The sequence below is a fragment of the Nicotiana tabacum genome, chromosome 13 (genome assembly GCF_000715075.1).
Source record: "Nicotiana tabacum cultivar K326 chromosome 13, ASM71507v2, whole genome shotgun sequence".
Classification (NCBI taxonomy): Eukaryota; Viridiplantae; Streptophyta; class Magnoliopsida; order Solanales; family Solanaceae; genus Nicotiana; species Nicotiana tabacum.
Genome location: NC_134092.1, coordinates 92,500,283 through 92,622,178, shown reverse-complemented (window position 1 = coordinate 92,622,178; position 121,896 = coordinate 92,500,283). Strand labels below are relative to the sequence as shown.

Below are 121,896 nucleotides of genomic sequence, written 5' to 3'. Positions count from 1 at the left end.
AAAATTGACCGGTTTAGACTCTTAGGATACTTTTATGCATTTAATTAGAAGCTGTTAATACTTGTTATATCTTTCGTTGTTGATTTCTATATGCTTAATTGTGGTCGTTATTTCGTGTTCTACCTTCTATTGTTGAATTTACTCTTATATGTCTTAATTGAAGTTAGTATTACATGTTATATCTTTCAGTGTCAAGTTTATTCTTAAGCAAGTAATTGAAGTTGATGTTATTGAGAGCTATTAACCTGTTTTAGTTGAAGTTGTTGTTTTATTGAGTATCCTTCATTGTTGAGTTATTTCCCGTTTGATTCCGTTGTTATTGAGATTCTTGTTCACATTGTGGTTGAGCTGTGGGTTATTTGTTGCGGTGACATTGGTATTGATGTTTTGGAAATATTGTGGCCTATGGGCACGAGTGGTACGAGTTGATATGTTGTATTGTTATGATTTTGTCACATGTAGATATGTTGTGTGAATTGATTGTTGCTATGCGGAGTATAAGGGTGGCATCTCAGTGTTATTAATTGTGTGGAGTGATACGTGTGGATATTGATATATTTTCAGGGCGGAGTGATACGGGTGGCTACTGTGATATATTGTCTGGGCAGAGTGATATGGGTAGCTATTGTGTTTACTGTCTGGGTGGAGCGATACAGGTGGCTATTCCCCCCGAACCCAACATATTTCACAAATTCCGAACACCTATTCCAATATGAGTCCAGATATATTTTTTCTTCCAAATCCAACCTCAAATTGACCCCCAAATCACCAATTTTCACTCTCTGAAACCATAACAACCCCTCCTCCCCCCCCAAATTTCACCTTTAAATCCATAATCTACTTGTAATAATCCATGGGGAAACAAGATCTACCATCAAAATTAAGTAGATATTACTTACCCTTCAAATTATAGTGAAAATCCCTCCAAAAATCGCATCTAGCCGAGCTCCAAAACTTCCAATAATGAAAAATAAGCAAACCCTTTAAAATAAATAACCTGCCCAACCATTTTCGCATTTGCGGACAAAACACCGCTTCTGCAAGTTCACTTAATCTCCCGACCTCCCGCATCTGCGATCCCTCAGCTGTTTCTGCAATAGCGCTTCTGCACATCCAACATCACAGAAGCGGCATTGCTTCTGCGCCACAATTTCCGCATATGCGGTCCCTGGCTCCTACAGCCCAACTTCACTTCTGCGGTCCCATGTATGCTTCTGCGGGCTTGCAGCTGCGCCCAATCCATCGTAGGTGCTAAAATAGTAGACCAAAACTGCCAAACAATATGGAAATGATCTGAATCTCATTCGAAATGCACCTGATCCCCCTCCCCCCCTCCGGGACTCCGTCCAAACATACCAAATAGTCCCAAAAACATAACATGGCCTTACTCGAGGCCTCAAATCACATAAAATAATATCAAAACTATGAATCACACCTCAATTCAAGTCTAAAAAACTAATCAACTTCCAACTTTCCAAAACTCATGTCCAACCACATCAATTCAACTCGGAATAACCTCAAATTTTGCGCACGAGTACCAAATGACAAAACCAACCAATTCCAACTCCCAAAATCAAAATCCAAACCTGATATCAATGAAGTCAACTCCCAGTCAAATCTATGAACCTTCCAAATCTTCAACTTTCCAACTTTGAACAATTAGAGCCAAGTCAACTTAGGAACCTCCAAATTCAAATTCGAACATACGCCTAAGTCCAAAATTACTATACAAACTTATTGGAGCTATCAAAATACCATTTCGGGGGTCGTCTACAGAGAAGTCAAACTATGGTCAACCGTCACAGCTTAAGCCACCAACCATGGAACTTATTATCCCAATTCAATCCAAAACTTCCTCGGAACCAAACCAAACATCCCCGCAAATCACATAACAACAAATACACAAATGTAATGTATCAAATAGGGGAAACAAGGCTAAAACACACAAAACGACTGACTAGGTCATTACATTTTCCCTACAAACTTATTGTAGCAGTAGCAGTAGCAGTAGCAGTAGCAGCAGCAGTAGTAGCAGCAGCAGCAGTAGCAGCAGCAGCAGCAGTAGTAGCAGCAGCAGTAGCAGCAGCAGCAGCAGTAGCAGCAGCAGTAGTAGCAGTAGTAGTAGCAGCAGCAGCAGCAGCAGCAGTAGCAGTAGCAGCAGCAGCAGCAGCAGCAGCAGCAGTAGTAGTAGTAGTAGTAGTAGTAGTAGTAGTAGCAGTAGCAGTAGCAGTAGCAGTAGTAGCAGTAGTAGTAGCAGTAGCAGTAGTAGCAGTAGCAGTAGCAGTAGCAGTAGCAGTAGCAGTAGTAGTAGTAGTAGCAGTAGTAGCAGTAGTAGTAGTAGTAGCAGTAGCAGCAGCAGCAGCAGCAGCGGTTGATATTGCTCGTAAGCATCTGTCGAGTCCTTACTCGCCTATTCAAGCTAACTTAATACCTATATGTCTATGGAATTAAGTTTAACAAGAACGCATTTACAATTCCTGTATTGCAACCGAGTAAGGCAATTAGGTATATGTCTATCCTAATTGCGAATCCGTTCCCCGATGCCCGGGTTTGAGAACGTACTCTATTTACTTCTATATGCAATCTAGGATTCCCACTTTCGAGTTCAACTCTAGATTCGTAGATAGTATTTCACTGTTAGCTACTCAGCAAAATAATTAAAAACAGAATTAAATAAACAACCCAATATGATAAACTCAACGTCGTCAAATTAAACTTCAAACATCAACATTCATGTATACCCATGACCCTAGAACAATAGGGTTCTTAGCCACTCATATTCAGGCAATCATCCAAAATTTCAAAAGAGTGCATAAGAATCAAAAACTTAAGAGAGAATAAGAACTCAAGACGAATTCTGTGGTTTTAGAACTTGGTTGTAGCTTCCTTTCCTTCTCCAATATCTCCCTGACTAAAAAAAGCGTTTTTAAGCTTATATATTGCGTCCAAAAGTCGTGGGCTAGAGTTCTCCTAACCCTAGTCCAAATCGGCTTCAGGGGTTGATGCTAAGGTAGATGCGACGCATCCACCTCGTCCTCCATTTCTTAACTTTGCATGTGAGGGTGGACGCGATGCATCCACCTTCTCTTCTACTTCCCAGTTTTTGCATGCGAGGGTGGATGCGACGCATCCACCCTTCTCTTCTACTTCCCAGTTTCGGATGCTATGGCGGACACTATGGGCCGACTTCACTGCTAAGGGTGCACAAAAGATGATGTTTTTTTCTAGGTTGGATGCGATGCATCCAACCCTTCTTCCTCTGGCTAGACCACCTTTTCTTCATATTTTGCACTCCAAACACCTTAAATCGTCACACATAACTTAATTAGTCATAAAACCAATAATTAAACCATGTTGGGCATTTTAAAGATCAAATAACATCAAGAAGTGGTTAAAACATGGGTAAAGTAACATCAACACATATCGAAATATGCCAAACATCACTACCCCACACTTAAACCTTTGTTCGTCCTCGAACAAACCATCCTATAGTAGACAAAACAAAATTAAGCTCTTATCATTCAAAGCACACTGCACCTATGACCATGGTTATTTGCAACAATTAGGCTCTAGAATATGCATCATATACACTTCCCTTTACTTATGTCATTCTTTGAAAATATTTAAACAAAGACAACATGCTCACAACAACCCTAACCTCAAAAGCTGACTTAATATCACTATGCACTCATGGCTTGAACACCCAACATCATAGAGAAGTCTAATAACGTTACCTATCCCTCGTGAAACCATGTGCCCTCACAACAAGAACAAGAGAGCGAGTTTAATCCACACATTCGAATCTCATGATCAATTATATTTTAATGACTCACATATATCAAAGAAAATCGCTCACTCTCACAAAGAAGTCACATGCATGAAATTGGTACCATAGGCTTGCCCTTAATGTAAATCTCTACTAATGTAAGCTCACTCGATCTAAAATCAATTAGGACTTTTTCATGGTTGTAATGTGGGCTAAGGGAAGGGTAGGATATATTTTAGGAATAGTGACTCAACCTCCTAAGCACTTTAACACATCACCAAATAACTTAAGCGCAGATTCTTCAATACCATTTCAATTTCACAAAGAATATCACCCCCAAAACAGTCCCTTTTTCTTTAAGCACTACTTTAGTTCATACCCACTAGCAAAAACAAGACAACAATTTATTCATTTCTATTTTTCCTTCTTCTTTTTTTTCAAATTCCGCTAGTGGTGTAGTATTTTACAAAACAAGTGCACCTTTCTTCCTTTCATTGGTTCCACTCAAAAGTCACCCCACACTTAGTCCCTTCTTACTTCTTTTAGCGCTCATCTAACAATTAAAGTGCTTTAAGAGGTAAAAGGATCAAAACAATGTCAATTAAGAATAAAAAGGGTATAGGCTTGTAATGTGGGTACCAAATAACAGGTCTACAGGCTCAAAAAGGGTTAACTAGGGATAGATTTTATTTGTGATAAGCAGTAAGCTCAAAAAGATCAAAGAAAGCCTAAAATTATTTTTCAAACCGAGCATCACCTAAAATTTCGCTTCAACTCACATACCGGGCAAGTTCTAGACACAAGTACAATACATGGACTACACAAAAACCTCACCACACATGGCACATGACTCATTAAGGACGATCACATTCCGACTCTCAAACAATGCAAGTATTCACGAAGCCACGAGATATTAAACATTAAGCGCAAAGTGAACATAAGTCATGTAAACGAGACATAGGTATCACAAACATGCTATCCAATACATGAAGGCTTCATGATCAATTTCAAAACATAGGAGAGGCCCTACATATGCCAAAACCTGAATATGCTACTATCAAACAAATCAATAGCCCCCTCGGAATCTCATATTTCTTCCTCCATTTATTTTCTAACTCTAATCTATTCTAAAAGAAAAAAATTTCTACCCGGTTCAAAATACATCCCATGGAAAAGAACCGATGCACAAAGAAAAACCACAGGGGATTATTACTACCTACAAAGAATTTTTTTTTATTTTTTTATTACCTTTTTTTTTTTATTTTTTTTTATTACCTTCAAGAATAAACTGAGAGTTACTCCATATAGATGAATTTACTGCTATTATATGCCATTAATCCAGTGAATATTTTAGTACATTCATCCATACAACAAAATATGAATAGCCCCCACCCCACACTTAGAACTGTGCGTTGTCCCCAATGCACACAAACAAGGTAAAGTAGGGTGAGAAGAACTCCCTCAAGTCAAGGTGGAAGGCTCATCCGCAGTCTGTGGAAGAGCATCTGCATCCATAGCATTCACCAGGACCCCCTCCGGCCTTGCAACATCATCCTCACGCATAGGGAGAGCTGTCATTGTCCTATCATCAACAACTGGAGCTGATTCTGTAGCAGGTGTTACAGCGACCTCAGTAGGCCTGTTGTGTGGAGCCTCAGTGACTATAGGAGGAACAGGAGTGGATGGTCCGGCAGTGGATGATGCAATCAGCTGTGAGATGTCTGTACCTGCACATTGAACCAGAGCTCTGAGGAGTAATGATATCTCCTTCATCATCGTGGCCTGCTCAGTCTGAACTCGGCTTAGATCCGCACGAGTCTGTCTCAACTCATCCCTGGTGGCACTCAACTCGACACGAGTCGCTATCAGCTCAGCCCTGTTCTCTTGCATATCTGCTTGCATCTGCTCAAATAATTGTTGAATGGTGAGCTTAGAAGACCTTCCCTTGTTCGGCTCTAGAACATGAGTGACATCGTATGGTCCTGGAGCTTTAGCCTCAATGTCGTCATTCTCCTTGTCCCATAGTACTCCCATCTCTGTCAAGAAAGCCGATAGGGTATTAGCAAAGAACAGCCTCCACTTGTAATTCATCCTGGTGCGCTGCATTTGATCATGCATGATGGCTCCTAAGTTGAGCGGTATCCCCTCCAATAAAGCATATAATACTAGTGCGCGGTGACGAGGGACATCAGTTTTGTGTTGGCATGGCATCAGGCGGTTACATATGAAATTTAGGGCCACACGTGCTAACGCACTCATGAATTCCTTGGCTATAGAATGGTACTCCATACTCCCATGCTTCCACTCTGCATCCTTCCTGGTAGGGCATAGGACAGACTTAATGTGTGCATAATCTGGTGTTTTGCATATGGAGTCAAACCTATCTGTAAGTGTGTGTGGCACCCCTAAGAAGTTATTCAGAGCTTCAGCTGACACATTAATATCTACCCCTCTTACTCTCATAATGTTGCCCCTGGCGTGACGCCAATTGGCGTAAAGCTCTCTAACAATGGTGAGGTTGGCTTTGCCGTGACCTTTCAAGATGGGTCCCCATTGTTGCACCTCTCGAATTGATTTTAGAAACTCTGAGTACTTTTTCTTAAGTGTTCCGATGTTGATCGGCTTTTCCGGAATATACTTCTTTGAAACCAGTATCTTCTTATAGGCTCGGAATGCCTTCTCATTAACAAAGTTTTTCTCCCAAGCAACTCGGTCTATGGGTTCACCCTCATCTTCATCACTCATGTCGACATGTAGGAGGTCATTATCCGAATCGGATTCGGACTCAGATTCTGTAGTAATCTTCTCCTTCCCTTTATCAGTCGGATCACTTTTTTTGGAGGCTTTTCTTTGGTATGTCACAGGCTCTCTTATCTCTATTCCTTTGCTTGGTGTAATACCCTTCTTCACTGTCCTCCTGACTAATGGTTCCTCTTCTTCTTGCTCTGAATCATCACTTAACTTCCTAGGCTGCAGTTCCATTTCCTTCTCCGTCCGCTTCCTTTTTTCTGTGGATTTGGGGCGCCTGCTGCCCTTCCGGTAGGCTTTTTGGGTGGTTGCTTGTTACCATCTTTGTCTTGTTGCTTGGATGGTTTACTCATTGCTGTCATTTTACGAATCTAAGTACCTGCAATGCAAAGAAATCAACAATTAGCATATGAAACAGCGAAGTTCAGCTTTAAAGCAGTTGCAACAGCTTGCACTTCCAATTATTCGTAAAGTCATGCCATTCAATACTTCATGGAATTATAGCTCATGGCTTTCAGCAAGTATGTGATAACTCTCTTCAATTTTACAAATAAGCATTGTGCTATATAGATATCGTTATGCCCAACATGAGGTCTATCCAAGCGACGCTCACTAACCACGGTCAATTTCACATAGCACCTCCTTCGACCCCACACCTATTCTCAAGCATATACCAATGTTGCTCGGTTACTCAGACTTCACCGATGCCTAAATTTTCCTCACGGACAATTCGTCGAACATGTGATATGCAACAAGTGTGCCTATTTTATTCTATCAGTTGGGTAATGCGACTACCCTCCCAAAATTAACGAGATGAAGGGAATTATAGTTTATCATCTCGCAACCATTATAACTACCAAGAACGATAGCCCTAAACCCCAGGCTTTTTCAGTTCCTTTCTTACTTACATGTGTGATATTTGAAATTGCAAAACCTACTTGTTGCTACCATTGAGAGAGTGAAAAGAGAAGAATTAGGAGAGAAGAAAAAGAAAGAACGAAGAAGATGATGCGTACCTGTCGCGTTTGTATGCTTCACAAGTTGGATTAAAGAATTTGTATGTGTTTGTATGCGTCGCAAGTTCGATTAAAGAATTTGTATGCGTTTGTATGCCTGACTTTTTTTTTTTTAAGATGTGTTAAAATATATAGCACTTACCTGTGCGTGCGAGCTTAGACGCGACGCATCCCCTCTTCTTCCTTCAAAATTTGTTGGACGCGACACGGACGCGATAGACAGACTTCACTGCCTTGAGCAATTGGCCCGTCAATTTTTTCATGCTGAGGGGGATGCGACGCATCCGCCTCGTTTTCCCATATCTGGACCGAGTTTTTTTTTTTTTTTTTTATATACATACAAGATCTAATTCCTACAAAATAATGAACTAACTAACTTGGGTGGCCTCCCAAGAAGCGCCTGATTTAATGTCGCGGCACGACGCAACATGTTCTTCATGCCTCCACTAAATCCATTGTGATCTTGTGACGTGCAATGTCACCACCCCAATAGTGTTTTACTCTTTGGCCATTTACCAAGAATGTCGCATTGGAACCCTTATCACACAATTCTATCGCACCATGAGGTTTCACACTAACCACTTCAAACGGACCTGACCATCGAGATTTAAGCTTTCCTGGAAAAAGCTTTAGCCTTGAATTAAACAGTAGAACTTCTTGACCTGGCTCAAACTCACGATGTTGGATATGCTTATCATGCCACCTTTTGGTCTTTTCTTTATACAATTTGGCATTTTCATACGCATGCAATCGAAACTCATCAAGCTCGTTGAGTTGTAGCAATCTCTTCTCACCGGCCAAGTCCATCTCCATATTTAGCTTTTTAATCGCCCAATATGCTTTGTGTTCAAGCTCGACGGGCAGATGGCATGCCTTCCCATAAACCAACCTATACGGAGAAGTACCTATTGGGGTCTTGTATGCAGTGCGATATGCCCATAATGCGTCATCCAGCTTCCCGGCCCAGTCCTTTCTATTGATACTTACTGTCTTTTCCAAAATCTGCTTTACCTCTCTGTTGGAAACTTCTACTTGACCACTCGTTTGGGGATGATAGGCAGTGGAAACTTTGTGCTTAACTCCGTATTTTGCAAGAATATTATTCAGCAATTTGTTACAAAAGTGAGTTCCCCCGTCGCTTATCAACACTCTTGGAGTCCCAAAACGTGTGAAGATGTGCTTCTTTACAAAGCTTACCACTACTTTTGCGTCATTAGTAGGAAGAGCAATGGCCTCCACCTACTTAGAAACATAGTCGACCGCCACCAAGATGTATCTGTGCCCATTAGAATGTGGGAATGGTCCCATGAAATCAATCCCCCAAATATCAAAAAGTTCTACTGCCAGAATATTTTGCAAGGGCATCTCGTGCTTCTTCGTGATAGTTCCGATTCTTTGGCATCTATCACACTTTTTAACGAAGGCATGTGCATCCTTAAACAATTTTGGCCAATAGAAACCTGATTGTAGCACTTTTTGGGCGGTTCTATCCCCGCCGTGATGACCTCCATATGGCGAAGCATGGCAGTCATGCAGTATAGCCTTCATCTCTTCCTCAGGAACACACCTTCTCACCAACTGATCTGCACACTGCCTATATAAGAATGGCTCATCCCACATGTAGAACCTTACATCATGTAAGAATCTTCTTCTATTTTCAGATGTCAATTCTAGTGGCATCACCCCACTTGCAATAAAATTCACATAATCTGCATACCATGGGGCTTCACCTGAGGTGACTGCTAATATTTGCTCATCCGAAAATGTTTCTTTGATTGACCCTCCTTCAGCTACATGGTCCCGACTTTCTAATCTGGATAAATGATCGGCCACTTGATTTTCTGTCCCTTTTCGATCTCTGATCTCTAAGTCAAATTCTTGCAAGAGGAGGACCCAACGAATCAGCCTCAGCTTGGCGTCTTTCTTTTCAAATAAGTACCTGATAGCTGAATGATCTGTGTAGACGATGACTTTGGTTCCCACTAGATAGGATCTGAACTTGTCAAACGCCCACACCACTGCAAGCAACTCCTTTTCAGTAACTGTATAATTCATCTGAGCTGGATTCATAGTTTTGCTCGCATAATAAATGGAGTGAAAGATTTTATCCCTCCTTTGCCCCAACACCGGTCTGATTGCTATGTCACTTGCATCGCACATCAAATGGTTGTGTCCAATCGGGGCCAATGATAATTGGTGCAGTCACCAATCTTCCCTTCAGCTCCTCAAATGCTTTCAGACATGCATTATCAAACTTGAAGGTAACATCTTTCTCTAGAAGCCTGCACAAAGGAGAAGAAATTTTCGAAAAATCTTTAATGAAACGACGATAAAAACCTGCATGACCCAAGAAACTGCGAATGCCTTTGATGGATGTCGGTGGGGGCAATTTTTCAATCGTCTCCACCTTCGCTTTATCCACCTGTAGACCATCTTTTGAAACCTTGTGCCCCAAAACTATACCTTCACGTACCATGAAATGGCACTTTTCCCAGTTTAGCACCAAGTTCGTCTCTTCACACCTAGCAAGCACTTTATCAAGGTTCATCAAACAACTATCAAAAGAACATCCAAACACAGAAAAATCGTCCATGAATACTTCTACAAATCTTTCAACCATGTCAGTAAAAATAGCCATCATACACCTTTGAAAAGTCGCAGGTGCATTACAAAGACCGAAGGGCATTCTCTTGAACGCATACGTGCCATAAGGACATGTAAATGTAGTTTTATCTTGGTCTTCTGGGGCTATAGCAATCTGATTATACCCTGAATAACCGTCCAGGAAACAGTAGTATTCCTGGCCAGCTAATCTATCAAGCATTTGGTCAATAAAGGGAAGGGGAAAGTGGTCTTTCCGAGTGGCATTGTTCAGTTTTCTATAATCTATGCAAATTCTCCATCCAGTGACAGTTCTTGTAGGAATTAAGTCATTATTTTCATTAACTACTACGGTTATCCCCCCTTTCTTCGGCACACATTGAACGGGGCTTACCCATTTACTATCAGAGATTGGAAATACAATACCTGCATCAAGCCACTTAATCACTTCTTTTCTTACCACTTCTTTCATGATTGGATTTAGTCGGCGTTGATGCTCTACACTTGGCTTGTGTCCGTACTCCATGAGGATTTTGTGCATGCAGAAAGCTGGACTAATGCCTTTAATGTCAGACATTGTCCACCCAATTGCTCGCTTGTGCTCACGTAGCACCCTTAATAGCTTTTCTTCCTGTAATTTAGACAAGTGAGAAGAAATAATAACAGGTAAAGTGTCAGAACTTCCCAAATAAGCATATTGAAGGTGAGGGGGTAGGGGTTTAAGTTCCAATTTTGGAGCTTTTTCAATTGACGGCTTTGGTGGGGGGCCACTTGGCCTATTCAGGGGCTCAAACGGGATTATTCCTTGCATGTAAGCACATGATGCATCTAGGATATGCATCATCTCCTCAACCTCATCATCCATCTCCAAGCTATCAAACATCATGATTGCTTTTTCTAGAGAATCGTCTAGATATACACTCGTGTCAAGAAGTTTCTCATCCACCTCCACAACAGATATCATAGAGAGCTCCTCATAGTGGCGGGGAAGTTGGATTGCTTTGTAGACATTGAAGACTGCTTCCTCGTTGTCCACCCTCATAATCATTTTCCCTTCTCTCACTTTAATTATTGCATCACCAGTAGCCAAGAGAGGTCGTCCCAATATGATTGGAACTTGTTCATCAGCCTCAAAGTCTAGAATAATGAAGTCAGCTGGGAAGATGAATTTTCCAATTTGCAGCAGCACATCTTCAATCACTCCTTCGGGGTAGGCTATGGACCTATCAGCTAATTGCAACATCACAGTGGTTGGTCTCGGAGCTCCCAGACCCAATTGCTTAAACAAGGATAAAGGCATCAGATTTATGCTTGCACCCAAATCACAAAGAGCACGTCCCACGTCAATATTACCGATTCGCACTGGAATGGTGAAGCTGCCAGGATCCTTAAGCTTTTGGGGAAGCTTGTTTTGGACCCTTGATGTGCACTCCTCAGTAAGTGCAACCGTCTCGAACTCAGTCAATTTCCTCTTGTGAGCCACTATGTCTTTTATGTACTTACCATACTTTGGAATTTCACGAAGTACATCCACTAATGGAATATTTAATTGAACCTGACTCAACATAGAGAGAAATTTGTTGAACATGCGATCGTCATTCTTTTTCTGTAATCTTTGGGGGAAAGGTGGTGGTGGCCTTGTAACCTCCATTCGCTCTGAACTTGCATCATTTTCCTTTGACTCTTGTATTGCCTTAGGTGTCAGCTCCCCCTCAGGTATAGGTTTTACTTTTATCTTCTTTGGCACTTCCTCTAGTTCCCTCCCGTTTCTAAGTGTAACTGCATTAACTTGAGGGTTCTTCTCTGTATCACTGGGAAGTGAGCCTGTAGGTCTAGTGTTTTGGTTTGCTGCTAACTGCCCCATTTGCTTCTCAAGATTTCTGAAATCGGTCCTGAGCTGTTGATTGTCTAGCAACAACTTTTTCAGCAAGTCATTCGTACTTTCTTCTATTTGTTGGGGTGGCTTCTGAGGTTGAGTAAAATTTCCTTGAGGCCTATACTGATTCTGATTCTGTTGATTTCCGCCCCATGAGAAGTTAGGATGATTCCTCCAGTTTGGGTTGTAAGTGTTCCCATATTGTGCATGTTGATTCATAGAACCTCTGTTTTGTTGCCCCACATAGTATATAGATTCAGGATTCGTGGGGCACATGTCAATCATATGACTGTCTCCGCATAGTTCGCAACAAATAGACATCTGCTGTACATGTTGCATTTGTTGTGTTGTCATTTTATTCATCTGATTTGCCAATTTTGCTATATCGGCTCTCATGGCGGAAAAGTCATCAAGCTCAATCAACCTGGCTGCCTTCTGTTTAATTCCCCTTCTTGAATCCCCCTCTCCTTGCCAATTATGGTCGTTAGCAGTGAAGTTATTTAGCAAGAGTTGTATTTCACTATACGGCCTTGCCATGCAACTACCCCCACAAGCTGAGTCAAGATTTATCTTTGATGCTTCATCTAACCCATCAACAAAAGTGTGACCCAATACCTCATCAGTTTGACAATGATGCGGGCAGTCTCTGAGTAGCTTCTTGTATCTTTCCCAAGCTTGACGAAGTGTCTCGCCATCCCGTTGTTGGAACCCAAGAATTTGGCTCCTCAGCGACTTTGTCTTCTTAGTTGGGAAAAACTTGATCAGGAATTTCCTTGCTAGATCATCCCAAGTGTGGATAGAGTTCGCGGGCTCCTTTTGCAACCATTCCTTAGCTTCCCCCAACAGTGAAAAAGGAAATAGTGTCAGCCTGACATAGTCCTTGGAAACGTTCGGATAATTGTAAGTGTCCGTAATTTCCAAGAAGTTTTGAATATGCCTCTGCGGGTCCTCATGAGATAGACCCACATATTGTCCTGTGGACTGAATCAGCTGTACCATGTACTGTTTGAGTTCAAAATGCCCAGTGATATCAGGCTTCACAATAGCCTGAGTCATATTCGCAAGATTGGGCCTTGCGGCTTCAATCACCGGACGCTCTTCATTGCCTGCCATCTCTATTGGCTGTGGTTGAACTACGATGTCCAACTCTCTTTCTATTGTCGTTCTAGCTTCGAGTTCCCTTCTCACTCTATGTAGTGTTCGTTCGATTTCTGGATCAAGAGGAATGAGGTTGTTTGCACTTCTACTCCTCTGCATTCGAGAGAAGATCCTGCGTTGACACAAACAAGGCAAACTGAAAATCGCCCAATATGCTTTGTGTTCAAGGTTACTATGTTGATCCAAACCACTACCAAGTTAACATATTTCTTCGAATTCCTCTTGATTTACCTTCAGGTTAACACTTCTCCTTGCCATTACACTATGGTCCTTAATCAAAGCTCACCACAAGAGATCCTATCATGAAACCACTTCGTCTTAAGGCTTATAAGCCATTGTATTTCCTCGTAAGCACCCAATAGTACTACAACCGAGATGCCCACTCTAAAGAGACCTTCTGTGAATTTGAAGCTATTTCTCTAACCTATCTAATATTGAAATGTAGAATCAATAATAATAAAGAAATACTGCAAGTCTCGGCACCATCCAATACAAATCTCATATCTTAGCCATATACAAATATGGGGAACCCTCAAATATAGAGTACTAATTTGGCTTATTTGAGGTAAGTATCTTGTCTAACCTTGTGGGGGGAATACCCTTTAGGATTTGGACTTATTTGCCTATTCGTATTATGCGAAAAGCGGCGTGTATACGAGGTGACGAGCGTGTACACGGGTGCTATGTGCGGCTTGTGACCGGATTAGACATTAGGCTATTAATATACCTTTATTTGGGGATGTATTTTATATGAAACATGTTTAATCACTTTGGGGCTATATGAACATGATCAATACATTTGTTCTAGCCGTAGTAATGCTTTATATGTCCAATACCATCTGCATTTTACTATTTCCATATTCTTGTGCACCTTGTTGATAAACTATGAGTTTATATCTTTGATGAAATTTTGACATTATTATTTTGTGATTATTGTGGCACATGTGTACATATTGAGCGGATTGTTTGGGAGTTGATACGAGGTATTTACCGTGCGATTGTGATTGTGATTTTTCAAGGGCGGAGTGATACGGGTGGCTATTGTGATTTTGTCAAGGCGGAGTGATATGGGTGGCTATTGTAATTTTGTCAAGGCGGAGTGATATGGGTGCCTATTGTGATTTTGTTGGAGCAGAGTGATACGGATGGCTATTGTAATTTTGTCAAGGCGGAGTTATACGGGTGGCTATTGTGGCTTTATCAGGACAGAGTGATAAGGATGGCTATTGTTATTGTGACAGTAATATGCACACGAGATGCCATATGTGTGTGTTCTGTTTGATGACTTGTCGTTTAAGCTGAGTCTTTACTTGCATTGAATTGTTATCACTTGTTCTGAAGAGATTGTTATTTTTGTTTTTTCTATTATAATTTATGTTGCCAGTCTTTGATAAGACTGAGGCTAAGTTGGCGGTCACAGAGGCTAAAACTGCGGCTTATGGTCGTATGTACGAGGAATTGGGGGGAAAAGGTGGGAGATGAAGTTATTCCGGCTGGCCAAGTTGAGAGAGAGGAAGGCTCGGGATTTGGACCAAGTGAGATGCATCAAGGACGAAGATGGTAGAGTATTGATGGAAGATGCCTAGATTAAGAGGAGATGGCAGACTTACTTTCATAAACTTCTGAATGAAGAAGGGGATCGGGATATTGTGCTAGGCGAATTGGAGCATTCCGAGAGTCACCGTGACTTTGGGTACTGCAGGCGTATCGAGGTTGAGGAGGTCGTAGGAGCTATGTGTAAGATGAGTAGGGGCAGAGCGACCGGTCCAGATGAGATTCCGGTGGAATTTTGGAAGTGTGTGGGGAGAGCAGGTTTGGAGTGGTTGACTAGGTTGTTTAATATTATTTTTAAGGGGAAGAGGATGTCGGATGAGTGGAGGTGGAGTACGGTGGTTCCATTGTATAAGAATAAAGGTGATATCTAGAGTTGTAATAATTATAGGGGTATCAAATTACTGAGTCATACCATGAAAGTGCAGGAGAGGGTGGTTGAAGCGAGGGTGAGGATGACAGTGTTTGTATCCGAAAACCAGTTCGGGTTCATGCCGGGTCGTTCGACTACAGAAGCTATACACCTTGTTAGAAGGTTGGTGGAACTATACAGAGAGAGGAAGAAAGATCTGCATATGGTGTTTATTGACCTAGAGAAAGCGTATGACAAGGTTCCTAGAGAAATTCTCTGGAGATGCCTGGAGGCAAAAGGTGTGTCGGTTCCCTACATTATGGCGATTAAGGACATGTATGATGGGTCTAAGACTCGGGTTAGGACAGTAGGAGGCGACTCTGAGCATTTTTCGATTGTAATGGGGTTACACCAAGGTTCTGCGCTTAGTCCGTTCTTATTCGCCCTGGTGATGGACGCGTTAACATACCATATTCAAGGGGATGTGCCATGGTGCATGCTATTCGCCGATGACATAGTTCTGATTGATGAGTCGCGAGCCGGTGTTAACGAGAGACTGGAGGTTTGGAGACAGGCTCTTGAGTCTAAGGGTTTCAAGCTGAGCAGGACGAAGACGAAATACCTAGAGTGTAAGTTCAGCACTGAGCCAGGGGAAGAGGGCGTGGATGTGAGGCTTGATTCGCAGGTCATCCCGAGTAGAGAAAGCTTCAAGTACCTTGGTTCGGTTATCCAGGGGGGAGGGGAGATCGACGAGGATGTCACACACCGTATTGGGGTAGGATGGATGAAGTGGAGGTTAGCATCTGGAGTCCTGTGTGACAAGAGAGTGCCACCGATACTCAAAGGTAAGTTTTATAAAGCGGTGGTTAGACCGGCCATGATATATGGGGCTGAGTGTTGGCCCGTTAAGAACTCACATATCCAGAAGATGAAAGTAGAAGAAATAAGGATGTTGCGGTGGATGTGCGGGTACACTATGATAGATAAGATTAGGAATGACGATATTCGGGAGAAGGTACATGTGGCTCCCATTGATGACAAGATGCGGGAAGCGAGGCTTAGATGGTTCGGACATGTTCAGAGGAGAAGCCCAGATGCTCCGGTACGGAGGTGTGAGCAGCTAGTTGTGGATGGCACGAGAAGAGGTAGAGGACGGCCTAAGAAGTATTGGGGAGAGGTGATCAGGCAGGATATGGCGAGGCTCCAGATTTCCGAGGACATGACACTTGATAGGAAGATGTGGAGGTCGAGTATTAGGGTTGTAGGTTAGGAGGTAGTTGAGTCGTGCCTTACTACGTACCATTGTGGGACTAGCCATGTAGGGTTTTTGTCTAAGATAGCTAGTGGCAATGTTGTGACTTACTATTTCGCTTTTCAGTGCATGTCCTATTTACTAGCTATCGCTTTTGCTTTGCATCTTTCTTCTAGATTTCATGGTGTTCCTATTTTTCTTATGATTATTGTGATGATACTAATATTTACTAATATTGTCTCCCTTTGCTTTGCATCTTTCTTCTGGATTTCATGGTGTTCCTATTTATCCTATGATTGTTGTTGTGATACTAATATTGTCTTCTTTTTGTCCTTTTTGTCTTTTTGTTTTTTGAGCCGAGGGTCTTTCGGAAACAGCCTCTCTACTCCTTCGGGGTAGGGGTAAGGTCTGCGTACACACTACCCTCCCCAGACCCCATTAGTGAGATTTTACTGGGTTGTTGTTGTTGTTGTTGCCGGTCTTTGATATATTGCACATGTTATTTGACTAATGAGTATCACATGACTTGAACCCCGTCACTGCTTCACCGAGGCTAGTCTTGATGCTTACTGGGTACCGACCATAGTGTACTCATACTATACTTCTGCATATTTTGTGCAAATTTAGGTTTTGGAGGCAGCGGACCTAGGCAGACGGCAGTGAGAGCTTTCATTGACCGCGTGGATTCAAGATAGAACTGTATTGACCGTCACAGTGCCTTCAAGTTCTATCCTTACTTAGATACTGTCATTTTTATATCCGAACAGCATTGTATTTTGAGATATTAGCATGTATTCAGTTAGAGCTCGTGACTCTATACTACCTAGTTCTGGGGAGATGTTTTGATTATCGCCACTTTGGCTTGTATTACCTCTATTTCCGCTTTTATATTAATTTATGTCTTATTATATCATGTCTTGGGAAATTAAATATTGTTAAGTGATAGGATTAACTAGTATTAGAGATTACGTGCCATCACGACCCCTATGTTGGAAAATTTGGGTCCCAACAATATCAAAACCACCCCCCACTATTATACTTGATGTCTACATTTACCCCTCATCCGTTAAAAACTCCAACACATCTTAAAAATTCACGTGACTGTAATTGGACCAATCATTCTGCCCCATTTTTAATGACTAACCTGCCCGACCCAAGTTCTTAACCCAAATCGTATCGGTTAAAATCCTATATCTAAACTCTGGTTCCTTTCTTTTCTCTCGGAAGCTAGTGGTCGACGCAGCAGAACAAAGCTTCATCAATTATTCATGAATGACAGTGGCGGATGTAGTGTAGTATCATCGGGTTTAACTGAACCCATAATTTTTGACGCGGAGTAAAAATTTATGTGTAAAAATTCATTAAAATTATAAAAATAATAGATATGAACCCATAACTTTACAAATATAATGAGTTCAATGCTAAAAGTTTTAAAAGTTAAACCCATAAAATTTAAATCATGAATCCGCCTATGATGAATGAGATTCCCTTCTTTTTTGAGCTAAGAATAAAATCATGGTAGTTGGTTTGCCAAAGACTGGACAGTGACAACTGCAACTTAAAGCAGAAACCTTGTATATAAAATAAAATTATTCATGAATGGGAATCTAGGAGATGACTAAGAGAGACATTATTAGTAAGAAACATAAAAATGAGAAAATCACATCTCTTCATGCGTGAATTTTTAAGGTGTATCACTTACGTGATATGTCAGTAAGTGGAATAAAAACGGAGGTTGATAGGTCAGTCAGTGTTGGGAGACCGTAGTTAGGTCTTGGGAGTTGTAGCCAGCCATTATCTACATCATTTATAACGGCTAGTTTTAAAGAAAACTATAGACTATTTCGTTTGGAAGTTTCCTGAAATCTGGATATAGACTATAGACTTTAATGCAATAATCTTTATATTTAATAAATAAATCATTAGTTACAATACTAATCTTTTGTGTTATGTTCTGAATTAACCTAGATGTTGATGTTACTGGCTTGCTTGGAGTTCAGCTCGGCACGTTTGCATTTTAGCTCGACTGCCTCATTTATGGAGAGTCTAGGCTCAAATCAATTCGATTTCGGTTTAACAAAAACGTTTTTATTTCTTCTTCTTTTTTAAAACTGTACTTTACAAATGATGTTTTATGTTACATTTTTAATTCAAAACATTCAAACTTTAAATTCTAAATTATTTAATAATTCACGTAAGTCATATTTTCTTGTTAACAAAAATCCCCTAAAAATGTTGCCGAGTATGGGAAAACAACAGAGGAGCCTACGCAGGCTGGACAGGGGCTCGGTTAAATTATACTCAGCAGTATCCCCAATTTGTTTGATTGCATTTTGAACTTCTAGAGTTAAATTTTTTAATTTTGACCGCGAATTCAGATATAGAATCTTTATTTTTTTTTATGAAATAGAATTTATAAAATTTAAAAATTACATTAAAAGCTTTATAAGTCATAATAATTAATAATATGAAATATTAACAATGCATATAAAAAAATTATGATAAAAAAAAACTCGTTTGAGTTTCAAACCAAAATGCATCAAACAAATTCGCACTAGGGAATAGTAAAGTTCGATTGGATTCGACTCGGGCTCGATTGGGTACTGTAAAAATCATTAGGCTCGAGTCTGACACTGAGGCAATACGTAGCTGATTTTTTCAAACTAACGTATTTTCTATACTAATATAAGAAAATAAATAAGTAGAAGTTAATTTCGTTGACTCTATGCCAATGACACGCTCTCAAGTATATCTTTGGATCCTATACAAGATTTGAATATTAATTTACGGGAACAAAAACAATAAGCACAGTGAAATAATTTACAAAATACTCGGTTTTGAAGACATTTATTACTTCGCTGTCATCCTGATGACATACCTCAATTATCTTTGGATCCTATTCGAAATTTGAATATAAGATTGCGTAAAGAAAAGACACAGTTTTCGATCAAAAAAAGAAAAGAAAAGAAAAGGCACAGTGAGAGAATCGTAAGAGAAACTCGGTTTTAAATACATTTATTGCTCTCTTATCATTATAACGTATTGCCCAATATTCTATTACTTCCTCCGTTTCACAACAAGTTTGCCTTACGCACATTCATCAAGAAAATATTAAATTTTAGATAAAAATAGCTAGTGTGATTAAATTATCCTTAATTAAATATTACAGCATAATTAATGTAAGAAGTAAAAAACTTTTTAAGGAATACGTACATAAGGATAATTTTAAAAAAATAAATTAAATTTTTTTTTGATTATATAAATTAACACTTATTTTGGATTCAAATAAAAAAATAAATTGATAGCTTATTGTGGACCGAAAGTATTATCACGCGAAAAGTGTAAGCACCTGAAAACTACAAATGCAAAATCCTGTTTTTATGAAACAAATGCTAAAATATTTATGTGCGCAAAATGATGAATCAATGCACATTCATTTTATCGAGGTAGTATTTAAAATTTATTTTTTCCCAGGCACGAATCAATGCACGTTCATCTTATCGAGGTAGTATTAAAAATTATTTTTAAAAAACAATATTTACTTAAAGAGGTGGTCTTAAGTACTCAAGGGTAGTTTAGTCTTTCCAGGTGCACACTCTTCCTATCCCTCTATTTATAGAAGTCTCTATCAGCCAGCTTCATCGAAAGGTTTCTGAAAACATTTTCGTGAGTTTAATTAAGCAAGTTGAAAAAGGATTAAAAAAATGGAGAGAAAAACTTTTGGGCTTATCTTCCTGCTTCTCATTGTGTTTGCCTCACGTAAGTCTTTTTCCATATTTTATTTTATGAATCTATATTTAGGATTTAGGACTAATGCTCACAGTCCCAATCCTTTTTTTTTAGGTAATGGTATTGTCATTTTGTAGTGTAATTACTCTATTCATTGGTCCTAACTATCCTTACTTCCCATTGAACACCTAGAATGCACGTGTACTATGTCTGTTATTTATTATCTTGATGTTCCATTTTATTTACAGTATCGTTTCGTTAATTCGCTTAATTAGGATGAAAATTCTATTAAGACGGGAGAAATTAGTAAACATTGATTCAGCATTGGAAAATAAAAAGAGAAATGTCTTTAACGTCTAACGTGTTAATGAAATGGTCTCTAACTTTCCCCTTTATAAGTTTTGTTGTCATTTAAAGATTAATTATGTCTTGGTAATAATAATAAGATTAAACTTATATACATTTATAATGTGGAAAACTTTTTACACCATTGACGTGCATGGTTTTACCCATGTTATAATAGGATACTTACCTTTTTCTAAGTTACTAATCCATTCTTGATCTCAAAAGTTATTTGTACGTAAAAGTAACCTTGATGGTGTAACATTCATAATGTACAATTTGTGTAAAAAAAAATAAATAAATAAATAAACTCGTAATTTCATACATTTGCAGAAATGGCAATCCCGCAAGTGGAGGGAAGAGTGTGCATCTCACAAAGCCAGGGCTACCGCGGTCCATGCGTCCATGACCACAACTGTGCTCTCGTTTGCCGCAATGAAGGCTTCTCCGGCGGAGATTGCATTGGCTGGCGACGGAGGTGTTTCTGCACCAAGCTTTGCTAATTGGATCTATCTTTGCCAGCCACAATTTGATGTCATAAGTCAATTGGCTATCTTTAGTTATTGTCCTTTTCTGTTATTGTTTTCCATTAGGGACTAAATTTTACCCTTCGTAGAATGAGAGCATCTATGATGCTTTTCTACCCTTTCTTATTTAGTTTGTGAAAAACTCTTTTATAACGGTTCTTATTTTACGGCAATTCGTATTCTGTGTGTTCCTAAAATTTAAACTTACTAAATGTCAAAGATATGTTGTTTGATCCCAACTCACTTGTTTCTGAGTTCTAACATGGTTGTTTGATCCCAACTAAGGTAATTAACCCAAGAAAGGAGAAAACCGATTGATTCAGTATTGGACATCTTTTAGCACTAGCAGATTACTTATTAGGGACAAACTAGCAAAGTGGGCTGTGGTTGTTGATCAAAGATGCCTCTTGTGTAATACAGAGGATGAAAGCATATATCATATGTTCTTTGAATGTAAAGTCACTGCAATTATATGGAACAAACTTCTCAGTTGGCAAGGCATACACAGACAGGTATGTCAATGGCAAGAGGAGATAAATTGGGCAATGGTAAATGCTAGAGGGAAAAGTACTACAATTACAGGGTATAGGATGGCTCTAGTAAGATGCATATACCACATGTGGGAGGTGAGGAATCATAGATGCTTTCAAAAGGCACAGAGGGACACAGGGGTTATCATCAGACAGCTTATTCAAGAACTGTTTCATAGAGGCAGCTCTAAGCCTAAATTAGCAAGGAGGTTTAAACAATTGAATTTCTATCCATAAAACTAGTCTGCCTAACTTCAGATTGAACTTCTATCCATATTCTCAGCTTTACACTGCTTTTAGCCTGACCGTAACTAATCTGCAGAAATGTGAGAGCAGCTAACTCGTGACCACAAAACACAAAATACTAAATCAGGACAAACTGATAGAAACTGAAACAAATCTCCACTAGAACACAATGGACTTCTCTAAGCATCAACAACCTGATGATACTTTTTTAATCCTACTAATACTAATGGCACCAATTCAGTAACAACTAAGAGAAGACATCGTTGAATGGATGATTCTCCTACCTTTGGGCTACCATGGGATTATCAGCACTGTTAATCATTCATTCACATAAGGTATTTTCGTTAATAGTCATCAAACTAAATTAAACACAATTCCCACTTCATTCATTCATTCACACCTAATTCATCCAATTCAAAATGTAATGAACCTCAATGGCTCCTACCACTGGAATTACTGCCACCAGATGATCTTGCATCCATGGATGGAACAGTAGCTGCATCATTTGGCTGCAAAAGCGGAAAAATGAAAGGTATAAAAATCTTTTGAATACTATGTAACAAATAAAAGTGTAAGTTTATTTCTTTAGTTCTTTTACAAATGAAGAACAAAATTAAACCAACAACACCACTACCCCAAACATTAAAGAACTCGAGTGTTTACCGTTATAGGAAGAGAATCAAAAATCTCTGCAAATTGTTCAGGTATTTTCCCTTCCTTCATTATCATGTATGCTTTCAAAGCATTCATCAGTTGATTGTACCTCTCTTGGCATTGATTGTACGCCTCCTGGCATTGATTGTACTTCTCTTGGCATTCATGAAAACATGAATCATCATTATTCGAAGAAAAGTTAACACAACCAAGACAAAGTCTTTTCTCTCTACAACTACTGCTCGGAGCAGCTTCTAATCCTAGGCACCTCACCGTTCTAGGGTGCTCTTTTCCTAGCACTTTACCTACGGAATCATTTGAAGACACTTCATACTCATCCGTTGTACTTTGTCTCAAAGCTAGCTCAACTTTTTCCTGAATAAAACATTCACATCCCATCATAAATTTGAGCAAAGAAAGTTGCAACTACTAAGCAGATATAGGTTTATGATTTTATGCTGAAACACAAAAGAACAATGGTGGAACATGAACTAACAAACAGGAAGATACCTACTGCCCAGGACAATCATGAAATGGAGCATAGAGGGTGTTTGGATTGGCTTTTAAGCTGGTCAAATAAGCTTTTAAGCTCTTTTTAGCTTTTTTCACTGTTTGGCAAAGTTAAAAAGAGCTTAAAATAAGTTAAAAACTGCTTAAAACAAGCCAAAAGCAATAAGCTGGGCAACCCCAACTTATTGCTTTTTGGCTTAAAAGCTATTTCTGCTGAAAAGCCACTTTTTTAAGCCAATCCAAACGGGCTCATAATCTAAATGGACGACCACAAGCCTATCTTATGGCATCAACATAAAGGTAGACTGTAAATTCCATGCAACATAAATGGGCAAATCTTTCAAATATGCTTTCATTTTCTTTAGCTTCAGATTTCTGCTTTATTAGAAGTCTGAGAAGCAGCTGGATAATCTTCTATCTTATTGCGTTAATCTTTTCTAATATAAAAAACTTTTACATTTGTACTCCACAGAAACATTGAAGGAAAACAAACCTGTTCTATGCGTATATGCTTAAGCTAGTCGATGTTCAAGTCTATCTTGGTATCTTCATCTTAGAAGTGGTTTCCTTAATGTTTAACTGAGAACTTGATAGGAAAGGGAGACTCGAGATTGGGAGTTTCTACCTGCTTATGTATTTTCCACGTGCAAGAGTAGCATATTAAGATTCGTTTACTAATGTCTTCAGGCTATGGAGTGGTTTCGAGTTTTATCTATTTTGTGAGTATCAACTAGACTTTCACAAAATCCACTCTGGAAAACAAAAAATTATAGCTACAATAGAACCAAAGGGCAGAATCCATTGTCGATAGATTCCCTATGTTTGTTTTAAGTGTTTTGAACCATCAGAAATAACTTCTCTTGTTACTTTTCATTTTTCCTTTTATAACTTTTTCTATAGGGGAGGATTGAAAAGAGGGTTTAAGAAATGCTTATAGATAAAGATTAGGGAAACACATTTAGCACAACTGGTTTTTAGTTAGGAAACAGGGCATAAGGGTTGGAAAAAGATTTGTATTTTGCTTTGCAATAGCCCCAGGAGAAACGGAAAAAAACATGTTTGAAAGCTTTGCCCATTTGTGTTACATGGACTTTACAGTTTGATATGGAGTTAATGTCATTAGATAGGTCTGTCCACCAGCTTTTCAGAGTTACCAACAGTGAAGGGAGAAAAGCATGGAGATAAAGAGGCCAATTGAAATTTCAGAGACAAAAGTTGCTGCCAAAACAACAAAGCAGTGTTGTCAAAACATAAAAAGCGCACAAAAGAGCAGAAGCCCTATTGGAGCTTAAAGCGCACTTAAAGTGTGGGCTTCACTGATAAAAAGCGCACTATGAAGAATTTTTTAAATATATATATCTAATATTTAGAGAACATAATAGACACATAAATAATAAATATATTGCTTATAATGAAGTAAAACCTCATCAAATCAACTTAAGTCTTAATAAGAAAAGATAAACTCATTCTAGATTCCACTTCTAATCACTAAAATAATATTCCTCCATATATTCTTCCTCAATAGAGTGATTCTCATTGGTGTCACTAGAACTATAGCCTCCAATCTCCTCTTCCCTTGACTCATCAGAAACAATCTCATCTTCTATGTCAACAGACTCAATACGTGGAGCTCGGGAGCTTGAGGCATTGGCTGCAATATCTCCTGACTGTCTCTTTTGTCGCCTTGTGTATGTCAACGCGTTCTCACTACCCGACGCTCTTGCAACATTACCTCAAGTCGAGCTATCATCACCAAACACCAACTCATCTTCTGCTTCCACATTAACACCCATCTTCCCAACCAGCAACTCATTACTATGATCAATGTTATCCAATGAGATTGGATCAATAACACTACGCAAGTCATAACGGGCTTTTAAAGCACGATTATACTTGACATACACTAGGTCATTCAATCTTTGATGCTCCAATCTGTTTCTTTTTTTTGGTATGGATCTGTTGCATGGAATATCGTAACATTAGTGATATAGTCTAATTGATTAACTAAGCAAAGAAAATAAATAAGAAGTATACCATTACGAGTACTTTACATGCTCAATTACGCTCACACCCAACAACACTAGTCGTTAAACCCAAAATTCTAATGGCTAATTTTTGGAGATGAAGAGTTAAATTACCATATAAATTCCACCATTCAACTGAGTTATGTTGACCATCGTTATTTCTAAGTTAATGTAACTATGCAAGTATTAAGTAAAATTTTAAATATAAACTAATAATTGAGAATTTAAAGGTTAATATTTTCAGTTACCGGGAAATCTTGTCGTTCTAGATCTTTTTGCAATCGGAAGGCCAAATTGTTGTTCAGCTTTAGTGTACAGTCTTATCTCAGATATAATATTGTCTTGTACTTCAGTGCTTGGAACCAATTTTTTAATACAAGCGTACAACCCATCTGTTACTTCTCTACAATTTTCAATAGCTGAATTTTGATAGAAGTACTCTGGATTTAGATAATGTCCAGCTGCATGTAATGGATGATGCAATTGGCATTGCCATCTTTCATCAATAATCTTAAAGATATCTTTATACTTTGCAATATTCCCTTCAAATGCCTTTGCAATAGCCTCCTTAGCTCAATCCATGGCTTCATAAATATACCTCATTGCAGGTTTTTTCTCATTATCAGCTAATCGCAACACTTTAACAAGAGGCACATTATTTTCAAAATATACACAACCTGGTTCCAGAATGTTGTCATCAAGACAGTATGAGCTACACTTTTTCCCTTTGGTAACTTAGACCATCTACTAATCACCCATTTTTGACAGTGCAATCGTTGCAAAGTCAGAAAACTCGTTGCAAATCGAGTAATCCCACATTTCATCAACTCTTTATTTTTTGTGAAATCTCTCATCATATATAGGACTCCTGAGTGCCCATAAATGAAACCGACAAGGGCAATTACTCTTTGAAGGGCCTTCTTAATGTTTGGAATCTTCCCTACGTCTTCCAACATGAGATCTATACAGTGCGCTGCACATGGCGTCCAGTATATGTGTCTTCTTTTTTTCTGTAAGAGTTGACCTATAGAAAAAAAGTAAATACATATGTTAAAGTTTAGGAATCAGAACCTTGAATCGATATTAGAAAGTAAAACATAAAACTTAAACATTTAAAGCAATAAATTCTTACCGGCCAACACAAAGTTGCTACCATTATCACTTATAACTTGAACCACATTATGCTCTCCAACACGCTCCACATATCTATCAAGCAATTCACATAGTTTCTCTCCGGTCTTAACAAATGAGGAAGCATCTATTGACTCCATAAACACTGTTCCATGCGGAGAATTTACCAAAAAATTTATCAAAGTTCTTTGTTTTCTATTTGACCATCCATCCGCCATAATGGAACATCCATACTTCAACCATTCTTCTCTATGTTTGTTTATAATCTCATTGGTTAACTCAACCTCCTTCCTAAGTAACGGAACCCTTAATTCGTGGTAGCTTGGAGGCTTCAAGTTTGGACCATACCTTCCTATAGCCTCAACTGCTTCCTTAAAACTTTTTGAGCGATCAACATTGAATGGGATCCCATTATCGTAAAAGAAGCGAGCAACTTTTTGAATTGTCATGGCTCTTGCTTCTTTATCACATGAATATTTGATATTTGTTTGCCTAAGTGTTCCTTGCTTTTGTAGAAACACATCCATGGGTCCCTTTCCTTTGGCCAATTTCTTACTAGAGCCACTAGGAAAGCTTCCTCCACCTCTTTTCTTATGAATGATCTCGTGGACTTCATCTTCTCCACCAACATCGTTTTGATAATCAAACTCATCAAGTCGAGAAAATTCGTTAGTATAGACTTCTTTTCTTATTTTTTTTCTCCTTCATGTAATTTTTCAATTCCTCTCTAACCTCCTGTGGGCATACTACACACTTTGCTGCATTCCTAAAGTTCCCAATCAAATGTTGTTTTGCCCGATTAATTCCACCGGTGGTTGTTTTTCCACAAAAATTGCATGTGACTCTTGTAGTGTCATTAGGATCCTTCAAATGATTATATTTCCAGCCAGGATCCCTTCGATTGCCTTTGGACAAGTCCTCTGCCATTTCTAATTCTGGAAAAAAAAAATTAAAAAAAAAATATATAATGCATCTTGCAAGCAATTATAATTTTTAAATAGTAATATATAACAAGAACACAAAGCTGGACAGTCCTCTGTCATTTATAATTCTAAAAACTTATTAAAAAGTAATATGTAATGCATTTTGCATGTAATTATTATTTTTAAATAATACTCCAATATACAACAAAAATATAAGGTAGACAGATCCCCTGCCATTTAATTCTGAAATAAAATAAATTAATATTGTGACATTTGCATGCAATTATAATTGTTAAATAATGATATACAACATACAACAAGAATATAAAGGTGAACACCACTGGGTCCACCCCTATGCCATGACTTCTAAGAAAGTGTTGAGTCCACTATTTGTGTCTTTATTATTATCCTCTTTACAGGTGTTGCATATATAGTGATAGTTATATAAAAGTTAGACAATATCAATCATCAAACGAGGACAAGTGTCTCATTTAATTCTACAAATTTTCTACAACGACAAAAAGGACTAACTATAAAATTTCAGCACCAAACACATTTATTTTCTAACTTTACCAATTTATTCACTTTACCAAAAGGAAAAATAACAAAAAACTTAATCACAAGAAAAAGTCAACTCAGTCAACTCTCATCTTTAATGGAGAATTCTTGTCTGTATCTCTTATTACAAAGGAGTAAAAGAAGAAAAAAATGAGTAGAAGAGAGAGGCATACAAAAAGTATAAGAGATAAAGAAACAGAGAAGAGAAGAATACATGTGATAGAGGCTTGTCCCGCTACAATTGTTCGATTTTGTCTTTTTCTTGCAGTCCTTCAACTCCTCTGGTCTTCTTAATTTGCTCACTTAATTAATTTTTCCATATTTCCCTGGCTATTTGCCATAAATATGGTCTAGGGAATTGTGACGACTAACTTATTATAATTTTAAAAAAGGAATGTAAAGGTCTTCTGACACACGCGCCTCGCTTGAGGTCACGCGGAGCGGCAAAGTGTTTGCGCGCCTCGCTTTTGAGCTTAGGCGCGCTTTTAATTTCACTACAACAAAGTAATACATGTAAAAACTTTTTTCAAGAAACACCAAAGCTTGGTACTAATAATTTTTACTGATTCCATGACCGTCTATAACATAGCCTACAATTTATGGAATAAAATAAAAAAGCAGAGAAAGGTATGAAGTAGTAAATGCAATGCGCTGAATTCATCTAATATCTGGTTTAATGGTACTGGTTGCCTGGTAATATTTCCACAACTGAAGAGGTTAAGGTAGTGAGTAAAGAATACTGTTTTTGTGAGCGGTGTTGTTGTCTGGCATTTGTCAGATGATATTTCTTGGAAAATAAAAGCATAAGGAAGAAAAAGCACAATAGTTAAATTGCATCTTTGCCAACTGCAATGTGCCACTAACCTATACCAAAAGTTATATACAGTTTGGATGCTACTCTGTTATTCACTTGTTATTCACTAAACAACAACAACAACAACAACCCAGTATAATCCCACTAGTGGGGTCTGGGGAGGGTAGTGTGTACGCAGACCTTACCCCTACCCTGGGGTAGAGAGGCTGTTTCCAAATGACCCTCGGCATCCTTCCCTCCAAGAACTCCCCACCTTGCTCTTGGGGTGACTCGAACTCACAACCTCTTGGTTGGAAGTGGAGGGTGCTTACCATCAGAGCAACCCACCTTGTCAATGAAATCCATGCCCAGGCAGCAAAAGGCTAAGGTGAACTTCTCACATTGAGTTCGTTGGGTATCATATCGGGAAGTACCTCCTAGGGGAACTCATCTGGGAAAGCAAGTGAAGAAAACAAAACAATAGATTCAGGTACCATCATCATTAATGCCAGAGAGTACTGCAGGATATCCTGACACTTCCAAATTTAATTATTAACCAAATTACGAAATAGTGACATAGTAACAAGTCCCTGCCAACAACGGAATTACTCATACCACTTCCATGACAATGTAGGATATCTCATTCATCGCAAGATAGCAATTGAATTACAAGTGCATAACTTTCCAATCACTAAACATGTAAACTAAAAGTATTTTGCCAATAAAAACTGATGTATCAGTAAACTACAATTGGCTTCAGAACTTTGCGAGCTGATTTATGCAGCAAATACACTCCAAAGTATACAACAGGTATATATTTTAATGATATGGGCTTACTGCACATCCTATTACAGCGCTACAGAATTTTCATACAGAAACCACCTCTGCATTAGACTACAGAAGAAGGGCAGAAACATCAAGGATACAGGCAAGTGGGTTGTCTTCTACATCAAAAGAAACTACAACAACAACAACATACCCAATATTATCCCACACCGTGGGGTTTGGGGAGAGTAGTGTGTACGCAGACCTTACTCCTACCTTGTGAGGATAGAGAGGCTATTTCCAATAGATCCTCGGCTCAGGAAAGCATAAGCACCACCACATTAATGAAAATATAGATAAGGGACAGCACCAAAAAGCCATATAAAAGCAGAATAAAAACAACAAGACAGTAAGGTGATCAACAATGAAAGAAAACAACGATTAGGCATAAAAACAGAAAGCGAGACTGCATGCCAATACTACTGTTATGAACACTCTAGACTACCTACTCTACTACCCTAATCCTCGACCTTCATACCTTCCTATCAAGGGTCATGTCCTTGGTCAGCTGAAATTGTGCCATGTCTTGCCTAATCACCTCTCCCCACCTCTTCTTTGGCCTACCTCTACCTCTCCGTAGGCCCTCCAATGTCAACCTTTCACACCTCCTCATCGGGGCGTTTGTGCTCCTCCTACTCACATGACCAAACCACCTAAGCCACGCTTCCCGCATCTTGTCCTCAATAGGGGCCACACCCACCTTGTCGCGAATAACCTCATTTCTAATTTTATCTAACCTGGTGTGCCCGCACATCCATCTCAACATACTCATCTCTGCTACCTTCATCTTCTGGACATGAGCGATCTTGACTGGCCAACACTCAGCCCCATACAACATCGTTGGTTGAATAACTACTATGTAAAATTTACCCTTAAGTCTTGACGACACATTTTTATCACATAAAATACCGGATCTGAGTCTCTATTTCATCCATCTCGCTCCAATATGATATGCGGCATCCACGTCAATTTTCCAGTTACCTTAGACTATAGACCCGAGGTACTTAAAACTCCCTCTCTTAGGGATGACCTGCGATGCGCTCGCTTTTTGAAGGTCCGAATCCCCACCTACCGCAGTGTTGTGAAGAGTGTGAAGCGAGGAAAAGCGACAAGCCCCTTTTCGCTTAAAGCGAGAAGCGATCCACTCGCTTTTTTGAAGTGAAGCGGAATTTTAAAAAAAAAATACTGCATACTATAAGCAAATGTTCAATACTTCAATGTAAAAACTAAAGAGTAACATCAATTAAAGCACAAAATGAGCATCCTATTCTTCTACAAGATTGCCAAATTCTTGTATTCCACTATCATTATTATATTGCTCATCTTCTTCAACTTCTTCTTCTTCATCAACTACGAAAAATGGCAGTATAACTGAAACGAAAAAATGGGCAACATTTCAGCATTTTTATCACTGAAACAGTGCAAGAAAATGAAGAAGAAGAATGAGAAAGAAGAACCGAAGGGAATTTTAGGAATCTTACATTTAGGGTTGGATAATCACTTTAATAGTTGGAATATGAACTTTTGAACATGTATTGATTAGTTTATATACTATTTGATTAGTTTTGGATTGTTCGGCACCAAATTGAGGGTTTGAGCATAATCTTGGACCGAAAAGTAGGCTTTGAGGCGAGGTAAGTCTCTTTTCTAACCTTATAAGAGGGAATTAACCCCATAGGTGAATTGAATTAAAATATGCTTCTATTTGTGGGGGGAGGGGAGGGGGGCTACGTTCGCACGAGGTGACGAGTATCCGTACGTAGCTACTAATTATTCTATTGTCCGGGTAATCTAGGACACATATCATGCTATACTTACAAATGTTTGTACCCTACTTGTTAACTTAATTGCTTAAGTCTTTTGAAACCTGATAAAAGAATTAAATTTCACTTACTTGAAGTTGTGAATGGAACACTGGACTGTTATTGAGAATTTGTGTTTTCCTTAAAATATTTTCTATTTGCGGAGCGGGCCGAACGCCTCGGTAGCAGATAGATGCATCTATGGTTCGTGTTGTTCGACCCTCGACAGTGCACAGTTTAAATATTATGTTGGATCGGGCCGTACGACCTCGGCATAATTTGCACATGATAAATCTTTGGAACCAATTATAATTGATATTGTTTCTTTGGCTTGAGATATAAATTGTTAAATGATGAAAAATAAATTTGGGACTTAATATTGGTGAAGGGTTTATTTACTGTTTCCTGTTATTGGGTTTTCAGTATTCTTCCTGTAATCCATGCTTAATTAATATTTTGTCATATTATTGTTAGCCCATAGTAAGTGTCAAAGTCGACCCCTCGTCACTACTTCTTCGAGGTTAGACTGGATACTTACTGGGTACATGTTGTTTATGTACTCACGCTACACTCTTGCACTTAAATGTGCAGGATCTGAGGCAGGTGCATCTGGATATTAGTCCGGCGCGCACACTTGATTACCACTTCGAGGCTTCACGGTGAGCTGCCTTCTAAGCCCGTTCTGCAGCAGCCGGAATCTTTCTTTTGATTGTATTTTTCTGTCTATTTCGCTTCGGACAGTAGACTAGTATTCTTTTGTATATTCTACTAGATGATCATACACTTGTGACACCAGGTCTTGGCACACACTAGTAGACTTGCGGTTTTGGTTTTATTCTATGATTATGATTGCACACGGTTGCTTTTGTGCTATTTATTTTAGATCTGTTATTTCTAGAATTCTTTTTAATTTAAGGAAAGTTTAATTACTTGGAAAAGAATTTGTTAAAAAGAGGAAATCACGAGACTAGTTCACAGTTGGCTTGCCTAGCGGCGACGTTAGGCGCCATCACGGTCTATTATGAAATTGGGTCGTGACAGAAACAGGTGAAGAGATAAAACAAAGGAACTAGAGGAACTATAATCTACAACTAAAAGATAAAAAAAATAGGTGAAGAAATACAATACAAGAGTTAAAGAGGGCTATAATCTACAACTAAAAGTCACAAACAAAATGTGCAAAACTAAAATAGAACTACTAGGGGATATTTGAAGTAAAGATTCAAAATATAAACAAGTAGGCAAAGCTGTCACTAATGCGATTAATTCGACAATGCTAGGCAGTGAAATTAAAAGCGCGCTTAAAGCGCAAAAGCGAGGCACACAAACACTTTGTCGCTCCGCGTGACCACAAGCGAGGCGCGTGTGTCAGAAGACCTTTACATTCCTTTTTTAAAATTATAATAAGTTAGTCGTCACAATTCCCTAGACCATATTTATGGCAAATAGCCAGGGAAATATGGAAAAATTAATTAAGGGAGCAAATCATATTTCCCAAAAAATTAAGAAAAGAGAAGATGATGGAATAATAAGAAGACCAGAGGAGTTGAAAGACCGCAAGAAAAAGACAAAATCGAACAACTGCAGCGGGACAAGCCTCTATCACATGTATTCTTCTCTTCTGTGTTTCTTTATCTCTTATACTTTTTGTATGCCTCTCTCTCTTCTACTCATTTTTTTCTTCTTTTACTCCTTTGTAATAAGAGATATTGACAAGAATTCTCCATTAAAGATGAGTTGACTGAGTTGACTTTTTCTTGTGATTAAGTTTTTTGTTATTTTTCCTTTTGGTAAAGTGAATAAATTGGTAAAGTTAGAAAATAAATGGGTTTGGTGCAGAAATTTTATAGTTAGTCCTTTTTGTCTCTGTAGAAAATTTGAAGAATCAAATGGGACACTTGTCCTTGTTTGATGATTGATGTTGTCTAACTTTTATATAACTATCACTATTTATGCAACACTTATAAAGAGAGGATAATAATAAAGACACAAATAGTGGACTAACACTTTCTTAGAAGTCATGGCAAAGTGGTGGACCCAGTGGTGTTCACCTTTATATTCTTGTTGTATGTTGTATATCATTATTTAACAATCATAATTGCATGCAAATGTCAAAATATTAATTTATTTTATTTCAGAATTAAATGGCAGGGGATTTGTCTACCTTATATTTTTGTTGTATATTATTATTTTAAAATTCTTGTTGTATATCATTATTTAAAAATAATAATTACATGCAAAATGCATTACATATTACTTTTTAATAAGTTTTCAGAATTATAAATGACAGAGGACTGTCCAGCTTTGTGTTCTTGTTATGTATTACTTTTTAAAAATTATAATTGCTTGCAAGATGCATTATATATATTTTTTAAAATTGTTTTTCAGAAATAGAAATGGCAGAGGACTTGTCCAGGGGCGGCTCTAAGGCTTTGGGCAGTAAGGCCATTGCCTTAGGCACCCAAATTTTGTTAGGCCCCCAAATTTTGAAGGCCCCCAAATTTATTTTAAATTCTTATTATTATTGTTACTATTATATATTATATAATTTATATAAATAATTAGAATAAAAAAAGTGTTACAGTATATTTTTTGTTACTTGATTGAGGTTATTTTATACAATAAATTTATAAATTATGATAATTTTCTTCCCTCATTAATTAGTATATTTGACAAGAGTGGGTTGCTCTAGTGGTGAGCATCCTCCATTTCCGACTAAGAGGTTGTGAGTTCGAGTCACCCCAAGAGCAAGGTGGGGAGTTCTTGGAGGGAGGGAGCCGAGGGTCTATCGGAAACATCCTCTCTACTCCATGGTAGAGATAAGGTCCGCGTACAAACTACCCTCCCAAGACCCCACTAGTGGGATTATACTTGGATTAAGGGCCTCCGAATATGATTTCGCATTAGGCCCCGAGATATGTTGAGCCGCCCCTGGACTTGTCCAAAGGCAATCGAAGGGATCCTGGCTAGAAATATAATCATTTGAAGGATCCTAATGACACTACAAGAGTCACATGCATTTTTTTGTGGAAAAACAACCACCGGTGGAATTAATCGGGCAAAACAACATTTGATTGGGAACTTTAGGAATGCAGCAAAGTGTGCAGTATGCCCACAGGAGGTTAGAGAGGAATTGAAAAATTACATGGAGGAGAAAAAAATAAGAAAGGAAGTCTATACTAACGAATTTTCTGGACTTGATGAGTTTGATTATCAAGACGATGTTGGTGGAGAAGATGAAATCCACGAGATCATTCATAAGAAAAGAGGCGGAGGAAGCTTTCCTAGTGGCTCTCATAAGAAATTGGCCAAAGGAAAGGGACCCATGGATGTGTTTCTACAAAGCAAGGAACACTTAGGCAAACAAATATCAAAGATTCATGTGATAAAGAAGCAAGAGCCATGACAATTCAAAAAGTTGCTCGTTTCTCTTACGATAATGGGATTCCATTCAATGTTGCTCGCTCAAAACGTTTTAAGGAAGCAGTTGAGGCTATAGGAAGGTATGGTCCAAACTTGAAGCCTCCAAGCTACCACGAATTAAGAGTTCCATTACTTAGGAAGGAGGTTGAGTTAACCAATGAGATTATAAACAAACATAGAGAAGAATGGTTGAAGTATGGATGTTCCATTATGGTGGATGGATGGTCAGATAGAAAACAAAGAACTTTGATAAATTTTTTGGTGAATTCTCCGCATGGAACAGTGTTTATGGAGTCAATAGATGCTTCCTCATTTGTTAAGACCGGAGAGAAACTATGTGAATTGCTTGATAGATATGTGGAGCGTGTTGGAGAGCATAATGTAGTTCAAGTTATAAGTGATAATGGTAGCAACTTTGTGTTGGCCGGTAAGAATTTATTGCTTTAAATGTTTAAGTTTTATGTTTTACTTTCTAATATCGATTCAAGGTTCTGATTCCTAAACTTTAACATATCTATTTATTTTTTTTCTATAGGTCAACTCTTACAAAAAAAAGAAAAAGACACATATATTGGACGCCATGTGCAGCGCACTGTATAGATCTTATGTTGGAAGACATAGGGAAGATTCCAAACATTAAGAAGGCCCTTCAAAGAGCAATTGCCGTTGTCGGTTTCATTTACGGGCACTCAGGAGTCTTAAATATGATGAGAGATTTCACAAAAAATAAAGAGTTGGTGAAATGTGGGATTACTCGATTTGCAACGAGTTTTCTGACTTTGCAACGATTGCACTGTCAAAAAACTAATTTGCAAGCAATGTTTACCTCTGACAAATGGGTGATTAGTAGATGGTCTAAGTTACCAAAGGGAAAAAGTGTAGCTCATACCGTCTTGATGACAACATTCTGGAACCAGGTTGTGTATATTTTGAAAATAATGGGGCCTCTTGTTAAAGTGTTGCGATTAGCTGATAATGAGAAAAAACCTGCAATGGGGTATATTTATAAAGCCATGGATAGAGCTAAGGAGGCTATTGCAAAGGCATTTGACGGGAATATTGCAAAGTATAAAGATATCTTTAAGATTATTGATGAAAGACAGCAATGCCAATTGCATCATCCATTACATGCAGCTGGACATTATCTAAATCCAGAGTACTTCTATCAAAATTCAGCTATTGAAAATTGTAGAGAAGTAACAGATGGGTTGTACGCTTGTATTGAAAAATTGGTTCCAAGCACTGAAGTACAAGACAATATTATATCTGAGATAAGACTGTACACTAAAGCTGAACAACAATTTGGCCTTCCGATTGCAAAAAGATCTAGAACGACAAGATCTCCTGGTAACTGAAAATATTAACCTTTAAATTCTCAATTATTAGTTTATATTTAAAATTTTACTTAATACTTGCATAGTTACATTAACTTAGAAATAACGATGGTAAACATAACAATTTTTACAGTTGAATGGTGGAATTTATATGGTAATTCAACTCCTCATCTCCAAAAATTAGCCATTAGAATTTCGGGTTTAACGACTAATGCTGCTGGGTGTGAGCGTAATTGGAGCGTATTTGAGCATGTAAGTACTCGTAATGGTAAACTTCTTATTTATTTTCTTTGCTTAGTTAATCAATTAGACTATATCACTAATGTTACGATATTCCATGCAACATATCCATACCAAAAAAAGAAACAGATTGGAGCATCAAAGATTGAATGACCTAGTGTATGTCAAGTATAATCGTGCTTTAAAAGCCCGTTATGACTTGCGTAGTGTTATTGATCCAATCTCATTGTATAACATTGATCATAGTAATGAGTGGCTAGTTGGGAAGATGGGTGTTAATGTGGAAGCAGAAGATGAGTTGGTGTTGTTGATGATAGCTTGACTTGGGGTGATGTTGCAAGAGCGTCGGGTAGTGAGAACGCGTTGACATACACAAGGCGACAAAAGAGACAGTCAGGAGATATCGCAGCCAATGCCTCAAGCTCCCGAGCTCCACGTATTGAGTCTGTTGACATAAAAGATGAGATTGTTTCTGAGGAGTCAGGGGAAGAGGAGATTGGAGGCTATAGTTTTAGTGACACCAATGAGAATCACTCTATTAGGAAGATTATATGGAGGAATATTATTTTAGTGATTAGAAGTGGAATCTAGAATGAGTTTATCTTTTCTTATTAAGACTTAAGTTGATGATTTGATGAAGTTTTACTTCATTATAAGCAATATATTTATTATTTATGTGTCTATTATGTTCTCTAAATATTAGATATATATATTTAAAAAATTCTTCATAGTGATGGAATGCAGCCCTTGAAAAGCCCTTGAAATTCTTCATAAGAGAGAAACAATAGAACCTGGATTGCAGCCCTTGAACTTAACGGAAATCTAGCCGGCGGTGATGGATTGCGACGAGCTAGAGCAATACTCTCTGTATTTCTCGTTCAAATAGGAAGAAGAAACTTTGAATATTTTTGTGCTTTCTGTGGAACTTAGACCAATCAAGAAATCGGCGAGAATTGACCGGAATCTGAATCGGAATCGGCTAAGAAGCTGAAGCGAAGTTGTAATACCCAGCAAGAATGTGAAGCCTCTCCTCTAAAGAATATATCCAGCAATCTTCAGAACGGCGGAAGTAATCAACAAACGAATGTGATGTATTTGAAGCCTCTCTTTTACAGAATATAACAAGTAATCGGCGGGAAGTAATCAACTAATAATTTTGAAGCTTTTCTCTTTACAGAATATCAAGAAATCAACAATCTTTATCTCTGTACCAATGTATCAATGTACTGTATTGGTGAACGTTTTCCTTTAGTCATTCGGTATACATCAAAAGAAACTATTGAGTGGAAATGTAACAGGGGATTCTCAAGATATTGCAATTTAGATTAAAGTGCTTTATTGGTTGAAATCACTTGTTTTCTTAGCAGCAACTATAATTTGCACAGCTGAGATACTATCGAAAAAAATTTGTTCGAAGAGAACATTGGCATTGTTAAGCATATACTCATTCAACAATAAGAATTGTTCACTTTAATGAAACCAAAACAGGTTACATACTTTCAAAAGAAAGATTAAACAAGAATATGACCCTAGAAAGAAAACATGTTGAAGCATTGACAAATAACAACTTACACATATCCCTCTCGTCTCCTCATTAACATATGATTCATCTTGATTCTTATGAGTGGCAGGGTAAAGCTGTCCACACTCAGGCTTTTCTCCAGTCTCCACTGTCTATACATGGAAAGAATGACTCATGAATAAAATAATTAAGTTACAAGAAAGAGTTACATAATGAGTAAGTTTAATTATTAAAGTAAAAATAAAATAATTAACAACTTCCACCATTTCAACCTTTCTTCTAAAGTTAGGTTTGGAGCCACCAGTGTGTGGAATTGTCCGTTTCTTCTGAATTTCAGCGCCTCTAGAAGTATGCAAAACATTCCTTTCACCATGCATAACCCAAGTGACATAATTTTAAGGGAATGGCTTGCAAACCAAATGACAGAACACTATATCTCTAGTTTGCCACTTTGCAAAACCACATTTCGGACATGGACATTTTATTCTATCTCGTACATTCCCATTCTTAAACGCAAAATCTAGAAATTGATTCAAACCAAGCAAATATTTTTGTGTTTCTTGGCATTCCCATCCAGGATTTATCCATTGTAAAGTATTAAAGAACAGTATCTTTTTTCAAGAGCAGAGCTAATAAACCAACATCAAATTAGCGTGCACCAATGAAGACTCTTCAGAGAACTAGAGTATCCAATATTCCAACATCAACTACAAGATTTTGATGAGGAGGGAGAATGCGGTAACCTGTCAATGTTATAAGGATTAGAGACACATCCAACATCAAGGGTTATACACTACACTCACACATGTTGAACAACAGATATAAAGCATTGCTTCACTTGTTTTTTGCCTCAGTAGTCAAATAAACTCTTTCTTTGCAGTATTACATTGCAGAAATCGCACATAATATATTTACACGGAAGAGTAGGTGATTGTAAAGCGAGCAGCTCAACGTGATGTTGTAGTGATTAACAAGCTTGCTAGTTGAGCAGCAAGGAAAACAAAAGAGCACTTTAGCCTTTTTGGTGGAGGATCCCTATCTCGATAGTGTCAAACAGATATTCGTTGTGCAACGATATTATAATTATTATCATGTACTGTAAGCGGGATATAAGCAACAGTTTCATGGTTCAACATGTTGAAATCTGAAAGGTTGTACCCAGTATTATTCATTTCAGTATAAAAATAAAAATAACAAAGCATATCAGAATTTAATTTGTAAAAGAAAAATTAATCAATCATTCAACAATGTGCACCTGGAAACTAGTATAAGAAGTAGAAACTAGAACCTTTTGTTCGGTCTTTTTACTGCATTCCTATTCATGCAAAGCGTGTTCAGTTAGTAATTTGGGTACTGGAGGAATTAGAAAGGTCAAAAACAAAGAAAATGAGTTGATAAAGGAGCCTTGAGAAAGAGAGGGAGGTACTGGAGGAATTAGAAAGGTCAAAAACAAAGAAAAGGAGTTGATAGAGCAGCCTTGAGAAAAAGAGAGGGAGGTAATGAAATTGTAAGGTCTGCACTACTTTTGGTACTTACTAAGCTGCATATACTTTTTTTAATCGCATAACGTTTTGCTTAAACCCAATTTGTTTGTCTCACCATGTATGTTCTTCTTCTCTAAAACCCCACATCTGACTCCAATAGCTCTTCTCTCAGTTTGTTGCACTTACACATGCAATATCAAAGGTTACGATGTACTACCAAAGATTAGTATTACTCTAAGGAGAGGGAAGGAGTGCTTGCATGAATTAAAGATTCACACATGCAACATCAAACACTGAACATCATAAGAGTTGTCTACAGAACATTCAGAAGGATGGAAACAGAAGCAAAACATCATGAAAACTGTCCGAAGAACAATCATAAGTTTCAAATTGATTTTTTAAATGGGAAAAATCGGAGGTTCTGCTACTAACAAGATAACTATGGTGCTGCTTATACTACACTATGAAATCAAAGAATTAAAGGTAGAAAAACTTAAATAGGTAGGTACCAGGCTGGCTTACAATAGAAGTATTGATATAAAGTAGAAGAAAAACATTTGTAGAAATTGAAGAGAAAACTAAACAAAGCAACATGTTTCTATTGCTAGACTCATTCCATTAACACTCCAGAAAAGAAACAGAAAATTGCTCAGAGATTAATGAAACCCGTCAAGTCCATGTTCCTATTTAATAAAATAACGTACCATAGAAAGGGATCAATAGAAGAAAGTCACATGCTGAACTTTACCTTAGCGCAATAATCAACACATGAAATTTCCATTGGAATAAATACTCAATTAACACCGATTATAAGTGGGAATAGATTCACAAAGTTCATAGTGGAGTAACATCGAACAGGTAACATGCAACACATAACAGACAAATTGCAATTCACGAACCACAATTCAAGATTAATAGAAGGGGATCTTCAGTGACATGATGAAACTGTACCTTTAGTAATCGCCGTAAGCTGTGATTTCCACAAAATAAATTGCTTTGTTTCTTTTTTTTGCTTTGTTGCTGCTTTTTTTTGGTCGAATGTAACAGACAAAAAAGGAGGAAAACTGGCGCCTTTTCTTTTTCGGATATTAACTTTCGATTAGTAAAACTTTCTTCAATTTGTTAGATTTAATAATAACCTAACCTCCTCAATAGAACTGTCAATATTTTTCATTTCTTAACACTTTTTATTAAACATGCAAGGTTCCATACAGTATTCAGAATTTCTAAATTATGTAAATTCAATTGGAAACATGCTAATTATGGTAAAATTTCAGCTATAGATAGATTATTAATTACTCTATGTTCTTAACCTTGAAGTACAAACTCGATTGTCACTTTTCCTTCAAAGACAAGTCAAAAATGGGTATTCCTGTTAAAATTTTAACGTCTCTCTAGATACTTTAAATTTAACGTGGCCCATATATTTGATAATTAATTATTTACTTTATCTATCATATATTATTTTATAGTTATGCATATATCAGTTTCTTTGATGGAAATAAATATTTTATTAGGAGTCTTTCGGACAATCAAAATTTACGGAAAAGTCCTTAGAACTAAAGTAATTGCCTAGCTTACCTATATAAACGCATGTTACTCTATCAGGCTAGTATCTCTACGATAGGCACAGGCTAGAAGACTCCTAGGTTTTCTGTCAAAGATTTATAATATAACTCTATAACACTTGAATAATCATGACTGAAGGTACGTTCGTTTTAATATTTCGTTGAGTATGTATTTAGTCGTGTTGTTAGGTGTTGAGATAAGTGGCGGATACACATGGTGAAAAGCGAGTTCAACTGAACCCGCTTCGTCAAAAAATAAGATTGTGTATATGTCTAAATTACGAATAAAGCTGCATAAATTTTGTATAAATATTTTATTTGAACTCACTTGACAATTATTATTTTATGACTAAAGTTATGTACTTCTAAGATTGAACTCGCTTGCACAAAATTTTGGGTTCACCACTGGTCGAGATTGTGTTCGTGACGATGCAAATCTCGTTTTGGACAAATCCGTCGTTTTAGTTTTATATATAATACCCGCCGTCTTTGATTTGTGACACTAGAATTAAATTCGTTAGATGGAATTGGTTCAAAGAATCACTTACTTTTAAATTGCAATACTTGTTTTCTTATGTAAGTAACTCTCTTGTGATTCCTTTAAAGAGTTTGATCTAGCTACTGTCGGGATCCTCGAAGTTGTTTATCAATTGATTGGTTTAAAGATCTTTTTTTCCGTCTAAAGGTGCATTGGACACTTAATTTGATGGGTTTTAATTGTTTCAAGTTTATAAGATAAAGATGAAGAGACACAGTGATGTGCATGTAAATTGAAACTATCTTTGTAAATATCGTGTTTAAATTCTATTTGCTTTACTACTGTTTAAAACTATTCTTACGATATTCAGATTATATTTATAAGAATCAATTCTGTCTTTGGAATTTATAACCATTATGCTTATTTGATTGTTGTGCCCATTTTGATACTAATCTACATTCGTAGAAGTTTGATTATTTAAGGAAATTACTCTTAGATATCATTTTTGAGTTTTCTTTTATATACTTAGGAATAGCCACGGCATTTTGATTAGTTGATATAAAAGAAATTAAGTTATTTAATCACCTAAAGTTTAGTGATTAAATATTATGGTGACATCTATTTAGCCAAGTTATCTTATTACAATGGTAATCCGACCCCACACGAAAGTAACCATTTTGGTGAGATTAATTGGAATAAGATAGTAAACATTTAAGTTTGAAAATTATCTTATGCCCACAAGTATGGATTAATTTTTATATATTTTGGTTTACTAGTCTAATAAAGTAAAGTGCATTCTACGCATGGATTACCTCTGCCCACATGAGGGTCTAGAATTTGCTTAGAATCGGTATTTTACGCGATTCACCTTTGATAGATTGTACTTCATAGCTTATATATATTTATCCTTGTTTGTAGTCTTTACAATTTATCCCTTTTATAAGGTGTTATACCGTAATGACCATTTGACCAGTTAAGTATAGCGCCATTTTTTAAGGCGTTATATTTGAACTCAAACGGGCGGAAAGGTATAACGTCCTCACTTAAGACGCTATAGTATAATGCCCTTACCTAAGGCGCTATACTTACATAAATAATCGTCCCTTCCCCTTCAGCGTTTTTAGGTCGACAAGACAATACACATAACATGGCATTTCACCGCGCTATGTTTCGCGTGATAATGATTCCTTCGGGTATAAAACAGCTTCTTAAACTGAACAAGTCATCTGTATTTCAAAGACCTTTTGAATAAGCATTACAACATCCATTTAAAATATGCCACTAACATTTAACAAGTGGTTCAAAAAGAGGCAAAAAGATGAAGGTAGTTTAATAGATCCCCATAGAACACGTCTTAACACTATCGATCCCTACCTTGAAAAACATATGCTAGGTTGCTACACTGACTTGGTTGATGACAAGTGGTATGGTGTTTTGCGTACCTTGGAAAATAAGCCTATCAATATATACACTGATCTCAAAGTTGCAGGGCACATTATTTAGTGCGAAGCGCATTCTACAAAGTCTGAAGATATGCGAATTAGGGGCGAAAAACTACAATGGGTTCCCTTTTACTCAAAACAATGTGATTACGAAGTACTATGTCGCTGGCATGGGCTTGTTGTGCCACAAGCACTGTCTGCAACCTTCCAAACAAACACACACAAAGATGAACCAGAAGTGATTCGACATTTGATGAAGGAGATTCTAGAGATGGAAAAGGCACTAGTTGTTCATCATGCAATGGATGATCTTAACTCCTGAGAGGAACGGAGGCTCAGTACTAAGATTTATTAGAAAATGATAAAAATACATAGAGACAATGATTATCATGTTTTCCCAACAGTTGTCGAGTGGGAGGGACTACCTAAGTTTCTACCACAGACGTTAGACGTATGAGTCTCATATTGTTGTAGAAATCAAGCAAGTGGTTTTCTTGATGATAACGATGAAATGCGAGAAATGTGTGTCAACTGGGGCCTAGATTACGATGCCCTCGGTCCTGAAGGGTATGTACACGATGTTGACGGAGAAGATGAAGACAGCGACAATGAAATAGTGCCGGACATCGGCGATAATGGCGAATGCCAATTTTTTTTTTTTTAGGTGTATGTTAAATTGTTGTACTGAAGTATTAATGCTAAATATCAATAAGACTTAACATTAATGGAAACATAATTTTATTTCATACATTCTGCAAGATCAACATGTACATACATTTATTACAACAAATTATTGAAATACAATACTACGGGTATCCTTGATAATTGGGCACATTGTATGAACTTCCATCGGGAGCTGAATTACTACCGCTACCCAAACCAGCTGAAGGACATTTATGACGGTCGTGTCTTGTTTGCGAGCATATGCCACATTTACGCGCATAAACGATATCACCAATATCTATTTGATTCCGTATATGCGTTCTTTTTTACACTTGTCGTTGACGCAAATACTCCTTGTTACACACCATTTTAAATGGTTCTAGCAGCCAATAATGCTCAGTACCCACTGTCTACAACTATCCACTATAGGTGTTTAAGTATGCAGCAACACTGTATTCTTTATCAACGTAGCTGGTTACCGTGAAACCTGTATGTTGAAAGCACTTTATGGCATGTGAGCACGGCATGTGGTAGATGGACCATTTCCCACAAGAGCATAACCTTCTAGCTTCATTTACGGTGTGTGTATTATTCCCCCGATTTTGATGGATAGTGGTGCGAACTTCCAAAATATTTCTCTCGTTGCAATATTATAAATATGAATGCCAATGTGCTCGCCTCATGTATTTCTCAAATCTTTTCATTGGTATTGGCATAAATCCAACACCCCTTTCCATCAATGACGATGCACCTCTATCCTTTTCAACAAACCTCTCCGACATCAGCTTGAATGACATACGCACCATGGTAGTGACATGCAATCCACGTGCAGACTTCAATAACCCGTTGAAAGACTCTGACACATTTGTAGTTAGAAATCCCCATCTTCTGCCACCATCCGCATGCAAAGTCTACTTGTCAAGCTCATGTCGCATCAACCAACGATAGGTTCTTTGGTCTTCCTGCCTGATCGATTCCATGCGCCTCCTGAATTTACACTCTTGGTGATCTATCGCAGTCATCCACATTAAATCATGCAAATCCTTGTTGGGATGTGCCTACTGTAAATTGGCCTTCAGGTGACTCACACAGTAACGGTGGTAGACATACGGTTCCTGCCATGCATGCAAATTCTATATAGAACTTAAAATACCGCTATGCCGATAAGATATTAGACAAATACCTTAACGTTGTCTGACAACGTGCTCCTTCAAGTGGTTCAAAAATAGTATCCACGTCTCTTGGCTTTCATTGGCACAAATAGCAAAAGCTGGGGAAATATATTTCCATTAGCATCTACTGCAGCGACGATCAACAACTTAATATCATACTTTCCATAGACATGAGTGTCGTCTATGGATATTACCGGGCGGCAATGCACAAAACCTTCAATTGCTGGTTTAAATGCCCAGAACACATATCTGAATATATGTTCTGGTATTCCCGGACTCCGCTCAAGTTTCCATTCAACAACAGTCCCGGGGTTAAGGTGTTGCAATGCGGTCATGTACCTGGGTGGAGATGCAAAGGACTTATCCCAGCTACCATAAATAATTTCAAACGCACGTTTGCGCCCGAAAAATGCCTTTCTTTTGGTAATGGAACACCCATATTCCTGGTGGACAGATGTTATACACTATTTGATCGTGTACCTTATGGACGCTTCAATGTGTGGAATCAAGACAAGATAAATCAAGTCAACATTCAAGTTAATATGATTCTCACTAAATGTGTACATTTCACAATTGTGGGTGCCAATGTATTTACCCACAACCCACATATTTGTTTTCTTCTTCCTCTCATGCAGTATCCAATTACAACCCGTAAACCATCTACGGCAAATAACCTTGTATACATTCGAAGATGAATCTGCTATTGTGATCTCACGACACTCTTTTATGATGTACATTCGCACCGCCCTGCTTAGGCGCGCTTTATCAGGAAAAAGCATGCCCTTTGACAGCATCGTTGCTCTAGATTCATCCCACATTGTTGTCTGAATTTCGTCAATATCCCTTGTGAGGGCATTCACATCCTGTGTACTAAAAAGAGAATACCGTTGGTGGACAAATGTTATACACTATTTGATCTTGTACTTTATGGACGCTTCAATGTGTGGAATCAAGACAAGATAAATCAAGTCAACATTCAAGTTAATATGATTCTCACTAAATATGTTCATTTCACAATTATGGGTGCCAATGTATTTACCCACAACCCACATATTTGTTTTCTTCTTCCTCTCATGCAGCATCCAATTACAACCCGTAAACCAACTACGGCAAATAACCTTGTATATATCTGGAGATGACTTTGCTACCGTGATCTCACGACACTCTTTTACATTGTACATTCGCATCGCCCTGCTTAGGCGCGCTTTATCAGGAAAAAGCATGCCCTTTGAAAGCACTGTTGCTCTAGATTCATCCTACATTGTTGTCCGAATTTCGTCAATATCCCATGTGAGGGCATCCACATCGTGCATACTTGGCAAATGATCAAAGTAGGGAATCTCCCTTGAATGAAACGACATGTGGGACTCGTACACTCTTGGTCTAATGGGAGGTGGGGCATGCTCCCTCGTCAAATCAGGTTGAGCATTCTCTTCCTCCTCATCATCACCCTCATCGGGGAAAGGTGTATCATCTCCAGACACATCGGTATTATTGTCATAAACACTATTCTCTTCCTGACTCTGCGCATATGCTAGATCCCGATTAAATATGTTGTCTTCGGGCAATTGAGTAAGGACATGACCTTTAAGTAGCTCATTTTCACTACACAACCAATAAAATAATGAGTTACTCAAATTGATCCAAACTTTACATATAGCTTTATCACTTCACTTACAAATCATAACGTGTTGATATTCCATAATGAAATTATCCTGTTGGAGATGACTCCTGGATGGACCATGATCCGACACACCAAAACTAGGCATATTCCAACTGGGCGTTGGTTCATAACTTATAAAATTCAATACATCAAAAATAAATATCGTAACACAAAGGAAAATTGAAATTTACCACTCGGCTTGTGGATTATGTAAACGGGGGGAGAAAGTATTTCCTCGCTCCTCATTCGACCGTGGAGATAAGTTTAGATGAGGCCAAACTCTTTCACCGAAACCTGTTCGGCTAAAACTGCTCCAAAATAACCACTTGATGACTGAGGGATATCCCTACTTTGTGCAACCTTATTATTGCGAACATTTTCAGCCTTGACGAACATTTCCAACATTTTTATCATAAGAAATTCCCGGTATTCATCCGGAATCCTCAAAAAATCTCTCAGAGTTTCATCGTCTTCGATGTTAAACTCAGCATAACAAGCAACCCCTTGCGGAATAACATAATACGGATATCTTCCGGTTACTTTAGTATTCACCGAACGTTTGCTCACACTCATTTTTTTACATAACAACAATACCAATGTATTGTACTCCATTGTAAGTTGAAACTTAACATGACACTGTAGAGATAAACTATAGCTTACTGAGTTATTCACCACCACAACCTCACCTTCCCAATATAATGAAACCCTAATTCTTCGTTCTTCAAACATTATGACAAAAATGCAAAATAACTTAACGAAAAAATATTTCAGAAGACTTGAAAATATTTATGGATGGATCTTTACAAAATTCTTAACCTCTTTAAATAAGGCAAAAACCATTCCGAGGGGTACAATTATTTGAGGAATAGCTCTTTAAATATGGGCGTTATACCCAGTTGAATAATTGTTATATTAGTTAAGCCCAGAAGAATCATTGGTGAGCCACATTATATATATATATATATATATATATATATATATATATATATATATATATATATATATAGCGTGGTAAGTTAGGGCGTTATATATATAGCGTCTTAAAAAAGGGCTCTATACTTAACTGGGTAAACGGTATACTTAACTGGGCAAACGGCCGTTAAGGTATAGCGCCTTATAAAAGGGCGTTATATATATTATGGTCACCAGTTTTTTTTTCCACACATTTTGGTTCTTTGAGTCCAAAAGAACTACATTTTGGTTCCGGACTCATAATTTTTTTATGGTTAGACTCATATCGGAATGAGAGTTCAGATTTTGTGAATTTTGTTGGGGTCCGAGGTGCAGGTCTGAGATTGACTTTTTGGGTTGACTTTTTAGTTTTTGTTTAAAGATCGAAACTTTATTATCTGAAATTGTTTCCTATAATTTGTATTTATGATATGAAGTTATTTTGGCTAGATTTGAGCCGTCCGGAGGTTATTTCACACGAGAAGGTCATTTTAGAGTATCGATTTAGCTTCTTTGAGGTAAGAATCTTGCCTAACTTTGTGGAGGAGGGGGGGGGGAGGGAATTACCCCTTAGGATTTGAGTCATTTGTGTTATGTGAAAGCTGCGTACGCGAGGTGACGAGTATGTACTCGGGTTTATATGTGGAAATTGACAGGTTTAGACTCTTAGGCTTCTTTCATGTATTTATTTGGAATTTTTAGCACCTATATCTTTTACTAGTCATGTTTACTATCACATGCTTTATTTGAAGTTGTCATTATATGTCACGTCCTTTACTTGTCGAGTTTGCTTTTATATGCTTTATTTGAAGTTTTTACCACTTTTACCATTATGTGATTTCTTTTATTGTTGACGTTACTGTTAGTTGAAATTATTGTTACATGGTGTCCCTTTAATGCCGGATTATTCTCAAGCATTTAGACGTAGTACTAGTTCATGTCATCTCTTTCATTGTTTGCCTAATTCATACACTAGAATCCGAAGTTTTCCATTTCATGGAGATACTTTCACTATCGAGATTATCCTTAAACAATTAATTAAAATTGAGGCTTTCGAAAGTCACTAATCTATCTTAAATTGAAGTAGTGTTTAAAGGGGTGTTGTTCCTTGTGAGTTACTTTCCCATTTGTTTTGTTGTTATTGAGATTTTATACACATTGTATTTGAGTCGTACGCTATTTGTTGTGGAAATATTGATATTCTTGGATTTTTGGAAAGGTTGTGGCCTATGAAAACTTGTGTTACGAGTTGATACGTCGTGCTATTATAATGTTAGCATTTGTGAATTGTTGTGTGGTTTGGTTGTTATTATGCAGAGTGTAATGGTGCCATTTCACCGTTGTTATTATGCGGGCATAAGGGTGGCATCTCACTGTTGTTTAATGTACGGAGTGATAAGGGTGGCTATTATACGGAGTGATACGGGTGGCTATCAAAGAGATAATGGTGGCTAATGATATTGTCAGGGTGGAGTGATACGGGTAGCTATCAGAGAGATAAGGGTGGCTCGGGTAGCTATCGGAGAGATAAGAGTGGCTAATGATATTGTCAGCGCGGAGTGATACTGGTGGCTATCATAGAGATGAGAGTGGCTAATGATATTGTCAGGGAGAAGTGATACGAGTGGCAATCAGAGATATAAGTGTGACAAATGTCAGGGATGATGTGTGATGGCTTGGGGACATTGTGTTGGTGCTTTTTGTGTGATAGTGCGCTTTTCTTTGTGTATGTCATATACCTTGCATGACTTGTTTTGTTGCTTCGATGAGCTACTCAATGTCTTTGATATTACTTGTTGACTTGGGTTGCAGTAGTACAATCGCACAAGCATACACTGTAGCATGCCACTTATACTAGCTCAAGAGTATGAAACTTGACATTTATTGATCATGCTCATGTGTTCTTGTATTATCCATTTTCATGTTGCTATTGAGACTGTGACAATGCCGGGCAGATCGTGATTGTGAGCATGTGACCATGCCGGGCGGATTGTGATTGTGAGCTTGTGACCATGCCACGTGGATTGTGAATATGAGCATGTGATCATGCCGGCAGATTGAGATATTGGCACGTGAGTTGTCCGTGCGGTTGTTATTTGAGATGTGTGCATGGGGTATCGTGAGTATATGATGGTGGGTTGAGACTCGTGACTTATGACTATGAGATGAAGTATCACATGGTGATTTTGTTGTGAAACTTGTGTTAGAACGACTTGATTTATTGGTTGTCATTGTGTTCCTTATTTGGTTTCAACAGTACTTTCATGGTGTTCCTATTGCCTTACTGGTTATATCACATATTGATTCGTGTTTCCATTTATTGAATCATGTTTTCCATTATTAGCTTTACTTCTATATTGCACATGTTATTATGTCTACTAAGTGTCTTGACTTATACCTCGTCACTACTCCATCGATGTTAGTCTTGATACTTACCGACCATGGTGTACTCATACTATATTTCTGTATATTTTTGTGCAGAGCCAGATATTGGAGATATCAGACTCGGCGAGAGTTAGCTTGTTGATCACAAGGATTCAAGGTAGAGTTATTTGGTCGTTGCAGTCCCTTGGAGTCCTTTCCTTATATTGTACTGTCAGCTTGTCACTTGAACATTATTGTATTTTGATCCTTGAGATCTTTCTATGTACTTAGCTAGAGTTCGTGGCTCTGTATTACCAGTCTTGGGAGGTTGTTATGACTATTGATGCGTAGGCTTATTTCGCTTTTGTTTCGGTATTCATATTAAACTCTGTTTCAAATTATCATTGTTAAGAACTAGCTTAATTGTTATAGTAATAGGCTTACCTAGTCTTAGAGACTGGGTGCCATCACGGCATCCGACAAAGAGAGTTTGGGGTCATGACAAGTGACAATTATAATGAATAGAAGAAAGCAGTCCTTCTCACTTTAGGGTGCTCGGATGTGGATCTGGATCTAGCACTTCATGTGGAAGAACCACTGATTCTCACAGAATCAAGTATGTATGCGGCTAAGCCTAATTATGAGCGGTGGGAAAAAACCAATCACCTAAGTTTAATACTCATAAAGACCCACATAAGCCAAAGTATTAGTGGTTCTATCCCTAATAGTGATGAGGTCAAAGCTTACATGAAGACAATTGATGAAGAATTTGTAAGTTATGACAAGGCATTAGCCAAAACCCTTATGAAGAGTCTCTCAAGTATGACTTTTGACAAAAGTCGTATGGTGCGCGAGCACATTATAGAGAAGAGAGACATTAATGCTAAACTCAGGTCCCTTGAAGTTGATATATCTAAACCATTTCTTGTGCATTTTATTTTCAACTCTCTTCCTGCGGAATATGGTTTATTCAAGATTTATTATAACACACATAAGGATAAATGGTCAATCAATGAACTCTTGACCATGTGTCTTCGAGAAGAATAGAGGTTGAAGTATGAGACACCTGAAAGTATTAATTTGGTGACTCATGATAAGAGAAATGAAAAGAAGGGAAAAAATGTTCTCATGAAGAAGAAAAACACTTTTGACAAAGATGTTTGCCATTTTTGTAAGGAGAAAGGACAATGGAAGAAAGATTGCCTTAAATACAAGAAATGGCTTGAAAAGAAAGATGATTTTACCTTTGTATGTTATGAATCTAATTTACTTAAGTTTCTGATAATACATGGTGGATTGATTCTGGTGCTACAATTCATATTGCCAAAATTATGCAAGGCTTTCTAACTCAAAGGAAGTCGATAGGAAGTGAATAATACGTCTATTCTAGCAATAAGACGCGTTCACGTATGGAAAGCGTGGGAACTTATAAGCTCATTTTGATGGATGAATTTCACTTAGATTTGGAAAATACTTTTATATTCCAGAATATTTTAGAAATTTAATTTCTCTTTCAAGACTATCAATTAGTGAATATGATTTGAATTTTTATTATCCTTCTGTGAAACTTTTGAAAGACAATAAAATTATTGGTTTTGGAAATGTAAATGGGAATTTATATATATTTGAGCTAGATCCCACATTTGAATGTAATTTTTTAACTTTTCATAACAAAAAAATTGGCACTAAGCGATGTACTATCAATGAGAACTCATCAAGTATTTGGCATAAGATATTGGGACACATCTCTATTGATATAGTCAAAAGGTTGGTTAATGATGGAGTTTTAAAAACTCTTGATTTTTTTGACTTTAGGGCTCATGTGAACTGCATAAAGGGTAAGTAGACCAACAAATTAACTAAAGGTGCCAAAAGGAGTACTTAATTGCTTGAGATCATACATACAAATATTTGTGAACCTTTTCCTACCCCTTATTTGAATGTGAGAGATATTTTATCTCATTTATTGATGATTATTCAAGATATATGTACCTCTATTTTCTATCTAACATATCAGAAGCACTTGATGCTTTTAAAGTTTACAAAATAGAAGTAGAGAAACAATCTGGTACTCAGATCAAAATTGTAAGATCTGATAAGGGTGAAGAATATTATGGTAAGTACATAAACAAGGGACAAGTTAAAAGTCAATTTGCTGAGTTCCTTAAAAATGAAGGTATAATTACCCAACATACCATGTCAGGTATACCACAATAAAATGGTGTAGCAGAAAAAAGGAATCGGATATTAATGGACATGGTAAGAAGCATGATTAGCATATCAAGTTTACCTTTATTCTTATTCAGTGAAGCTTTAAAAATCGATGTATATATTTTAAATAGGGTTCCAACCAAGGTTGTTCCCGAAGATACTTTTTGAGTCATAAAAAGGATGAAAACCTAGTTTAAATCATTTACACATTTGGGGATGTCTAACTGAAGTGAGGGTTTATAACCTTCAACTAAAGAAGTTAGATGAAAGAACAATAAGTGATTATTTTATAGGTTATGCAGTTAACTTTAAAGGATTTAGGTTTTATTGTCCTTCTCAATCTTCTAAAATTGTTGAGGCTAGAAATGCTAAATTTTTTTAGGAACATGAAGAAAATGTGAGTGGTTTGACTCAAAAGATGGAACTGGAAGAAATAAGGGAACCACATGTGGTACCTTTATATATTGGGAACTTGAATATTGCTAAGAAAATTCTTATGAATTATCTGAACAACAACAAGTTCAAGAGCCAACACCACTTCAGGAGCCATCTGAAGATCAACCCACTTTATTTGAACCCACTAAAGAAATGTCTGAACCAGTAGGAGTAAGAAAATCCTCAAGGCTCGAAAATAAGCAATTTCTAGTGACTACGTTGTGTATATCCAAGAGTTTAATTATGATATTGGACTAAAAAATGATTCATGTTCTTTTTCACAATCCATGAATGGAGAAAACTCCACACTTAGGTATGATGCCATGAAAGAAGAGTTAGAATCTATGGCCAAAAATAGAGTCTGGGATCTCGTTAAATTAGCAAAAGGAGTCTCTACTATTGGATCCAAATGAGCTTTAAAACCAAAAGAGACTCATTTGGTAATATCAAACGACATAAAGTTAGACTTGTGGCCAAAGGTTTTACTCAGAGAGAAGGCATTGGTTACCATGAAACCTTCTCTCCAGTATCAAAGAAAGATTCATTAAGAATAATCACAGCGTTAGTAACTCATTTTTATTTAGAGCTACCTCAAATGTGAAAACGGCTTTCCTAAATTGAGATCTTGAAGAGGATGTATACATGCATCAATCTGAGGGATTTTGTAATAAGGACTAAAGTTACCTTGTTTGTAAGTTGAATAAATCTAGTTGTGGGCTAAAGCAGGCTTTATAATGTTATTTCTTCATTTGAATTTACGAAAAACATTATTGATAAGTGTATATACCTCAAGATAAGTTAGCAAACATATTTTTCTAGTCCTATATGTAGATGATATTTTACTTGCAAGTAGTGATTTTGGGTTGTTGAATGAGACTAAATAACTTTTTATGTAGAATTTTGAAATGAAGGACATGGGTGAAACCTCCTATATCAATGTCATAGAGATTCATAGAGATAGATCCCAAAAATTACTTGTACTGTCTCAAAGAGCCTACATTGAAAGAATTCTAGAAAGATTCGGAATGAAAAATTGTTCACCTATAACAGCTCCCATAATTAAAGGTGATAAATTATTATTGAATCAATCTCCACAAAATGCATTGGAAAAAGGAACAAATGAAAGGCATTCCCTATTCTTTGTTTGTTGGGAGTCTTATGTATGCACATGTCTGTACTTGACCTGATATTGCTTTGCGGTAGGAATGCTTAACAAATATCAAAGTATCCTGGTCTTGACCATTGAAAAGCTAGTATAAGGGTTTTGAGATATTTTGCAGGGAAAGGGGGATTTTAAGCTCACATACAAATATTCGGACTCATTGGAGATGATTGGATATTCAAACTCTGATATTCGGACTCACTAAATTTTTAGTTCAAACACCTATTTAGTGATTTACTATAAGAAAAACTCAAACTCCATTGTTGCTCCTTAGAAAGTATCGATGACGACAAAGTTGGCATTTTTGAATTTGTGTTATTTGACTAAATTGGTAACTGGGGATTATTTGTGTTGGTGTTTGGAAGTTTTGTTTCAAATTTAAGATTATTTGGAGTAGATTTGGGGTGGTTTAAGCGAAAATTAAAGTTACGAATTCGAAGAATATTTTGTTAAAACAACGCAGAAAAATTATGTTAATCGAATAGATTTCGATGAACAACTTAATAGATAAGGAGCGTAAATATAACATAAATTTTATCAATCTGATAGATAAATCCATGAAGAGTAAAATCATGCCAACTCTGTAGACTGATGAATAACTTAACAGATAGTAAAGTAAATATAACATAAATTCTATCAATTTGATAGAGAAACGGTGAAGAACAATAAGTGTGTGCGGGTAGGAGGCTATTTTTCAAATACCGTTAATTTTGAGGACATTCGGCTAAGACGAGCCCCTTACGGGGCCATTCATGTAATCACCCATTTAGTACGGGGGATTTATTATGGGCGATTTGCATAAATTAGATTATGGTAGGTTGTCTATATCACATCCATCGGAGTGCGGTTCTTCACCGGACCCTGTGTGAATGCTGAATGCATTGTGCATCGGACTGCCCTTTTTAGATCATGGGATGTTACTTTTTAAATTTTCTCCCTATTTAAGGAAGTTTCTAAAAATAGCCTTCGCGTTACACACACAAAAATATTGGAAAAACTTTAGTTACATGTTTTTGTGAGGTGAGCAATAACTCTGATACTATCTTTATTCTAAATTATGTGCTAAATTTTTTTAGGAACATGAAGAAAATGTGAGTGGTTTGACTCAAAAGATGGAACTGGAAGAAATAAGGGAACCACATGTGGTACCTTTATATATTGGGAACTTGAATATTGCTAAGAAAATTCTTATGAATTATCTGAACAACAACAAGTTCAAGAGCCAACACCACTTCAGGAGCCATCTGAAGATCAACCCACTTTATTTGAACCCACTAAAGAAATGTCTGAACCAGTAGGAGTAAGAAAATCCTCAAGGCTCGAAAATAAGCAATTTCTAGTGACTACGTTGTGTATATCCAAGAGTTTAATTATGATATTGGACTAAAAAATGATTCATGTTCTTTTTCACAATCCATGAATGGAGAAAACTCCACACTTAGGTATGATGCCATGAAAGAAGAGTTAGAATCTATGGCCAAAAATAGAGTCTGGGATCTCGTTAAATTAGCAAAAGGAGTCTCTACTATTGGATCCAAATGAGCTTTAAAACCAAAAGAGACTCATTTGGTAATATCAAACGACATAAAGTTAGACTTGTGGCCAAAGGTTTTACTCAGAGAGAAGGCATTGGTTACCATGAAACCTTCTCTCCAGTATCAAAGAAAGATTCATTAAGAATAATCACAGCGTTAGTAACTCATTTTTATTTAGAGCTACCTCAAATGTGAAAACGGCTTTCCTAAATTGAGATCTTGAAGAGGATGTATACATGCATCAATCTGAGGGATTTTGTAATAAGGACTAAAGTTACCTTGTTTGTAAGTTGAATAAATCTAGTTGTGGGCTAAAGCAGGCTTTATAATGTTATTTCTTCATTTGAATTTACGAAAAACATTATTGATAAGTGTATATACCTCAAGATAAGTTAGCAAACATATTTTTCTAGTCCTATATGTAGATGATATTTTACTTGCAAGTAGTGATTTTGGGTTGTTGAATGAGACTAAATAACTTTTTATGTAGAATTTTGAAATGAAGGACATGGGTGAAGCCTCCTATATCAATGTCATAGAGATTCATAGAGATAGATCCCAAAAATTACTTGTACTGTCTCAAAGAGCCTACATTGAAAGAATTCTAGAAAGATTCGGAATGAAAAATTGTTCACCTATAACAGCTCCCATAATTAAAGGTGATAAATTATTATTGAATCAATCTCCACAAAATGCATTGGAAAAAGGAACAAATGAAAGGCATTCCCTATTCTTTGTTTGTTGGGAGTCTTATGTATGCACATGTCTGTACTTGACCTGATATTGCTTTGCGGTAGGAATGCTTAACAAATATCAAAGTATCCTGGTCTTGACCATTGAAAAGCTAGTATAAGGGTTTTGAGATATTTTGCAGGGAAAGGGGGATTTTAAGCTCACATACAAATATTCGGACTCATTGGAGATGATTGGATATTCAAACTCTGATATTCGGACTCACTAAATTTTTAGTTCAAACACCTATTTAGTGATTTACTATAAGAAAAACTCAAACTCCATTGTTGCTCCTTAGAAAGTATCGATGACGACAAAGTTGGCATTTTTGAATTTGTGTTATTTGACTAAATTGGTAACTGGGGATTATTTGTGTTGGTGTTTGGAAGTTTTGTTTCAAATTTAAGATTATTTGGAGTAGATTTGGGGTGGTTTAAGCGAAAATTAAAGTTACGAATTCGAAGAATATTTTGTTAAAACAACGCAGAAAAATTATGTTAATCGAATAGATTTCGATGAACAACTTAATAGATAAGGAGCGTAAATATAACATAAATTTTATCAATCTGATAGATAAATCCATGAAGAGTAAAATCATGCCAACTCTGTAGACTGATGAATAACTTAACAGATAGTAAAGTAAATATAACATAAATTCTATCAATTTGATAGAGAAACGGTGAAGAACAATAAGTGTGTGCGGGTAGGAGGCTATTTTTCAAATACCGTTAATTTTGAGGACATTCGGCTAAGACGAGCCCCTTACGGGGCCATTCATGTAATCACCCATTTAGTACGGGGGATTTATTATGGGCGATTTGCATAAATTAGATTATGGTAGGTTGTCTATATCACATCCATCGGAGTGCGGTTCTTCACCGGACCCTGTGTGAATGCTGAATGCATTGTGCATCGGACTGCCCTTTTTAGATCATGGGATGTTACTTTTTAAATTTTCTCCCTATTTAAGGAAGTTTCTAAAAATAGCCTTCGCGTTACACACACAAAAATATTGGAAAAACTTTAGTTACATGTTTTTGTGAGGTGAGCAATAACTCTGATACTATCTTTATTCTAAATTATGTGCTTAAGTTTAGCCGAATGAACAAATCTTGTCTTGTACCACAAGTTTTGCTTGGAGGGGAATAACTTTGATACTATCTTTATTTTACTTATCTTGTTAAATTGTTCATATATTTTAGCCATCCGGCAAATTTACTTGTGTTGTTCAATTGTTTATAAGTGTTGATGCACTGACAAGACTTGGTACTATCTTCATTCTATCTATCATCTTAAACTGTTCGCAAGTTTTATCCATCTGGCAAAACTTGCTTGTGTTATTTAACTGTTCACAAGTTCTACCGGATATGTAAGACTTGATACTATCTTGTTAATTATTTATAAATTTTGTCAAATGATAAACCGTGTCCATGTTGTTCAACTATTTGCGAGTTATGTTGAATAGGAAAGACTAGTATTATATTCATTCTATTTATCTTGTTAACTTGTTCACAAGTTTATTAGGTGAACAAAACTTGCTTGTGTTGTATAACGATTAAGTAATATGTATGACTGTTGCAGAATTCACCCAAATAATGAAAATTTCTTGTCCCTAAGTCAATAAACGGTGTACAACCTAAGAATTACAATTTATATAAGCTCTAATAATTTGTCTCCAAATTTTGTATTAAATTATAACCTTCTATTTGATTTGCTTTTCATAAATCTGGTGCATTTGTATAACGAAGTTCCTTATGAGATTTGTTTCTTGGTATTGATCTTAATGATAATTATAGCGAGGTCTATCCATCCTATATAATAATATTTTACTATAAAAATTAAGTTTTTTTGAAATCGAGTATTTTGTTTTATCTCACTATAATAACTTTTACTTACAATAGTCATCTTTATAATAATATGCTCTTTGTATAATTATTTATTATACTATTCATTTTTTGGGTACATCTTTATAGAAAAAGAATCTCTAAGATTATAAATAATAGGTTTAGAGATTTTGACCAAATATTTAAAAACTTTAATATTATGTGAGTACATACTTTCGTAATTAAAGATTCCTTTCCTTGAAAGATCCGCATATATATTTCTATAACATTGGATCCTGTATAAAGTTTAGAATTTGAAGAATACGTACCAAATTAGTTTAAATTTTTTATTGGACAATACTTCCCGTAGCATGCTAAAGTATTTATGTGAGGCATATCAAAAGAAAATATATTATTTGTAAATTTTCTCTTTCTTTCGCAAATGAAAAAAAACTTATGCCTAAAATGTTACTCTATTTTTGCAATTTTCAATTTCACAAGTAAAACTTACTATTAAAAATAAAATAAAATCAAAATATCAAAATTAGATCTAAAAACATATTTTAAACTCTAAATTATGTAAAAATTAGGTAGGATAAAAAATTATATGTCTACAGTGCCCTGCTACCTGGTGCCATTTCTGCGAAGACACATCTCCACAGGCCCAAATAAGTATTTTGGACCAATGTACGGCATTCTCTAAATAGTTCTGATAATTTCATAATGGATTTATGTTAGACGTCCAAATTTAAAGAAATTTGACCTAAATAGCCGTTAACTCAATCTCTTAGCTTAAAATAGTCAGCGGAAGGCATTCAATATCCTTTTAGTTTCTATTAATATTAATATGATTTGGCCCAGTTTTAAATTATAATAAATATCCTTTTATTTTGGTAAATTTTCCATTTTTCCCACTTTAAACATGCCTTATTTTGTGATAACTCCAATAGTTTGATTATTTCATCATTTTGTTTTTGTCATTCTATTTCATTCAAAAAGTTGTTCTTTATTTAAAAAGTGCTTCAGGATAAAAACCCCAAAGTGTAGATCGTGTTTCTTAATAATACTGCACATTAGTGTAGAGAATGAAAATAAATACTCGAATCCTATCTAATTAGGAATTTCTGTCATTATGCGACAGCAAAAATGATTATGGACCTAATTTTTTATTTTTTTTTAAATTTCTATTGAATGCATAAATATGGAAAATAAATAACTGGAAACAAAACCGAAAAAAACACTAGATTAAGATTGATGTGGTAGTAGCAGTAGTATTAAATATTAAATGAAATGGCAAAAGTTTGAAAAATAGTAAAATGCTCTTCATGGTCCGGAGAAGGAGTAATACAAATGAGAGACAAGTTGCTCCTGAGTCTGTACTATTAAGTCCCGAAAGAATTTGAAAGGTCTTTAAGTAGAGGCGGAATCCGAATTTAAAGCTTATGGACTCGGTATTCTAATCCTTTTACAGTTATTGAATTTTAAATTAATAATTTGTACATATTCAATAAAATTTTCAAGAGAAATATAATATTTGGACCAAAATTTTTGAATTCGGCCGAACCTAACTGAAAATACTAGCTCAGCCTATGATCTTACAAAGTGTTAAAGAGTTTTTAAACGGGTAAAACACTACCGAAGACCTATATGAAGGCCCCAAGAAATAATAAAACCTCAATTCTATGAGGCGTCTTTATATGAAGAGTAAAAATATATTTGCATCGATATTTACATTTAACTAAACAATTAATTTTAAGATCAATAGAATTTTATTGAGAGTAAATAGTATACAAATTCATATGCTTGGTGGGCATGAATCATAGTGGTCCAGGAACAACTGAGAAAGCCTATTTTTGTGGACTACATTCAATGAAACAAATTAAATGGTGAAAAGAATAGATATGATTTTCAACACCTTTATTCTGCTGTGTCCGCCACATTTATTAGTAAGATAATATTTTGCCCAAAGATACCCAATTCTCAAGTGATTCTTGCACTCCCAAGTCAATGGGCTGTTTGATTTGACGTTACACTAATTGTTTTGGACTTCTTTTGAACTGTAGGGTTCTCTCGACACTATTCTTGGGTGAACACTGTCGAAGTATTACAGAATGGAGAAGTATGAAAATTAGGGAATAAAATATTTAGCTTTCGACCGTACAGTTTTTGGAAGTTTTGAATTTTACGGACTATTTGATTGTGTTTTTTCTTTTTTTGAAATTTACAGACTATTTAAAAAAATTTATGAAGAAAGTGTTTCTTTCTCAAGAAATATTTTGGGCGAAGAAGTTCTTGAGTTCCATAAAAAATTTGAGAAAATTGGTCGAGTGACCTCCTTAGTATTATATGTCCGGTTTAGTGATTTTTCGGTTACAAACAGTGGCAGACCCAGGATTTTGTGCAAGCGAGTTCAATATTAGATGTACATAACTTTAGTCGTAAAATAGTAATTGTCAAGTGAGTTTAAATAAAATATTTATATAAAATTTACGCATCTTTAATCCTAATTTATACATATACACAGTATTATTTTGTGATGAAGCGGGTTCAGTTGAACCCGCTTGCTACCACGTGCGTCCGCCACTGGTTACAAACGAAAGAAACATAACTTTATTAGATACATTCTGATAGTTGATTGACCCTTTGATTAATGAACTTGAATATTATTGCTAAAGTGTATGTTTTAGAAAAACAATCACAATAAGTGGCAGATGGATCTCGTTTATGCAGCAATTCACTGCATATTCTTTTTTTTTTTTTAAAAGGAAGTAAATTCTTTTAGAAGTGAAGGCGTTTGACAGGGGAAAGGAAAAAAAATTACAAAATTCACGAGAATCGAATTTTTTATGAACTTATAAGGGTAAGATGGTAGAACTATAGTGAAGTACTCTTCTTAGCATGTTTGTATACTATTAGATGCAGTGGAAGATGATTCTTGTTTATGAGTTCAATTGAAAGAAGTATTTTCGTTAAATTCATAATTTGAACAGTAAAATATATTTAGTGATAAAAATTTTAAATATTAAACTCATCAAATTAAATTTAAAATTGTGAATTCGCATTCGAATTTATTGCAAGGGAGATAACACAATCGTTTGTCCCAACAAATTTGAGCCAGCAGAGCAAACTCAAACGTTCAATTCCGTGTCCAAAAATATTAATTCATATAAAGCATAGGACAACAAATGACAGAAAGATTATATTCACAGAGTCAATTAATGCAGATATAGGACGGTGAAATTTCAAACATTGCGACCGTAGCATGTATAGAGAGGTGGCACATTGTCATTGGTTTGGTGGCTAAGACTCGCCAATAATTTCTTGAGCCCAAAAAGTACACTGATTGAGTGGTCGGTCACTGGACTGTGAGTGTGATTTGCGTGGCTGACGGGCTAGGTTAGTCAATGCATTGTTGGACTTCCATAAGACTCTCTCTCTCTCTCTTCCCCTCTGTTTACTATGAAGAAAAGTCTTTCTACGTGTAATCAATTTTTTTACGTTGTATATCACCGTAAAGCAATATGTTTAGTTGCCAGCGACGTATTCTGGTACACCGTGCATGAGAGTGGTAAATGTGCGGAGTTGGGTTGGATATATGCGTGTTAAAAATGGCTAATATAAAAACGGATAAAATATTCGATCTGATCCACATTTAACACAGATAGAAAACATAGGTTAACCGATGGATAATATGAATATCAATATTATACATATCTTCTTGAATATGATCACTTTTGAAAAAATTCCTAATCTCTCAGATTTGAGGAAGCCCCAATTTGAGTCTTTGCAAATGTAAAAATTAAACACATTAGTTATCATTTTTTAAGTGGAGAATATGATTTTTATCCATATTTGACTAATTTAAAAAAAATCATTATTCAACCCTTTTTTGTTTTGATAGAAATGCCAACCTTGAACAATAATAAATAAGATCACAAAAGAAAATATATCAAAAGAGACATAATAATTTAATTTGGTTTTTGACAATTTACTGTTTATAAGAAATTCACTAATATAAGTATACATCAATTCAGTGATTTTTCCCAAACTTAAAAAAAAATCAAATAAGACAATCAGGAAACACCTAACTGTTAATGGAGGTCAGCTATGGAGGTGAACACAAGAGGAACTGAAATGAGAAAGCAAAGGAAGAGGAATTCATTTCTCTCTAGTTTCAATATTGAGCTACAAAGCTGAAATAAAAATACAGTCCACTATTTATACACAAGACTAACTAACTAACTTGTTTTAATATAATCTTACACTAATGCTAGCTCATTAACATATGGCTTCTAGCTGTGTAACTGCTCCTAACTAACTGCCTTAACACTCCCCCTCAAGCTGAGGGATGAAATATGTTCTTAATTTCCAACTTGCCTACCAGAGAATCATGTTGTGGTCTGCACACGCCTTTTGTAAGCAAGCCAGCAAACTAATCCTTAGTTCCAATCTGTTGAGTTTGTATCTGCCTTCTTGAATCTTTTCTCTTACAAAATGACAATCAATGTCAAAGTGTTTGATCCTCTCATGAATAATGGGGTGAGATGTAATCTGAATTGCAGCTTTGCTGTCACAAAATAGTTGCACAGACAAGTTAACCTCCACTCTAAGCTCTTTAAACAGCCCAATTAACCAAGTGATCTCAGCCACAGTTGATGTCATGCTCCTGAATTCTGCTTCGGCGGAACTCCTGGAAACAATACTTTGTTTCTTTGATTTCTAGGACACCAAGGCTTGTCCAAACTTCACCATATAGCCGGTTACTGACTTCCTGGTTTCCACACATGCTCCCAAATTTGAATCACAGAATGCTATCAATTCTGTGCCTTCACCTGCTAGCATAAACAATCCAAGACATGTTGTGCCCTTAATGTATCTAACTACTTTTATGGATGCATCCATATGAGATTGCTTAGGAGCATGCATGTACTCACTAAGTACCTGGACTACAAAGGCAATATCAGGCCTAGTCATAGTCAAGTATAGTAGTCTGCCAATTAGCCTTTAGTAATTGCTTATGTCTTCTAGCTCTGTGTTAACTGAGCCATCATTAGTGTGCAAAAACTTGTCTGGTTCTACAGAAGAGATCTTGTGATTGAACTCAAGAGGAGTGGCAGAAGTTCTACTGCCTGGTAATCCCATTTCAAGCACTAGCTCAAGTGCATACTTCCTTTGATTCATCAAAATCCCTTCTTTGGATCTAGAGAACTTAAAAAATGGGTAGCCCGGTACACCAAGCTCCCGCTATACGTGGGGTCAGGGGAAGGGCCTGACTACAAAGGTCTATAGTATGCAGCCTTATCCTGCATTTCTGTAAGAGGCTATTTCCACAACTTGAACCCGTGACCTCCTGGTTGTTGTTGTTGTTGTTGTTGTTGATCTAGATAACTCAATATTAAGGAAATATTTCAGTTCTCCCAGATCCTTCATCTTAAACCTAGCTTGTAAATCTTTCCTCACTTTCTAAATAAGTGTTAAGCTAGTTCCAATCACCAATAAGTCATCCACATATACCAATACAACCACAAGGTCACAACCTAACTTATGTGTAAACAAAGAATAATCATAGTGAGATTGAACAAAGCCCTTGGCAGTCAATGCACTAGTAAGCTTCAAGTTCCACTGTTTGGGAGCCTGTTTAATCCCATACAGTGACTTATGAAGCCTGCAAACCTTCTGTTGCTCATGTAACTCCCCCTGGCTGGCAAAGCCATCTGGGATGTGCATGTACACTTTTTCAAGGAGATCACCTTGAAAAAAAGTATTGTGTACATTCATTTGAAAAATATACCATCCAGATGCTACAGCCAAAGCCACCACAAATCTAACAACCACCATCTTAGCCACAGGAGAGAAGATCTCTTTATAATCCAAACCTTCTAGTTGACTATACCCTTTGGCAACTAGTCGAGCCTTTTACCTCTCCACCTCACTAGTAGACTTATACTTCACTTTGAACACCCATTTATACCATATAGGAGTCTTACCTTGAGGAATATCAACAATTGTCCAAGTCTGATTAGCTTCTAAGGCAGAGATCTCAGCTTCCATGGCCTCAATCCACTTGGAATCTGCCTTGGCCTCATCATAAGACCTTGGCTCAATAATAGCTGAATAAGCTGCAAGTGATACCCTGTAGGCAGGTGAGAGATTATCATAAGTCACACAATATGATATAGGATGAGTGCAGAAAGAAGTCTTGGTCGACACTACATAGACTTCCATCCAGATAGGAGGCTTAGTCAGCCTAGAAGATCTCCTTAAACCAGGATTAGCAGGAGAAAGAAGAGGAGGTGAAGATGAATGATCAGTAGTAGAGAGAGAAGATGTAGATGAAAGGAATGGACTAGGTTGATCACTCAAAGGGGGTAGAGAAGGATAGGGAGTAGAAGATGGACTGAGGGAGTTAAGGGATCTAAGATCATGCAGAGTAGGACACTCAACATCTCTGAGTTCTAGAACTGGAAACAAATGAGAGGGAAATGTGTGTAGATGTTTGAAATGGAAAATGTCTTCTCTGAACACAGTGTCTCTGCAAATAAAGAAGAGTTGGTAACTGAATTCATAAAGAACATAACCCTTATAAACTGACGAGTAGCCTAGATGAACAACAGGAACAACTCTAGGACAAAACTTGTCTGTTTCCGTTAGTAGCATAACACAGACTACCAAAACCTCTCAGGTGTTGTAGAGATGGAGACTTGTGAAATAACTTTTCAAAAGGAGATACTCCCTTCAATACAATAGTAGGAAACTTATTTAGAATATAAACAACAGTAGTAACACATTCACCCCAAAAGTTGAGAGGGACAAAGGCCTAAAATCTTAAGACCCTAGCCATATCAAGAATGGACCTATGTCTTCTTTCAACTCTGCCATTTTGTTGAGGAGTGTATACACAAGAGCTTTTATGAACTATGCCATGCTCTTGTAATAACCCTCTGACTTGTTTGTTAAAGAATTCAGTGCCATTGTGTGACCTTAGACACTTGACACTACTGTGGAACTGATTTTTGACTAATGACAAAGCATTTCTCTAGATCATAATAGATTCTGCCTAATCACTCATTAAAAAAAGCCAGATAAACCTTGAGTAGTCATCCACCAAGGTCATGAAATACCTCCTACCATAATGAGTAGGCACTCTGTATGCCCCCCAAACATCAGCATGTATGAGATCAAATGCATTAATAGAACATGCATTACTTGAAGAAAAAGGATTTCTGATTTACTTAGCAACATGACACACTATACATAAATGCTCCTTTAACTGAGTATTAGGCAAATTTTCTATCTTCTTCAGAACTCTTAAAGGTACATTACCTAACCTCTTATGCCACAAGACAATATCATCTAGATTTTCAGTAGAATTCTTATTTACTGCACTAGCATTATTTGCTTTGGGCTCACTAACAATGGTATTTACAAGAGGAATAGAATGAACTGGCCTAAGATCTAACAACTGCATGAGATCATCTTGTTCCTTGTGCTTCAAAATGTAGAGACCGTGCTCCTTTTTACCGATCCCCATCACATTCGTAGTGAAGAGCTCCTGAAATATACAGAATTAATTAGGAAAGAAAGCTCTGGACATCTTAACTCTTTTGTGATCTTTGACACTGACATCAAATTAAACTTGAAGTCTGGAATATAGAGTACATGATGTACTAATTTATCCTTAAACAATGATAGATCACCAGTGTGACTAATAGTAACCTTTTCACCATTAGGAAGTTGAATTGAATTTTTGTCACTGTCTGATAGTTTCTTAATATTGCTCAGTAGATTCAAGTTGTGAGCTATATGATTAGTATCACATGTATCTATAATCTAATTATTGCTCACTGGATGAGACATGAGAGCTGTTATTGTACCTGTAGTATTCATTATTGCAGAATTAGCCATAGTTTCAACCTGTTTACCTTTGTTCAGCATCTGTAGGATCTGATTATATTGATCCTGATTGAAGAGAGGTGCTGAAGGGGCACTTGTTGTTGCTGAAGAACCACCACCTGCTGAAACATGTGATAGAATCACATTAGAAATGTCTACTTGTTGGTTAGGTGAATCAGATGTTAAGCTAGCATTGTGGGCATATGTACCTTTGGAATCAGGAGTACCTCCCTCTACTTTCTTGCCTCTAAAATCATTGGGATAACCATGAAGCTTATAACAATTATTTATGGTGTGACCTTTAAGATGACAGAAGTCACATTGAAGAGATGATTTTTCAAAGTTATTTTTGGGCTTATAACCACGATTGTAAATACTAGTAGGGGCTCTGTTACTCAGCAGAGCTGTAGGATCACCAACACCAACAATAGCATTGTTTCTTATCTGACATTCCATATTAATGATCATTGTATATGCTTGATTTATATTAGGTACTGGTCTAGTCATAAGAATCTGATCCTTAGCATTATCAAAAGAATCATTTAGCCTAGTAGGAAACTAATACAACTTTTGAAACTGGTAATGTTCTACATTTTGTTTAGGTTCTGGACAGCCACACGAGGGAGGAGGAACTAAAGCCTCATATTCATTGACCTTATTAAACCACTCGCGAAGTTCTTCCCAAACCTTGTGAGCATCATAAGCATATATTACAGAACTAAGTAAATTTGTGGCCATAGTGTTCATTATCTCGGCCAGCACAATAACATTACACATATCCCATAGCTCATGTAAGTTAGGATCAAACATGTATTTTCTACAAGTTCCTAACACAAAATCTAGTTTGTTTTTACCATGCAATATAATTTTCATAGATCGACTCCACAATTAATAATTTTTAGAACCTCGAAGTTGAATTGAAATAAGAACTGCACCTTGTGTATCAAACAAATGAATATAGAGAGGGTGATTGTGATGAACTAGGTCTATATTTTGATCGTGTAGTGTTGGAGTGGCTGGGCAGAGGATGCGTTTTCCTCGATAGTCATTACAGTAATCAAATAACAGATCTTCCAAAAACGACAATTGAGATTGAAGTTTTACAGTGAATCGAGATCTTTTCAAAGAGGAACAATCGCCTTAGATCACATATTTGAATACGAGCTCAATTTGTGAGAATTCTCCACTTACTTCTCTTCACACCTAGCTTCTCCTAATTGCTAAACTAGGTAATGTCACCGGAACTTTGATACCATGTTAATGGAGGTCAGCTATGGAGGTGAGCAGAAGAGGAAGTGAAATGAGAAAACATAGGAAGAGGAATTCATTCTCTCTTGTTTCAATATTGAGCTACAAAACTGAAATAAAAATACAATCCTCTATTTATACAAAAGACTTACTAACTAACTAACTTGTTTTAATTTAATCTTACGCTAATGCCAGCTTATTAACAACTGGCTTCTAGCTGTGTAACTGCTCCTAACTAACTGCCTCAACAATAACACATGGTAGTCTGATCCCAATTCAATCGGCTAGGCACCTAAGCATATTTTGTGTACATCACAATAGTCTGATGTCACCTTTGTCAACTACTTGAGAGTTCTAGCCCAATTGAATTTGAAGGTAGAATTTACTTCCCAATCTATATTATAATAAAAGTTTAGAATGAGGATATTTTACTTACGTTTCTACGTGTTATCAATTTCTACGTTGTATTTCACGCTAAACAATATATTTTAATGGAAAGTTGTAATAAAAGCTATACTATTTAAGTACTAGATGAACTTGAATTTGGATTTTATTAAACTGTTTTCACAAATTAGTTGGTTATATTTTACGTATATTATATGATGAAAGTTCATAACCATAAATTTTGTATAATTAACATCACTTTCTCAATAACAAGATCAAGGGAAATGTAGTTAGGAATATATAATGTATACTATTACAGGTTATCAACGAAAAATGTTCAGAACAAATTTAATTAGTTTGCTCAGGTAAATAAATAAATTCGTATATATAAAATTAGTTAGTGCAGTCTACGGTATTTTGCAGCCTAGTTTATAGTTTTGTTATAGGTGTCTACTAATGTTCGAATTCTATATCCAGAAATATTAAATCTGAAATTTTTTAAAAGTTGATGGTAAACACATATACTTAATATAGGATCCCCATTTTTGTGAAGGATGTTGGTTTAAGAGAACTGTTTAATCAAAAAATTAATGTTTAGATTAAGCAATTGAATTTATTTTATTAGGCCTCTAGCAATCTGTTTGAACCAAAATAATTAAATTAAAAAGAATAAATCAAGATTAAGAGGATAGACGGACCGTAAATATAAAACACAATATAAATTAAAGAGATTCTTATTGAGTAGACTATGGACTTCGATCCCCTTTGAATAGAATATTGAACAAGTGCATTATAATCTCTGAAGAACAAGAACATGAACGATATTTACGATGGTAGCTGTGGTTAATTGAGATTAGAATGCCCATATAAGTGTAAATGGAAGGATATTTTCTGATTATGAGTATTGCAGTATTGCTCGAAATGCCCGTGCTATGTGTCACGATCTTTTTGGCCTTTTAACGATGATTATCACTAATATGTCTAAACTTTGTTAGACAATTGTTCAAAATGATAACTAAAGTTCTAAATGCGATCCTCATTGACTTTAAAATATGACCACTTGTTCTGTTTGGCAGTGTTTTTACCAGGTTTATAGGGTGGGCAGCACTGGACTATCTTTTCGGCCTTTTGTTTTTTTAACCACTCATTTGTTCAGCTTGTCATTCAAAAGAAAATGATCAGATTCCATGACAATATCACCTAACTTAGAGAAAATAACAAAAATAACAAAAATGGTCCTTTTTATTCCTTTTTCTTTTGGGTGTTGTTAAGGGGAGAGTTGTGGAGTTTCAAGTCTAGAAAGTTCTAAAGTAGTAAGGTAGTTTATGTATTAATTCCTCACAAGAATGAAATTTATAGGGTTTCTCCTTTGGAGAGTATTTAATTAATCCAATTGAGAATCAGGTAGCATGATTACCAAAAAACAAAGAATGAAAAGTATATATAGATTTATTTGGATCACAATATAACTTTTTCTGACTGACGTCTAAATAGAAGTTTTACCTATAAAAATAAAATAAAAAACCAGACCATGTGCATTGTGGATATGTATTTCAAGAATAAATAGACCAATTTTAGGAAAATTCTCGACAGATAAGACAAGAAAATTAAAGGTGGCAGTGGCATTGGTTAGTAAACAAGAGATGAAAAGTGAAAGACAAATTTTTGTGCTCGGATACGGCTACCTAGAGAAGTAGTTGAGAAATCATCAAGGGGAATGGGGCTATGGCCGAGAATAAGTCATTATGACGGTAACTCTACCTAGAAGACTGGAGATCCCAAGATCTAAGTTCAAGGAGATCAAACAAAGTCATTAATGATGGTTCAACATTGTCAAATAAAATTTTAGTCCGTTCTCGTGATGAGACAATGTTCAGTACCAAGGATAAAGCATTAAGGCTTTTTAATGATTTCTAAATTTGATACGGGGTATATCAAATAGTGTATCTACAGGATGACACGTTTAGGAATCACCTATGTAAGTGTGAAGTGTGAGCCGCTTCAAGGAGAACTTTGTAAGGCCATTTCTCTACGCACTTATGAAACCAGGCGGTGTTCATGGCTGAAACGAACACAACAATGAGAACCAAAGACGGTTAAGGGTAGGTTGATTGTGTGACTTATGGTTGTCTAGGTATACACCAAAGATCGACGGTTCAAAGATATCAAATCTACCGATTGACCGAGTATATCCGACATAAGTTTACTACGGAAAGTTCAAAGGGAAACCTACTTATCCAGATGCAATTAATCCTTGCTTGTAAATCACACAGTTTTTTCATGCATACTTCCGTGATATAGCCATTCCCCATTCATGTGGGGGATTGTTGAGGTTTTATTTTAAGATGAATATTCTTAAAATGAGGGTGAATGGGAAATGGAGGAAAAATAAAATTTTGAGTAAAATTTTAAGTTTTCCCCTCTTAACAATGAGACATTGTCCCATATTGGAAGAGAAAGACATTTTTGGTGGGTATATATATAATTGCTCTTCTTGTAGCTCTTAAAGAGTTAAGAAGAAAGCAAACCTCGCGCCGTCGTCGTCGTCGCTCGCTCGGCTACGGCTTCGGCTTCGGCTTCGGCTTCGGATTTGGTCAAATGATTGATTGATTAATTTTTTGGACCAAATTTATTTGTTAATAGTAAATATTAACGTAAGATTATCCGTATTTGTAACGGATATTTTCCAATCCGTGTATTGATCATTTGGCAGCCGGATAATGGTCTTCCCACCATGAATGTGCTTGCTCCACAAACATGAAGTGCTTGCTCCACAAACATGTAATGCTTGCTCCACCATGGAGGGTGGACGTTTGGTCTTCTTCAACATTTTGCTGCTATATATATGTGCAGCAGATGTTGAAGAAAGACACTCAACACACAACATACAATTGGCTATACATTGCACTCCTTCCTCTCAGCATTTCCATACGATTTTCTGAGTATATACTCCTTCGTTCTGCATTGTTTTTAACTTCAAACAAAGCAACTGTAAGTGTGATTTGCTACCGAACTTTGTGTTCGCTGAAACACTGGGGTTTGAAGTATCGCTACACCAGTGTGTTATTCGTTCTATCCTGGGAGGAAATAATCCATTACCTTGGGTACTAGGAGGGGATTAAATTCCTTAAGGAAATACTGTGAATTCAGTGGGCTCGAATTTATTATTGTTTCATTACGTTAACTTATATTTTGCAGAATTATTATTTACAAATACAGCAATATTGGCGGGAATAACAAAACTTGAACCTCCATTTGTTATACTTAGATGTCAATTTAATTAGTGGAATGCAGCTTTTGGGCATTTAAGACAAGAATATATGAGGCTGATCTGAGTAGGCAAATTTATTTCTTCCCATTATTCTAATATGGATGTGGCATTCATGTGCTTCCAGCATGGAGTTTTTCTTTTCTTTTCTTTCCTTCACTTTTGGGGTACTTTGAATGCTGCTAAATTGACTGATATAAGTTCAGATGATTAATTTATTGGACTTTTTTTTTGTTTTGTATATATACAAGATTCTAAACTTATTTATTCGGTTTTACCTAAGTTTTCATATTTACAGGAAGTAACAAAAGTTTTTATAAAATATATACAAATCCGATCAAAATCTACAATTTATCTACAACATAAGTACACATTTTTTGTACAGAATCCGGTCAAAAACTATAATTTACATACAATTTATATACAACTTATATACAATTATGTAAGTTGTAGATATTTTGTATACCATTTCTACATTCGACATACAAAATATATACAATTTGTTCATGTCTTCTTTTTCGAGTTTCAACCTGAAATTTCAACCAAATCACATCGAATCTTTACCAAATTGTCTCAAATTTGAGATATAAACTCCAACGGATATTTTCAATCATCTGCAACGACACCCAATGCAAACAAAAAATAATTTCATAAAATTTTATTTTTGAATTCAAAGCTTTGAAGCTTTTTAATGGCTGCCAATAGAGTTTTTAATGTATTAACATAGTTTCCAATTCAATCTACTCGCTTTTAATTAATACTATTTTGTTTATTGATTCCAAAAAACTAAAAGAATGATAACTAAAATGATTCTTTTCATTAGAGCTAATTTTTTTCTTATTTACTTCCTCGTTTTTATAGGATCTGAAGCAAGAACTTTGCTAGGTACTAATCTTCTCTCTTTTTTTCACTTAACATTAGTATTATTTCTTCAATTAATCCACATGAAGATATTAATATAAGAATACTGATAGAGAATGAGAGAGAGAGAGAGAGCGAAGAGGGAATTCTCTATTCAATTCATAATATAATGAAATACTCATTAATACTAATTTGTATATAAATAGTAAATTGTATATCAACTTGTAATTAAGTTAAAACCTAAACAGTGAGGATAAATAAATTTCTAATATAGTACATATATGTAAAAATCCCCTAATTTATCGAAAGCACAGGCGGGTGAGTGATCCATCATGGAAAGATGACTATGTATTTTTTTGGGGGGTGGGGGGTCAACAGATTTGGGGGTCCAAAGCTAAAATATATTAAAGGACTTTTAAACCTTCTTAATCCATACAATAATGAGACATAAAAGAAGAGCGCATGACTTTGATCTAGTAACGAGAGCGCATCGTACAATAGGTGGGTTAGGCATATATCATTGTTTCAAATTCTTGAGTGTACAAAAGCATGACATTTGAATGAAAAAGGGTAGAGGAATTTGCCTCAAAGATTTCTCTAAAAAAGACGAGACTGAAAAAATTTAATTTCCATTATATAGATTAATCAAATATGTCAAAGAAATAGCTAATTCAGAAAAAAGAGTTGAAATCAGAAAGTGAGATAGTCTAAAATATTTTAAAAAAAATTATACATAGAGGAAGAAAAATTGAATTGACGAGAATGTAAATATACAATTTAACTTATACTCACTAAACCTTACGACAATAAATAAATTTAAGAATATTAAATTTTAAACTTTTTATTAATAATTACATAAATTATATATGTATTATATATGATAATAATATAAACTATCCTATTATTAGGGATTTTAAATTTTGAGGGCGTAAGATAAAGGACTTCACTTGTCTTACCCTATAACTGTCCCTGTATATTTTGATTATTCTAGTGTTTCAAAATCTAAAAAATGACTACCTTAGTATAATTGATTGGGTTTACGATCAAATGTTTATATATATATATATATATATATGACACAAAATGCTAGTTGTGTGTGAATTTGAAGGTGTGGTTGGAAAAAGCTAATATTTGAATGGACATAAAATTTAAAAAAATAAAAGAAGACTTTTTACGATAAGTCAAATATATACAAAATATTAAAATTATCTTTTTAAATGAGTGGCTATTAATGATAATTTCGCATGTCTTTTTTCTCTCCTAATAAAAGAATAAACTTTTATACTTTATCAAGCATGTGTACAACAGAAATGCTAAGACTAATAGTTTCCCCTAAAAAAAGAAGAGAGATATGTAGTATTCTTTTTCAAATAGACTAAAACGGAAAAAGTATATAATATAAATTGAAAAAGAAGAAGTATAGTTATTGTTGAATGGAAAAAATTGAAAAATTGCATTATCCGCGATTAACTAGTGTACATTCTTGTAAACTTCTAATGATCATTTAAAAAAAGAAGAGACGTCCGTATGAAATACCAGTCATTGATAGAAGAAGTGAGAAAAGTTCTAATTAGACGTAGTACCATCTTTTGATGGCAATTAGAAGAAAGGGAAATTAAAGTAGTAGGTGTAAAGTAAAGAGTGGAGGACCATTCGAACATGTACAAGTTCCTCCTCTAATTTGTCTATATCCAATAAAAGTTTCACGTTTTGAACAAGTCTCATATTGAGACTAGCAATAATTGTTACTTGGAAAATGCTACTGAAAATAAATCTATACCTTGTTAAAGCTTCCTTTGGAACTTTGTGGTTTTCCTCTAGAATAACTTTTTCTTGCATCCATCGAGTGTTCCTGTTTAGTTTTTTTTAATATGATATTTAGAACTCACTAGATCGTGTTGACATTTGAGCCATACCCTCGTGGCTCGTGCACACAATTGTAAAATTCCCAGACGAAAGCAATCTTTTTAGCACCGCCACCTCATCTTCTTCCCCTTCACATTTTTACTTACTACTATACAATTGGTCTTTTCCTTTTCCCTCTTATTCTTCATTCTATTTGTATTCGGATATCATAAGATTAATATATAGGAGTATTATAAAAAATGAGTAAATTTTATGGGTGGTCATTCATCTTTATACGCATTACATAAAAGTTACTATTTTTTCTTTTGTTACATAAAAATCATTTTATTTTGCTTCATTTTTTATAAAAATAACTTTGGACATTTTTTGTTAAAACCCCACCTAAAATGTGAGAGAAAATAACAAAAATAATCCTTATATTTTCTAGTAAGTTTAATATGCGCCCATAAATATACTCCTTAGTTGTTTGATTCAATAAAGCTGTCAAAAGTGAATACTTTTGGTTTTCGTCAAGTATTTAACAAATTATAATTATTATTTTAATGAAAAATACGAAAAAGAGATTTACTATGGAATCACATTTAGAAGTGTACTTTTTACAATTTCGGCTATTTTTGACTTAATATAAGTTTTTTGTTTAACTTTTTGAGGTGTAATATGCTATTTTAAAATTTATTTCTAGCATCTTGTGCATTTTTTATTTTACGACTTCTGGATTTGACAAGTCCATCCCATCAAAGTATTTAGTCTTACTTACAATTAGGTATAAAATAACTAATTTTGTTGTTTCATAATTAATCATGCGGTCTGAAGATATAAAATTTGTATATCATGAAAGGAGTAACTCATTTTCAACGTGAATGTAGGTTAGTTGCATTAAAGTCGATCGTGGTGATTGGTGAATTTGTGTTCATCCATTGGCTTGACTTTTGGACAAATCATTAGTTTTTTTTATCGATTAAAAGATCAAATACTAACTATTTAATTTAGTTCGAAATAGGTGTGATCTGTTTGTCACCTACGATTTTTAATTTTTTTGTTCATTACTGGATTTGACGGAACTATATTGGTAATTCTAGTTAATTAAATCTTAGGTTTCAATATATTTAATAAGTATAGTTTATTACATCTTCGATGAAAATTAAAAGCGCTCATTTTTTATAACCTTATGGGATCAAAATAGCTAAAGAGTATATTTAAGGGCCCAATTTGAATTTACTCCAAATATAAAGATCATTTTTTGTCATTTTCTCTCACATTTTAGGTGAGTTTTTTTTAATAAAAAATTATCAAAGTTATTTTTGTGAAAAGTGAAGCAAAATAAAATAATTTTTATGTAACAAAAATAGAATAATGACTTTGGAGTAACGAGCTCAAGGCTAAGTGACCTCCCATGTAATTTACTATGCACATGCATATTTCCAAAACCCACCCCAAGCTTCAAAACAAAACAAGATGAATTTAAAAATAAAAAAGACAAAAAAAGAAGGTATTGTTATGGGAGAAATGACAAGACAATGAGCATGGCATGTACGATGCACTCTATCCAATAATGAAGCCGTGAAGAGAACGCCTAGTTGGGGACCCGCCATATATCCACAATACTGTCTCGGACCGGAAAATAAAACCGCCGAATATGTCACGTGACCTTTTGTACTATGTTGAACCGTCCATACCTCATCCGCCCGCTATATCTTTGACTGTCCACGTGTCCTCTCGGCATTTAACCTCAATAGTATTTTAGTTTATAATGATTTCCTTATAATTCTATAATAATATAATGATTTGATTGCTTGAAACAAAAGTGATTCATTATACTGTTTTGGACAATTTGCACTTTAAATAATTAATTTTAAGTGCATCTTAACTTACTTCACATTAATTAGTCTTAAGTGCATCTTAAATATAATTTTTGCACTTTAAAGTTTAACTTCGTACACGAATGTCTGAACTTTGCATTGTGGGTAAAACAAGCCTACGCAATAATAATCACAACAATCTCCCAAGACTAGGTAATACAGAGTCACGAACTCTAGCTGAATATATAGAAATATCTCAAAAATAAAATACAATACTGTTCGTACAACGAGTTAACAGTACAATCAAAAGAAAAAGGACTCCAAGAGACTACGACGACTAAACACCTCTACCTTGAATCCTCGCGATCATGAAACTAACTCTGTCTGAGTCCAATTAATGTCCCCAATACTTGGATCTGCACAAAAATGTACAGAAGTGTAGTATGAGTACAACACGGTCGGTACTCAGTAAGTATCAATACTAACCTCAGTGGAGTAGTGACGAGGTACAAGTCAAGACACCTATTAGTCATAATAAATTGCGTAGTATATAAGTATAAAGCTAATAATGAAAGCAAGAATCAGTAAATAGCAACAAAGAATAAATATGTGATGTAAACGGTAAAGTAATCAAAACACCGGTAAAGCACCAGTGAAATCAAATAAGAGAAAACAAATGACAACCAACTAATCAAGCCGTTCTAACGCAAGTCTTACAACAACATTACTCCGAGATACCTTATCTTATAATCACAAGTCACGAGTAGCTCATTGGAAGCAACACAACAAGTCAAGTAAGGTGCATGACATACACAAGGAAATTTACACCATCACACGAATATCATCAATATGATGCCCCCAGGCCATCACATATCATCCCTGACATAGCCACACGTATCTCTCTGTATTGACAGCATCATAATAGCCACCCGTATCACTCCGCCCAGACAATAATACAATAGCCACCCGTATCACTCCGTATAATAGCCACACGTATAACTCTGCCTAGGCATTAACACAATAGCCACCCGTATCACTCCACCGGGATATTATATCAATACCCACCCGTATCACTCTGCGCAATCAACAACAGTAAGATGCCACCCTTATGGTCATTTTAACATCAATTAAACCACACGACAAATCACATGTGCTAACATTATAACAACACAACATATCAACTCGTACCATAATTACCCGTAGGCCACCACCTTTCCAAAATAACAATACCAATATTACTACAACACATAGCCCACGACTCAACCACGATGTGTACAAAAAGCTCAATAGCAACAAAAACGAAATGGGAAAAATAACTCAAAAATATTTCCATGAAATGGAAACCTCAACTCCTATTGAATAACATAAGCAAACAATGAAAGAGATGGTCATGAAATAGAAACTACGTCTAAATGCATGAGAATAACCCGACAATGAAAGGATATCATATAACAACAATTTCAATTAAAAATAACTCAACAATAAAGGAAGTCACGTTACAAAAAAAAAAAGGTAACAACTTCAAATAAGGCATGTAAGAGTAAACTTGACAAGTAAAAGATATGACATGTGCTAACAACTTCAAATAAAGTATGTGAGAGTAAACTTGTCAAATAAAAGATATAACATGTGCTAACAACTTTAAATAAATACACGAAAGAGGTCTAAGAGTCTAGATCAGTCAATTTTGCCATATATAATCCGGATACACACTCGTTACCTCATGTACACGTCTTTCACATAACTCAAATAATATAATCAACCCAAATCCTAAGGGGTAATTTCTCCACACAAGGTTAGGCAAGATACTTACCTCAAAGAAGCTAAACCAATACTTTAAATATACCTTCCCGTGTGAAACAACCTCCGGACGGCTTAGAACCAAAATTTCAACATCTAATCCTTTCCCAAAGACCCGATTCCCATATAAACACACTGTATCAACCTCAACCAGCTGCAAAAGCTCATGCATACACCCACAAGGTATAACCATACGACGAAACACATCATCAATATTACCAAAGCAAAAATTATGATTGCAATAACATTACCAAACTCAGTACCGATAAATAGTCTCATCTCGACTAGAACCTTGTTCCAAACCTCCACAATACTGAAAACGACGCGTGAAACATAAAGATCTCATAACCACTCACCCAAATCAACAAGTCACACCCAACTCCACCTGGACACATACCTCGCAATCTCAAATCACAAGCACAACTCGAATATGAATGAATATGGAAAGAGAAACACATGAGAGAACTATCGAACAAGCCAAGTAGGACAACTTACTACCGATATCATACTACGAATCCATTCTCCGAGGGAGAAACAAAACATGAGAACTAATCGCAAGGATCTCATCCTAATATAACTCCACTGCGATGAGTAGCCCGGTCCAACATATCAATCCACACGGAAATACGAGAATCCCAACCACAGCCTTGAATCACAAGTAGAATACATATCACACAAACAGAAACCTTTCACTAACTCAATTTGGCAAAATGAAATCACAATACATAATGAACTTCACATACCGATAGAGCACCTAAATCACAAATTGTAACCAAACCATCCACAAATCACATCAAAATCTACCGTAATGAGTAACAGAAAGTTCATTCTAGTCTCATAGCTACCAATAGTGAACAACTGAGACGATAGACACGTGATACCACTATAGAATCTCTCAACAGAGGTAAGCACATAAGCAGCGTACAAGAATCATAAATCTCGCCCATATATGAAGCAAGGTAGGAGGACTCATATCGATAAATAGGACCAAATCAAAATAAGTCTGATGCTCCTCTATGACAAACAATAACCATACATGTAATGACCTCATCTGGTGCAACGGCCTCAACCCTACTATGGAAAACATATCAACGGGATGGACCTCTCCCTCTAGGACGCCTTCTACCCGTTTGTCCTCCACTCCTAACTGACCGTGCAGGTGGACTAGCAACTTGAGTGGGGCCCATATCCTGAGTGCCCTGATGAAATCTACCTCTCTCGAGTATGGGACAATCCTCATGATGTGCCTAGTATTGGCACACTCATAACAACCCCTTTGCGGGCGTGGCTGATGTTACCGAGTCTATACCGGATAACTGGAATAACCGTTATATGAACCCCGTGCAGCTGATGTACTAAAAGATGACTTTCTCATATGAGTACCATGTGGTCCTTTACTAGTTGGAGCACCACAAGTAGTCTGAAGTGCTGATTGGACTGGCCGACAACCTAAACCTCCACCGTGATGGGTCATAGCTAAAGAGTAGAATCCACTAAATCCTCCAGAACCTCGAGACCTCTTGGACTCCTTATCCTCTATCTCCTCACCCTGAATACGCTCTAACCTCCTGGCAATATTCACAACCTGCTGAAATGGAGTATCAGTCTCCAACTCTCGAGCCATATTGAATCTAAGGCCATAACTGAGCCTATCGATAAATCTACGGATTCGCTCTAACTGTAGGAACCAAAGTAGGTGCATGAAGGGATGACTCACTGAACCTGATGGCATACTCCGACACCATCATAGTGCCCTGACGTAGCTACTCGAACTCTGTGCGCCAGGCATATTAGAGGGTCTGTGGACAAACTCCCCCCAAAACATCCCTGAATACTAAGTCCATGGTGTGGAGAATACGGTGACACTTCTCTAGAAAACCCTGCGCATCCTTAGTCATTGCGCCACTGTAAGTAGGAGGGTGATACTTCTTAAACCTCTTAAGTCTCAGTTGCTCCTCCTCGGATGCCTCTGGCCTGACCTCAGGCTAAATCGAAATAACATGTTGTACCGGTATAACACCCGGAACTTGACCAATGTGAGCCTGCTGCTCTAGAGTACGGGTGGCATAAGTCTGAGCTCCTCCCCCAATCTGTGAAGTAGCTGGTGCTACTAGGATCAATCCCGCCTAAGTTAATGTACCAAACATGCTGAGGAACTGCGTTAAAGTCTCCTGAAGTCCGGGGGTAGCAACAAACGCCTCCAGTGCCTGCCCTCAAACCGGAGCTACTGGTGGCTCCTCAGCTGTTGCTCTGGCAGGAGCTCTAGCTGCGGCATGTGCCCTTCCTCGGCCTCTACCTCGACCCCTGCCTCTCGAAGCTCTAGCAGGGGGCGCGGGTGTCTGCTCGGCTGATCCGGTAGTGCGTGTCCTCACCATCTGTAAGAGAATAGAGATACAAAGGCTCAAACTTTGAAATCAACAAATCTGCACAACCGGAATAAAAGAAGTGGAATTTTCCTAATAGTTCTGCAGCCTCTCGAAATAAGTACAGACATCTCCGTACCGATCCACAATACTCTTCTAAACTTGCTCGTGACTCGTAGAACTTATGAACCTAGAGCTCTGATACCAACTTGTCACGACCCAAAATTCTACCATAGACATCGTGATGGCACCTAGCCTCTAAAACTAGGTAAGTCGATTACTAATAACAGTTAAGCCAGTTTAACAATGATATTTTAAAGTCAGAGTTTAATATAAATATCGAAATAAAGGTGAAACAAGCCTACGCGACAATAATCACAACGACCTCCCAAGACTAGGTAATACAGAGTCACGAACTCAAGCTGAATATATAGAAGTATCTCAAAATAAAATACAATACTGTTCGGACAACGAGTTATCAATACAATCAAAAGAAAAAGGACTACAAGGGACTGCGGCGAACAAGCAGCTCTACCTAGAATCCTCGCGATCAAGAAACTAACTATGCGTGAGTCCAAAACCTGGATCTGCAGAAAAATATGTAGAGGTGTAGTATGAGTACACCACGATCATTGCTCAGTAAGTCTCAAGACTAACCTCGGTGGAGTAGTGACGAGGTACAAGTAAAGACACCTACTAGTCGTAATAAATTATGCAGAATATAAGTATAAAAGCTAATAATGAAAGCAAGAATCAGTAAATGACAACAAGGAATAAACATGTGATATAAACGGTAAAGTAATCAAAACACCGTTAAAGCACTCGTGAAACCAAATAAGGGAAAACAAATGACAACCAACTAATCAAGCCGTTCTAACACAAGTCTCACAACAACATTACTCTGAGATATCTTATCTCATAATCACAAGTCACGAGTCCCAAACCACAAATCATATGCTCACGGCACCTCGTGCCCATATTATTTATCACAACCACACGGACAACTCACGTGCTAATATCTCAATCTACCCGGCATAGCCAAATGCACACTATCACAATCCGCCTAGCGTGGTCATAGGCTTAATATCACAATCCGCACGGCGTGGTCACATACTTAATATCACAATCCGCCTGGTGTGGTCATTGGCTCAATATCATAATCCGCTCGATGTGGTCACATGCTCATTATCACTGTCGAAGCAGATAATACAAGAATATATATGCAAGATCAATAAATGTCAAGTTTCATACTTCTGAACTGGTATAAGTGGCATGCTACGGTGTATGCTCGTACGAGTGTACTAATACAGTCCAAGTCAACAAGTAATATAAAAAACATCGCGTAGTTCATTGGAAGCAACACAACACATCAAGTAAGGTGCATGACATACACAAGAAAATTCACACCATCATACGAATATCATCAACATTATGCCCCCGGTCATCACATATCATCCCTGACATAGCCACCCTTATCTCTCCTATTGACAACATCATAATAGCCACCCTTATCACTTCGCCTAGACAATAATACAATAGCCACCTGTATAACTCCGCCCAAACATTAGCACAATAGTCACCCGTACCACTCCGCCCAGACATTATATCAATAGCCACCTGTATCACTCCGCACAATCAACAACTGTGAGATGCCACCCTTATGCTCCTCTTAACAATAATCAAACCACACAACAAATCACACGTGTTAACATCATAACAACACGGCATATCAAGTCGTACCACAAGTTCCTGTAGGCCACCACTTTTCCAAAACAACAATACTAATATTACTATATGACATAGCCCACAGCTCAACCACGATGTGTACAAAAAGGTCAATAACAAAAAAAAATGGGGAAAATAGCTCAACAATATTTCCATGAAATGGAAACCTCATCTCCTATTGAATGACATAAGCTAACAATGAAAGAGATGGTCATGAAATAGCAACTACATCTAAATGCATGAGAATAACTCGACAACGAAAGGATATCATGTAACAATAATTTCAATTAAAAATAACTCAATGATAAAGGAAGTCACATTATAATAAAGGAGGTAACAACTTCAAATAAGGTATCTAAGAGTAAGCTTGACAAGTAAAAGATATGACATGTGCTAATAACTTCAAATAAAGCATGTGAGAGTAAACTTCTCAAATAAAAGATATAACATGTGCTAGCAACTTCAAATAAATACATGAAAGAAGCTTAAGAGTCTAAACCGGTCAATTTTGCCACATATAAGCCGGGTATACACTCACCACTTCATGTACACGTCTTCCAAATAACTCAAACAATATAATCAATCCAAATCCTAAAGAGTAGTTCCCCCACACAATATTAGGCAAGATACTTACCTCAAAGAAGCTAAATCAATACTCTAAATAGACCTTCCCATGGGAAACAACCTCTAGACGTCTCGAATCTAGCCAAAATAACTTAATAACATAAATAAAACCCATAGGAAATAATTCCGAATAATAAAGCTTCGATCTTTAATGAAAACCAAAATTCAACCCCGAGCCCGTACCTCAAAACCGGATAAAACTCACAAAATTCGAACAACCATTCCAATACGAGTCCAACCATACCAAAATTATCCTATTCCATCATCAAATCGGCCTTCAAATCATCATTTTTGTGTTTCAGAATTTTTTTACAAAACTCCTCATTTTTTCCAATTCAAATCACTAATTTAATGATAAAAACAAAGATGAAATCATGGAATATAATCAAATCCGGGTCAAGAACACTTACCTCAATCGAAAGCGTGAAAATCCCATCCAGAATCGCCCAAATCTGAGCTCTCTAGCTCAAAAAGTGATAAATATATCATAACCCTCGAAATAGAGTACTTTTATATTCTGCCTAGGTAACATGCATCGCAATCACGAATATTCCCACGCGATCACGAAGAACAAAATCATGAGGTGCCAAAAAATATGTTACGCGAATGCGGAAGAACAGACACGAACGCGATGCACCAACACTCCAAACCTACGCGAACTCGAGGCTCCTCCGCGAAGGTTAAAGCTCATGGCCTTCCCAGCCTGACCACCCATTACGCGATTGCGACCCAACACCGCTAACCCGATGAGTTAGCTCTCCATATGTCCGCGATCGCGACCTCGACACTGCGAATGCGGAGAAGGGATTCTGCCAATCACAAAATACACTACGCGAACGTGACTTACACCTCATGATCGCGTATAAGAACACCAGACACTAGCCATCAACGTTCCAAAATATAGAGAAAATACTCTTAGCCCATATGAAACACACCCGAGGCCCCCGGGACCCCGTCCGAACATACCAAAAAATTTTATAACATAATACGGACCTGCTCGAGGCCTCAAATTACAACAAACAATATCAAAACTATAAATCGCACCTCAATTCAAGCCTAATGAACAAACGATCTTTCAACTTCTACAACTCGCACCGAATCATATCAAATCAACCCGGAATGACCTCAAATTTTGCATGCACGTCCCAAAATGATACAACGGAGCTATACCAACTTCCGGAATCGCAATCCGAACTCGATACCAACAAAGTTAACTCTCGATCAAACCTCTCAACCTTCCAAACCTTCAACTTTCCAATTTTCGCCAAAATGCATCAAATCAACCTGCGGACCTCCAAATTTAAATCCGGATATACGTCTAAGTCCAAAATCACCATACGAAACTATTGGAATCATCAAAATACCATTCCGGAGTCGTCTACATAAAAGTCAAACTCCGATCTACTCTTACCACTTAAGTTTCTAAAACAAGAACCTTTCTTCCAAATCAATCTCGAATCACCCGAAAATTGAATCCGACCATACACGCAAGTCATAATACACAATACGAAACTACTCGAGATCTTAAACCACGGAACGAGACACTAATTCTCAAAACGACCGGTCGGGTCGTTACAAGTGAGTAGCTAACTTAGTCAAATATCTATAGCTCCATTAACACTGATTAGTTATAACTCTTATTATTCTAAAACCGTACCGTGATGCTAGAACATAATCAAACCGAAAGAAATGGACAAAAAATAGGGGCTTCAAAGAGACATTAAGTGGCAAGAAAATATAACATGACAAATATATACAAGATCGTTACTCATGCAACTGGGTTTTTCTTAATGCAACTGGTCCAAATTTTCAAGACTGAAAAACAAAAATTAAAACATTATTTTATGGTTAGGTTTGGTAAGTAATTTTAAAGGAAAAAAGACAAAAAAGAGTATCCTCCTATACTTGTGCTCTGATTGGTTTCTCGTGAACTTCCTAGATTTTCCTTTGTTTCTTCTTTTTATAATATACTTCATTTCGAACAATATAGTTCAAGAACATTGTGCCTCGGGCCAAAAAGATGATTTTTTTCCTTTTAAGCGTTGAAATATAGGATTTTCAAACCAAGATTTATCCTCGAATTACCTTTTACAGCAATTCTTTTAGATTGTTACTACTATCTTTGGCTTTTCCTTCTACAACGATATAATAGGGATAGGGCGATCGAATTTATCCCTCGATCTGTTTCTGCAATTTGTTAGAGAATTAGTCCATAAGACTTGTAGAGGAGGAGCTAAATTTTTAATACTTTATGGTTCAAGTTTGAGGTTTTACTGCAACTCATTTGATTTATTGGGTTTGAAGTTAATTATTTAACTTATTTAATAAATTTTACTAACATATATACAAGCACCAAGCCGAACATATTGAATTTGAATGAACCCTACTAAACCTCTACCTCCGACCCTTTGCCCTAATTAGTTGTATTGGTGACCATATATAGCCTTGCCAAAATTCTATATATGTCTATTAATTATATACTTGAAAATTTCTGTATAGGTGACCATAGTATTGACAAGCGGGAGAAAGTGACTTTCCTCACATTTTATTGAAAGTTATTTTTCATAAGTGCTATCTCAATTCTTAACTTTATATCTCAAATCAATATATAGACGTTCTTATCAATCTCTAATATTTAAAATATTTACCAAAACACTATCCGATTTACTAATTGTTACCAATCTTTAATAATAATATTTTTTTCACAAAATATTTTTCATTCTCCAACTTAACATTGAAAAGCTTTTTCAGGAAAATATTTCTAAAAGATAAGTCATTTTTCAGAAAACGCATTCCCATGGCCATTGATCTCCTTAAGACCGAACATGTCTTTAATTCTATGCTTCAATCCTGCCTAATAAATCTAAATTCGCATGTTTTATAAAATTAAATATGGTATAGCACCCGTAGGTACCTTTCTTTCCTTTCTCCTTTTTTATTTTTTTATTTTTTTGAGTACAAGCTATGGGTAACTCCAAAAAAAATGAAGGGAAGGGAGGTACGAGTAAGCATTAAGCCCTCATCTTATATAGGGCAAGTAAAACTAGAATATCACTTGACCAAATGCCAAATTGCACACTACGATCACCCTAACTAGTTGGCACAAATAGGGATTTCTTGCTTTTGCATCACTATTGGGGAAACTTTTCTTTCCATTTCTCTTTTATCAAACATAAAAAGTAGAATATAAGTGAATCAAGACTAAGTTCAACGCAAAGGGACCCTAAGCTTCGAAGAAAGATAACTGGCATCTAGAAACTATAAAATGACTAGCTGTTCCTGACAATTTTCAAAACAATATTTCACCTAAATCAAACCACTTTGCCAGCCAATTGGTGAATTAAATTGTTTAAGTGAAAATAGTTGCCGACCGTAACGGGCAAAAATGGGGAGTCAATAATGATCGTTGCAATTCCTTAAATCCATTAGTTGCTTGGAACTAGTTATCATATCATGTCTTCTTTCAACGTTATTTTACAAGTAAAGGAAGTATTGCGTATGCATTTTACTTGATGTAATTGTTGAATATTTCGCAAGCAATTAGGGAAAGAAAATTATCAAGCAGATTAGGGCTGGACTTCTAAGATATTAATTAACGTAGACAGCTTATTACAAAATATCTTTTTTGGGGTGAGATTTGCTAAGTGAAGGAAAGTTAGTAATTCTGGTATATATATCCGTTTGAAGTTTACATCTGTAGATTAGTAGGTGAAACTTCCCCATAATGTATCTCAGCATTTATGTTTAAGTGAAAGACGCTAGCTTCACATCCACAAGACTTAATTTCACCTCTTACAACTCAAAAACTATACGACAAAACTATTGTAGTTCATTAAAGACATACTATTACTGTCCTGATAACACAAAAACAATTATTTTTTCTTCCTTATGTAAAAAAAAAAATCAAAATAATTGTTTATTAGCTTCATCCTTTTGCCCATAATAAACTGTCTCTTTTGCCAAATGGGTGAAACATGAGTGACTTGAATGCGGTGCACGAGACTTTGTAAGTAGTAAAAGTAGCCGTTAAATAAAATGAAAAAATGTGTGGTAAGTGGGTGGGGGGCTGACGAGCTGTGTCTGTTGGGTCGGTGAAAGCGAAATTCTTCAAACTTATTTTCCCGTGGACCGCCAATTATATGTACTAACTCCTTTTCAATATTACTTTCTCCTGTGAATATGTTTGATTGTATACAAAATTTAAGAAAAAATATTTTTTTTTTGAAATTTGTGGTCCTAAACAATTCAAAAAGAGACCCAGAATATTTGTGTGGTTATAAAAGTTTTTCATTAAGGGTAGAGTTATAAGTTTAAGCAAAATTATTTTCAAATTTATAAAGAAGTCATTCTTTTTTGAACGGACCAAAAATGAAATAAGTTCATAAACTGGAACGGAGGTAGTACCAATTTATTTATTTGCCTATTACTCTGCCGTCACATTTTATGTTGTATTTTTTAGAGAGTTTAAGAAAGAAAAAGAAATTAAAATATAATTATATATAGATCATCTCATTTAGAATAAAATTAAATTAATTTAAATAAAAAAATGTCATTTTTCTACCTTGTTCAAATTTGAAATGCCAAAAATAACGCTAATTTCATGATCTCCTTTTGGTTTCAAATTAGATGAGCTATTGCAATATTGCCAATTTTAAGGATATTGGGAGATAATGGAATGAAACTCTAGCCTCATCAGTTTGAATTTTGAAATGTTTTTGGGAAGTAATTTACTTTATTCCATAAAAAATATATAGGTAGATTTTGCAAAATAAATGAATAACCTTATTATTATCATGCTAAAAAGTGAGATACGAAAGATCGAAACGTGACAATAAAATAAGGGTCCTTTCCCCTATATAAACCTGTATATCTCTCACTCTGTTCTACCCACACTTCTCTCTCTCTCATAAAAAATATTAGTATTAGTCAAGAAAGAAAATACATAGTGGTAAATGGCAAAGAACGTGAATAGTGAAGGATCGTTCACGACCAAAGACTACCAAGATCCTCCGCCAGCACCACTGATAGACCCAGAGGAGCTAACCCAATGGTCTTTTTACAGAGCACTCATTGCTGAATTCATAGCCACTCTTCTATTCCTTTACATAACGGTTCTGACCGTCATTGGTTACAAAAACCAAAGTGCAACGACAAGTGATCCTTGTGCTGGAGTTGGGGTTCTTGGTATTGCTTGGGCCTTTGGTGGCATGATTTTCGTCCTTGTCTACTGCACCGCTGGTATTTCTGGTGGTCATATAAATCCGGCAGTCACATTTGGACTATTCTTGGCCAGGAAAGTATCCCTAATTAGGGCACTCATGTATATGGTGGCTCAGTGTTTGGGAGCCATTTGTGGCGTTGGATTAGTTAAGGCTTTCCAATCAGCTTACTACCACCGCTATGACGGCGGAGCCAATATGCTCTCCGACGGTTACAGTCACGGCGTCGGATTGTCGGCGGAGATCATCGGCACTTTTGTTCTTGTTTACACTGTTTTCTCTGCCACTGATCCCAAGAGGAATGCTAGAGATTCTCATGTCCCTGTAAGAATATATTAATTATTAATTTCCATTTGCTCCCCCTAGATTAATCCTTCTTATATATGGAGCAAGTATGTTTTTTAAGTTTATTCCTCAACTTCCCATGTGTTTTTCAATCCTTAACTTGATAATTAAATATGTCATAAGAAAAAGAAAAAAGTATTTGAGGGTCATAGTAACTACACCTTTCCATATTTGAAAATAATTTACACAAAATATATTTGTTACATTTGGTTCACAAGTTCAAGTATTTATTTCCTTATGTTGTACAAGCGCAAATAGTCCATTGCATCTCCATATAGTTGTTTTACTTTGAACTTTGATTGGCTTGCCCTTTTTTGTCTTTCTTAATATGGCACACTTCAAAAGTAGAGTTTAATATATAGTATTAAATTGATCTGGAGTATCTTGTTAGAGCAATGAATATATATGTGGTTTTGTTGAATACTAGGTGTTGGCACCACTCCCAATTGGATTTGCAGTTTTCATGGTTCACTTAGCCACCATTCCGATTACCGGCACCGGAATCAACCCGGCTAGGAGTCTTGGCGCTGCCGTTATCTTCAACCAACACAAAGCCTGGAAAGACCACGTAAGCCCCTCTCCCTTTCTTGCATTTAAGTTATATATATTCACTCATACTTGGTGCAATTTGACGTGACTTACAAGGTTACTAATTACCTTATCTTCTAGGTTATTAATTTTACTTATTATGAATAAGTGACTTGATAGTGTAAAAATTTTATATTTATTAAAGATTTATGATTTTATAGAAAACATTGTAAAATTTTAAGAGTAAACGTATGTGATATATATATATTTCACTATTTATTACTTAGTACTTTGTGTTGATTAATTTCTTTCATGTTTTGGTAGTGGATCTTTTGGGTAGGACCTTTCATTGGAGCAGCCATTGCAGCATTCTACCATCAATTCATATTGAGAGCAGGTGCAGCTAAAGCCCTTGGTTCATTCAGGAGCAGTTCTCAAGTTTGATGATTATGAATGATAAATTATTGTTGTACTCTATTTATGTCAATGTTTTGTTTTAGTGGTTTTAATTTCTAGCTCTCCTTGTCCCAAGTTATGATGGTTTAGAATATCATGCGCAATAGTGGTGTTGTACTTGAGAATTTGAGAGCCAAAGATGTGTAGATTACAAATGTATTGTCTTTGGAAAGGGAATTTTTTTTTTTTTTTTTTTTTTTTTTTTGTATTCCCTTTATCATTGACAATTGACCTTTGGGTCTACACTTTGTGTTTAGGAGTATCTTTGTATTTTTCAGTTCTTTATCTTAATTCATTTCACTTTATGCTTCAGCCCAATTTTCATCTCTGTTCTTTGGATAATTATTTTCCTGTGTGTTGTTATAGTTCTTACAGAATCACTTTTGCACATTTATTCAATCGTAGTCTATTTCAAAGATAGAATAAATTAAACAACAACGAATCATATATCTTATCATATCCCAAGGGTTAAATTTTCAAAAAATCTATAACCAAGTCTGGGTTGTAGTTTCTTTTTTTTCTTTTTTTCTTTTTTAAAGGTATTCGATATGTGAAATTCATGGCACTACTAACTCAAATTCCCACCGTAAAAATCCACAAAGGGAGCTAAAGTGTTCCCTTGCTACCAACATATTTTTTGCTCTTTCATAGTTAATAATACCAGACTTTTGATTTTGATTAAGAACGGAGAAATTCCAACTTTTTATTACCTACCTTAGTAGTGGTCGTGGAGAGTTAGTTTCTTTAGCGAATAGGTATTTAAAAAGAGTATTCTCGTGGACATGTTGGTTGAATTTAATGTAGTAAACCTACCCAAAAATGAATGATTAGGTCTTGTCTGAAGTTAAAAATGGGTGAGGAGTAATAATCATATATGACAAGAAGTTCCGCCAACCAGCAATGATAAAAGCAGCTATCAACTACCAATCAGGTAGTATAGCAGTTCTTTTTTCTTTTTACTCAAGTAGTTGGATCTCACCTCACTTTCCTTGAGTTTTACTCATGTACAAAATCTAACGAAATAGTATACAGTAGAGTCCGGAACCAAATTGTTGTTTTTTTAGACTCAAACCACAAAATCGGTTAAAAAAAGAACCGATGACCAATTTATATATAACATATTTCTTCAATGCCTTGTACCTTAACGACACGTTTGTTCGTTAAGGTATAACGCATGGGTTACATGCGCTACATGTAAACTTTACTGACCCACCAATAATTCATCTGAACTTTACTGACCTACCAATAATTGAGGGTACAACGCATATATGATACGCGCTATATATAGCGCATATTATGCATGCCCTATACCCTCAATTATTGTATCCCCGGACTGTTTTTTTGCTTATTTAAAGAGTTTCAGAATTTCGGTAAAAATCATTTAGGATCCTTGAGGTCTTCCGAAATATTTGTTTGCTTAACTTATTTTGCATTTTGTCATAATGCCCAAAGAGCGAAAAATTAGGGTTGCATTATATTGGGGGAGTGAGGTTGTGGTGGAGAATAACTCAGTACGCTATAGTTGTTCTCCACAGTGTCATGTTAAGTTGCCACTTACAATGGAGTATGATAGATTGATATCGTTGTTATGTAAAAAAATGAGTGTGAGGAAACGTTCAGTTAATATTAAAACAACTGAAAGATATCCGTATTCTGTTACTCCGCAAGGGGTTGCTTGTTAAGCTGAGTTTAACAACGAAGATGATGGAACTCAGACAGATTTTTTGAGGACTCCGGATGAACACCGGGAACTTATTGTGATAAAACTGTCAAAAATGTACGTCAAGGCTAAAGACGGTTGCAATATTGAGGTTCTGTAAAATAGGGATACCCTCAATCATCGGGTGATTTTTTTGGAGCAGTTTTATTCGAACAAGTTCAGTTTGAAAGAGTTTGGCCATATCTAAACTTATCTCCACGAGCGAATGAGGAGCGATGACATAATTTCTCCCCAAGTTTACATAATTCAGAAGCTGAGTGGTACATTTTAATTTTCCTTTATATTACGATATTTTTTTTTAATGTATTTTAATTGTATTAACACTCATATATTCCAAAGGGGGTACCACCCAGATATAAATTTTACAAGTTATGAACCAAAAGACTGTTGGAATATGCCTAGTTTTGATGTGTTGGATCATGGTGGTCCATCCGGGAGTCATCAACAACATGATAGTGTGCATCATGAGATATCAACAGATTATGATTTGTAAGTTAAGTGATAAAATTTATATGTAATTTTTGGATAAATTTGAGAAACTCATTATTTTATTGGTTGTGCTGTGAAAACGAGCAACTTGAAGGTCCTGTCCTTACACAATTGCCCGAAGACGATATATTTAATCGGGCTCTCGCAGATGCGCAGAGTCAGAAAGATGATAGTGATTATGACAACAATGTTAATGAGTTTGGAGATGATACACCCTTCCCTGATGAGGGTGATGATGATGAGGACGAGAATGATAAACCTGATTTGATGAGGGAGCATGATGCCGCCAATGAACATGATCCATATATGAAAACTCCACCTCCCATTAGACCGAGAGTGTACGAGTCCCATGTGTCGTTCATTCAAGGGAGATTCCCTACCTTGATCAGTTACCCAGTATGCCGGATATGGATGCCCTCTCAAGGGATCTTGACGATATTTTGACAATAATGTGGGATGAATCTAGACCAATGGTGCTGTCAAAGAATATCCTTTTTTGCTGATAAAGAGGGCCTAAGCAGGGCGGTGCGAATGTACAGCATAAAAGAGTGTCGCGAGATTGTGGTTCATGAGTCATCTCCGGAAGTATAGAAGGTTATTTGTTGTAGATGGTTTCAAGGTTGTACATGGATGCTGCGCGCAAGAAAGTTGAAAATAAATATGTGGATTATTGGGAAATACATTGGCACCCACACTTGCGAAATAGACGCATTCAGTGGGAATCATTTTAACTTAAATGTTGACTTGATTTCTCTTATCTTGATTCCACATATTGAATCGTCCATAAGGTACAAGAGTAAAGAGTGAATAACATCTGTCCACCAGGTATATGGATGTACCATTACCAAAAGAAAGGTATTTCTAGGGCGTAAACGTATGTTTGATATTATTTATGGTAACTGAGATAAGTCCTTTGCCGCTCTACCCAGGTACATGGCTACATTGAAACTCTTTAACCCCAGGACTGTTGTTGAATAGAAGCTTGAGCGGAGTCCGAAAATATAAGAATTCATATTCAAATATATGTTCTGGGCATTTAAACCAGCCATTGATGGTTTTGTACATTATCGACCGGTAATATCCATAGACGACACTCATATCTATGTAAATTATGATATTAAGTTGTTGATCGACGTTGTAGTAGATGCTAATGGAAGCATATTTCCCCCCGCATTTGCTATTTGTTCCAATGAAAGCCAAGAGACGTGGACATTATTTTTGAACCACTTGAAGGAGTACGTTGTCAGATAGCGTTCATGTATTTGTCTAATATCTAATAGGCATGGTGTTATTTTAAGTTCTGTACAGAATTTGCGTGCCTGGCAGGAACCGTATGCCTACCACCGTTACTGTGTTAAAAACTTGAAGGCCAACTTCTGGAGGGCTTATCCGAACAAGGATTTCCATGATTTTATGTGGATGGCTGTAACAGATCACTAAGAGTGTATATTCAGGAGGTGAATGGAATTGATTAGGTGAGAAGACCCAGAAGCCTATCGTTGGTTGATGCGACATGAGCTTGACGAGTGGACTTTACATAATGATGGTGGTAGAAGATGGGGAATTTTGACTACAATAAGTCAGAAACTTTCAATGGGTTGTTGAAGTCTACACGTGGATTTTCTGTCACTGCCATGGTGCGGATGTCATTCAAGCAGATGGCGGAGAGGTTTGTTGAAAGATCTAGAGGTGCATCGTCATTGATGGAAAGAGGTGTTGAATTTATACCACAACCAATGAAACGATTTGAGAAATATAGAAAGCGAGCATAGTGGCATACATTTTTATAGTATTGCAGCGAGCAAAATATTTTTGAAGTTCGCACTGGTTTGCATCAAAACCATGGGAATAATACACACATCGTCAAAGAATCCAGAAGATTATGCTCGTGTGGAAAATGGTTAATCTATCGCTTGCCATGAAGTGCTTTCAACATATAAGTTTTGCAGCAACGAGGTACGTTGATAAAGAATATGGTGTTGCTGCATACGTAAACATCTATAGTGGACAGTTGCAGCCAGTGGGTGCTGAGCATTATTGGCCTCCGAAACTTTGAGTTCAGTGTGTATATTGATAGACTTATTTTTCAAGGGACGTAGAACACCATACCACTTGTCATCAACCAAATCAGTATAATAACCTAGCATATATTTTTCAAGGTAAGGATCGATTGTGTTATGACGTGTTCCATGTAGATCTGTTGAACTACCTTCACCTTTTTGCCTCTTCTTAAACCACTTATTAAATGTTGGTGGCATTTATGAAATGGATGTTGTAATGGTTCTTGAAATGATGTTTGAATACCGATCTCTTGGTTCAACTTAAGAACTAAACTGCACGAACTTGTATATTAAACGTAGCGCATCACCAATATGCATTATGTGTATTGCTATGTCGACCTGAAAAAGCTATCTATCTGAAAAGTTGCACCCACTTGTACTCTAAAGAATCATTATCACGCGAAACGTAGCACATCACCAATATGCGTTATGTGTATTCTCATGTCTACCTAAAAAAGTTGTTGACCTGAAAAAGCTGTCGATCTGAAAAGCTACACCCACTTGTACCCTTAAGAATTTTATCACGCGAAACGTAGCGCATCACCAATATGCGTTATATGTATTGTCATGTTGACCTAAAAAAGCTGTCGACCCATTAACCGGAAATACTACAAATCATGTTTGTTAAACATTTGGAATCTGACCGGTAGTACGAACTCCAGATCTTGAAACTGTAAGAACAACTTGCGGCAGTTAATGAGAAACTAAAAGAGGCAGAAGAAGAAAATAATCGATTGGAAGAGAAATTTAAGTGGTTGAAGCATAGAATAATGGGCGATAGTGACTAAACAAACACATGGATGCGTTTAGTATAGTTTTTTATTTTTATGTTGTACGCGTCATGTATTATCTTTGATTATTAACGAATTTAAATTAATGTTAAGCTGTCTTTTTTGTTTTTGTGTTCTAGTGTTAAACTAATAAATAACTTGAAAAATAAAACACATGCGCAAATTATGTAAAATATAAATAATTTTGCTATTATATATTTAATGTCATATATACAACTAAAAATACATATCAATGAGTCCCACACCCTGTATGCTTTAAAGCATTGGCTGGCCTGAGGCGCATTCCATCCCGCCCGACTTCACTTTCAAGATCATCCTCATCACGTCGCCTCTTTATTGGAGGATGCGCTGCAACATGATCGTCAATAAGGCTGGCAGGCTTGTTAGAAGCGACCGTTGGGCCAGTAGTAACCTACAGAATAATAAGATATTTTAGTATATGAAATATAAAATACTAACGTACGGCTTAGGAAAAAAATTTAATGGTCATACCATGGTCTCAGCGGGCTCCTAAATAAGATCATCCGTCTCCGGCAAGTTAGTATCGCACAATGTGGCCTCCGTGACGGGCGATGACAAAATCTTTTAAAAAATAAAAACACTTTAGATATTACTGACTAATCTATAAGGTAAAAACAAATTGAAATAATAGTAATACAAACAAACATGCACCTGAGTAGCGATTCAATGCTCTGTCAGAACATCGAGGTGCACTGGAGTAGATGAAGTATGTGAAAGATCCTCAACATCCCTCAGTGATGAGCCATAAATCAGTCGTCGCCCACTATGCACCTCTCGTATCGGACAATCAGCAGCAACCGTCGATAGCTATGGACAATCAGAAAAATATTGATCCCACTCCCGCTGTGTAATGGTCGTGCCCGCGATCAACAATGGAGCTGACGGGGTCACCTGCGAAGTCCCTGGTGACAGCTGAAGTCTGAATGACAACATATCATGAGGAGCATCGTGTGGCTCAGGGTGGTCACCCGGCTGATCATATCTAATATCATCCACATGTGCCTCAGCGCCCCCTTGTTGGGGACCCCGTCCTCGCCGACCACCATGACCACGTGGGCTACCCCTTTCTCTATGGCCACGCCTGCCACGTCTACCACGTTCAGGGGCCAAAGTGGCCCCTGATGGTACTCCTCGGGCGGCACAAAAGAAGCCTCATATCCTAAGCGCGCATCCTCTCTGGCACGTATCAATGTGGTAGCAGCAAGATCAGTAACCCAATGACCAAGCCCGTGCACAACTGCCGCTCCTTCGCCTGTATGTTGTAGCATCTCCAGTCCCAACTGGTAAAACTAGTGTAAGCCAATAGCCTGCATAACATATAAAATATTAATTACGGAAGGCTAATGTAACATTATAAGTAAGTATAACAAATAATATACCAGTGCCTCATGCCTCCCGGCATATGCAATGTACCGACCACCAACGCGATGAACGAGATTCCTGACGAGAAGTCGGGTAACATCATGATACCAACCCATATACTCATGCTCGCCCTCCATACGGTCAGGTGGAGGGTATGACGGATTCAGGCCATACCTCTTGTCCCAATCCTCAATCTGGGCCTCTATCCAGGCCAAGTATGTCTGGTCAACCCTACAGCGATCATCCCGCTGGTAATGTGTCATGTGCCAAGTGGGCGTCATAGGTACAAGCTGGGGTCAACCAAACTGGCGAAGGACTCGCTCAGTGGCATGATGCTCGACTATATCGAGACATATCAGTGGGACGAAATAGCTCCACATAGCTCGACCGCGGGAGCAATAATCTGGCAATCCATCTATGAGTGTGTCGCTGTATGGCCTCTATACGAACTATTTATTAAACACAAGAATCGTGAGTAAACGCAACACATATCAAGCAAGGCCAAGTAAATTTAAGTATATATGTACCCGAGGGCCTTCTGGTAAATCAAATAAATCCCTCTAATAAAGGAGATGATGTCGAGCCTCGATCTCACGGGCGTGGCCTCGCCTATCACCCCACCTCCACCGTATTTTATAATCGTGAAAAGAATTGACTATGCTTTCAACTGCAGCAGCGGTAAAAAATCGGCAACGTCTCTCTGAGTGCCCATGCATGCCCGACACATTTGCCTATACAGGTAAGCTAGAACAGCTGCACCCCAGTTGTAACTAGATAAATCATCTAGCCACTCCAGATGATGTAGAAATCGCAAGCTGACTAGGTTTCCCAAAGTGTTCGGGAACAGTATACCACCAAACATCATCAGCAACAACATCCTCGTGTGCCGGTCTATATCCTCTGGCGGTGAATCATCAGTAATCTCCGCGTCCATCTCCACCAGATACTACCGAACGGGCGTCAACTACAATCGACTGGCCCCACTCAATGCAGTCGGCTCCGCAGGCTGGAAATCGGTGAGCTGCTACAACATATGAAGGTAATCCTCCCGTATAGTCTCTAAGAGCATGCGAGTAAGCTACAGGTATACCATCAACGGGCAGCCTGAAAAGAACCTCCATGTTCTCTAGCATAATGATAGCCTCGCCGATGGGTAGATGAAACGTGTGCGTCTCCGGTCGCCACCGCTCTATTATAGCTGTGATCAACGCCCAGTCGAACTGCATTCGGCCGATCTATATGATCCTGTAAAAACTCATCCTTGAAGGCGTCTAACTATACGGGGATGCAGTGGGTGGTCCCTAATGAACTCCCACATATCGTCTATACGTTTGGGGCAGAAGGTCTGGGACAGACACTGCCCATCCCAAATGTGTGAAGACCTATGGTTGCCCTGTAGCAACAGTAGCTCTCGAGATGCAGGTCCGGGATGCACAGGGGGAACCTCCATGACAATGTCTGTAAATTCAACAATATTAATTAAAGTATTTTTCTGTTTAATTGTTTAACATCTTTAAATATATCGCAATATCTTTTATATTAGTATTTAATCGATAATATTTCTATATTATTACTTAAGTTGATACATTTTCTATATTATTAGTTTATATGTTAGTTTCTTGCATAATTTGACTAAAATTCGGCAGGGTTTTATTTGAACTATCATCTTTTCAGATATTTTTGGGCATAATAGAATTAAATACTTAGTTTTCATAATTATACATGATATAATTAATAAGTATTCATATAAAATACTTAGTTTGACAAATTTTTTATATTGTTGTTTTATATGTTATTTTCTTACATCTTTTGACTAAAATTCGAGAGAGTTTTTGTTTGAACTATCATCTTTTTCAGATATTTTTGGGGTTAACAGAGAATTAAATAATTAATATCAATAACTAAAAGGATATTTAGTAATTATTCATATAACAAATACTTAGGTTGATAAATTTCCTATATTAATATTTCATATGTTAGTTTCCTACATTTTTCTACTAAAATTCCACATGGTATCGTTTGAACTATCATCCTTTTTAACTTATTTTTGAATTATAACAGAATTAAATATTAAAATTTCATAAGTGTTCAAGGTATATTCAATAATTATTCATATAAAAATACTACAAACTTAATAGTAAATAATATTGAATTTATTTCATTCGTAATGATTTGTTTGTTAACTATCATATTTTCACCAAATTTTCCGGGAGTGTCTTTTTGTAACGTCAACTGATTATTTTATGATTCATATCTAATATTTGATAATTATCTACTAATATATTAAATCCATAATTGAGTAAGGAGAGTACGTAGTTTTTATTCTACACAACGAAATCTTAGAGAGCACTAAAGTAACACTACTCTAAATGGCCATAAACAAAGTCAACTACCATAAGCTAAAATTTATTATCAATTTTACTACGCTGAAGGACACTACATAACAATTAAGGGCACAACATAACACTAAAGGGCGCTAAACAACAATAAAGTCACATATTAATATACGTACAACAATAAAATCACATATAACAATAATTATTCATAAAATAACAATATATATTTTTACTAATTTTTTTAGCACATAAATAAACTAATCAGGATAAAAAACAAAAATTTTAATTAAATCACAAAACGATCACAAAATGTCACGATCCAAAAATCTCACCTGTCGTGATGGCGCATATCTCAATACTAGGTAAGCCGATAATCCCAATGAAACACAATATCCTTTAAGTTTAAAAATATAATAATTAAATTCAATACAAAATCTCATTAATACCGACATAAAATACTCCCAAAACCCGGTGTCACTGAGTACATGAGCATCTAAATAATAACCAAGTCTGACTGATAAGAACAATGTCTGAAAATGTAGAACAATACAATAACTGAAAGGAAAGAGAGTAAAGGTCTGCGGACGCCAAGCAGCTACCTTGATAGTCTCCAACAGATAAATTCTCAAATTTGGCGACCGCCGTATTCGGAAGTACCTGAATTTGCACACGAGGTGCAAAGTGTAGTATGAGTACAACCAACTCAATAAGTAATAAGACTAACCTCTGGGCTGAAAGTAGTGACGAGCTCAACAAATACAATTCAGTATAAAAATAACAGTACAGAAAAGTAGGCATACTTTCAAGTTCGACTGTTAAACTCAGTACAAGTAAGATAGATCAACACTGCATGATATGAGGAATATGACAGCTCCGTGGAAAACCTTGTGTACTCACGATCACAAATCATTCGGTCACTCGGTACTGTTTATGGCCAATCCAACCTAGGGATATTCCATCCCGTATCTATATACATTGACTGACAGTCAGTCACTCAGTACCGTATAAGGTCAATTCAGCCTTGGGATAATATATCCCCAAATGTAAATGGTTCGGACAAGATCCATGTCTAAGGAAATTCATCACAAATATAAATAAGTAAGGCAAGTCAATGCCCTGGGAAGTCCATCCCGTATATAAATCATCTACGCTCACCGTGGGCGGTGCAGACTCCGAAGGGACTCCTTCCGCCCAAGTGTGATATAAAGCCGATATGAGCCGCTGCAGGCGAGCAGCCCGATCCATATAATGATAAAGCCTATAAGGCCTGCTGCAGGCGGGCAACCCCGTTCTATATAATAATAATTTAAAGCCAATATGGTCTGCTGCAGGCGGGCAACCCGATCCCATAAATATCCTCACAATAGATAAACATGACTAAGTATGACATATACATTTTAAAACAATTACATTCCACAGCAACATCACCTTGTGGGTCCCAAAAATATCGGCACGTAGCCTTATCATGATCTTTAATACGAGTCTCAGCTCCATTTCCTAACACATGGAGAATATTCGGGTAATAACATGATTCTTTAATTTTACAACTTCACAGAATTTATTCAAGTCACAGTTTCTATGGTGCACGTCCACACGCTCGTCACTTATCGTGTGCGTCACCTCCAAATAATTAATATAATACAAAATTCGGGGATTCATACCCTGATAACCAAGTTTAGAAGTGTTACTTACCTCGAATAAGGTGAATCCGGTGCCGAGTAAGCTAAACAATACTCCGAAAATTCCATTCTACACGTATCAACCTCCATACGCCTTCCTATCTCCTCAACTCAATCGAAACAATTTGTATCTATTCAAACAACGTGCAAATTAATCAAAATATACTAATGCTTACAATTTACAATTTATAAAAATTCCCAACTCTGCTCGAAAAATCGACAGTGGGACTCACGTCTCAGGATCCGACGAAACTCACAAAATCCGACAACACATTCAATTACGAGTTCAACCATACTAATTTCACTCAAATCCGACTCCGAATCGGTATTCGAATCCCAAATATTTATTTTATGAAATCTATTCAATTTCCCGCAAATTTTCATTTCAAAATACCGATTAAATGATAAAAATAATGATATATTCATGTATATTAACCAAATTCGAATTAAAGTCACTTACCCCGATGAATTTTTTGCAAATCCCACGAAAAATCGCCACAAACCGAGCTCCCAATGTCCAAAAATAAAAAATGAGATGAGACCCTCATTCATATAGTACAAAATCTGATCCGCATTGTGCTGAACGCACATTTGTTTGTGCGGCCGCACATCCCAGGTTCTGCGGCCGCACTTCAGCAGCTCTGCACTACCAGGCTTCAGTAACTTGACCATAACTTTCTCTAGAAATGTCCAAATGATTAATGGTATACCTTTATGAAAACTAGACTCAAAGCTCTACAACTTTTGTTTCGAATCATATCCAAATTCCTTATAGAATAAAAGATATAAGCTTCCGAAATCACATCATCTAATCTGCAGAAATCTCAATTCTGCGGCTGCGAGAGAAATTCTGCGGTCCGCACTTTTCCTCTGCCTCAGCACTCCAAAATGTACCCCCGCACTTCCAAAGTTCCAGAACAACATCAGAGTGCCGAAATGGCCAGTCTCGCTCAAAACTCACCCCGAAACACACCCGAGCCACTCGGGACCCCGTGCGAATGTATCAACAAGTCCTAAAACGTCATACGAACTTAGTCGAGCCCTCAAATCACATCAAACAACATCCAAAACACAAAATCGCACACCAATTCAAGCCTAATAAAAACTAACAGTTTTCAACTTCTACATTCAATGCCGAAACCTATCAAATCAAGTCCGATTGACCTCAAATTTTGCACACAAGTCATAAATGACATAGCGGACCTATTCCAATTTCCAAAATTGGATTCCGACCCCGATATCAAAAAGTCAATTCCCTGGTCAAACTTCCAAACATAACTTTTTGTTTTAGCCATTACAAGCCAAATTCAACTACGGACTTCCAAATATTTTTTCGGACACGCTCCTAAGTTCAAAATTACCATACGGAGCTATTGAAATCATCAAAACTCCAATCCGAGGTCGAATACTAAAACTTAAACTTGGTCAACTCTTCCAACTCAAAGCCTCAAACATGAAAATTCATTCTTCCGAACAAATTCTGAAACACCTGGAAACGCAAACCGACAATTCACACAAGTCATAATATATCGTATGAAGCTATTTAAGACTTCAAAAAGTTGAAAGGAGTGTAAATACTCAAAACGACCGGTGGGGTCTTTACACAAAATAAAACATACAACACAATAAATAACATCTAATAAGCATTTTATATACATGAGTGTTACCAAAAAGTAAGTCGGAATACCTCAATTTAAAGTTTTTTAAAATGTGAAAATTTGATGATTTGGAAGTCGAAACGAGCAATAGACGAGATCCACTACGACAACGCCTTGGATCCGGTGTTAGCTTGCTAAAATACGGAGAAGACACAATTTTTGGGGGACGGGTGGGCTCCAATGGAGTTTTTTGGTTAAAAAATAGGAAGGGTGGGGGACCCTTTTTTGACCTTCTGCTTCTGTGTGGTCGAGGAAGGAGACGAGACTGATATTTTATATAGGTATAGTGCATATATTGGATGCGCTATACCTACCTGTCTTTTCAACTTCTGATATAGCGCATCCTGCATATGCGCTATATATATATATATATATATATATTTATTTATTTATTTTTTGCCCGCCAATTTAAAATTTAAATATCGCACATGTAACCCATGCGCTATACCTTAACGGACAAATGTGTCGTTAAGGTATAGAGCATTAAAGAAATGTGTTATATATAAATTGATCATCAATTCGTTTTTTAATTTATTTTTGTGCTTTGAGTTCAAAACAACAATATTTTGGTTCCAGATCCTATATTTCATTAATTATTTTTAGTAATTGAAAGAGGCTAGTTGAATTATTATTTAACTGTAGTTAGGAATCGTATGTTACCACTAAGCTTCAATTGTAAACTGTGATCCCGATATATTAGGAAGTAAGTTTTAATACACAACATCATATCTTTAGCCTTTAATTTTCTTACTTTTTGTTTTGTAATGTTTAAATTGACCTTATTGTATATGTTATTAAAAGCGGATTCAGAATTTAAAGATTATATACTTATGTTATAATCTCAAGGTAATATACTTAATAAACGAATTTACAGTCAAATACTTAAAAATATTTAATAAATTTCTTAATACAAATACAGAGTTTGAACAAAAATTATTAAACTCGTGTTCTAAACATGCCCCGAGTTATAGCTATAATTTTTCGAAACTTGTTAACATTTTAAGGCACTCTAGCGCTGTAGAATGTCTGTCATATTTATTACCGTCATCATTTATAAGAAGAAACTAATAGGTAGACTGTACGATTAAGACTGGAGAGCACAATTTGCTGTGGTCCTGTGGACCATCAAAGCTGAAGCTATAGAAAATTTGAGTCAGCTAGATCTGGACTTTCAGAATAGCAATTAACGACCCCATATTAGCTCTGTTCAAAATCGAACCCAAATCATTAACCGAACCGATAACTTATTGATATCGGATTATCGGGGTAATAGATGGTGAACAAATTAAGATTTTATAATTAACGGCTTAACGGTTTGGAAACGGATTACTCAATTTTCTTATCGGGTAAACCGTTAACCCGTTAAGAATTTTTATATTTACACTTTTACCCCCTATATATATAAAGTACTATTGAAACCCTAAATGGCTAAATCCCTAATTTCTATTTTCTAATTCTCAATTGTTTGCAGCCACCGGAGGCAGGGAAATAGTCAGTTTCGTCTCTCTTGAACTGAGAAGTCAAAAAATCGAAATCTCAATGATTAATACGTGTATGTCTGCATGAGTAGTCTTGATGATATTAAAAATTTGATTAATACGTGTATAACAGTATTAGTCTTGAAGACTCTTCAATTAAAAAAAAATACCGTTTGCTTAGATCTTAGATGGTATTAAAAATTTAGTATTGATTTGAAACTGCTTGGTATTGATTGAATGATTGTTCAAAAAATTTCTATTTGGTTTAAATGATAAGCCGCCCGATAACCGCCCAATAATTGTTAATCCGATACCAATCCGCCAGTTATCTTATTGGATGATTAGCGGATTACTACATTTATAATCCGATAATCGTTAAGCCGAACCGTTAAGCGTAATTATCCGCGTGATAAGCACCCCTACCGCATAGGCCATAGATCAGGCAAGATCGAAAAATCAAAATGAAAAAAAGAAAAAAAAAAAGGGTAATTCTCCTTCACATGAACAAAGTGTTACTCCTCCTCATGAGCATACACCATCAGATTCCATTCCGCGGTGCTAAAAGATGAGCGACAATTGTTAGAAAACAGTTTGTACCAAGACAGAAGCATCTGATCCATGGAAGACTTCACAATGCTGTCCACAAAAATCACTATCACTCATGAGTGGGAATGAATAAAATACCTTTCTTGTAGCCAATAGACCTAATTACAAAGTGAAACAATTAAGATTGTCTTGTAAATGAATTTTCCGAAATGTGCCTGGTTGGTTAGGGAAGATGATTTTACTCGAAGAAAACAGTATTCCAGGCGGTACATTTTGGAATTTTTTTGCACTAAAAGTGGAAACAGCTCTGAAATCATTTTCATAATTTTGATAAAACTCTAATTTACAATCTACACCGCAAAAATGTACAATAGCATTTGCTATTCCTGGAAAAAAAATTAATGAACAACAGTTGATATTACAATAATGGGAAAAGTAATAAAGGAAAAGACCTGCCAAGAATGATGAGCTCAGAAATTGGTACTTATCCATTGAATAGCTTCCTGAATGGTCCATCCTTGCGATCTTTTGCAGCTTCTGTTAAAGCGAGGAATCTCTTAAAGCCAGTAGTAGCTGCACCTCTTCCAAGTGCAGCTGCTCTGGTCAGCACATCTTCTCTTGAAGTGATGGCCCCAGGTGATGATGCTACGTTAGTTATGGCCGGTGCTATTGAGGTGTTTGGAGCAGATGGTACAACTGAAGGGGCCATAATGGTCGACTGAGAGATACCTGACCCACGTTTGTTGAAGTCATCCAGTATGCTCTGCTGATCAGCTTTTTTCAGGCCCTGCAATCACAAAGTGCATTCAAGATATTGTGTACAAATGAGAAAAGCATGAGAATCGACCAACAAAAAGTGAGCAGCTAGCACAATAGCTCTCGTGCCCCAGGATATGAATGAAAATTCAAGATCACTATAAAGCTTTCTAAAGTAAATTGATTGACTTGTCAGAGCTTCTTGCTGCAACTTATAGCCTTCATACTGAAGTGAACTGAAGATTAGAGTCTCCGTATCATTGACACTAATTTTGGGTTATAATCTCTTAAATAATCTTGAAGAGCACTCTGTCAAAGTTAAAAGCAAATAGAGTATGACCAAGCAAAGCCATGTCTAGGGCATATTCGTCTAGCATGTTAGGCACCAAAATCGTCATTTTGTACTCGATAGTTAGAGTTATATAGAGCACTAAGAGCTGAAGGTAACAGCCTAACGTGATCATCTAATTTAGAAATTTAATCCCAGTCCCATGCTCTAAATGGAAAATAAAGAGTTCCACCAAATTGCTAATATCTTATAGCAACCTCAGAAATAAAACATTTTAGATTGAGAAAACGCTGGAGAATAAAATGAAGAGTGAAACCTTAAGCTCCAAAAGCCGCTGAAACTCTGCAAGTGTTCCCTCTGGCAGCAGTGCACAGTATGTATCTGCCACAGAATCTATTGGAGATAGTATGACCTAAAAGCAAACCAAATTCAATATACTATCCGGACCTTCAATATACAAGATCATTTTTGAGACTAACACAGCTCATCAATCACTGACCTTCAATAATGCTTCTGCTTTGCTCATCTCACGACTAACAAATTTAGAATAGCTAGCAGCTCCTGCTGTCTGTTCAAAATAGAGAGGTTCACAAAAAGTTTAAGCCAATGTTGTTGTTTTAAGTTTTGTACCAAGGGCATTCAGAGATTTAGCAATGTTTTTAGTGGAGCAATAACTTCAACAAGACGAACTCAGTGCGCAAAATATTAGTGACAATGGAAAAGACTTCCTGCGAGGATTGAGAGATATTATAACTGTTTTTTCTGTAACAGTGTCGTCTCAAATTCATCAGGAGACTGAATGTTTCAAACAAGCAATGGTCAGCTTTGCTTATTCGGCTTTCTACGACCAATCATATGGACAGTTTCAGCTATCAGCCACTTTATTTCATCAAAACTACATATTACATTATTACTTCAGGAATGAAGTGCAATTACTTGCTTGCCCTAAAGTAAAGAAATGGAAATTTATAGAGAATGACAGAGCTGGGGAAAAAATGTCAGTTTAAAATATAATTAAACAGAAAAAGAAAAAAGGAAAAAAATCAATAGAAGGATCCACACTTCAGAAATGCTGGCAAGCTTACTTGTTTTCCAAGAGAAGGAATTTCCAGCAAAATAGTCTTTACTGCTTGCGTATCCAAAAGCATCTGCAATAATGCCGTGCCAGTTAAATTAAAATTACATTAAGATGATCACCATTTGATAAGCTACAAGGCGCTGACATTGCAAAAATTATTAAGGCGTGCGCTAGTGAGCTCAAACTGCTCTAGTAGTAAAAGAGCCAGCTTGGCTCACCCCACAGTCAAGATTTTTGCTGATGAGTAAAACTTTATATTGAAGTGATAGTAAGTCAAGATTATCAGTACTTGCTGTGCTCCAGTCTCTGATATCTGTTTGCATTTGAATATATTGTGAAAGAACCGTGGACTGAGAGACGACGCAAGCTGCATAATGATGAAAATGTGAGGCTTTTTTTTTTTTTTTTTTTTTTTAGCGAAATGATGCAGAGATCAAGGTATTTACACAGGTAAGCCTTAGAATTTTTTTTTAAAAAAATTGCTTGAAATTGAAGACAATTTTTACCTTATCCAAAAAGAATTGGAAGTAAATGGGAGAGAGAAGGCTTCCGAGCACAGGAATGCTACTGGTAAGGATCGAATTTATGCCATTGACGTACCTGCAGGAAATTTACAAGCTTCAACAAATCATAAGAAATGTTTTAGTCAGAAGGTGGAAATGGAGGAGGTAATTAACGTACTCGGACTGATCACCAACACTTTCGAGAGTACTCCATGGAACACGAGTCATTGCAGCCATCTCAGAGTCAAACTTTGTTTCTATTCCGTGCACTAGTGTAATCAATGATTTTGTAATAACTGCTGAAAATTCATCCTGAAAATGCATTCAAACACTAAGCAGTGGCACCATCTAAGAAAATTTACAAATCAAACTAGTAGAGCATTTTTGTACCTGTACTTCAGACATATCCACTCTATCTGCAAATTGAGCATCAATCATCTTTGAGACATTATCTGCTAATTCACCACACTGGTAACATGATAAAATGGAGTTTGGCATGAGTTTGAAGAGACAACAGAAAAGAAAAGAGTATTAGGAATTTCTCTGTTAATTTCTATGATGACTGTTCCTCATCACCTTAGCTTGTAAATTATAATTTCATTAACCCTAACGAACTCAAAAAAATGCTTCAAGGAAGGTCATCTAGTTCTGGACCTTTTCTGGTCATTGATTAATGGAATTCTGATTGAGCATGCATAAGTGATAAGACGCATAACTGGATGTGTTATTAAATAAAATTCCTAAATTACCAGTACAAGGAGAAAACTGACCGTTTTGTGACAATACTCTGCAGTATTTACTATGTAGCAGATCACCCTTTCATCCTTGTCCGATGTCTGGAAACAATGTTTCATAAGAAGTAAGTGGAGAATTTAGTAGTAGAAAACGATAACTAAGCCTCCAAATGAGAATTCAGAATATACCTTTATCTGTCCTTCAATACCTGTGGCAGCTGCAACAATTCCTGTACCACCCTTTGGCAATCTAGAGAAAAGCTTGGTAGCATAAGCTTTAAGAACTTTTTGAAATGCCTATTACAAAGAGATCAAGGGTATTAGCTAATGTAGACCCTTGGCCTAGTCACTAATCTGGAAGTGTAAAGCCTCTTCACTCGTACCAGTTTTGGGACATTACATCAATGAATATATTCTAGAGGTATTGTAAATTTATGCTAATGAATGACATAAGGTGTCATTTCAAGTTTAGAAAGGCTAGGGTCCTAACCCTTTGTTACCGAGGTGAATCCATGCCAAACGTGATCATCTGACATTTCATTTGTATGTCAAAATGGATTAAACTCTCCTCCTCAAAAAGATAAACTACCCTCACTCTTCTTTTCCTCAATTCTCTTTTTCCTTCCCTTTTTGTTAGCCTATAAGAGGGAACATGGGAGATCACAATAATTATAGAGAGGTTCTAGTCAGCTCTTAAATTATTATAAACTTTTCTTAATGAACTTTCACAACAGAAGAACCTATACTAGGCCAAGAGGCACACAGCAAGCATATTATTTTAAAAGCACCTTAAAGAGATTAAACAATGTCTGGTTTTTCGTCAAAGCACTGCATCGCTTCAAGCTCCTCCTGATGATTACAAAGACCTTAAGAAAACAAAAAGAAACAAGTTAGTGCAAGCAGAACAGGTGACCCAAAAATTGTCTAATGTACCATCTCCGCAATCATATCTTCTCTATAGATTATGCAACATTTCTGTAATATATTTGCTCCATAGATGATGCAGCATTTGATGACATAGAAGCTCAACTAAATAACAAAGTAATCCCAAAAACTGTTTGAATTAATGTGCACCTGATGCGGCACTACAGCAAACACTGAATACTTTACCTTAATGCTGCTAGATAAAATATTAGTCTGACTTCCCTCCTCAATTTCCCATGTCTCTTCCTAAGTATGAGAAACAAATATTAATTAGTAGGACAGATCTATTTAAGGAAAAGTAACTGTTATTGCTATTGACACTTATACCAGTATTTCTTTCTCCAAACTGTCCATAAGAGTCTTCTCTTCCAGCTCTACATAAACTGACAAGTGAGGTTCAAAGCACGATGAAATGATCCCTCGGAAATTGAACTGCGATGTAAAAAACATAATATCATTCACCTGCTTGAAATCCGTAGAAAAACAAAACTGGAAGGGTGATGTTTAATGTCTAGAAAGCAGAATAAGAAAACTTCGGAAAGACTATTAAGTGCGCATGCTCGCAGAGCACCAATTTGTGTTCCATATAATATGTCCAAATAAATGTAATACTAGAGATCTCTGCATGCACTATGAAAGCATGTCTGCCTTCCCCTTTCATCACAGCTTTTGTGCAGTAAAATTTACTGAAATGGATTTTCCCATCTCTGAATTGACGCAATTTATGAAATCAGCATCTCTTATAGCAGGTTAAGACTATTAAATTATCAAATTCTGACTAAACGAATGTGTTCAGGAAAATTATCAAAAATCTTGTGCAGAACGCAAATAGGACAATTAATGAAAGGAAGGATGCCCCATCAGCATATCAAAACTTTACTGTAATGGTCCAAGTAGTTCATCCCTCTCATAAGTCAGAAGGAATGTGACAGAAGATAGAGATGGAGACAATCATGCATCTGAGTCTAACAAAATCCTAGTATTGTACGACTACATGGGTGATCAACAGTAAACCATTTGTAACACCAACAACCAATGTTGTCAAGAACCCAGAGAAAATACATACCCCAGCTCCCGGCACCGATGGATCTTTTTGTCCATCTTGTTCCTGACAAGACACACAAGGCAGTATAAGCGTCTGTACAAGTTAGCATTATCATATCCAACTTGCCATGATGCTACAACTAAAAGAAAGAAACTCAGACACATACGTCATGTTGACTACCATCATGAGCAGCAAGCTTTTTCTCATACTTTTTCCGAATGTCTGAAACTGTCTGGCTCTTGTTTCCGCTCCTTTCTGTTTCTTCACTGTCATCTACAGCATCTTTACTGCGGGTCCCACCACCAAATTTCTCTGCTAACTCCTCTTCAAATTCCAAAGTACGCTGCAGAGCCTAGAAGTGCACCCACAAGATTTTTCAAACAATACAAGTGAAAAGCAACATAAAGACAAATGTTGATGTGTAAATAATATGTAAAAGATAAAACAGTGAAATTGCTTTTCCACCTTCCAATCCAAAGTTAATTTCCTCTGATGAGTGATCCGTATTATATGTCTGCTGCCAAAAATGGAGGAAAAGAGAACTTTCCAAAAGGGAAAGAGAAACAGGTCTTGGCGTGTTTATGCTTCTATTTTGTGAATACCGAATGTGTTGATTGATCGGTGGATAAGCGCAGATTTGGTAGGGCTTAAGGAATAAAGTACATATGGACAGTTTTATTATGAATTACCGTTTTCTAGTTTTCTGAAGGCTCGGTAGCGCGTGGTAGCAAAAAGTAGTCCATTTAGCCAAAAGCTCGTATTTTCTCTAGCATCAAATATATATCAAAGAAGGATTTCAAGAATACAAGAGAGCTAAGAAGCTACAATGGAGATTAGAAAAGCCAGACATAATGCTTTAAACAACCTGTATCAACAGCTAGAGATGTGGGAAGTGGAGACAGAAATGTATAAACTAGCACGACCTAGCCAAAAGAAGGGTAAAGACTTTAACCAAGCTAAGAATATTAACGAAAATCCCCAACAAGTATTGACGTGAGATAATAAGATCAAAAAAGAAAGATGGAAGTAACTTGCTGAATTGCTCAGTACATTTTACGAAGATAACTAAACAGATCTTTATCCATGACAATGAGAAACATTAGTTACATTTGTAGAATTAGGTCTGCTAAAGTGAAGTATAAAAAAAAGGAAAAAAATATAAGGGTTAGAAAAGCATGTGGTCTAAATAGTGCTCTGCATAAGTGCCTTGGAGTAGATTGGCTAACCAAGCTACCAATGTTATATTAAGGAAAGATGCCTAATGACGGGAAAAAGTACCTAGCTATCAATAAACAAGATCAAAGGAGATCTCTAAAGTTGAGTGCAATATCATGGTATTGAACTTATGGATCATTTTTTAATTGAGAATTTTACGCTCTCAGTCACCTGGCCCAAGCTTATAACAAAAATGAACCATGTTTTTCAGCCTTACCCGGATTAGCCCATATTTTATATAATTTGAAAGCTAGGTCACTTTCCCTATTTCTCTTCTTCAACCCAGCCATCTCTTGATTGTTAGTTGACAAACTTGATAATTTGTTGTGTTTGGAGCTCAAATTGTGGTTAGGGTATTGATTTTATAAGATTTGGGTGGTAAAAATTCGACTAAAAAGGTAACCCATCATTATTGTACAAGCTTGAAGAAGTGGGTTTGAATTTTTCTGATTTTTGTGATAAATTTCGAGTGTGTTGTTTAAACTTGTTGGAAATAGTCTAAGAAGGTTGTCTACAAAATTTGAAGTCATTTGTTGGAGATTTGGACTGGTTTTGAACAAGAATTACAGCTGAAAATTGCAAAAAAAATGTTCGTCTCTACAACTACCGACATGTTATACACTTTTATACACTATTATAAAAGGTTTACATTGTTTTTAGGGCTTTTAATACATTTGACCGCTCGGCCAAATATATTTACAGCCCCTAGCCAATAAACATATATATTTTTTATTTTTTTGAGAAGGTAACAACTGACCAATATACATATATTATACACTAATTATGAATAATCAATAATTTATACATTTGCTGACTTTTTTTTTGAGCGAGCGGCTATTTAAGTTAATTTCTCTTGTTTTTTACAGGTGTATAAGTACTGTACAAATTGTAATAATGTATAAAGGTGTACAAATACTGTTGCAAATTGGCTATGCGGGTGTAAACTGAAAAGTGTGGCTACGTGAGTGCGAAGTGCTGTGTTGGCTGTATATATTGAAAATTCCCCTTTTTATTAAGGATATTAAACTTATAGCATACAAAGAAACTTTGGGGAAGTGCGATAGAGCAAAGGCTAAGTGCTAGCCAGCTGAATGTACATAAATTCTGATCGGAAACCTATACCAGACGTGATCCAGCCAGAAAAAGCAAGTAACCTTTTGGTCTAACATGAGTGCCTTCAGTAGCTTTTAAAGTCAGTTTCATCTCTTTAATTATGTTAGGAGCAGCAAGTAGTGTTTACTTTTGTCATATCGAGTAGTTCCAGTAAACTCTAACCCATCTGTTGAAGTGTCTGTGATCTTGCTGCGCCTTTAATTCCTTTAACGTGATATTTTATAGCCTTAGAATCATTTGATCAATGTCATGCTATAAAAACAGGGTACCACGTCTTGTAGACAAAAAGTCATTTTAGGTCTCTAAATCATTACCTATGCTTCTAAAATCTTTAGAGCAGATATGAATGAAATACTTTGGTAGTGTTAAATTTATCCTTTGGGAAGTGTATCCACCCTCGCCCTTTCTCTTGATTACCCCTAGTAACCATATCTTCCTATATGTTCACTTCATTCTTTCTACCTAAGTTGCTCGGACCCGAATGCAGGTGTCCGATACAGGTGCAAATCTAGAGGTCGGAGACCTTACCCCTACAGTGGGGTTTGGGGATGGTAGTGTACGCAGACCTTACCCCTACCCTAGGGTAGAGAGGCTGTTTCCGATAGACCCCCGGCTCCCTCCCTCCAAGAACTCCCCACCTTGCTCTTGGGGTGACTCGAACTCACAACCTCTTGGTTGGAAGTGGAAGGTGCTTACCACTAGAGCAACCCACTCTTGTCACTCTTTCTTAGATAAGGTATGCTATTTTCTTCAAATTTACCCTAGTTTTGGTTTTGATTTCGGGAATCAAATTGTATCTCGTCTCGAATTTTTCCTTCCGTCATAGTCAAAGTACCCAAAATTATTTGACCAGATCCGGTACGGATCCCATACCGACACCCATACTAGTGTCGTGTCGACACGGGTGCAGCACCTAAACTGCCATGCCAGAGCAATTTAGCTAACAATAATGCTGACAAAACAAATGGATTTCACTCTACTTGTATTGGCAGGTTACTTGACTGAAAACATCAAAGTTGAGAAGATGAACATCAAAATTTACAATTCAGCTGATGGAAAAACGACTGCTAGCAGTGTTAAACAGCAGCAATGATTGAGGAAGTAGAATTAGTGTCAGATGATATTTTCATCGGGACTAGGATTTCCAGGGAAACAATTAAATCTGATCAAATATTAAAAGTAAGATTCTAAATTTTTCATACACAACTTTAGAAACAAGTTAGATTTTGCTAGAAGGCCACAGTTTGAATTCATGCACGTAGCATGAAAAGAGAGAAGTTCAAAACGACTTAAGCCCACAATTGAGAGAAACTTACCATCAACAAGGTCGCAACATCTGGCTTTTCTTTCATACTAACAAGGATTTCCACAAGTTGAGACCTAGAATACAAATAAGAGAGTGAGATAAAAGAGAGGTTGAGACAGTAGGAGGAAAGCAAAGCAGATAACACCTTATTAAGGAAGAGTATGCAAATAAAAATCTTTACAAAAAAGTTATTGTGGTTAAATGTTATTCTACTAATGATAAAAGGGCATTATCAGTTTGAATAGGGAAAGTTAGTGTGCTGTTGGAATCAATGACAAGAGACTGCGTTTTTGCTAGTAATAACCATGATGATACCATGGAAAAGTCCTTTGCAAGGTTAACGAAGCAATGTAATTTGAGAAAAACAATTCCAGGAACATGTGAGCTTTTAAGGTATATAAGATGCTGGCAAGGAATCACACAGGAGAATTCATTTCAACATGGTTTCTCACAACTGCTTAGATTCATCATATTATTCATGCTTTCTCCGAGAGGCAAAGAAAAGAAAAAGATAAGGTGAAAAGATAATAAAATATCCGACCTTGTCAACTTGCAGAACTGGATACAAAGCAAATAATCGACATGCCATGAACGAGGGAAAATTTTCCAAATCTCCTCATTTGTTCTTAGACGACGCTTGATCCAAGCATATCTTCTTTCAGTCTTGTCCAACTTAGCTAGTTCTGCAGTTGCAAACGCGATAGGCTATAAGAACCACAGACATCCAACATATTATAGATCAATCAAACTCGGCAATAACAAAAGATAAAGTAAGTTGGACAAGCCTGCTCCTTCAAAAATCTGCTGGTACGAGGTAAGCTCTCTATTACAAAAACTTTTCACCAATTCTTCTCTAACAGAAGGTTCGAGAGCATCAACAACTAAGCATGCATCTGATAACTGCTGCAGTAGATTACTTTCTTCTGTCTCCTTCCCTGTGCCTAAGCTGTAATGATGAAAGGAAGTTAAAAGACCATGGAAACAAGAAGGAACAAAGACATGCAAAAAATCCCAACTGAAACTTTCACTTTATTCATTTCTTGAAAAATATCAGAATAAAACTGTATCTTTTGTCATTATTTTTTTCTAATTACAAGTATCTTTTGTGATTAATATCCCCTTACCAATACTTAAGCAGAAGCATTTCTTTTACAAGGTGCTTCACAAACTGGTGAGGCTGGAATGCGAGTGGTCATGCTACAATATTTAAGAACAAGAATTTAGAAATTTTAATGAGCTCTGATTACTTTAATTTGGAGAAAAGAATGCCAGAAACTTTAGTCACCGTCTTCTTATACTAGGTGCTTCACAAACTTGGCAAGACTGGATGTGAGTGATCATTCAACAGTACTTGAAAAACAAGAACAAAATTAAGAGGTTGGGAGCATTTTACAAGTTTTGATTACTTTAATTTGGATAAAAGAATAACAGAAACTTTAGTTTAACTCAAAGAGACAGATTAAAAGAATAACTGGGGTATTTCCTATGAGTGTCATACCACCAGAATCTGACAACAGAAAATTCCATGAGTTCTACGCACAATAGATAACCACAGATAAGCCAGATGAACAAGTTTAACTAGATATGGAAAGTTAGTTAGGTAACTACAACTACAGTAACTTTCTGGAGGAGAAAGAAAAATCTTTCTTCTGTCTTTCCTTTAATATGTGAGAGCTCTTATCCAGAAGAACCTACCACTACAACTTTTAAGAGAAGTACACATGCACAGAATGTTGATTCTTGAATTGACAAAGGTACATATGAACTACCAAGGCGGATAAGAAGACAAGTTCATTAAAGCCAATCTAATAAAGTGCCATATTTTCTTTTCTAAGAAGTATTTGCCAATCACGTTCAAGAGTAACATTACAAGAGTTTCGAGTACACACCTGGAGAAATCAGAGAATACATGTGACTTGAGGACTTGTTTGATGCTCTTAAACTTTTCTCTAAGTTCTGTAATTTTAGGAATATCCCTATAGGCTTCAAAATGACTACATAGCTGGTTTACAGCCTGAAACATCACAAGATAGGAATTAGAAGCATATCCATACTATTTGGGGAGAAAGACGGCATTAGAAGATTAGCACGAGAAGTGTGTGTTTGTTAGTTGCTGAAAGGCATTTAGTGATATGTACATCTTCATACAGTTGTTTCAGCAAACACAAATTACAAAGAGATAAGCTGTATCTAAGAAAGATAATGAACGTTTGCTAATATATCAGTATTCAAGCTAACCTATTGCACACAACTTAAATTCACCTCACAAAGAGGGGAAAAGAAAAAAGGTGGGAAGGGGGGGCGCTCAAAAGAACAAGTGCATTTTTGAGATAAGTCAAATATAGGAGTATTCTCAAGAAAAGTTTACCATACAATTGTAAGGATTTTTAGTGGCGATTAAACTAGAGCTCCAACTCATTACAGTGCAAAAATAACGTTTGTGTAGAAACGTATAATTTTAAATCACCAGCATCCAGATGAAGCGTTAAGACGAGTGAAGCCTATAATCATACACTAACATTGACCACATAAACGTTAAATTTGTGAGCTGAAATAATAAAATGAAACAAAAACCTCCTTTTATACACCACAGTACTGTAAGAACAATGGGTCAACACAACACTTTTCTTATAGGATCCAGCTCCTCTGGTTTAGCAAGCAGCATAATCTTTCAATAATAGAAGTTTCAAGTATGACTAAAGCTAGTGCAGAACATGTGTAGTTGTTCCAACAAGCAACAGTTATAGTAGCATATTGGCAGCGATGGTAATTGGTGAAGGTTAGTGAAAAGGTTACGACGAGCAACAGACAAATACCTCAAGCTGTGCAGCTGCCTCTTTATAGTGACGTTTTGATGCCATTACTTGAAGTTGCTCTACCGCAGAAACTGTCATAGGACAAATGAAATGTGTTGAGATGATGTATCTATTGGACTAAAGAAGGCATGCATAGATGCTCTTTGTTGATAAGTCAAATTACATAACGTCTATGATTAATAAAAACAGAAATTTATTTTCCTTTTCTCATTATCCATGATCTGCTTTTGTGAGGAAATTTGTGTTAGATCATGCTCTTTAATAACACATACACTTGAATTTCTTTGTCTTTCCACGGCTAGTAAAGTATCTGATGCTGGGGAACGTGATGTCACAGAACATAGATAAAGATCTTTGTGCAAACGAACTATGGGAAAACAGTCTTTAAAGTTTCCATTCATTCCGCTTATCTATATACACCTACAAACCTTACCTCTACGAACTTTAATTTTTTAATCAATCATTTAACCAAAGTAAATAGCCTTTAAAATCATACCAAGGTGATTCAAATGTACCAAAGTGCTAGATGAGCCGCTTCGAGTAGTGTTCCAAATGGAATAAGATTGTTATGTCATATGGCATGTGGGATAAAATAACCAAACAATTTGTTCTGATAATTTTATCCTACATATGGTTGAATTTTTGCTTCAGGTATAAGCAATCTTGGGATTAGTTACACCAAAATTGTGGTATTACTTTATAACACACATTCACATTCTGTGGTAACGATCCCAGGATTACTAATCCCGGGATAAAACAACAAAATCATACATTTGGCTTCTTCAAAGCTTTCTTCCAAAGTCTATTAAGAAAGCCAAGGTTAAAATTGAAAATAAAAATTTATCCAAGTTTATATAGTGTAAAACCAAATACATGTTTTATATTATACCCCGTATATCCCATTTTTAGTTCAATGAACCAAACATCTACCAATAAAAGTATATATTCACTAAATAATCCTGTCATTATTTGATTCTTGTATTATAATACCGTCATTATAATCCCGGGATGACTTGTTCCCAACCACACGACCCCTAAGGGTGCAAAAAGTCAAACTACGCATATTCCTTTGTTTTTCTTTTTCATAATCACTCCAAAAACAATACTACAACAATAAAAAAAAACAGTGTAATCCCACCTTGTCCCTAATAACTTCGTTCCTAATTTTGTCTTTCCCGGTGTGCCCGCACATCCATCTCAACATCCTCATTTCATCTAACTTCATCTTCTAGACATGGGACTTCTTGACAGGCCAGCACTCCGCCCCATACAACATAGTCGGTCTAACCGCCACTCTATAGAACTTGCCTTTAAGTCTTTGTGGCACATTCTTATCGCACAGAACCCCACAAGAGAGCCTCCATTTCATCCACCCCGCTCCAATGCGGTGAGTAACATCCTAGTCAATCTCTTTGTTGCCTTGGATTACAGACCCAAGATATTTGAAACTATCCCTTTTGGGGATGACTTGTCAATCAATCTTTACTTCCCCTGCTACTTCAGGCATCCCATCACTGAACTTGCACTCCAAGTATTCTGTTTTCGACCCACTCAACTTGAAACCTTTAGACTCCAGCGTCTGTCTCCAAACCTCCAACCTTGCATTAACCCCATTCGCGTTTCATCAATCAGTACTATGTCATCAGCAAATAGCATACACCATGGAACCTCTCCTTGTATGCGTCGCATCAGCACTTCCAACGCCAGGGCAAACAAAAATGATCTAAGATCAGAACCCTGATATAACCCCATCTCCACAGGGAATTGTTCTGAGTCACCCCCCAAAGTCCTCACCTGAGCCTTAGCTCCCTCGTACATATCCTTAATCACCCAAATGCATGCTACTGAAACACTGCTAACCTCTAAACATCTCTATAGGATCTCCCTCGGGACTTTGTCATAGGCTTTCTCTAGGTCAATGAACACCATATGCAAGTCTTTTTTCCCCTTCCGATACTGCTCCACCAATCTCCCCACAAGGTGTATTATGGCTTCGGTAGTTGACCGCCACGGCATAAATCCGAACTGATTCTTGAAAATAGACACACTTCTCCTCACCTTCCTCTCCACCACCCTCTCCCAAACTTTTATAATGTGACTCGGCAGCTTGATACCCTTATAGTTGTTGCAATTATGGATATCACCTTTGTTTTTGTACAACGGAATCATCAAACTACGCCGTCAATCTTTTGGCATCTTCTTCATCCTGAAAATAACATTAAACAAACCAGTAAGCCACTCCAAGCCTGTCAGACCCGCGCTCTTCCAAATTCTACCGGTATCTCGTCAGGCCCAGTCGCCTTACCTCTATCCATCTTAAGCATTGCCTCCTCAACCTCCACAACCTTAATACGCCTATAAAACCCAAAATCACTCTGACTCTCTAGTTCTCCAACTCATCGAGGACGATGTTCCTGTCTCCTTCCTCGTTCAAGAGTTAATGGAAGTACATCTGCCACCTATGCCTAATACACGCCTCTTTTACCAATACCTTGCCATTTTCATCTTTGATGCACCTCATTGTGTCCAGGTCCCAAGCCTTTCTCTCTCTAATCTTGGCTAACATGTACAGGTTCCTGTCCCCACCTTTCCCCGCAAGATCCTCATACATCCGTTCAAATGTTGCAGTCTTAGCCGTCGGGACTGCTAATTTCGCCTCTCCTTTAGCCTTCTTATAACACTCCCTATAAGTTCTCTTCTCCTCCTCGTTCGTGCTTTCTACTAGCTTCAGATATGCCGTTTTTTTGGCATCCATTTTTCCTTGGACTTCCCCATTCCACCACCAGTCCCTTTTGTGGCCCCCCGAATATCCTTTCGTGACCCCTAACACCACTCTAGCAACTTCTCTAATGCAGTTCGCAGTCGTGGTCCATATACTACTCGCGCCCCCCGACTCCTCTAGGCCCCCATGGCCAACAACTTCGACTATCACTTTTCTCCTCTCTTTTCTTTTTTTAGAGTCCATCCCTCTCTATTCCTCTCTTTCAACCCAAAACATCCATAAACGAAAGTCAAAGTATTTTCTCGTTGCACAATAACACGAATGAGCCATCTTTACTTTCTCTCTATGAGAATAAGTTGTGATCCAGCCATCTAGCAAAGTCTTGAGCACTTAAAAGGATATAGAGATTAAAGGAGGTGCAGAACATTTCACTTACACTCAAAGGGTCTCCCCTAATTCCTGAAAAAATATGGACAAGATTTGATTTTACACACTCATCGAAAAAATGAACGCTTAAGTCTCTAAATGGAAGTCTCTCCACACCAATTCATTATCCCATAACATCTACCTTGCTTAAAAGGTAACAAACCACATGCTCAAAATTCAAAATATTTTTTTACCCAAACAAGCGTAGCATCTGAAGAAAAGCTTGTGCAGACAGAAGATTCCTATTCTATACATAATAAAATAATAAAATTCAGACACCGCTTTCCACAGATAACAAAGTGCATATAGTATCTGAAATAATAAAAGATTTACTTGTTGCTTCAACAATATACTTTTCAAGCATGGAGAAGGAAATGATTTGCCAGCAGTCTTTTTACAAGTGCAAAGCCAAAAGAAAATGCAAAAGAAGAACCTTCACAATGAAAGATGACACTAACCTAGCATGGTAAGGCGGTGAAGGGCAGTAATCGTGGTTGTTATGTGCTTCTTTGCAAAATCCAATTTTTTAATATCGCGACATATTTCTTGAACCATTGTTTCACTTTGCTCTGCTTTGGTTTTAATTTCTCGAATCTTATTCATGAGTTCCTGGTTTAAAAAAGTCAAATAGTGAATAAGAAACCACCAAAATACAAATAGTAATATAAGATGATTTTACTATATCTAGAGCCAGTAGATTTTATTCTTCACACAGTTAAAGTTTCTGCCATACAACAGAGACGAGAGAAAGTCTAAAGAAAAGACCTGCACAGCACTCGTAGCTGCAGCAAGATCTTCTCTGGCTTTGGTTCCAGAATTACTCTGAAAAAATGAAAGGACAAAATATAATGAATACATAAATCAGAAAGCAAATATCATGAAGCTTCATTGATCAGCAGAAATATTGATAGCAATTTATTAATTAGGTGATCTAGCTGAATTTAACATTCTAAGTTTCCCATCTCTCCTATCTCTCTTTCTCTCATACCTTCAAATTGACCAAATAAAAGAAAAATAACTAAAAAGAAATAAAAGCATCATACGATGTGGTGAAAACATTAAAGTACTTTTAACACAATCTCAGAGGTATAGAATTTACTGTCCAACCTGCATTCTGGTACAGATTGTCCAAGAAAGTTTTCTTTTGATGAAGTAATACTTTCATTGATGTGTGGGAAAAACACCCTATATAAAAGCGGTATACAAAAGGTAGTGAATCTAAACAACAGATTGTCCAAAAATATTCAGCGGCAATCTTCTTTTCTTATAATTTTCTATACTTATGAAAAAAAAGGTGAATTACAAAGAACTGAATACATGATCTAAAAGTCTTTTCTGTCTTAGCCTTGTCACTAGGGCCACATTGTTAGCAACAGTGGGCAATCAGATAACCACAAATTGCATATAAGGACCTCAAATAAATGCAAACTGTTTATACAGTTTATCTGACAGTTGTTACAAATTCATCTAGCTTTCGTCATTCATGAAAATGTTTGAATGTTAATCAAATAGCTTCAATTTTTCACTTGATAATTGTCAACCATGATCAGAAACAAAAATGGAACCACATATGATGGATGTTCAAAATAACTTATCACCTTTTTAACATTATCACTTATCATAATACGGAATGAATTGGACATGAGTAGAGTAGAATGGATATAAAAGATTATACTCCCCACATCAGGTAGTTTGGAATTGAGGCATAGTTGATTGATTCATAGCTTGTTCCAATATGACAATGAAACCTTTTATCTTTTAATTTTACATGGTGTAACATCAGAGAGTAGTTCTTCTAAATTTTAAGAATAGTCAAGATTTTGTCAATTAATTAAGTAAAAGAACAATGAAACTACTGATGGGATTTTGGTGTCTGTTTACAATGAGCTTTCTACTTGAGGCATCAGCTTTTGCAGACTAAAGGTTATAATCAGCATTCATATAAAATGATGTAATCATATGTTAATATTTGTACCCAAAGACAAGCAAGGCAAAGGATAGAGAAAGATATATAAGTGACAAGAAATTCACCTGTTGCCGAACAGCAGTCAGTATTTCAGCATCAACACGACGAATTTCACTATGTATCTTCTGCATAAGGGGCTCAACGCCAGATAGAGATGCTTCTGCACATCATTCATGTGTCAACTAATTTTTGGAGAAACCGACAAATTTGACTAAGATAAGCATGCTTAAGCTTAGCCAGGATAATGATATCAAGTCTTAAATTATATTTGAGACATATGTCATTGAGTAGTTGTTCAAAAACTACACCTAGCTCTCAAATATTTTGAAACTTTAAGCCTTAGTGGATCACCAGTAAGCTTTTAATTCTTACATTTCAGACATTTTTTGTTTCCATTAGAGGAACATAAACCTTATGCAGTTATATTGCCATTTTACAGGTTAACTATTACTGGTCGAGAGTAGATGTGGACTGTAAACCAAATTTTTTGCCATTGCAACAGGATTCCGGTGGTCAATGCCCAAAACTCACCTTCTTCTCCACTATCCACAGATACTAGTTCCTTCCGGAAATAACCATATAACGCTCTCATACATTTCCGGCATCAATTATATTAGAAACAAATATTGTCACATTGCAATTATGGATAGCTCGCCAGAAGGAACTGTATTAGTGATTCATTTGCAAAATGTCAAAGACACTCTTAAGATCAACTTCAAACTACCTCTATACTTTAACCCTTTTAGTGAATATCCTCAAAGAACTACCACCTAGATCAACTTCAAACTCCCTCTATCCTTTTACCCTTTTAGTGAATATCCTCAAAGAACTACCACCTAAAAGGAAAAGTCCATTATCCATTTAACTTTGTCATTTAACTTTGCCACTATGTGGGATTATACTGGGTATGTTGTTGTTGTTGTATATATCATACGAAAGAACAACTACAAACTCCAGAGAAAAAATTTTAATCCGTCCTTAAATGAGCAAAGACTAATCTTCACGCGACACAACCCTGTACTGAACATTCAATGCATATCTAATGCCTCAATATTCCTTCAAAGTCCAACTAAACTCAAGGCAAGGAAATGAGACTTTCAACCTAATCTTGAGAAAACTACTTCTACTTTTACTTTCACACCATCAATTGGTACAAATAAATGGTCGACTTTATGAATCCCCCAATGCTTGTCTCTAACGTCTACTTATTACACCTCTTTTGTCACGCAATTTTATGAATGGATTTACTGCAGTTATCCCAAAGAAAAAGGAAAAGAAGGGAGCAAAGAGAAATGATTTCAGCAGCAAAAAATATAACTGGTGAAATGGATCAAAGACAAATGTGAAACAGAAAAGGCTATAAATTGATGTTTGATCAATAAAACAAAGATCCTTATCATCATACTATCTATAAATTATTAACGCGAGTTTGAAAAAGAGAAGGAAAAGTAAACTAAGTAAATCTAATGTAATGTGGCAGGAACAGTACTACAAATGGTCACCTTTTCTCTCTGTTCCTATACAAACAAGCTTGTAAAAGTCATCTCGTCATGTAGTCACTCTTGTCAACCTGTCACATCTCTGGCAGATAGTATTATTGTTTTAATTGATTGAATAAAAGGGAAACATTACTATAGTCCAACTTCTAATAAGAAATTGCATCTTCAAATGTGATCTGTCCTCTAAACTCTAAAGTGGTTCTCCCTTAAACCTTGAAGAGTAGGGATGTGCATGTGGTTTTCTGGTTCGCTCTTGTGCTATTTCAGATTCAATTTTTGGATTTATGAATAAGCAAACTAAACTGAAGTGTAGTAAGTTTGGTTTGGTTCTTTTAATATGAAAACACGGGTTCTTCATGGGCTTTCAGCTGAATTCAGAATCTTTTTTGAAATTCCACCGACCTGCTTCCAGTGAAAAATAAAGACTTACTTTTATTGGAAGTAGCTTTGGTTTACAGTCCATTTCAAATTCTTAGAGAAAGTTCCTTTCAAATCTTCTAAAGTATCTGAGCCATCACCTTGACACTTGTGGAACTTATAACTTATGGTTCCTTCCAAGACTCTAGTATCCATTGATCTAACGGAGGGTGAATTTCTTCCGTCCTTTTCACATAAGACAAGAAAAGCATTTGCAATTACTCTACTATGGACTTTCTAGGCACATCATTTCTCTATATTCATCAATGTAACTAACTCAATAATATTAAAGTTGATCGTCTCTTGTTGGATTTTTTTGGTTGATGTGAATTTTTTTGAGAGTTAGGCCCTCCATTTGGTTTCAATTTAAAATCTGGTTTAAAAAGGCTACCCAATATTGTATAGATTGTTAGTGCAAATCTATACTGTTCAACGAGATACCAAGTTAGCGTGACATATAACTCCAAAAAGTAAAATAAAATAAAATATAGTTGCTCATGCTCAATCAGTCAATAGTGCCAGCAATGCTATATGTCCCAGCTACAAATCAAACACTTCAAAAAATTAATACATATGCCACCATTTGATAGTGAGGACAATCTAAAGTGAGACTTTATAGATATAAATCTGATATAATTAACCTGAAATTGGGAAAAAATTAAATTTCCTACAGTTCAAACCGAAATCTCAACCAAAACGCTGTAAATTCAGTTTTTTCGTAGAAGTCTAAATTCAGAAATTAACTACGTCAGATTCAGATAGGGAACATTCAGAACATCAGCAGCATTGGCCTAAAACCCTAATTCAATAAATCTGTATAGTAAATTAAGCTTGAGATTTTTAAAAAGTAAAAGGTTACCAGTGGGAAACATCTGGTTGATGTAATCCAACGTGTTCTGCTTATCGGATGTCGCCATGATTATGATTACTCACTCCGGAGGAGAGATCACAAGAGAGAATGATTGAGGAGTGAGTGGGACTATTCTATAAACACAACAGAGTATACCATCATCTTCTAGCTTCCATGAAAGAGCAAGATCCAAAACACTGAACCGGAGTCTCTACCCATTTCTTCTTTTTTTCTTTTTTCCTACTTCGGTCTTTTTTATTTTTTTCTATTTCTTTTATTTGGAGGCAACTGACCGGTAAATATACTTGCAAATTACTAGTTTCTACCTCTATTAGTATTAGCAATATATTTGAGTTATTTAGATTATATGTAAATAATCTTAAATTTTAAATTTTCTCGATAAATATAAATAATTATTGGATATTAATTAAAAAATATTACATAAAAAAATTAATTATTTCTCAAATCTCCTAATTATAAATTCATTTTTTTTGTACCATTCTCGCCGGTGTCATTGGATCCTAAAAATAGTCGGGCAGCAAAATAATAACTCATATTTATGGCAAAATAATCAAAGGTTGAGAATATGAATGAATCTTTGG

At 36.5% G+C, this 121,896-nt stretch overlaps 5 protein-coding genes across 17 annotated transcripts; 2 read left to right on the top strand and 3 right to left on the bottom strand.

The window, feature by feature from the left end:
• Positions 1 to 21,957: 21,957 nt before the first annotated feature.
• Positions 21,958 to 40,277, bottom strand: LOC107788050 (uncharacterized). Of its 7 annotated transcripts, none has more exons than XR_012698076.1 (7): positions 39,869 to 40,276; positions 37,706 to 38,176; positions 37,484 to 37,585; positions 26,015 to 26,948; positions 25,131 to 25,906; positions 22,358 to 22,723; positions 21,958 to 22,203 (listed from the first exon to the last, which is right to left on the bottom strand). XR_012698076.1 is itself a non-coding variant. In XM_016609818.2 (5 exons), the coding sequence occupies exons 2-5, from the start codon at positions 37,808 to 37,810 to the stop codon at positions 22,126 to 22,128; spliced, it is 651 nt and encodes a 216-aa protein (XP_016465304.1). In that variant the 5' UTR covers positions 37,811 to 38,176; positions 39,869 to 40,267; the 3' UTR covers positions 21,958 to 22,125. The 7 variants fall into 7 exon arrangements, 1 of the variants encoding a protein (XP_016465304.1); XR_012698077.1 differs by lacking the exon at positions 39,869 to 40,276 and adding an exon at positions 39,666 to 39,857; XR_012698078.1 differs by lacking the exon at positions 37,706 to 38,176 and having other exon boundaries at positions 39,869 to 40,277.
• LOC142168427 (uncharacterized) lies at positions 30,108 to 37,477 on the top strand. The gene is made up of 4 exons (XM_075229100.1): positions 30,108 to 34,777; positions 34,873 to 35,689; positions 35,747 to 35,921; positions 36,016 to 37,477. The coding sequence occupies exons 1-4, from the start codon at positions 34,317 to 34,319 to the stop codon at positions 36,231 to 36,233; spliced, it is 1,671 nt and encodes a 556-aa protein (XP_075085201.1). The 5' UTR covers positions 30,108 to 34,316; the 3' UTR covers positions 36,234 to 37,477.
• A 24,028-nt stretch (positions 40,278 to 64,305) lies between the features above and the next one.
• Positions 64,306 to 66,350, bottom strand: LOC107794407 (uncharacterized). Of its 2 annotated transcripts, none has more exons than XM_016616902.2 (3): positions 65,219 to 66,350; positions 65,039 to 65,131; positions 64,306 to 64,668 (listed from the first exon to the last, which is right to left on the bottom strand). In XM_016616902.2, the coding sequence occupies exons 1-3, from the start codon at positions 65,514 to 65,516 to the stop codon at positions 64,634 to 64,636; spliced, it is 426 nt and encodes a 141-aa protein (XP_016472388.2). In that variant the 5' UTR covers positions 65,517 to 66,350; the 3' UTR covers positions 64,306 to 64,633. The 2 variants fall into 2 exon arrangements, with proteins under 2 accessions (XP_016472388.2, XP_016472396.2); XM_016616910.2 differs by having other exon boundaries at positions 65,039 to 65,128.
• A 19,486-nt stretch (positions 66,351 to 85,836) lies between these two features.
• LOC107794452 (aquaporin PIP2-2-like) lies at positions 85,837 to 87,685 on the top strand. The gene is made up of 3 exons (NM_001325582.1): positions 85,837 to 86,490; positions 86,939 to 87,079; positions 87,364 to 87,685. Exons 1-3 carry the CDS (start codon positions 85,900 to 85,902, stop codon positions 87,481 to 87,483), a joined length of 852 nt encoding a protein of 283 aa, NP_001312511.1. The 5' UTR covers positions 85,837 to 85,899; the 3' UTR covers positions 87,484 to 87,685.
• Positions 87,686 to 101,562: 13,877 nt separating this feature from the next.
• Positions 101,563 to 121,566, bottom strand: LOC107794431 (vacuolar protein sorting-associated protein 53 A). Of its 6 annotated transcripts, none has more exons than XM_075228153.1 (25): positions 121,304 to 121,563; positions 118,594 to 118,688; positions 117,328 to 117,384; positions 117,021 to 117,171; positions 113,415 to 113,485; positions 112,488 to 112,612; positions 111,384 to 111,544; positions 111,140 to 111,281; positions 110,609 to 110,672; positions 107,131 to 107,316; positions 106,986 to 107,027; positions 106,247 to 106,351; positions 106,106 to 106,165; positions 105,784 to 105,861; positions 105,185 to 105,292; positions 105,032 to 105,097; positions 104,652 to 104,729; positions 104,440 to 104,573; positions 104,265 to 104,358; positions 104,048 to 104,125; positions 103,766 to 103,828; positions 103,180 to 103,248; positions 102,997 to 103,092; positions 102,088 to 102,422; positions 101,563 to 101,725 (listed from the first exon to the last, which is right to left on the bottom strand). In XM_075228153.1, the coding sequence occupies exons 1-24, from the start codon at positions 121,359 to 121,361 to the stop codon at positions 102,120 to 102,122; spliced, it is 2,484 nt and encodes an 827-aa protein (XP_075084254.1). In that variant the 5' UTR covers positions 121,362 to 121,563; the 3' UTR covers positions 101,563 to 101,725; positions 102,088 to 102,119. The 6 variants fall into 6 exon arrangements, with proteins under 6 accessions (XP_075084254.1, XP_075084256.1, XP_075084257.1 ...); XM_075228156.1 differs by lacking the exon at positions 101,563 to 101,725 and adding an exon at positions 120,031 to 120,109 and having other exon boundaries at positions 101,823 to 102,422; positions 121,304 to 121,541; XM_075228157.1 differs by lacking the exon at positions 101,563 to 101,725 and adding an exon at positions 120,031 to 120,098 and having other exon boundaries at positions 101,823 to 102,422; positions 121,304 to 121,541.
• Between the last annotated feature and the right edge of the window lie 330 nt (positions 121,567 to 121,896).

Excerpts from the sequence above, each read along its gene's own strand:
- LOC107794452 (NM_001325582.1), top strand. The coding sequence starts at position 85,900 with ATGGCAAAGAACGTGAATAGTGAAGGATCGTTCACGACCAAAGACTAC. Across the intron at positions 86,491-86,938 it reads CTAGAGATTCTCATGTCCCT|GTGTTGGCACCACTCCCAAT; the intron begins GTAAGAATATAT and ends GTTGAATACTAG. Across the intron at positions 87,080-87,363 it reads ACAAAGCCTGGAAAGACCAC|TGGATCTTTTGGGTAGGACC; the intron begins GTAAGCCCCTCT and ends ATGTTTTGGTAG.
- LOC107788050 (XM_016609818.2), bottom strand. The coding sequence starts at position 37,810 with ATGCATGGTGAAAGGAATGTTTTGCATACTTCTAGAGGCGCTGAAATT. Across the intron at positions 22,724-37,483 it reads AGGAGACGAGAGGGATATGT|GAAAAAGTTGAGCTAGCTTT; the intron begins GTAAGTTGTTAT and ends TGTTTTATTCAG. Across the intron at positions 22,204-22,357 it reads TTGATTCTCTTCCTATAACG|CCAAATGATGCAGCTACTGT; the intron begins GTAAACACTCGA and ends CCGCTTTTGCAG.
- LOC142168427 (XM_075229100.1), top strand. The coding sequence starts at position 34,317 with ATGACAATTCAAAAAGTTGCTCGTTTCTCTTACGATAATGGGATTCCA. Across the intron at positions 34,778-34,872 it reads TTGGCCGGTAAGAATTTATT|GTCAACTCTTACAAAAAAAA; the intron begins GCTTTAAATGTT and ends TTTTTTCTATAG. Across the intron at positions 35,922-36,015 it reads TAATTGGAGCGTATTTGAGC|ATATCCATACCAAAAAAAGA; the intron begins ATGTAAGTACTC and ends ATTCCATGCAAC.
- LOC107794407 (XM_016616902.2), bottom strand. The coding sequence starts at position 65,516 with ATGACTAGACCAGTACCTAATATAAATCAAGCATATACAATGATCATT. Across the intron at positions 65,132-65,218 it reads AGGTACTCCTGATTCCAAAG|CAGGTGGTGGTTCTTCAGCA; the intron begins GTACATATGCCC and ends CACATGTTTCAG. Across the intron at positions 64,669-65,038 it reads CCTACAGATGCTGAACAAAG|GAGCTCTTCACTACGAATGT; the intron begins GTAAACAGGTTG and ends TGTATATTTCAG.
- LOC107794431 (XM_075228153.1), bottom strand. The coding sequence starts at position 121,361 with ATGGCGACATCCGATAAGCAGAACACGTTGGATTACATCAACCAGATG. Across the intron at positions 107,028-107,130 it reads ATGATGGTAGTCAACATGAC|GAACAAGATGGACAAAAAGA; the intron begins GTATGTGTCTGA and ends GTGTCTTGTCAG. Across the intron at positions 103,829-104,047 it reads CAGAGACTGGAGCACAGCAA|ATGCTTTTGGATACGCAAGC; the intron begins GTACTGATAATC and ends GCATTATTGCAG.